The sequence below is a fragment of the Herpailurus yagouaroundi genome, unplaced genomic scaffold (genome assembly GCF_014898765.1).
Source record: "Herpailurus yagouaroundi ecotype Mexico unplaced genomic scaffold, PumYag 198, whole genome shotgun sequence".
NCBI lineage: Eukaryota > Metazoa > Chordata > Mammalia > Carnivora > Felidae > Herpailurus > Herpailurus yagouaroundi.
The window spans coordinates 13,571,662-13,691,972 of NW_024412429.1; the positions used below are offsets into that span (position 1 = coordinate 13,571,662).

At 38.4% G+C, this 120,311-nt stretch overlaps 2 protein-coding genes across 6 annotated transcripts in view; one reads left to right on the plus strand and one right to left on the minus strand.

The window, feature by feature from the left end:
• The window catches only part of IPCEF1 (interaction protein for cytohesin exchange factors 1), a 185,138-nt gene extending 175,028 nt beyond the window's left edge, over nucleotides 1–10,110 (plus strand). For all 5 annotated transcript variants that reach the window (XM_040448829.1, XM_040448832.1, XM_040448830.1 and 2 more), the window contains one exon: nucleotides 5,526–10,110. In XM_040448829.1, the coding sequence (XP_040304763.1) occupies nucleotides 5,526–5,732 (207 nt within the window). In that variant the 3' untranslated portion in view covers nucleotides 5,733–10,110. The remainder of the gene's footprint in view (nucleotides 1–5,525) is intronic.
• A 32,539-nt stretch (nucleotides 10,111–42,649) lies between these two features.
• On the minus strand, nucleotides 42,650–103,755 carry OPRM1 (opioid receptor mu 1). Its single transcript, XM_040448834.1, has 4 exons — nucleotides 103,236–103,755; nucleotides 64,099–64,451; nucleotides 62,615–63,135; nucleotides 42,650–49,591 (listed from the first exon to the last, which is right to left on the minus strand). The coding sequence occupies exons 1-4, from the start codon at nucleotides 103,526–103,528 to the stop codon at nucleotides 49,553–49,555; spliced, it is 1,206 nt and encodes a 401-aa protein (XP_040304768.1). The 5' UTR covers nucleotides 103,529–103,755; the 3' UTR covers nucleotides 42,650–49,552.
• Between the last annotated feature and the right edge of the window lie 16,556 nt (nucleotides 103,756–120,311).

Consider the following 120,311-nt stretch of genomic DNA (forward strand, 5'->3'; position numbering starts at 1 on the left):
TTTTTTTTTTTTTTTTTTTTTTTTTTTTTTTTTATTATTTATTTTTCTTGGGACAGAGAGAGACAGAGCATGAACGGGGGAGGGGCAGAGAGAGAGGGAGACACAGAATCGGAAACAGGCTCCAAGCTCTGAGCCATCAGCCCAGAGCCTGACGCGGGGCTCAAACTCACGGACCGCGAGATCGTGACCTGGCTGAAGTCGGACGCTTAACCGACTGCGCCACCCAGGCGCCCCTCCAGCGCTTAGTTCTTGAATCAGGCACTGACTATTTGGAGTGAAAAAGGAAAGTATAGCATTGTCTCTTTCATGGTATTATCTGGAAGCCCTGCCAGACCCGGCCTGCCTACCAGAAGACCAGGAGGATGTCGTAAAGGTAGTTCAAAGCGTCCGGTGGGCCTCCTGCACCACAGCAGGGAGAAGCAGGGCCAGTGCACCATGCTGCTGACTGAGTGCTGGGCTAGGAAGCAGTTCAGAGGCTTTTTTTGTTTTATTAATTTCCTTCCTTTCTATTCTCGTCTACAGTAATTTCTTTTTATCCATAAAAGAACTTAACACAGACTTGAGCCAAATGGTTAAGAAACTTGAACTGCTTAGAGCTGAGCACTATATGAGAAGTGTCAGGCCAAAGTTGAAGAGACCCTTTCCTGAAACCTTTGATCACATTTAGAGGGGTGGTTTATTCATTTTGCCTTAAGAGAATCAATTCTTCACATTGTGTTACTCTGCAAAGATCTTCGTTCTTTTGATAAAAATATTAGGATCTCTCTCTGAAGTGGATGTCACAATTTTTTTGTGTGTGGAAGAAACTAGAGATTTAAAAATTTCTTATGGAGTTTTAAGTTTTCATTCCCGTATAGTTAACATAAAGGGTTATATCAGTTTCAGGTGTACAATATAGTGTTTCAGCACTTTTGTACCACACCCGCTGCTCATCATGAGAAGTGGACTCTTTAAACTCCATCACCTGTTTCACCCCAGATGTCAAAATTTAGGGACAAAATAAAACTCCTTAAATAATTTCATATGAATAGCACTATTGTGATACCGAAGGAAGAAAGCTTATTTATTTTTATTTTTATTTTAGAGGGGAAGATTGTTATCTGAATGTAGGTGTTGAGAACTCAGAGGGAAGAGAGAAAACTCCCTTGGCCTTGCTTGACTTTCTACCACCCATCTTTTCTAGTTATCCACTCGTCTACCCTGCCTTCCCTCTGCTTCTGGTTCACGGTCAACCTGCTTGTTATCACTCCTTGGTTACTTTACCACTACACAATTTTTCTTTCCTTTCTGGAATCTATATATATATATATATATGTATATTTTAACCTCCATCTGTCACCACATTATTGCTCTCTTGATTCAGAATTATAAATCTTACCACTCAGACTACTATGTACATAGTACTTTATTGGAGATCCACATTTCAAGAAAACAGGAAAAAAAAAAGAAGCAAAATGTAGTAAAATGCCCCAAGTAAAACATAAGTTAAAGTGTGAAGAACAAATAATACATTTTTGTGCCAATGTTTGTGATCATCTAAAACCAGATCCCTCATTTGGATCGAATAAATGCTACCAGTTCTAGAATCTCTAAAACGATATGCAAATGTATAGATATAAGTATCTATATATTTATATGTAAACAAATAGGACGTATGTAATAAATAATATGTATATAAAATACACACATACATATAAACATTTTTGTTTGTTTATGGAGAGGATTTCCTTAGGCTCTAAATAGAGTTCACGATATAAAAAAGATTTAAAAGCAGAGGTGCCTGGGTAGCTCAGTCACTTAAACATCCAACTCTTGATTTTGGCTCAGATCACGATCTGTGGTTGGTGAGTTTGAGCCCCGTGCTGTGCTCTGTGCTGACGGTGCAAAGCCTGCTTGGAACTCTTTCTCTCTGCCCTTTCTCTGTGCTCTCACTTCTCTCTCTCTCTCTCAAAATAATAGACATTAAAAAAAGAGATTTAAAAGCAAATGGGTAATTATTCATTCACATTTTATTTCATATATTCTTTCTTTTTCCAGCAAGCATTTAGTGAATGTCTACCACATATGAACCATTCTTTGATGCACTTGGGGTCTCACAGTGGGCATACGAGACAAAAATCCCTTTCCTTAAGAAGCTTATGTTTAGGTAGAGGAGAAAATAAAAATAAGTAAATAAATCAATTTTATAGTACGCTAAATGATGATAGATTTGATAGAGAATAGAAGTGGGGGTGAGGAATGCTGATGGATTTTTAATTAGGAAAGGCATGAAAAGCCTTTTGAAAGATGAAATTTGAGTGAAATCTGAAAAGAAGGGAGTGAGTCTTGAGGCTATCTGAGGCAGAATGTTACAGGCAAAGAACAAAAATGCAAGTGCCTTGGTCCGGGAATGCCTAGTAGGCTTAAGGAAGAGCAAGGAGGTAGTTTGGCTGGAGTGTTTTGGGGGGCTGGAGCACGGGGAGAACAGCTCAGAGGGGCAATGGGGGATTCCATCACATAGTGCCTTAGTGCCACTGCTAATACCTTAACTTCAACTCAGCGAGATAGGAAGCCTTTGGAAGGTTCTGAACACAGGTGTGCTGTAGTTTGACATATTTGGAAAGTAGAGCTCCGGATTTGCTGGTGGACTGGCAGTGAGAGAAGGAGTCAAGGGTGACTCCAGTGTTTGGCCTGAGCCACTGGAAATGTGGAATTGCCATTGGGTGCTTTGCAAAAGGCCATGGCGGGAAGAGGTTTCAATGAGTACTGGAAATTGGGGTGGGTGGGACACTTAGAGAATAATAGGAGCCTCGTTTTGGACGTGTTACATTTGAGATGCCCCGTTCACGTCCAGGTGGAGCTGCAGAAGAGGGGGTGTAGACAAACAAGTCTGAAGTTCAGGGGAGAGATTAGGCTTGCAAAATAAATTTGTGACCCTTAGTGCATAGGGAGAATGGGAGACATGAGATTACCAAGAATGTGGATGTACATATAGAGGCAGCTAAAGGCTGAGATTCTAGAGCTCTCCAATCTTAAGAGATTGGACTAGAATGAGGAATCAGCAATAGAGATTTAGAATAAATGGCCATTTTGGGGATGAGAAAAATGTGTCACAGAAATGACGCGATGAAAGTGTTTAAGAAGGAGGAGCCGATAGTTTTAGATGCTGTTGGTAAGTAAGTTAATGATAGTTACTGGATTTAGCAACATGGAGGTCATTGATGGCCTGAGCAAGAGGAGTTCGGGTTGAACCGTGATGGGCGTGGTTCTATGAGAGAATGGGCAAGGGGACATTGGAGACCAGGTGAGGAGTAGAGCCGTTGCTGGAGCAGGGATGTGGGCTTGAGAAGGCTTTGAAGATGGGAGAGGTAACGGCACATATGATGAGCAAGTAGATAGAGATGTGAAGTTAATGAGTCACAGGGAAGAGTGGAGAATTGCCAGAGTGGGTTTCTTGAGTATGAGGGAGTGGGTGACAGTGCACAAGTGGAAACTGGCCTTTGCTAGGAGCACAGATATTTTATCCAAAAGAACAGGATGTAAGGCAGGGATGTGCTTGTGTTGATATAGGGAGTGGGCAGTAGGAACTTGGGAGAAGTGTTCTTTTGATTGTTTCCATTTCCTCAAAAAAAAAAAAAAATAGAAAACAAGGTCTTCAGCTGCAAAGGAGGGTGGGGGAGGGAAGGAGATTTGGGAAGAGATGGAAGGTTTTGAAATAGTAATTTGGGAAATTGGGAGAAAAAAGGGGTAGGAAAATATGACTAATGGATAGTAGTGAAAGGCACTTAGTGGCACTGGTCATAAATTTGAACTACAACCCCTGATTCTGGTTGTGAATTTTTAGCTACACGCATGGTGGCCTGGGAATAGGCAGAAAGATTGGTTTAAAATAAACATGTATTGACTGTCTCCCTGGCACTTGGCATTGTGTTATGTGCAAGACACACGAGAATGAATAAAATGTCGATTTTCTTAAGAAGCTTTAGAATACGGGGTACGTGGGTGGCTCAGTCGGTTAAGCGTCTGACTTCTGCTCAGGTCACGATCTCACAGTTCGTGAATTTGAGCCCCGCATTGGACTCTGTGCTGACAGCTCGGAGCCTGGAGTCTGCTTCGGATTCTGTGTCTCCCCATCTCTTGGCCCCTCCCCCACTCATGCTCCGTCTCTCTCTCTGTCTCTCAAAAATAAAAAAAAAACACTTAAAAAAATTAAAAAAGAAGCTTAAGAGTAGGTGGCATGACAGATCCATGAACATCTAAGTATAACATGTTAAGTTCTAAGCATTGGAAGGCATGAGAGCATAAATAAAGCTTCTCAGTGCATTTAGGGGTTCAGAGAAGATTTTCTGGAGAACAGGATGCCTGAAGTGAGGATAGATTTATGAGTTATAGTAAAATCCAGTAAAGAAAGATTGGAAACTGTTCCATGTGAAGGCAACTCCAGGAAGTAGAGTTCACCAGAAGAAAGATATGGAAGGTCCTGCCTGTGGCACAACATGCGGAGTGTGGACTGGCATCGTGCGGGGCGGGGGGGGGGGGGTGGGAATGCACATCGACACAGAGCAGAAAATGAGAAGGGCGTGGGGATCAACAGATAGAGCCCAAATCCTTAGGACCTTGGACATGAAGGAGGACCATTCAGAGGACTCGGCATTCTGGGTGGATGTCCTGCACGGCCCGTGGAGGGTGGATTTAAAGTGAGGATTAGGGGCAGGGACACATCAGGTGTGATGAATTGGATTAGGATTATGGTCAGATGGATGATGGAAACAAGAATAGATTTGAGAGGAAATTTTCAGGACTGAGCGACCGTTATTGAACGTGGAGGCTGTTACACCTCATTTTTCTCTCATTCCTTGGCTACAGAACACTCTCTTCACCTGACCCAGGCATTTGAGACGTGTGTGTTACTGGTTACAGAGGAGGCAGGGTAAAACAATACAGATAGATCGTTTGTTCCATTAGTATCATCGAAACACATACTGTTTTGATGGGAGGCTAGTAGTCTTTTCTTTGAACAAAAAGGTAGCCTATATATTTATTCAGTGTGTGTTAACTAAATACATGCACGTGAGTTATTAAAAATGAAGATAATTTAATAAAGATATATTTTGTGCCATCTTGTGTCTTAGGGAACGTACTACATCCCACTTTTACTTAGTGAAGTTTGGGTGGTCAATGAAATGATTATACAGTTGTAAGTTGTAGAAGAAATAATGGTCACTCTGAGATAGAAACATTACTGAGGTGTGGAATAAGGGTCGGTGAGGGAAAATCCATGTGGAAGATCCTGGCTAGGTTCTTCTACTGGCCCTTGGGTAGGAGAACTTAACGTTTTCTTGGCAAATGTATGCAAATGAATGTCCTGTCATATCTCTTAGGCTTCCGGATTAGAATATTAATGTGTAAAAACACTTTGATAATTTTATGGCGAATGTATATGTGTATTTGTAAAAGACCTGAAGAGGGTTTATTGAAATTAAAATACTCTCTATATCTCCCCCCCCCCCCCCTTTTTTTTTTTTTTTTCCTTCCTTCTTGGACAGTGTAAAGAACATGACCTGGCCATGATTAACCAGTTGCTGGACGATCCGAAGTTGACAGCCAGAAAATACAGGGAGTGGAAGTTGATGAACACCCTGCTGATCCAGGATATCTATCAGCAGCAGCGGGCCCCCACGTCTGCCCACGAGGGCACCCCCCAGGGACTTGAGAAACCACCTTCCTCTGCCCATGTTGGAAATTCTATCTGAGAACAAGCCAACATTCTCTCCCCTTTTATCGTACCCCGAGCAGCTCTTCAAGATGTTGTGAGAGCTCTCCTTAAAAGGAAAACTGAAACCAATTCCTCAAGGGGTGGCTACTCCTCTAAAGACGCGACTTAGGTGAGGACCTACTGTGTTGGCAACAGGAGCCCTCCTTCCGGTGGCAGTGCTTACATGGAGACTGGAGAGATTGAGCTCAGTTGAACAAACACCGTGTCCCTCCTAGGAGCTCATGGTTATGCTAGGCTTTAGGTGGGATGTGAGAAATGTGTATTCGTTCTTTGCCCTCAAGAGAACGACAGCGGGACGAAGATTCTAATGGACAAAGATCACGTTCTACCAAGGATAATTATTCATAGAAGTGTTGTGTTTTCCAAAAGAAGAATGTAAGGATGTACATATTCCACTGGGTTGGGTAGTTGAATTCTTCGAATCATTTATGTTTTGAGTGGAGGAATGTGTTTTACGGCAGCAACTGGAACGAGACAGTTGTGGTGTTGTGGAACCAAAATCTCTTGCCTTTGGTCCAGAATGGTGGTGCCTTTTCCGTGAGCTGAGAAATACTTCAGAGCGAGTGGTGTGTGGGAGAGCCCGAGGAGGAGGTGTGCCCTATCTTCCCACTCTCTCAAAGGACAGCTTGATGTTTCCACACTCTACCCAGGTGGGGGGGATCTGATTAAAGTTTCCTTTCCACAGAGCAGCTACAGAAATACGTTTCATTACACTTCGAGACCTCCACTCCCTCCTAGCCTTTCTAAACCACTGTAGGAGATAGAAATAAGTCCAGCAGGGAATGTTTGCTGCGTTCGTCCCTGGGTGTGGTGCCTCTGCACAGTGTCAATTTATGTCCAGTTTCCCCAGGATCAAGATTGACAAGATGATTCTGGTGTCTGAATGGTTTTGATATCCTGACTCCAGAAAACCCAATGAAAACAACAAAAGAGTTAAAATATGATTATTTTATTTTTGTATGTTTATGTCTCACTTCGGGTCCTCTGTGAATAGCTCTCTATAATGTTTGTTATTTAAGTATATTTATAGAAGGTCAAATTACTAGTGTTGTAAAAGATGGTAATTATACATTTTGCTCAATGTATATTCTCTAAGTATATACTTTTTTGCTTGAGAAAGTAGGAATACTGTTGATTCACTGGAGTTATTATGTTGCACTATGCTGTATGAGGAATGCTCAGGATATCTTGTGGGATAAATACGGAAGCATGCGTTAATAATCTTCCATTTTCTGGCTTCTTTCTCTTTCTCTCCCTCTCTTTCTCAACCCAGAGTGCTCAGATTTCTCTATCTGTGGTCAGGCATTCTTTTAACCAGAAAAGGATTTTCATCTTAGGTTATTTCTTGTAGTGAATAAACTTTGTAAGCTTTATGCCATTTATGCCCACAAGCCCTAAACCAAATGAAACACAGCTAATATGGTGTTTTGTCTAAGGTCTAATAGAAATTTTGGGGTCTGTTAAAGAGAACTCGTTTTATTACTAATTACTAATCATGAATATTTCTCATAAGAATAACCACAACCCAGCAAAAACCCAGTTTGGCCTTACCCCTAGCAAATGGTCAGGCTAACACAGTGTGCTTTATAGAGTCAAAGTGTGGCTTGACATTCAAGTGGAAATAACCGTCTTTTTTAATCTGCAAACTAGATGGAAATAGTTGTTGAATATTTCCTCAAGCTTTACTCAGAAGTGTTAATACTTTGTAAACAACAACAATCCTCGTATTAAGAAAGAAAAAAAACAGGAAACAAGTCAGAGTACTAGAAGCTTTTGTAAGATAAAAGATTATGTCAGTCCCTATGGCCCAGTAAACATTTAAGGGGACCTATCCCAAGTGGAGTGTGCTGGGCCAAGGACTCCCCGGAAGAGGGGGGCCTGGCCCCGGTGAATGTTCTGTTGGCCCCAGCTCTGGATGCAGCCATATAGGTCCTCAGATTAGACCCCGAAGCTCCTGCTTTGAGAGGCCAGTGCTTTACTGTCTTTACTCTGGGAATCATCACTGATTATTTCTACAATTAGCAGCTATTAGAAGGTTAATTGTTTAGGATTCACAGTGTAAACAGATTGTTGAGAGAAGGAGACATAATAATGGACATAATAATTAATAATTCCACCTTCTTTCCTTTGGCTTGAAATACTAACCTATAAACTTCAAAACAATTTTTCTAAATTGAGGTGCCCCAGAAGCTTTTGGCCCGGGCTTGTGAATACACCTCAGTGCTTTACTTTGGCTTTGGCTTTTCATGAATACACGCTTAGGTGACCGTGTAGGGTAAATTCCTTAGGAGCACTCCAAATTAAAGGCAAAAGAGGTCCATGAGATTGCTGAATTAAACCTTTCAGTTACTTTTCAAAGTCAGGTTAGTCTAGAAGCTTTGGCTTTGTTAAAGCACATACTGTGCAGAATGTCCCCCAATGAAAGTGAGATCCAACTGCCCCGTCCTGCCCCTCTCTTCTAGACCAGGCTCACCTTCTGGTTAGTGTTTCACCCTCTGAAAACACTTTCACTCTGCATTGCTTTGTGTTAGGAAGTAAGGGGCTGCCTCTGTGAGGTCCCAGCTTCAGCTGTGGCCACTAAGAGGAAGTGGAGGGTAGTGGGAAGTGACAGGAAGAATGGGTGACACTTTCCCTGACACTCAATTTAGGAATAACTCAGCCTTGTTGTTGTTGTTGTTTCAAAGGATATTAGGAAAACTGGATTACTTCAGTTTATTCCTGAGGGTTAGGTCATCTCTGAAATGGATTTTGGGTAGTTTCATGGGGTTCACAGGGTAACTCTTTTGCCCATTCCTGTAGATGTAGGGTCTGAAGGCTGTGTAATGACCCAGAGCCATGCCAGCTCAGGAAGCAGAGAACCTGAGTGTAATCAGGTCCAAACCTGTGGCACCTGCTGTGGATTAGGATCTGGATGGGACTCCTCTTTGGGGTTGTGTGGAGGACCATTTCTCTCTATTGTTAGCCTGTAGACCCAAACTAGTGCCTGATAGGATACCTCCGTGGCTGGAACATTGCAGCATGCGCTGAATCAAATGGTCCCACACTTGAAGGGCATCTATTACTTTTAATAAGTTTTTGTTCCGGCACAATCTCAGCTTGGCATCAAAGACCTAAGAAGAATCATAAGGTATATATTACTGCCAAGACTCCCAGAAGCCTAAGAAAGATTATGTTTGGAGTCAGATTTCAGTGTGAAACCCAAGCCTTATATTTACGTAGCACTTTGTTGTTTGCACGTATGCGTGTTTCAGGCTTCCGTCCCTTTCCCTCCCCAGTGGTCTTGGTGGGATGGCTGTGGATGATCACTCCTCCTTTTTTGACAGGGAGGAAAGAAACTCCTCCCATTTCTCTCATTCTTCTCTCTCCCGGTTCCTTGCGCAGTCACTGTTGGGCCCCAGCCCTGTGACGTGCAGTGTGCATGCGTGGCCGGGGTGGCTTTTGTGAAGTCATCGGTTGGGAGCCTATAGGGGAGGCTCTTTTACTTGAGCACGGTCTCTTCCCCAGGGCTGAGGGGCTGCCCTTCCTGCAGCAACCGACTGCTGGGTTGACCGTGAGTTGCGGTGTGACCCAATCACTGTGCTTCCTTTTCCTTCCTTCTGTAACTTCCATGCTTGTTGGGTGCTGTGAGATCTGTGGATGAAAGAGGTGGTTGAAGAAATGGAGATCATTTGTTTTCCTCTAAAAGCCAGTCGGAGATGGAGTCTGGTGACTCGGGGTTAGGCCCTCAGCCTTCCTCTCCCAGTTTCTTCTCCTGCAGCATTTTGATACAAAGCCATGCAGAAGATGTGGGTAATTTAGGTCCAGAGGATGCCCATCCAAAACAGGCCAGTGTGTTAAAAATAACCAATAACTTTTGGTTCGTTTTAGGGTATATCTCTTCTTCAGTCTATTAGAATATGATATTTGAGAGTCCAATTTATTTTCCTTCTAATTTTTTGTGTACTTACCTCGCGAGAGAAATCGAGTCCTAGAAATGTCAGGTGGCTGCCCTGCTAGGGTTTTGTAATATGTAATGAAAAAGGAAAGCCCCTGAAACTGATTTTTAACAACCCATATGAAGCGGGTTAGGGAGCAGGAATAATTCCAGCCGTCACAGAAAGCTCTTCTCTCTGAACAGGATTTTGACAGCTCTGTGTTCTTCTAGGTTGTGAGACAGGAAGCAATTTCCCTGCTTCCTCTGCACATTTTTACTCTTCCCCATTCTACCATAGACCACAGAAGACATTGAAAATGATTCTCCGTTAAAAACAAAGTTTGTCCGTATCTCTTCCTGTGAGACTTAACTGCACTATATTGATATTTCTTCATGTTGCGTCCAAAGGGGAAGCATGCCCCGTGGACACATTTAGCATCCCATAATAAAAACCAGAATTTTTAGTCACCGTAGACTTTAATGTCCTTGCATGATGGGGATGTGACTGTTAGCGCTGCATGGTGTTTGGGGTAAGATGATAATGTGGAAATGACACCTTCAATGTCATTGTGCTTTCGTTCTCAGTCACCTATCCTCTTTGAACAGAAAAAAAGAGGCACGGCTCATTTCTTCTGCTTTGTTTTTTGAGAGTGACTTGTAAGATACAAATAAAAACAAGAGAAAATATATCTAGTAAAATGACATGGAAAAAATATCGAAATCTACTACTGTGTTCATTTTCTGCCCTGCTGTGCTGCTTCCTCCAAGAACAAGCTCCCCTGGAAGGGTTTGAGGACTGGGCTTTTAGTTTCTGTAAAGGTTATAGTGCCCTCTGGTGGCCATCATAAGAATAACTGATTCTAGACTATTCTTATTTTCAAAGCATTTAATTGTGTTGGAAAGTCTGTTTCAGTAATAACAGATGTGGTTATTCTCCAATGGTCCTTACCTTACAGGCTTGTTAGTAAAAATACGTATTTTTTCAAAATTGTTGGTCCACAAAATTTGACTTGCACGTTACATTGTTAGGCACTCACACTTTATTCAGAGAATTTTTAAAATTTGCAGATCATAAAAATTAAGACCTGTGGCACATATGTTCCCTAAAACATGTAAGCTGTTTTTGGGAGAAATGAACAAATATTGAAATAGCATAATAAATTGCCTTTAGTTTGGATCACTGAAGGGAGGAAGTTCACCTGTGTTCGAACTGGATTCACACATCTTTAATTGCTGTCTACACAAACAAAGGGTTATCCCCCCCCCTCCCAGTTCTCACTTCGCGTGTTCAGCCCTACCCTCTGTTTTCTCCATTGGGCTACCACCAATTATGTCTAGGCTCCCACATAGAAGTGGGAAAAATTATTCTAGACCAAAGGGATGAGCAAAAGGCATATGTACGGTGTGTTCCTGATTTCTAGAACAATCTTACAGTTTTCTATTGCTGCTGTAACAGATTACAAATTTAGCAGCTTCAAAGAATGTGTTTTCTTATGGTTCTGGAGGTCAGATTTTAGCTTTCTTGGGCTAAACTCAAGGTGTTGGCAACATTATGTTTCTCTGGAGGCCCAGGGGAGAATACATTCCCTTCCCTCTTCAGGTCCCCCACATTCTTTGCTTCTTGGCTCCCTTCGTCCACCTCCAAAGTCGGCAATATTGTATCTCTGTGCACACTTCTTCCTAGTCACCTGCTTCTAAGGACCCTTGTGATTACATTGGGTCCATTTGATTGATCCAGGAGACTCTTTCCATTTTAATGCCAGCTGATTAGCAACGTGACTTCAATCTGCAACCTTGATTCCCCCTTTGGGGTGCACACACAATTTCCAGTGATTAGGAGATGATCCTTGTTCTGCCTACTGCAAGCCTCCATTTTCAAATAGCCTGCGTAGTCCCATCAATTTCTGAACCATTGATCTCTCCCAGAAATTCTAGATTTCCAAGTTTTAAGCACAGGCATGAAAGTTCTTTGTCATACTACGCGACTTGAATTTGATTTCATCAAAATATGTTCACATAAGAAAGGTAATTCCATCTTTATGAGGAGAAAACAAAAGTCTTAGGTTTTTTAAAAAAAAATGTTTCTTTAGGGGCACCTGGTGGCTCAGTCAGTTGAGCCTCTGACTTTGGCTCAGGTCATGATCTCGTGGTCTGTGAGTTCGAGCCCCGTGTTGGGCTCTGTGCTGACAGCTCAGAGCCTGGAGCCTGCTTCGGATTCTGTGTCTCCCTCTCTCTCTGACCCTCCCTCGTTCATGCTCTGTCTCTCTCAAAAATAAATAAACATTAAAAATGTGTTTTTTTAATGTTTATTTTTGAGAGAGAGAGAGAGACCGAGCACTAGTTGGGGGGGTGGGGGTGGGCAGAGAGAGAGACAATTCAAAGCAGGCTCCAGGCTCCGAGCTGTTGGCACAGAGCCTGACATGGGGGTCGAACTCATGGACCCGAACCGTGAGACATGACCTGAGCTGAAGTTGGCGGCTTAACCAACTGAGCCATCCAGGGGTCCCAGCCTGCCCACCCCCCCCCCGACAAAGTCTTAGCTTTTAAAATCACATGTACCCAGATGTAACAGGTAACAGTATTTTAACAATCAGATCAGGGTTTAATAATGCCTGCATTCAAGACAAAGCATTAGTCACTTTCAAGCAACAAGAATCATAAAGCAAAGGATATCTAGACTTCATATTCTTGGGTTTGTGAGCTGCCCTGTGCCATGTCAGACTGACCGAGAGCTTGGCCAAGTCACAGGATAAAGAGACTCTTGTGAGTGCAGATGTTCAAACGTATTTTTGATGTTCAAATGTTCTGACAAGCATAGAGTTTTTAGAGGTCCTGGCCCTTGTAAATCACAACTGACCATTATATTCATCTTTTCTCTTAAACAACCAAATGAACAAACAAGGAAACCTGTATTTATAGGTAATTCTAGGATGCTGGTCTGTTAGTTTTTCTAGTCATATGTTTTAGGAAGTAATAAACACTCTACCAACACTGAAATCTCCACTCAGTCTGTCTTGGCAATTCTGTCTAGAGTGGGAGGTGTAGAGAAGGGACAAAATTCCCAGGAAAACAGCGCGCTTGGGTATTTAGCTAGTTATTATCCTAATGCCAGAGGTTATTGTTGTGGATGCAGCGGATGCCTGCCCAGGACCCTTCACCTGGCCAGATCTTTCCTTCCCCAGTTGCTATGAGGTTTTGTAGCTAACAGCATCCCCCATTTCCAGAGAATTGTTCTCAGCTCAATGAGAGCTGCCTAAGCCAGGAGGTTCTTTTCCCTATGCCCAACCGGGGTGGCCCTGGCCCATGACTAGCTGGGGCCAGCTGGCAGCACTTAACAGTCATCAGCAAGGTAGTCAGAATTACTGTCATGGGCAGCAAGGTCAGAATGACAGCCTGGGACTGGTGCTGACCAGATCTTTGGAGATTGCTGATAGAAAATGGCTTTTCTATAGAAGAGACAAGATACACAGGAAGCTGACAATATACAGTACGTATATTTTCAAAGGAAATTGGATATGGGACCTAACTTGTTGCTGATTCTTAGGAACCATCCCCAAATATGGCCACTGTGTTAGGGTAGGGTAGGGGCATATACAAGTCAAGTGATAAATGGCCTTTATCTTTTGTTTTCTGAATATATAATTGGAATGGCCATACTTAGTGGCTGGAAGAACTCTTATGCTGGTTCTAAAAGCTATTGTGTTAAGAGAGGCCAAATAAAAGGCTTGAAGCTACCCCCTTTAGGAAAGATAGTAAATAAAAACCAATATTTTATGCAATGGGAATGACAGATTAGTGTCACCCTAAAAGACTTTAAGAATACAAGGTTGGGGTGCCTAGGTGGCTCAATTGGTTAAGCATCTGACTTTGGCTCAGGTCATGATCTTGCAGTTCATGAGCTCAGAGCCTGGAACCTGCTTCTGATTCTGTGTCTCCCTCTCTCTCTGCCCCTCCCCCACTTGTGCGCGCGCACTCTCTCTTTCTCTCTCTCTCAAAAATAAATAACAACATTAAAAAGAATTTGAAATAAAAAGAATATAAGGTGAGTGGTCCCAACTCATACCAATTTACCAGTTTGACTCCTGAAGAACCATGATGGATCATGACAAATTATACTGGATTCTTGCAAACTTAACCAGACTAGAACCCCAATTGTAGCTGCTGTGTTGTATGTGGTATCTTTCCTAGGGCAGATTACAGCCTCAAGTACATGGACTTTGGCTAGGTAAGTATTTTTTTTTCAACATCCATCATGAAGGAGGGTCAGAGGCACTTCATGTTTTTATGTGATGAATGACCATACACACTTATGGCCTTGCTCTAGGTCTATATTAATTCTGCTGCTCTATGTCACAAAACAGTAAAAAAGTTAAGGCATTTTCTCCCCTCCTCTGACAGTGGACCATTAAAACAGGACATAACATGATGTTCCATAGAACAACACATCAGTCCACTCTATTGATAATATCATGTAATAAACGGTAAGGACTTGACGAGCAAGAAGTAGCAAGTGCTCTGGAGGCTATGATTAGATACGAGGATTCAGAGAGTGAGAGATAAACCCTACAGAGATTCAGGAGCCTACCAAATATGCGAACTCTTTAGGGGCCTGATAGCCTGGGGAAAGCAAGGACATGTCATTTAAAGTAGAGGAAAAGTTATTGTATCTTGCACTTCTGTCAGTAAGAAGGAAACATTATGCTTGGTGGGCCTGTTTCAGTTTTTAAGGCAAAATATTCTCTACTTGTGAAGATTGTTCTGGCTTTATTCAGTGACTGACATGGGAAGTTTCTAGTTTTGAGTGTGGCCCAGAACAAGAATGGTTTCTGTAGCAGGAAGAGGCCGTGGTAATATGAGAGTCACTGGACCAAGGCCCTGCCATTTGCAATAAAGAGTCACCATTAAAAAAAAAAATAGTTTCTGGAATGGTATTTAGCCCTCATAGATACTAACTGTGGTAGAGTGTCTAACCATGGAGTATCAAGCTAACTTTGCAGCCAGAACTAAACATTATGAAGTGGGTACTAATAGACCTAAGTTAGGGTGGTGCAGAAGTAATTCATTGCCTGAACAAACGACTCAGGCACTGAAGCCACTTGCCAGTATTGAGTCATTACCTCTCACTCTGTTCACGCATTTGACTTCCTGGGGGAGTTCTCTGTCAGAGGAAGAAAAAGCTTGAACTTAGGTCATTAATGGGTTGAGTTGACATGTGAATTCTAGCCAGAAATGACTGTTCCTGCCCAAAGTCTCACTTTCTAAAAGCCACTGGTGAGTGGAAAACCTCCCAGGAGTCTGAGCTTCAGGCAATGCACCAGGTCATCTACTTTGTGTGGAGAGAGAAGTGGCCCAAGGAAAATCAAGGACAAGGAGGTCTGGGGGAGAGACTTGAGAATCTACCCATAAGAGTGGGCGTAATATGTGAAGATCTGATCTTTGCCTTAAATGTTAATACCCATCAAAGAGCATCATTTCAGAAGAAGCACTAAGCAGGGGCGCCTGGGTGGCTCAGTGGGTTGGGCAGCTGACTTTGGCTCAGGTCATGATCTTGTGGTTCATGGGTTCGAGCCCCGTGTTAGACTCTGTGCTGACAGCTCAGAGCCTGGAGCCTGCTTCAGATTCTGTGTCTCCCTCTCTCTGCCCCTTCCCCTCTTGCAATCTGTCTCTTAAAAATAAACATTTAATAAAAAAAAATGAAAGAAAGAAGTACTAGGTAACCAAGTGGACAATGTGAGTCAGCCAGTTGATGTGTATTAGCCTCTGTCATTGACTACTCCAGAGCTTGTGCAGTGAGCTCATGAGCAGAGAAACAATGGTTACAGAGATGGAGGCTAATCATGGGCCCCAGAACATGCATTTTGTCATCAAGCTGAAAGCTGGTGCTGCTGCTGCTGAATATCTAGTCCATTAGTAACAAAAACCAATGTTGAGTCCCCAAAAGGTACCAGGATCTGAGGAAACCTAACAAATACTTGTTGGTAAGTTGATAAGGTTGGACCCCTTCAACCTGGGAAAAGGCAATGTTTCAATCCAACTAGGATTGACGAGTATCCGCACATGGATTTGCCTTTCTACAGTTCCTCAGCCAACACTACCATTCCATGGCTCATAGAATGTTTGATTGATGTATGGGGTCCCACATAACATCACTAAGGTGGACTGAACGTTTCATATAGATTTAGCAACATAGATGAAATGGACAAATTCCTCAAAAATCGTAAACTATCCTTATGTTGAAATCTAATCCCCAATGTGGTGATAACAAGAGGTGGTGCCTTTGAGAAATAATGGAGTCACGAAGGTGGAGCCCTCATGAGTGGGATTAGTGTTGTAAGAAGAGTCCAGGGCAGTAGCTCACTCTCTTTCCAATATGTGATGATAAATCAAGAAGTCAGGAGTGTGTAGTCAGGAAGAGGGCTCTCACCTGAACCATGCTCATTCCCTGATCTTGAAATTCCAGCATCTGGAACTATGGGAAAGAAATTTCTGTTGTTTAGAAGTCTCCCACTTTATGGCATTTTGTTAGGAAGCAATTTGGGGGGCATATATACTTATAATTTTTATATTCTCTTGACGGATTGACATTTTATCGTTATATACTGACCTTCTTTGTCTTTTTTTGATGGTTTTTAACTTAAAGTCTATTTCGTCTTGATGTAAGTATATCCGTACATGCTCTCTTCTGGTTACCATTTGCATGGAATATGTATTTTCATCCCTTCGCTTTCAACTGTGTAGCTAAACTATATCCTTAAAGCTAAAGTGAGACTTTTGTAGACACCATGAAGTTGGATCTTATTATTTCCCCGTTAGCTACTCTGTAGACTGGACAATTTAATCCATGTATATTTACAGTGATCGTAGGTAAGCAAACTGGGAAATATTCTCTTCTATTTTCTAGAAGAGATTGTGTGGCATTGGTGTTATTTATTCTTTAAAAGTTTGGTAGAATTCTTTAGTGAAACTATCTGGGCTTGGAGACATCTTTTTTGGGGGGGGGAAATTTTTAAATAACAAATTCTGTTTTCTTAGTATAGCATATACAAATTATTCATATTGGACAAGTCGTGATAGTTGATCATTTTTTGAGGAATTTGTCCATTTCATTTATGTTGCTAGATTTATTTGGGTTGAGTTGTTCATAATATCTCCTTATCATCTTTTTGATGTCTGCAGGGTTTATACTGATAACTCCTGTTTAATTCCTGATATTGATAATTTGTCTTCTCTTTTTTTCTTTGTCAGCCTTGGTAGACATTTGTCAATTTTATGGATCTTTTCACTAATGCCTTTTAACTTAATAACTTTCTCTATTGTTTTTCTGTTTTCAATATTTAGTTGTATTTTATTGAAAAAAGAGCAGGAAGTACATTTATTCAATTTTCTTAGAAATGAAAATAGCTGATGAATGCTTACTAGTAGGTCATCAGGCCCTCCCAGACTCAAGTGCAATTCATTTGCCTCTTTTAAAAAAAAATTTTTTTTAATGTTTATTTATTTTTGAGACAGAGCGTGAGTGGGGGAGGGGCAGAAAGAGAGGGAGACACAGAATCTGAAGCAGGCTCCAGGCTCTGAACTGTCAGCACAGAGCCTGATGCGGGGCTCGAACCCACGAACCGTGAGATCATGACCTGAGCCGAGGACGCTCAACCAACTGAGCCACCCAGGCGTCCCTCATTTGCCTCTTTAAAAGATACTCTCAGCGTTTTATTCAAACTGCCCTTCAGGGGCTGATACAAGTGAAGGTAGTGGTGTTAGTCTTTCTTATTAATCTTTGCCTCCTGACCCGGAGAAGAATAAATTCATTGTCAAATGTATATCACAGACAATAATTATAAGAGGTGCAGATGAAGAAGAGAAAACTATGTCCTGGAGCAGTGAAGGAGGGCTTTAGAAGGGAGGGGAGGTTTGAGCTGGATTTTGAGGTATGATTATAGATGGAGCAGAACAGAGGGACCAGGTATGCTAGTCTGAGACACAAAGGGACAGCATTAAGTCAGAAAAATACAAGATGTATTAATGAAACAGGCAATTTGGCTTCCTGCAGAAGAGTCATCAAAATAAATATTAACGCACTTTCCATTGAACATATATTATACCTGTGGATATATATGCATATGTGTACGTACATATTAATGACCAGGTGTTCTGCTCTGTTCGAAATGTGACTGTGTTATTCTGGCTGCAAGTTTTCCACTCTGGGCAGAGTAAGGTCAGGGAATTTAAGCCCACCACTTAATTGAACAGAACTTAAAAACACATGAAAAAGAACTGGCTCACAATTGGGGTTGAGATAAGGTCACACTTAGTTGATCGCTCAAAGGACCTCAGATGAGGCTGATGTAAAGAACAAGCAAAGTAACAGGGCCTGTGGGACCGTTAGGATTGAAGTTTGGCGGAGAGAAGCCAAAAGTTGGAGGGAACAGGTTGCTTTCTGAGACTGCTGTCACACTAATACCGAAACCAGATAAAATCGGGAGGAAAAAAATAGACCGATATCTTTCATAAATGTAGATTTGAAATTCTTACAATAAAGTTCAGCAATATATAAAGAGAAGTATGTACGATGACCAAGTGGAGTTTATTCTAAGGATGCAAGGCTGGTTCAATATTTAAAATCAATCAAGAAATCTATCATATCAATGAGCTAAAGAAGACTCACATGATTATGTTAACTGATACAGAAAATTCATTTGACAAGTTCAACACCTATTCATAATAAAACTCTCAACAAAATAAGAATAGATGGGAACGTCCTCAACTTGAGAGAGAATTCAACCAAAAATCTATAGCTAATATTATTACTATTTAAATTTTTTTTTTGATGTTTATCTCTGAGAGAGAGAGACAGAGTGTGAGTGGGGAGGGGCAGAGAGAGAGCGAGACACGGAATCCGAAGCAGGCTCCAGGCTCTGAGCTGTCTGCACAGAGCCCAACACAGGGCTCAATCCTGTGAACTGGGAGATCATGACCTGAGTTGAAGTTGGACGCTTAATCGACTGAGCCACGCAGGCACCCCCATAGCTAATATTATAATTAATGGTGGAAGACTGAATGCTTTTCCTCCAAGACTGGGAAAAAGACAAAGATGTTCACTCCCACCACTCTTATTCCCAACTGCTGGAGGTGCTAGCCAGTGTGATAAGACAAAAGAAGGAAATAAAAGTCCTACAGATCACATGGGAAAAAATACAGTTTCCCCTTTTTGCAGATGACATGACTGTCTGTGTAGAAAATCCCAAAGAATCTTAAGAAAAAAAAGGCAAAAAGACAAACACAAACCTCCTGGAACTAGTAAGGGAGTTCAGCAAAATCACAGGGTTTAGGATAGATGAACACACACGAAATCAGTTGTATTTCCATATCCTTGCGATGGACACATGGATACTAAAATTAAAAATAGGATACCATCTATAATCATTCAAAAAATGAAATACTTAGGTGTTTATCTGACAAAAATGTATAGATAGGACTTATATGCTCTAAAGTAAAAAACACTGAAGAAAGAAATCAAAGAAATCTAAATAACTGGAGAGACACACCTTGTTCACAAGTTAGAAATCTCAACATAGCAAAGATGTCGCTTTTCCCCAAATTGACACACGTTTAATGAAATTCCTATGAAAGTCCAAGCAAGGGGAGAGGTGTCAGCAAAACAGTAGAACAGGAGTTCCCAGCACTTGTTCCCTCAAAGAAACATCAGTTTGAGCAACGATCCCTATTTGAAAATAGCTTCTGAGGGAATAATTCAGGAGGGAATTCAGGGGAAGGGCTGGCCTTTCAGGTTATGATGGACCTGAGGGATGTAGGCTGAGGTTTCGGGGGCAGGGTTGACCATTAGAATATTCATACTTACCAGCTGGTAAAGGCTGAGACAAACTGGTAACTTCTGACGCTTAATACATGTTGCCTACATATTTTGCATGAGGCAGTGGGCTTGATATACGCTGTCTCTTTTATGTGAGGTAGGTTTTATCCTTTTGATAAAGGAGGAAACTGCACTAAAAAGCTCAGAGTGGCAAATGCTTTGCCCCAAATTGTGCATCCAGTAAGAGCTGTAGGTGGATTCAATTTTATTCCCGGTTGGCTTTGGCTCCATTACTGAAGCTCTGAGATGATATACATGGGTCATTTGCTCACTCTTGCTTCTACAGCGTCTGGTGCTGGCCCGTAACTGGAAGGTGGCAAATAATGATTGATTTGACCACATGACAAGAGCAGCTGAGTGGTCAGGGTGTGACACAGTGGAAGCGGTCCTCAGGAGGTGTGCGGAAAGGGTGGTCTCTCCCAGAAGGTGGTCAGTAGGGTGGGGAGTGTGGAGATGGTGCTCCCCCTGTGGCTTGCCATTAAATCCGTGTTTAATAGGCTCTCAGAGCCTTCTGGGGGCTGCAGGTGACTCTTGGGAGGAACATCTGTAAGCAGCTCTTCATAAATAAGTGGCTGAACTTTACATTATTTTAAGGTTGTTGATGCAATAAATCATAGGTCTGGGAAGAGAGGGAACTTGAAAGTTGGAGTTCTTCAAATCTGACTTCCTCTGGGGAGGATAAAAGCTGTGGTTCTTTTGTTGTGATAATGACGGACTGTCAGCGTCTGCCTGAATCCTGCTCTCTGAATAAATGTTGGTAATTGCTAATCGCTTTGAGAAGAAAACTGACTCATAGCCGGAGAGTGACTTGCATATCAATGTTTTGGGCCCTCGTGCTGGTTTTCTGTTGAAAGCTGGGAATGTGTTACTACTGCCGTCAGAACACTTGCTTCCTCTTCTTCCTGTGGGGTAGGCCATTCAAATGGGAGGTGCCCACGCGAAGAAATGGAATTGTAGGTAAAGGGATCATGCTCTGTTTCTGGCCATTTTGGTCTGCAGATCATGTCCTTCATTTCATATACAGGGGAGAAAATGAAGAGCATTTGATGAAATTTCTAGCAAGCTAGGCGATAGGGGCTGCTATAAGTGGCCGCCTACACTTGCCTGGGTCTTTTAAGTGTCTTTCACCCTGATGGCTTCTCTGAAAATGTATTACGAGCCTGCTACAGATTTATGGCTTTGCGAGACCCAGCTGCAGCCACAGTGACACCCTTCCTTTTCTTAAGGACAGTTCTAAACTAAAAAGGAGGTCCCAGTGACCCTCATGTCAGGGACTCTTTCTTATGTGCCCAGTGACCAGATTAGAGGGCGTGATTAGGTCAGGGTGAATGAGGGCATGAGACCACTTGAAGGGGACTACTGTTGATTGCTGCCCCTTCCACTGCAGTTGGTCAACAGTGTGTATTTTCTGGTTTGTGGTTTGCTGCAGGTTGAAAGAACATTTAAAAACAAGAGATTGTAAGGGGGGAACTCAAGGAGTTTGAGATGCACCATATTTTCTTAATGTTTATTTTTGAGAGAAAGAGAGAGAGAAAGCACAAGCAGGGGAGGGGCAGACACACACACACACACACACACACACACACACACACAGAATCTGAAGCAAGCTCCGGGCTCTGAGCTGTCAGCACAGAGTTCGATGCAGTGTTGGAACTCATGAACTGCAAGATCATGACCTGAGCCAAAGTCGGATGCTTAAGCGACTCAGCCCCCTGGGAACCCCGAGGGGAACCATTTTTAAGTCCCCAAAGGACTGCTCCTGACCTCTCCCACACGTGGTACAACACATCTCCTTTTCCCATCTTTTCCCCTGGATTCTGATACTTCTCAGCATAAAATGAACAAATCTTTTAGAATCTCTAACGGTGAGAAAGAGAGTTTTATTTGAGCCCAAGTTAGGATAGCTTCCCGGGAAACACACTCTTCATGGGGAAGAAGGTACTCTGGAGAATGAACAGTTTTTTACAGGGTTACATGCTTTTTACATCTTGTAAAAGCTCAAAAGATTATGATTATAGATTAGCATATAGACAAGAATCATGAGTTCTAGCACAAAGGAATGCAGGGTGTAGGAGCATTGATTGGTATCTCAAGGACAAGATGGGTTTTCTTTAGGCTACTTGTTCACAAAGCAGATGTACAACGCATGCATGTCAGCCATGAATCAGGCTTTTGGTTTAAACAAAGCTTATACACAGTCATGTTGACTTAGAGATCTAAACTGGCTTCCCTCATCTATCAGGCCTCCAGAGAGTCTTTTCCTCATCATCCCTACTGCCCAGGTCAGGAGTCATCAGTCCCAAGACATCTCCTTGGCTGTCTCCCCTCCCTGCCTTATCCCTTCTGCGTGTTCAACTCACAGGCACATCTGTGAGAATTACCTGCAGAACTTTTAAAAAATCCTGATCACCAGGCCCTACCTCCAGACACTACTGATATAATCCATCTGGAACAGGGCCCAGACATTGGCATTTTTTATGTATTTTATTTGTTTGCTTTTTAAAGTTTATTAATTTATTTTGGGAGACAGAAAGTGTGTGGACAGGGGAGGACAGAGAGAGAGCAAGTGAGAGAATCCCAAGCATGATCTGCACTGTCAGTGTGGAGCCTGACACAGGGCTCGTTGTCACAAACCATGAGATCATGACCTGAGCCAAAATCGAGTCAGATGCTTAACCAACTGAGCCACCCGGGTGCACCCCAGGCACTGGCATTTTTTAAACCAATCAGATAACTTAAGTAAATAGTGGGGTGAGAATCACTTCTATGTGAAGGCATTCTAAAATATTAACATTATTATAAAACCACATACCTGTCATTTTCATTTTTATTGAAAGCTTTCTGTAGACTGATTTAATCCTCATTTGAGTTATTAGTAATTTTGCTGTGGTAGAAACACGCTCAGAGAGGTTGAGAATTTGTTAGTGAATAGAAGGGACCAGGGGTTAAGCCTGGTCAGTGGGGCTATAAAGCTCAGAATTTTAATGAGGTGCTACACTATTGCAGATGCTGCTTTAATTTCTTGTTTTCTTTTGTTTTACTCTGGGGTCTGAGCCCCATAAAGACAAAAGCTATGTCTTTTCCTTTCTCTTTTCCTAGCACTTAGCATTGTTCCCAATGCTTGGGATGAGATGAATTTTAAATGTTGTGCGTGAATTCCAGGGCCGTCGAGCAGAGAGGTGAGTCTCAGCACTGACCTCTGGGTCTTTAGTGCTAAAAAAGAAAATTCAACTGAGCAAACATCTTATTGGCTTCATTCAGCAATTCATGAATCAGGCAGTGTCCAACATAGCAGATAGAAAGGTGCTCTGAAAAGCTATACTCAAAGAGAGATTTTTATCGGCAGAAGGGAGCAGGAACAAGGAAGTGGTATTAGGCAAAACAGGGGGTTGAGGAATTGCAGGTTACTTTCGTTATAGGGGAGGGCGGGAGTCCATCAGGAAGACTGCATCATAGTGCTGGCCAGGAGATTCCTGATTGACTGGTTGAAGATGCCATTTCTGGGAAAGCCGAAATTGTAATGAAATTCAAGCTCCATGTGGTGATATGTGGCTTAGCATAAGCGACTCCATTTTGGGTCTGTTGCCTTGTTTTTAACAAGAGTCATTCCTTTTCTTGTCCAAATCCCTCCTGTGAATCTCTCTGCCTCCAATGTCCATCATCCTACCTGCTGACCTCCATTTCATACTTCATCTTACCTACTTCATCCCACTTACTTTTCCAGTCTAACTTGGCTGGAATGGCTTTACTTTCTCTGAACATGAAACATGTATTATATTATATGATTGATGACTGAATCTAATCCCTTTTCTTTTTTCTTTTAAATTTTCTTTTTTTAATTTACATCCAAATTAGCGTACAGTGCAACAATGATTTCAGGAGTAGATTCCTTAATGTCCCTTACCCATTTAGCCCATCCCTCCACCCACACCCCCACCAGTAACCCTCTGCTTGTTCTCCATATTTATGAGTCTCTTATGCTTTGTCCTCCTACCTGTTTTTATCTTATTTTTATTTCCCTTCCCTTATGTTCATCTGTTTTCTCTCTTAAAGTCCTCATATGAATGAAGTCAGGATATTTGTCTTTCTCTGACTAATTTCACTTAGCATAATACCCTCCAGTTCCATCCACATAGTTGCAAATGGCAAGATTTCATTCTTTTTGATTGCTGAGTAATACTCCATTGTATATCTATACCAAATCCTCTTTATCCATTCATCCATCGATGGACATTTGGGCTCTTTCCATACTTTGGCTATTGTTGACAGTGCTGCTATAAACATGGGGGTGCATATGTTGCTTTGAAACAGCACACCTGTATCCCTTGGATAAATAACTAGTAGTGTAATTGCTGGGTCATAGGGTAGTTCTATTTTTAATTTTTTGAGGAACGTCCATACTGTTATCCAGAGTGGCTGAAACAGCTTGCGTTCCCACTAGCAATGCAAAAGAGATCCTCTTTCTCCGTATCCTTGCCAACATCTGTTGTTGCCTGAGTTGTTAATGTTAGCCATTCTGACTAGTGTAAGGTGGTATTTCACTGTGGTTTTGATATGTATTTCCCTGATGAATGATGTTGAGCATTTTTTCATGTGTTGGTTGACCATCTGGATGTCTTCTTGGAGAAGTGTCTATTCATGTCTTTTGCCCATTTCTTCACTGGATTATTATTTTTTTTTTTTTTGGGTGTTGAGTTTGAGAAGTTCTTTATAGATTTTGCATACTAACTTTTTATCTGATAGGTCATTTGCAAATATCTTCTCCCATTAGGTTGGTTGCCTTTTAGTTCTGCTGATTGTTTCCTTCTCTGTGCAGAAGCCTTTTATTTTGATGAGGTCCCAGTAGTTCATTTTTGCTTTTGTTTCCCTTGCCTCTGGAGACGTGTTGAGTAAGAAGTTGCTGTGGGCAAGATCAAAGAGGTTTTTGCCTGCTTTCTCCTCGAGGATTTTGATGGCTTTCTGTCTTACATTTAGGTCTTTCATCTATTTTGAGTTTATTTTTGTGTCTGGTGTAAGAAAGTGGTCCAGGTTCATTCTTCTGCATGTCGCTGTCCAGTTTTGCCAGCACCACTTGCTGAAGAGACTGTCTTTATTCCATTGGATATTGTTTCCTGCTTTGGCAAAGATTAGTTCCCATATGTTTGTGGGTCCATTTCCGGGTTCTCTATTCTGTTCCGTTGATCTGAGTGTCTGCTCTTGTGCCAGTACCATACTGTCTTGATGATTACAGCTTGTAGTATAGCTTGCAGTCTGGGATTGTGATGCCTCCTGCTTTGGTTTTCTTTTCAAGATTGCTTTGGCTGTTCGGGGTCTTTTCTGGTTCCATTCAAATTTTAGGATTATTTGTTCTAGCTCTGTGAAGAATGCTGGTGTTATTTTGATAGGGATTGCATTGCATATGTAGATTGCTTTGGGTAGTATCAACATTTTAACAATATTTGTTCTTCCTATCCAGGAGCATGGAATCTTTTTCCATTTTTTTTGTGTTCTTCAATTTCTTTCATAAGCTTTCTATAGTTTTCAGTGTATAGATTTTTCACCTCTTTGGTAGATTTATTCCTAGGTCTTTTATGGTTTTTTTGGGCAACTATAAATGGGATTGATAACTTGGTTTCTCTTTCTGTCACTTCATTGTTGGTGTATAGGAATGCAACTGACTTCTGTGCATTGATTTTATATCCTGCAACTTTGCTGAATTCGTGAATCAATTCTAGCAGTTTTTTGGTGGAATCGTTAGGGTTTTCCATATAGGGTATCATGTCATCTGCAAAGAGTGAAAGTTTGACCTCCTCCTGGCCGATTTGGATGCCTTTTATTTCTTTGTGTTTTCTGATTGCAGAGGCTAAGACTTCCAATACTACCTTGAATAACAGTGGCGAGAGTGGACATCCCTGTCTTGTTCCTGACCTTAGGGGGAAAGCTGTCAGTTTTTCCCCATTGAGGATGATATCAGTGTTGGGTCATTCATATATGGCCTTTATGATATTGAGTTATGATCCTTCTATCCCTACTTTCTTGAGGGTTTTTATCAAGAAAGGATGTTGTATTTTGTCAAATGCTTCATCTGCATCTACTGAGAAGATCATATGGTTCTTGTCCTTTCTTTTATTGATGTGATGAATCACATTAATTGTTTTGCAGATATTGAACCAGCCCTGAATCCCAGGTATAAATCCCACTTGTCGTGGTGAATAATTTTTTTAATGTATTGTTGGATCCAGTTGGCTAATATCTTGTTGAAGATTTTTGCATCCATGTTCATCAGGGAAATTGGTCTATAGTTCTCCTTTTTAGTGGGGTCTCTGTCTGGTTTTGGAATCAAGGTAATGCTGGCTTCATAGAATGAGTTTGGAAGTTTTCCTTCCATTTCTATTTTTTGGAACACCTTCAAGAGAATAGGTGTTAACTCTTCCTTAAATGTTTGGTAGAATTCCCCCAGAAAGCCATCTGGCCCTGGACTCTTGTTTTTTGGGAGATTTTTGATTACTAATTTGATTTCCTTACTGGTTATGGTCCTGTTCAAATTTTCTATTTCTTACTGTCTCAGTTTTGGTAGTATATATGTTTCCAGGAATTTGTCCATTTCTTCCAGATTGTCCATTTTATTGGCATATAACTGCTCATAACATTCTCTTTTTATTGTTTTTATTTCTGCTGTGTTGGTTGTGATCTCTCCTGTTTCATTCTTGATTTTATTTATTTGGGCCCTTTCCTTTTTCTTTTTGATCAAACTGGCTAGTGGTTTATCAATTTTGTTAATTCTTTCAAAGAACCAGCTTCTGGTTTCATTGATCTGTTCTATTTTTTTTTGGTTTCAATAGCATTAATTTCTGCTCTAATCTTTATTATTTCCTGTCTTCTACTGTTTTTGGGTTTTATTTGCTGTTCTTTCTCCAGCTCTTTAAGGCATAAGGTTAGGTTATGTATCTGAGATCTTTCTTCCTTCTTTGGGAAGGCCTGGATTGCTATATACTTTCCTCTTATGACTGCCTTTGCTGCCTCCCAGAGGTTTTGGGTTGTGGTGTTATCGTTTTCATTGGCTTCCATATACTTTTTAATTTCTTCTTTAACTTCTTGGTTGGCCCATTCATTCTTTCATAGGATGTTCTTCAATCTCCAGGTATTTGTTACCTTTCCAAATTTTTTCTTGTAGTTGATTTCATGTTTCATATAGTTGTGGTCTAAAAATATGCACAGTAGGCTCTCGACCTTTTTGTACTTGCTGAGGGCTGATTTGTGTCCCAGTATGTAGTCTATTCTAGAACGTTCCACGTGCACTGGAGAAGAATGTATATTCTGCTGCTTTAGCATGAAATGTTCTGAATATATCTGTTAAGTCCATCTGGTCCAGTGTGTCATTCAAAGCCATTGTTACCTTGTTGGTTTTTTGATTAGATGATCTGTCCATTGCTGTGAGTGGGGTGTTGAAGTCTCCTACTATTATGGTATTATTATTGGTGAGTTTCTTTATGTTTGTGATTGATTAACATATTTGGGTGCTTCCACATTTGGCTCATAGTTTTCAATTGTTAGGTTTTCTTGGTGGATAGACCCCTTTATAATGATATAATGCCCTTCTGCATCTCTTGATACAGTCTTTATTGTAAAGTCTAGATTGTCTGATATAAGTATGGCTATTCCGGCTTTCTTTTGTTGACCATTAGCATGATAGATGGTTCTCCATCTCCTTATTTTCAATCTGAAGGTGTTTTTAGGTCTATAGTGGGTCTCTTGTAAACAGCATATAGATGGATCTTATTTTCTTATCCATTCTGTTACCCTATGTCTTTTGATTGGAGCATTGACTCAATTGATGTTTAGAGTGAGTACTGAAAGATATGAATTTATTGCCATTATGTTGCTTGTCGAGTTGGAGTTTCTGGTGGCGTTCTCTGGTCCTTTCTAATCATTGTTGCTTTTGGTATTTATTTATTTACTTATATTTTCATCTTTTTTCCCCTTAGAGAGTCCCCCTTAAAATTTCTTGGAGGGCTGGTTTAGTGGTCACAAACTCCTTTAATTTTTGTTTTTCTGGGAAACTTTTTATCTCCTCTTCTATTCTGAAAGACAGCCTTGCTGGGTAGAGAATTCATGGCTGCATAGTTTTCTGATTCAGCGCATTGAATATATCCTGCCACTCCTTTCTGGCCTGCCAAGTTTCTGTGGATAGGTCTGCTGCAAACCTGATCTGTCTTCCCTTGTAGGTTAGGGACTTTTTTTCCCTTGCTGCTTTCATGATTCTCTCCTTGCCTATTTTGTGAATTTGACTATGATATGCCTTGTTGGTATGGTCGGTTTTTGTTGAATCTAATGGGAGTCCTCTGTGCTTCCTGGATTTTGATGTCTGTGTCTTTCCCCAGGTTAGGAAAGTTTTCTGCTATGATTTGCTCACATAACCCTTCTACCCTTATTTCTCCCTCTTCCTCTTCTGGGACCCCTATGATTCTGATGTTGTTCCTTTTTTTTTTTTTTCAACGTTTTTTATTTATTTTTGGGACAGAGAGAAACAGAGCATGAACGGGGGAGGGGCAGAGAGAGAGGGAGACACAGAATCGGAAACAGGCTCCAGGCTCCGAGCCATCAGCCCAGAGCCTGACGCGGGGCTCGAACTCACGGAGCGCGAGATCGTGACCTGGCTGAAGTCGGACGCTTAACCGACTGCGCCACCCAGGCGCCCCTGATGTTGTTCCTTTTTAATGAGTCACTGATTTCTCTAATTTTTAAATCATGCTCTTTTTCCTTAATCTCGCTCTTTTATTCTGCTTCGTTATTCTCTATAAGTTTGTCCTCCATATTGCTGATTCTCTGTTCTGCCTCATCCATCTTTGCCACCGAGGCAACCATTTATGATTGCAGCTCAATTCTAGCATTTTTTTATTTCATTCTGTATTTTTTACTTCTTTTATCTCTGCAGAAAGGGATTCTAATCTATCTTCGGCTACATCTAGTATTCTTATTATTGTGATTCTAAGTTCTGGTTCAGACATCTTGCTTGTATCTGTGTTGGTTAAGTCCCTGGCTGTCGTTTCTTCCTGGTCTTTCTTTTGGGGTGAAGTCCTTCGTTTTGTCATTTTAAAGGGAGAAAAGGAATTAATGAGGTAGAAAAATTAAAATAAAAAATAGTAAAATTAAAAAATTAAAAATACACACACACACACAAAATCGAATAAATGATGCTAGATCCTAGGTGTGTTTTGGTCTGGGTGTTGAAAGTGGCTTGATAGATTAGAGAAAAAGGGAAAGAAGAAAAAAAAAGGAAACCGTTTGAAAATTTGAAAAAATGAATACAATGAAACAGACTAAAATAAAATGATGGAAGTAAACTAGAATTTGAAAAATTTACACACATCACTTCTCGGCCTTTTGGCTAAGATCAACTGTGAAAAAATTTACACAAAGTAAAAAATATAGTAGAAAAAAAAAGAAAAATATTAAAAAAAATTTTTTTAAAGTTTATTTATGTTTGAGACAGAGAGAGACAGAGCATGAACAGGGGAGGGGCAGAGAGAGAAGGAGACAGAATCTGAAACGGGCTCCAGGCTCTGAGCTGTCAGCACAGAGTCCGACGCAGGGCTTGAACTCACGGATTGTGAGATCGTGACCTGACCTGAAGTCGGCCGCTTAACCGACTGAGCCACCCAGGCGCCCCAAGAAAAATATTTTTAATAAAAATTAAAAATAAAAATGAATTTTTTCTTTCTGTATTCAAGAAAAATAAATGAGAAAGAAAAAAACACAGGAAATCATTTGAAAATTTGAAAAAATGAATACACTGAAGTAAACTAAAATAAAATGACGGAAGTAAAATAGCATTTGAAAAAATTTACAGAAAAGTAAAAAATATGTAAAAAAACGAAAAATGTTTTTAATACAAATTGAAAGTAAAAATGAATTTTTTCTCTTTCTTTATTCAAGAAAAAGAATAGAAATGTAAAGGAGAAAAGAAAAAAGAAAAGGAAAGAAAGAAAGAAAATTGAATAAATGGACCTGCTAACAGACGGAAATACGACTGAAATCACCTCGTTTTTCCCCTAGAAGTCAGACTATGAAGCACTTTATAGTCCATAAACTAAGCAGGCGGTGAGACTTCTGTTCTTGAAGAGCGAGGTTGGCCCAGTTAAGCGGGGCTTAGTGTAATGGCTCTGTTCTCCACCAGATGGCGCTGCTAGCCTACTGGGGTGGGTCGTTGTGATGCTTGTAGGTGCGTATGCGTATGCGCATGCGCAGGATCGGTGAAAATGGCGTCACCTAGCTGCTCAGTCTCTAGTATATGAGCTCCGTTCACGATCAGCAATCGCGCACCTGTTTTTGTCTTCAGCTTTCGTCCACTCCCCGCTTTGACACTGTCCGTGACCGAGCCCCGCGTAGTACCTCTCTCCCGAGTTTTGTCTCAGATGCGGCTGTTTTCCCTGACCCCTTACTTCCGAAGGACTGCGGCTTTGACTGGTTCCGCCCCTCTGTGGGAGGGTCTCACGGAGCAAGGCCGAATGCCGGCAGCACCCAGGAAAGTTTGGGTTACTGTGCTGCTGCCGATGCCCAGAGACTGCGGCCAGGTGCCAGCCCGCCCCAGAAAAAGTTTGCAAGTTAGTGCAGCAGCAGCGCCTCAGGGTTTATGGAAAATCACAACACGCATCTGGCACCAGGCTTCACCCTTAACGACCTTGTTCCAGCACCGGTGAATGTGGCCGTTTTCTGGGGTCTGCTGGGACCAGGTGGCCTCAACAGTCTCTACCAAATGTCCTTCCAGCAGTGGAACTGCTGTTCCCCGTGTGGCCCGAGAACCTCCCGGACCCCACTCTGTTCCTGGGGATTCATCCTTCCCACCAGAGCACCGCCAGGTAGGGAGCTGCGCAGTTGCAGCCTTTGCGCTCCCCTTGTTTACAGTCTTAATGGAATTGAAACCCTCTCCTTTCGCCTTTCTCCCTTTTTAGTTTAGTCTCTGCGGCTGTTTCTAATTTTCCACTTTCTCCCCAGCTGCTTTTGGGGAGGGGTGCTTTTCCCATATTCTCCCCCACCGCCCCCCGTCTCCGTCCTCTCTCTGCATGCAAAAGCATCTTCCCGCCCCCTGCAGCTTCTCTCTCCCCAAGTTCACCTCTCTGCGCCGCATAACTGCTGAAATCTGTGGTTCAGGTTGTGCAGATTGTTGTGTTAATCCTCCAATCAGTTTTCTAGGTGTGCAGGATGGTTTAGTGTTGGTCTGGCTGTATTTCATGGACGGGAGACACACAGAAAGCTTCCATGCTGTTTTGCCATCTTGGCTCCTTCCTATACCCTTTTCTGTTTTATGTAAGGTGTAAGCACTTCTTCTATTTTGAATTTCCAATAACCCGTAATACTCCAGGTATAAAGCACTTGCTGATTAATTTCTGTTTAGATAACTGTCCAAATGATAGAAACAATTTTTCTACCATTAGAAAGTATAATTACTAGCACCAAGAACTGAGTATATAAAGGCTTATTTCTTTATCATAAAATAATTTGTTGATATTGCATAAATCATGCCATGGATAATAAGCAAATTCAGAGACAACAAATACATTTTAAAGAGTAAATATATTCCTATCTATCCTTTCTTTTTATCAGTATATATATCTGTAATCTTGTCTTTACCATAAACTCACCTCTAGCTTTACTTTTCTGATTATGGGCTTTTATTTATATTTTATTTGCATGTCACCTATATGCTTGGGGAATAAGTTTTGGAAGAATTAGTATAATGTAGAAGTTAAGAGCACAGTTTTGAAATAACTTACTGCCTGGGTTACAGGGAGAATATAATCTCTCAGCCTTTATTTCCTCATCTATAAAATGGGATGCTAGTAGTACTGCCTGATAAAGTTGTTATGGAGAGTAAGTGAGATAATAATTGTAAAGCACTTAGTGGAAAACTGTAGATAGTTCGGGTTTGATGAATGTTCACAATATCCCTTTATATCTTGTCAGTCACAGGATCATAAAGTGAGCACCTTCTTTCAAAGACTCTTACATTCCCAACTAGTGGAAGAGATTTTTTCTGGCAGGTAGGTGTGGGCAGCTGACTACCACTCTGCCTGCTTCACTCATTCACCTTTCCACTGCAAGTGAACAGCTTGGAATCCCTCAGAGTCTAGATCCGTCCACATCGTATGGGTAGATCATGGAAAACAGCTGCCAGTTTCCATTGCACTCTCCACATACTTGAATTTAAGGAGCTGTAAGTTTTTGTTGTGACTGCATTTCAGAATGTGGCTTTGTGACTGTCTCCTGGGATGTGGTGCCAGTGAGGGAAGACAGTTCAGGAAAGGGACTGAGGGCTAAAGTTAGAGTGGGTCATGAAGTCCCTTAGTCAACCTAGAGAGGGAGTATAACGTGGGCATGAGGGATATAGGAGAACTTGGTCTGCGCGGGATCACTTGGCCATATCTAGCATTCGTTTCTACGTGATTCCTTGGAAATTTGGTGCCATCACTTTACTAGAAGAATCAAGGAGAGCTGGATATCATAAATTCCACAGGGGTTTCCTCTCACTTCTTCTTCTCTCCTGTACCTTAGGCAGAATAGTCTTTATATTAACCATTTAGCTTCAGAATGGGGCTCTGGTGCAGTGAAGAATGGGAGGAATGGGGGAGTAGCAGCAGAGGTGATGAAGTAGCAGGGTAGGAAGTGACAGGTTGTGACACATGTGGGATTGTGCATGTGATCCTTTTGATGTGGCTTCTTAATTTTTTATGATAGTTCCAACCCGACAGATTCATTCAGCCATCCATGTGACCAACCAGGACTCCCTGAGACATGTCTCAGGCTTTCTGGATGGGCAGAGCTGAATTATGTCTTTATAGGTCCTAAACACTCAAAAGACGATGGTTCACCTACCCTCCCTATGCAAACAAAAAGGTGAAAATACTCAATACTAAAAAAAGGTTTTGGACTTTTCTATTATGATTATATTGATGTTTCTTTTCTTTTTTTCCCCCCAGTGTTCATTTATTTTTGAGAGAGAGAGAGAAAAAAGAGAGATAGAGTATAAGCAGGGGAGGGGCAGAGAGAGAGGGAGACACGGAATTGGAAATAGGCTCCAGGCTCCAAGTTGTCAGCCCAGAGCTGGATGTGGGGCTCAAACTCATGAACTGGGAGATCATGAACTGAGCCGAAGTTGGGGATGCTTAACCAACTGAGCCACCCAGGAGCCCCACGTTGGTGTTTCTTTAGGTAATATTCAAAATCAAATTCTTTCAGCTTGTTTCCTAGCTTGGTGTTCTTAGTGTATGTCTGCTTTGATTTTTCTCTAAGCAAAGGCGTGTCTAGTTTCAGGGGGAGAGCCTGAGCACTGCCACCAGCATTGGGCTGTGCAAGGAAAGTCGTAAAAGGAGCCGCACTACTGCTCTCTAGCGGGAGCCCCTGTGTCTCCTTGATGAGGTGGAGAGGCTGGAGAGGCCTGGATAAGAGGCCCGGGTAGCTCAGAGAGGTTGGGCACTGCGGCTGACTCAGCCTTCCTATGTGGAGCCTGTCACTAGGGAGAGGATAAAATTAAAAAAAGAAGATCCCTCTGGATCTGGACAGAGATGAAGTCCATTAATATTCCGTAGGATGGGTACACAGACTTAGTAAGGGAAGACATATACTCTCATAGACTTCTAGTTATTCTGGTCTAGTTTGTTTTTGCAAAAGACAGATCCAAGTAATTCCATGAACAAAGCTTTGTCAGGATGCAGACTATAGATCTGACCTACAGAAATGGTCCGAGGCTGAGCTGGTCACCTGACTGCCCTGAAAGCCCCATGACCTTGTAGGAAATGGGCGAGAAGCAAAGAAGGGCTATGAGATCTTCTCGGCATTAAATCTAATTTAAATAGACAGTTCCTGTCATCTATTTTTGATAAGTGGGTTAACTACGATTCCCATTTCCTCTTCTTGAATAGCATTTTTCTTTGACTCTTGTCCTAAAAATGCATACGAATTTTTAAATAAGCTGCTCAGTCAGCCAGTTTCTGGAAGGGAACGGTCTGTACTTTTGCAGGACTGTCTGATTGCTCCTGCAGTCTGGATCAGAAGTGGGAATGCAAGGAGTCTGAGTCATGGATGAAGATCTTTTAACAAGTTGCTGCTTTGTGTGTATTTTATGGGACACAGTGTATGTGTTGTTCTGCCTGTGTTATATGTCTAGCACGTCTTAGTGATGAGTGTGTTCTCTGCCTCAGGGAACCTGGGGGTTAGAGGAAGGCGGAGCGAGAGAGTGGGAGGCAGGGTGGGTCATTTGGGCACAACTCCAGAACAGAGCCATTATATCTGCTCTCGTCACCTTGACATCCCGGAGAAGTACACATCTTTCCTGGAGACATGAACTGGTTGAGAGAGGGTGGCACTCTCCTGCTTCTCAAAACAAGACTTGGACTGAACTTTGGTGCATTAGAAAGAAGCACATTGTGGGCTGTGTTTATTCTAACACCTGGGGAGATCTCTTCCCACCCAATCCTAGGCATGAAACAACTTCTCTGCTTTGAGGTTCCAGGGGGAATAGTCCATTGCCCAGCATGTGGGTATAAACACGACTCTACTTTTAAGGCAGGTATATAGGAATTTAGATGGATAGATTTGGCATGGATGCTGCTTCCTGGTGATGTTTCAAAAATGCAAATTTAATCATCTTAGTTTCCTGCTTAAAGATCTCTGATGGTTTCCCACTGTTCACTGAAGAAAGTATACATTCCTTAAATAACATTCAAAGCCCTTTAAAATTTGGTTTCAACCAGACTTAAAGCTGCTTCCATTGTTCAGCTCTCAAACCGTATGCCCCAGTCACAGTCCTTCCCAGCAGGCAATACTTTGCATTAATCAAAATCTCTTTGGCCTTTTCTGTAGAGATCAACAAGCTGATTCTAAAATTTGTATGGAAAAATAAAGGGCCAAGGATAGCAAAGTCAATCTTGAGGGCAAAGAAAAAAGTTAGAGGCCTTATGCTCTTAGATAATCAAGAGTCCTTGTAAAATTTCTGTATCTAAAACAGTGCAATAGAACAGATTAAAGAGAAACAGATGCATTAGGGCTCTGGGTGGCTCAGTCAATTGAGCATTTGACTTTGGCTCAGGTCACGATCTCATGGTTCATGGGTTTGAGCCCCACATCAGGCTCTGTGCTGACAGCTTGGAGCCTGGAGCTTGCTTCGGATTCTGTGTCTCCATCTCTCTCTCTCTCTGCCCCTCCCCCACTCAAGTTCTGTCTCTCTCCCTCTCAAAATAAATAAAAATTAAAAAAAGTTAAAAAAAAAGAGAACCAGATGCAGATATATAAGGTTAAGTGAGTTATAACATGGGGCTTCTACTAGGCAGAAGGGATGCTCTTTTTTCGATAGTGGTGGTGGGTTAATTGAATGTCCATATGGAAAATCCTTCTTTTTTTTTTTTTTAAATTTTTTTTTCAACGTTTATTTATTTTTGGGACAGAGAGAGACAGAGCATGAACAGGGGAGGGGCAGAGAGAGAGGGAGACACAGAATCAGAAACAGGCTCCAGGCTCCGAGCCATCAGCCCAGAGCCTGACGCGGGGCTCGAACTCACGGACCGCGAGATCGTGACCTGGCTGAAGTCGGACGCTTAACCGACTGCGCCACCCAGGCGCCCCGGAAAATCCTTCTTAATTTCATACCCATACATAATTGTGTATTGTGAAAGAATTATGGACTGTGAAAGGTAAAAGATTCTAGAACAAAAACATAGAATATCTTCTTCATTTTGTTGTCAGAAAAGATGTCTTAAACAGGATGTAAAAACCACTATCATTGATAAGTTAGAGTGTTTTACAATCCAGAATTTCATTCATTCAATTATTCATTCATTCAAATATGCCTGTGAAAGAGTAAAATGTCAAGCCATAAAGTGGGAAAAGATATTTTCAATGAATACCAACAAGAAACTTCCAAACAAAAAAAGAATCCAAATGAAAAACCCCACGGAATGTAAAGAGTTATAAGTCAACAGAAAATGACATAGAACCCAATAAAGAATGGCCAAAAACTTACATAGGCATTTCACAAAACAGAATTTGCAAATGTCAATGAAGACCTGACAAGATGCTCAACATAATTATTATCGAGAAATACAACTTAACCCCCTAATAAAATATCATTATATACCACTGAGGTGGCTAAAATTGTTAAAAACTGACAAGATGAAATATTGGGTAGGAGGCATAGCACTGGAAGTCTCTCACACACTGCTGGAAGAAGCATAATTTAATGAAACCAATTGAGGAAATCATTTGATATTATTTCCTAAGCAATTTCACCCTCAGGTATGTATCCAAGAGAAGTATATATGTGTGTGTGTATAGACACACACACACACACACACACACACACACGCACGCACACACCAGACTATAGATGTAGTAGCATTGTTTATGACAGCCTAACATTGGTAATAACCCAACTGTTCACTAATAGTGGGATGAATAAATTGTGGTATGTTCACACAAAATATGAAGATTCTTGCACTCCATGAAGGCATTAGACTTTAACAGATAGGTAATGGAACATCATTCAGAGGTTTTGAGCAGAAGTTGAGCAGAAGAACGAAGCTCTGCTTCAGGAAGTTCCTCTGGTACTACTAGGCAGAGAAAACATTTGCATATATTGGGATCTGGGCCTAGGTTTTTCTTTTCAGAAGTTTCATGTTTATATCTTTTTAAAATATGTAATCTGGAGTTATCCAGTATTATTTTACACTAGTTTTTTCTTACCATAAAGTGTTTTTGCGTGGAGACAGCTTCCCCATTTAAAAAATTATGCTGAGCAACTTAAAGTATGCTCTAAAATTTACCCCATTGAACTTCTTGTTTCTTGCAAAGAATTTCACCGCTTAAGATACCAAATTTATTTTTGAAAAGAAGACTAGAAGTGCCTACATTTATTTTCAACAATGGACTTTATAGCAGAGGATTATTTCCCTATATAGTTGGATTGGCAGTTCTAATTGAAGGAGTCACGGTTGTCAAGGTTTAGGGACATTTTGATTTTAAAAGTAGAAACAATCGAAGAGAAAAAGCCCACTTACTTCATTTATCTTAAGTACTTATTCAATATAGAAAACAGGAGAGACTCCACCAAAAAACTGATAGGACCAATAAATGAATTCAGTAAAATCATAGGATACAAAAATCAATGTACAGACATCTGTGGCATTTCTATACACCAATGATGAAGAAGCATAAAGAGAGATTAAGGAATTGATACCATTTACAATTGCACCAAAAACAATAAGACACTTAGGAATAACCTAACCAAAGAGGTGAGAGACCTGTATTCTGAAAACTATAAAACACTGATGAAAGAAATTGAAGACAACACACAGAAATGGAAAGGCATTCCATGTTCATGGATTGGAAGAACAAATATTGTTAAAATGTCTATACTACCCAAAACAATGTACAGATTAAAAAAAATTTTTTTTTAATCTTCATGTATTTTTGAGAGAGAGAGAGACAGAGACAGAGAAGGAGTGTGAGCAGGGGAGGGAGACACAGAATCTGAAGCAGGCTCCAGGTTCTGAGCTGTTAACACAGAGCCCAATGTGGGGCTTGAACTCATGGACCGTGAGATCATGACCTGAGCCAAAGTTGGATGCTTAATGGACAGAGCCACGCAGGTGCCCTGCAATCTACAGATTTAATGCAATCCCTATCAAAATACCAACAGCATTTTTCACAGAGCTAGAAAAAACAATTTTGAAATTTGTATGGAACCACAAAAGACCCCGAATAGCCAAAGCAAACTTGAAAAAGAAAGTAAAGCTGGAGGTGTCACAATTCTGGACTTCAGGTTATATTGCAAAACTCTAGTGATCAAAACACTATGGAACTGGCACAAAAATAGACACATATCAATGGGACAGAATAGAAAACCTATAAATAAACCCACAACTATATAGTCAATCAATTAATTTTTTAGAATGCAGGAAAGAATATCCAGTGGGAAAAAGACAGTTTCTTCAATAAACAGTATTGGGAAAACTGAACGGCAACATGCAAAAGAATGAAACTGGACCACTTTCTCACACCAAACACAAATATAATACAAACTGGATTAAAGATCTAAATGTAAAACTTCAAAACATAAAAATCCTGGAGAAGAGGGGTGCCTGGGTGGCTCAGCTGGTTAGGAATCACACTCCTGCTTTTGGCTCAGGTCATGATCTCACAGTTTGTGAGTTCAAGTCCCATGTCAGGCTCTGTGCTGTTGATGTGGAGCCTACTTGGGATTCTCTCTCTCTCTCTCTCTCTCTCTCTCTCTCTGCCCCTCACCTACTTCCTCTCTCTCTCTCTCTCTCTCTCTCTCTCTCTCTCTCTCAAAATAAATAAATAAGAACTTTAAAAAAGTGCTAGAGGAGAGTACAGGCAGTAACTTCTTTGACATTGGCCATAGCAATTTCTTTCTAGATATGTTTACAGAGGCAAGGGAAACAAAAGCAAAAATGAACCATTGGGACTTCATCAGAATAAAAAGCTTCTGCACAGCAAAGGAAACAACCAACAAAACTAAAAAGATTAACCTACAGAATAGGAGCAGATATTTACAAATGACATACTGATAAAGGGCTAGTATCCAAAATATATAAAGAACTTATAAAACTCAACATTCAAAAAACAAACAATCCAATTAAAAAATGAGAGAAAATAAATAGAAAATTTTCCAAAGAAGACATATAGATGGGCAACAGACACATGAAAATCACTAATTGTCAGGGAAATAAAAATCAAAACTACAATGAGATAATACCTCACACCTGTCAGAATGGCTATAGTCAACAACACAAGAAACAAATGTTGGTAAGGATGTGGAGAAGTGGGAACCTTCTTGCACTGTTGGTGGGAATGCAAATTGGTGCAGCTACTGTGGAAAAAAGTATGGAGTGTCCTCAAAAAGTTAAAAATAGAACTACTCTAAGATCCAGCAATTGCACTACCAGGTATTTACCCATAGAATACAAAAATACTAATTCAAAAATAGCATCATTGTCTGCAATAGCCAAATGATAGAAACAGACCAAGTGCTCATCGACTGATGAGTCGATGAATGGATAAAGAAGAAGTGGGATAGATGTACAATGGAATATTATTCAGCCACAAAAAAGAATGAAATCTTGTCATTTGGAAAGACATGGATGGAGCTAGAGAGTATTATGCTAAGCAGAATAAATCAATCAGAGAAAGACAAATACCATACGATTTCACTTATATGTGGAATTTAATAAACCAAACAAGCTAAGGGGGAAAAAACAGAGCGTGAGGCAAGCCAAGAAACAGACTCTTAACTATAGAAAACAAACTGATGGTTATCAGAAGGGAAGTGGGCGGGGGTATGGGTTAAATAGGTAATGGGTATTAAGGAGTGCACTTGCTGTGATGAGCACAGGGTGTTGTATGGAAGTGTAGAATCACTATATTGTATACCTGAAACTAATACTATGTTGTATGTTAACTAAGTGGAATTTAAGCAAAAACTTAAAAAATAAAGTACTTATTCAGTGCCAAAGTCATCTGTTAGTTAATTCTTAGACTCCTTACAGGCAACATTCACCTGGAGAATATCCTTTTTAAACAGGTAAGTTATGATGTGCAAATGAGAAAGACGAGGAAAATCTATATATCGCTATCAGATTTTCTTTATTAGTCATATATATCATTGTACATTACATGCAAGACAATCACAGTATAGCCCAAATGGTTATGTATTCTGGCACAATAAGAGTAATACAGTCAAAAGTTTATATTTTTACATACAATTATCCTCAACAGTCAAACGGGAATAATGTAAAAATAATATACTGTTGTGCTCACTGTTTGATGTACAAGTCAACATTTTGATCTGCCCATGAGACCACTGGGATCTGGCAGTTCATTCTTTTGAAAGCTAAAGCTGACTATCCTCTCCTATCTGGAAATGTGCATAAAGTGTAAAATGATAGCTTAGTCTTTACTGAAAATGGAAATATTTATTTTTCTATAATTAAAAAGACATTCTGATGGGACCAAGACATTAATTAAAACCAGAAAACAAACAAAAAACTAAAGAAAAACTACCAGACCATCAACATGGAAAGAATGTTATATATTTTTAAACATTTCTCTTTGGTGTTACCACAACCAAAACTATACAGTTGATCCTTGAACAATGTGGGGGGGCAGGGATGAGGGGGTTGGAGGAACTGACCAACCCCCCCCCCGCAGCATGCAGTTGACAATCTGCATAAAACTTTTGACTCCCCAAAAGCTTAACTATAGCCTATTGGTGACTGGAAGCCTTAGAGATAGCATAGTCAATTAACACATATTTTATATGTTATACATATTATGTACAGTATTCTTACAATAAAGTAAGTTAGAGAAAGAAAATGTTATTAGAAAATCATAAGGAAGAGAAAATACATTTACAAGACTATACTGTATTAATTGAAAAAGAACCCAGTTATAAATAGACCTGTGCAGTTTAAATCCATGTTGTTCAAGGTCAACTGTATTCATTTGTCTCTAGTTTCCTGGCAAGGGCACACAGGTGAAATACAGACACCTAGGTAAATATTTTTGATTTATTGTGCTGCGGGCAGATTTAGGGAAGGTCTTAAACACAGGAAGCATGTTGTACCCACCGTTAAATCTATGGTCTTTGTACTATTTTTCTAATGGTGTGGTTATCATTTCATTTACTTGGGTAGAAAATCTGTAAAACATGAACTATTCTAGACCCTCTTTTTACGCTACCACTTGGCATTTCTATAATCAGCTCTTTGGATATGTGCTGCATAGAAGCTGAATCCATATGTAGAGCAGCAGATCTGTTTCTTTCCTTTTGTCCCCAACATGTTCAAGGAAAATGATCAATTCAGCTTTTTTGTCAGACCTCTGAATGGGAGCTGTGAGAACAAAATCAATGCATAGACAGTTGATTGCTTCTGGTAGGTTTGACTTCGAACTATAGAAAAAGGAAGCAACATTTCTGCTGCCATTTTTGTTGCTGGGGAAAAAAGTAGTTTGTGGGCAGCGTGTGAGAGAATCTGTACAAAAATATTTGTACCAAATCAACCACAGAGAATCTCATTTAACAAAACATATTTTTAAACAATATTTTGATTTTTCCCATGGAAACATGGGTATCTTTTTAAACTGTTTTTAGTTACTTGAATTTCAAATGTAATTAAAAGCCTGCAGCACACCTCCTCTCCTTTGCTAATGGAAATTATCCTAATTATCTTTGGAAAACAAAAATGTGTCATTAGTGTGACAAAAAATTGAATGACATGTGACAGAGCACCCAATGCTTAGATTCACACCTTTTAAAAGCTTGGCTGTTACATCTGATTAAACAGATTTTCCAATTTCTTTTTTTTTAAAGCTCCACTTGCAATTTTTTTTTCATTTAACAGAACAAAATAAAAGCAGCAAGATCACTTGTTTTAAGTTTTCAGAATTATTATTAATTAAATGAAAAATTCGGAAAATGTATGGCCAAGAGAAGGATGTGTTAGTGGAAACTGGCACTTCTTTTTTAAAATTCTCATTAAATTAATAGGAATTTATATTCTTATATTCACAGAGCAGCAATTTTTATGGTGGGAGTATTAAATTATAAGTTGTAGCATTGAATTTTATGGAATCAGAATTTATGACCATTCAGACTTTATAGTGAAATTAATGGTTTGGGTGGAGATAAAAGTATAATTTGAAGTTCAAATGAAGATTTTAAGTAGAGAATGTATAGTTGAAAGCATTTTCTAAATTTCATTTTATTTCCCGAGTATAAATGTAAAAGAGCTTGCAATTAATTTATTGATGCTGGACTTCCAAATAAGGAGCTAAGTTCTTAGTAAATTTTATTTCATTGATCGCTTTTTATTTTGATTACAATTTCCATACAATTTCCAAGGCTCCATTTTGTTAAGTGTGTGTGTGTCCATGATAATTATGTTCAAAAATGCCACATAATGTAAAGACCTTATCGGTAACAGAAAGTTCAACCAAACCAGACATTTCAAGAATCACAGAGTCCTCTGATCTTCAAGAGGCTGCAGAGATATTCCCAACAGCTTGGGAAGTCACCTGTTCATCCAGCCAAGAACTAAATAAATATGCTTGAGAAAATGTATAGAAACTTTTTTTCAAATGAATATAGATGTTCTTAGGAAACAAAATACACATCAAAAATATTATTGACGTTTTACTTTTCCCATTATGAATTTTCTCACACAGTGGGCACTTAACACTCGAATTGCTTTTGTGTGTGGGAGTCTCCAACATTATAAAGTGCTGACAAGAGCTTCTTAGACTTCAAAATATTACAAAATACAGCTAGAGGTCAAAACTATGCTCTTTTAACACAACAGAGTAAAAAAAAATGACTAGTTTATAGATCCAATCTAAGATTAATTTCCTACTTTTTACAAAGGTATCTGTGCACTATGCAAAACCAGAGCCAGAGGAAACACTTCTTGCTTTTAAATTTATGCCAGAAACAGCGTGGCTGTTACCTGGCAGTTAGCATTTAGTGGATTTCCCCTTTCCTCTCGTTCAATTCTGCATGAAGTATAGGGTGGCTTTTTCCCCATGGTGTCTTTAACTGCTCACCGTCCAGCTGTCTAAGTGGGAAACTAGCCTATTAGAGAATAACCAGCATGATCACTTCAATGGTCTTCAGGATCAATAAGAAAACAACCAAACTGACCTCCCAATTTCCTACCAGAAGCTTCAGCATTGTTATAAGAAAATGATACTTTAAAAGAGATACTCATATTTTTTATGTGCATATCCATGCTTATGGGCCAAGCTACATCCTGGTGCAAGTAACTTCAGTGACCTAGTCCTGCTTTTGGATTTCACTGGAATTGTATCGTAGTGAACATTACTTAAAATAAAGGGATCACCAGTCATTATTAGGAATTGTGTTATACAATTTGATTTGTGAATTTCATTATGATAAAATTTAGTTCAAGGGTGCCTGGGTGGCTCAGTTGGTTAAATGTTAGACTCTTGATTTTGGCTCAGGTCATGATACAATGGTTTGTGGGTTCGAGTCCTGCGTTGAGCTCTGCGCTCACAGTGCAAAGCCTGCTTGGATTCTCTCTCACTTTTTCTCTGACCCTTCCCTGCTCTCTTTCAAAATAAATAAATATTAAAAAATGATTTAGTTCATTCTTAGAAAAGGAATAATTTCATAATAAAAATGAAAAAGAAATCGTGTAATCAACATCCCTAGTAAATGGATGAAATTTATCAAAACAAAAATCACGCAGCAGTTGTTGATGTAAACATAAGTTTTTCTTGTTGTTTCCTCCCCCCACTCCCCCCTCACTTAATCCATGTAGAAGTTATGTGACTGATTGACAGGCAGCAAGGGGATCCTAAGAGCTACTTGCCAGGTTCTACTATTTGCAATATTGAGTTTGTAAATCTCGAAAATAACCTGATGCTATTTGAACCTAATTTATATAGATGTAGTGGCTTGCATGGAAAGTGCCTAGCTGGGTAGGAGGCCTATTGTTTTTCTCTATTCTCTTGAGAAATAAGGGCCATGGATTTCATAAGGCAAATGAGTTTTGAGCTAATACAGCAATGATCAGTAGCAGCTTCCTACTGAGTAAGAACACTGGGTGAGCCTGGGGGCAGATGGGAACAAATTGTCTCACAGCCAAAGAGTAACAGGAAGGCCTTGTTATTTTTCTGTTTTTTGAATGGACTCCTGCAGAGGCAAGAGCAAGGAATAGGAATCAGGTTTACCACTTGCAGAGATGCAGGAAAACAATCAGCTGATAGGTTTCTTGTGCTAGTCAGGATATTAAGGGTTGAGTTCTGACTGACTCTAAAGTCAAAATGATATAGAGAAGGGGGACATTATTGGATGAAATGGGAAATGTAGGTGGCCCACCATGATGTCAAACCATGAGCAAATGTATGTCTCGATTTTCTACTTTCTTCTGGCAATGATGACCTCCCACCCTGGTCATTACAAAGGGAAATCCATTGAGCAGAGAAAATTGAAGAGCATGCGTGTGTGTGATGACAAATATCCTAGGGAGAAGTAAAAAATTTTGAACAGCCACAAAAAATAAGCCAACAACAACAACCCTCCCCAAATCAACCAGCTAAGCAAGCAACTAATAAACAAAAAAACCCTCAAAAAGCTGGCAAATAAGGAATAGGCAGTCTGAAACATCTGACTGATGTTTTATCCTAATTTACTTTATAAATGGGAAATCTCTTTTGGAAGTCTCTGGTAGTCAGACTCCTTAGGCAATAATATCCACTAATTTTAAAACATGATGTCTTGACCATGGCCAGAAAAAAAGTCATGTGTACTACTCTGTCAGGAAAACTGTAGAAATTAATACCACATCTTAATGTTATGCCATATAATGGAAACTTCATGCAAATTGCATTGTATTATTCTGGGAAAGTAAAAACCATGTCACTCAAAAACCAGTGGAATCCACAGGTTAGCGTCTGATTAGACATCTTTTGAGGGGATAATATAGACTATATGCCTGTAACTGGTCGTTTCTAACTCAGAACTGGGAATATCTGTGGAAGCCAAATCTACGTAGGCATTTGCAGACCCAAAGAAGCACTGATGGATCTCTAGGCTTGGTTGTTTTGATGCCCTAGCAGTGGGGACAGTGACATTATGCCAGAACCAGATATGGGATGTGAAAATATCTCTGTGTCCCAGAAGCCCTTCTCTGAGGGAACCATAGAAAGGGGAGCCAATGAGACATACAAATGTTGCAAATACCATGTAGTGTTGGGACATTACTTCCCTCCTCAAAATGGGGGAAAATAATTTGCTGTTTTTCTCAGTGATTCATCTGCTGTGTCCTCCACGATGGATAGTAAAATCAATCATCGGGTCACACAAATGTGATCTCTCCCTTTTCTCCGGGGCTCAGTAATTGCAACTATTTTTGCTGTGTCTATATTAATGAAGCTCACCTATGGTTGTTCAGGATATATGACCATATTCAGTTTTACCCAGGCTCTCAGGAACATAGTGTCTTCTCTATTCCTTCCCTTTCTCTTCTCAATTCTTCCTCTGTTTGTATCCCTTTTTCTCTCATTTCCATTTGGCATTCTATAACCCTCTGTATTCAGTAGAGGCTTTCTAACTTTAGTGGGTAATACTAATTAAATAAAACATTTATGTATTGGAAGCAAAACAATAGAAATATCTCTTAAGAGACTTAAATGAATATATTATAGCCTATTCTCAAGATTTAGGTTCTTTAAGAAATCAAATAGCAAAATAAGAAGGCAGTTGTAGGTAATGTTTAAACTACCTATTAAATGATAAATAATATTCTTATTAAATAATTCACCTATTAAATAATAAATAGGTAATCCACCTATTCCTGGAGGATTTTTGTTGCTAAACATTCCTATTATAAGGCATGTGACAATACAAAGATGTATTTTCCTCACTGTCTCCAGAAAGACCTCTATGTTCTTTCTCTGAAACCATAAATGAACAAATATACATTTATTCTTTTCAGGCAGTGCATACATCACTAAGAATGTGACACTATTAGTTGGAACTTAGGCAATAAGCCTTTTCTTTTTCTAGTTACACTGGTTTAGATTTCATACACATAATCGTAGGGGGAGAAGAAAACAATGTTTGACTCAGGAGATAGCTCCGAATGACAACAAATCATTGAGATGTGTGTGCAGTTATTGAGGTGTACAGAGGCAAATTCAGTTACTGCAAAAAGTATGAGCATCTCCCCTTATGACATATATTTAAGACTACCATTCTTTCAAAATCAAAACCTAAAATACTCCATCTGAAAAATAGAAACGTATCTATGCTTACATTGAGACATTTGGGGCTGTTAAAATTAATATTGGGCAATTTTCATACTACAGAGGGCTGTTTTGTGTTCTTTCCACAAGTATATAGGGGTTTTATTGAAACACAGAGCTGTAAAACTTGCTTGTTTTATGTAGGTTCTGTTTCTGGTCTAATATATCCTAAAGAACCACTGCAGCTTTGAGTAGATTACTGCCTGCTCTGCAAAACGTTTGCACGATTTTTAAAGACAGTCTCTTAGTATAAAGGGTAGTAGTGCCAACCAGGTCCTCTGGGTGGTAGTGAAGAATGATGCGAAATAAGTCTGATGGGACAATGATAAAAATGAAGACACTCTCTCCTTCCCTGCTTACCCCTTATTGGTTCTACTTGATTCTTAACTAATTTCCCCCAAATAAATAATAAACATTTTGCACTGTCTTAGGGCTGGTAGTACACTCCAGGGACATCTTTTTCTATTGCGTGGAGTTTTATTTTGTCTTCAAGCAGATGGGGTACTTTTCTAGATGTGAATGGATCAGAGACTTTAAGTTTCTGGAGCTTGAGAGAGAAAGAAAGAGCTCATACCTTGTACCACATGAAATCACAGGGCTGTTTTTTCTAGGTATGGGTTCTGGGACCTCGGGACTCAGAACTCTAAGCGTTAGTTTTCGAGTGAGTTGGTCACGAAATGCAAACCTGAACCTCATTCAAAGAGCAGATGAAGCAGTAGTTGTCCCAATTTCCTCTGTAAATTTGTAAAGTTTAAGTGCAATTCCAAATGCAGATTTCCATGGAATTCTCACTTCATACAAGGTTACAGACAACGCAAAGGGAATTGAAAAAGTATAGTATTAAATTTGCATTAAATATGTAATGGGAAGAACCCCACCCCCCAAACAGATCTTTCTCTGAATATGTGCCCAGGGTCTAGAATCATCTTTTCACATATTTGAATCAAGACACGCTTTCAAAGATTTATATATTTAATTTTTTCTGAGTTTTAAAAATTCCTTTAAATGTACATGCAGCTAGTCAATGTTCTTTGAAAAGTACCTTGTTACAGGATGCATTTTCAGCCCACCCTCAACCCATTTTCTGTAATCCTAAAATCTCAGTGTCAATGGTCGTTATGTTTGTAACTTAAGTGTCTCGGACACAAAAATTTTGTGCAAATTAAATTGAACTTGACTTACGTTCTGACTCCTTTAAAAAATGCCATGGCATTACATGGCAAGAGCTTGAATATTTATTTGCCACACACCACAGTGCACTAAACTTTTGCAATTTGGTTTTGCTTACTTTTGAACAGCTAGTAATGTACATACTTCCTTGTGGTTTTAGTTTGATCTCAGGGGTAACCAATGACTAGGTTGAAATTCTTTCTAATTACATTTAACTGGCTCTTGACTGGATGTCACAAAGCAGACCCTTTAATTGACTTGTCACTCTTAGGCTCTAATGTCCTAATGGCAGTAGTCTTAAATATAACCTGGATACCATATTCTGTCACTGTGATCCTGAAGCATCTCACACAAGGGAAAATACGGTGGTTGGGACAAGGCACTGATGAAAGCTCATGTTTCTTTCCATCCCTTCCCTTCAGCCAAGCAGTATGGCTTGTGAGAAAAAGAATTTTGTTGAGAATCTCAGCAAAAATCTTGATGCTTTTACAATGGCAGTGAGGATTTCTGAAGACACCCATTTCCTATGGGTGGATATTTCTATGAAAAGGGTAGTGTTTGTGGCTGTATATGCACAGCCACAGCAGGGGCATGTGTGGCTCATAGAGAGGGTGAGAAGCTGAGGCTACTATGTCTTATCCTTAGTTCACATCTACAGTCTCCTTTACTGGAATGCCAAGCCAGAAGAAATCCTATCCATAAGGACAAGAAGGTAAAATGAGAAGGAAGAACAAAGCAGAACATTGCATTTTCTTTATATTCGGATTTCATAAGGAACTTAAGCTCATCAGACTGAGTCAGGGCTGGCACTTCCCTGTTTGCCACGGAAAAGCAAGGTAGTTCTAGCAAATTTCTGATAAAAGATGGTTTTGAATGAAAACTGCTGAAAAAACACACCTATTTGTTACTTACCTTAGAATGTCTTACCTAAAGCTGGTCCTTAGGCAGAAATAATGATTGTTGAGAAACATCCTATGGGCAGAAAGCAGTAATACTTCATCTCTTGAGAGAACCTCTGTTATTACAGCCCATTAAAGGGAAGAATTTTCCTCCCTAGTGACTTACATACAGATACTTTATTCTCCCTTATTGTGTTTTATTTGAATTATCCTTTTACTTGTGAGATATCTAATAGTGTATATATGCATATATGTATTTATACACAAATGCATTTATTTAACATTCTAAAAATGTTTAAGGCTCCAGTTTTAGTTACTCTGATCAGAAAAAAAATAAAAATAATGCATATCCATTCTGGGACATGATACTTGAGAAATAGGTTTTTAGAGGCCAATATAAGACTTCAATATTCAAGATAAAATATTATCTTGGCTTTTGTTTTTTTCTCATCCAATGGATATATGTATTGGGTCCACATTAACTACAGCCAACTAGATCTGAGACAGTAAATTTAGTTATCTTGATCCAAGACAGCTGTCTTCCTGAAACATTGCCTCTGGATGTCCGGTGCATATTTGTGCCTTATTATATTGAGGGACAGACACAGATTTTAACATTGAATCTACTGGAAGCCTGTAGAGTCAGAAATATTCTTATAAGGGAAGCTGGCACCCTGTTTTCTATGATGTTTTCATAGATAACTTCAGTATGCTTGATTCATCTGATTAATAGAGACAAAAGTTCAAAGTGGACGGCTTTTTGGCATGAGGCATCTAACTTGACTGTCTACATAGATAAAATAAAACGGGCAATTGCCTAATCTCTACTGTGTGTTACAACAAAGAAAACCATAGAGTAGAATTGTCTTAGAGAAATTGATTATAAGACTGAAATTTTACAAAGAAAATCTTGACATAATTTAGCAAAGATCAGAAAGACCAACATACTGGTGGTGACATTATATAAACACAATCTTCAGGAAAATATTCTTGGGTCATTGTTAATATTTCATGTCCAAGGAACTACACAGGAGTGAAAAGATTAGCCATTTTTATCTATGGTCATTTGAGTCTTTCTGTTTTGAGACTAAGCTTATTGGATCCATATTTTTCAAAAGGCTAACGTGTTCTGAAAATCAACCAAAAAAACCTGTCATTTTATCACATTGATTCAAAAGGCATAAGTATTCTGAGCAGAGTTAAAAAAAAGAGAGAGAAAATAATATGCAAAGGGAGCATGCAGTATGGAGAAACTACAGAGAAATGAAAAGTAAGTACATTTTAATGCTTGACTTCCTGCACAGATGCAATGATGAGCTCACTGATCCACTGTTACCTTTTATGAATACTTAGATAGAAGAAGGAAACTGCACAGTTGAAACTAGGGAGTAAACCACTGAAAGCCTTAGAATGGACAATCTCCCACTAAGACTCTCAGGAAGAACTTTCAGTGCGCAAGAATAAACCTTTCTACAGCTGACACATTTCTGGCTTTCAGATTACCTTTCATGTTAATTTCTTCTCTTGCAATTATGTGGAGCTAGGTAAGGGATGTTATTCTTTTAAAGAATACAAAACCAAGACTTGAAGGTGGACATGATGTCTTAACCAGAAGATAATTTTAAGGTTAATATTAAAGGTAAAAAGTAGAACAAAGTATTCCTTACAGAAGACTAGAAAGTCTTGGACTTTCCACACAAGGTCCTTTGATCAGAGGTAGCATTACATTTCATGTCGCTATGGTGAATTTAACAATTGATGGGCATTTTCTTTGATGAGGCCATCAATGTTTGCTTGCAAACAAAATATTACACACAAAGGAGTCACCTTCTAGGATGACCTCAGTTCACATACCACAGTGTGTTTCTGTCCTATTGGGCATCTTCCTCGGGATTATGTACACAAACTGGACTCTTCGGTGCGGTATAGTTCTCTCTTTCCCAGCACTTCACTTAGTTTAGATGTCCCTCTCATGTGCAGAGTGGAGTGGCCACAGAGGATCAAGTTTTGATGACTCAGAAGCCGGCACTTTCCTAGGAAACTAGAGCCTCCCACATGTTCCTGCAACGACATACTTCCACAGAGATGGTGCCTTTTAAGCTCAGTGAGGGTCTGAATGGCATGAGACCCACTTAGGGCAATGGAGCAGTTTCTGCTTCCAAATTTTCCAGCTGAAAGAAGAAAAAAGAGCAAAGACAATGAGCATTTCAAATTGGGTAGCAGTGCACATTTATGGGACGTCTCCTGTATGTGGGCATTTATGGGCAGCAGCTCTGTATGTCAGAGCTGCACTGAGGGTCCTCAGTATACTTTCACCCGGGACCCTCAGAGCTTTTCTTAATTGTCAAGACATTAATTAATCTCTTGGGTCATCACAAATAATCTCTTGGATCATTATGAATATTGCTAATGAATAAGGCTAATGAATAAGAATTATACACTAGCCTTCAAAGAGATATTATTGATGGCTTCTTTGAAAAAATACATTTTAATCCAAACCCCCTTATCTCCTTCTGTTCTTGACCCTCTTCCTCCTTCTTTAGCCTCAAATTATTCACGACCTGACAAAATTTTCAAAAGAAAAGCAGTGTTTCTCTTTGCGATACTTTTTGTATTCTTTATTTCTAAAGAAAGAAATCTTTATTTTTCACCCAATTCTCAAAATTAATGGATTTTTTTCTGAAGCAACTGACTTGAAATACAGGAATTTTTCCACCCCACCTCCATGGTAAAGCTGGCATACATATTGAGCAATACCAGGACATTTGTTCACACACATAAAAATGTGGCTTGAGATTTTCAAATAAGGGGGGAGAATTGTGGAAAAGAAATAAATTTTGTAATTAACAAGTACTTGTTGCTGTTATTGTTACTATAGTTTTTGGTGAGAAGAAAAGGAGATGTTTATATAGTAAGTGTAACTTACTGTAAGTATAACTTACCATAAACACTTTATTTTGGTAAATTTCAAACTTCAGGAAAAATGCAAGAATAAGAAAGGTACAAAGAACAGTTGTGTACACTTTACCCGGATTCACCTATTAACTTTTTATCCCATTTGTTCATCATTTGCTTTCTATTCTTTTCTTCCCTCTCCTTCTACACACACACACACACACACACACACACACACACACACACACTATCTTATTGAACTATTTGATACTAACTTGACTTTTTTTATCACTAAATATTTCAACATATGTTTCCTAAGAATAAAGAATAGAAAGATCATGATCACCATTTGGAAAGGCAGTCTGCCAGGCGCTCTGGGTTTCCTGCACATCCTTGTTGACTGCCCAACTACAAAGCTTACCTATCCTCTGACCTGGAACAGTTTCTCCAGATGGTCACACAGGCAAGTAGGTAGGCCAAGGTGACCACAGCGCTGATTGCCCTGTGAAGTGCTTTTTCCTAGGGAGGAAAAAGCTTGCCCCAAAAGGGGCTGAGACTTTAGCTCTGGGTTCCTTAACTGTGACCCATCGTGTGTGCAGATGGTTCCATCCCACTGCCCTGTGGGGTGGGGACAGAGGAGACACAGCTATTGTGAAGCGTCTGCTGTTTGCTGTGCTGTGAGTGCTAAACCATCTGACATTTGGTCTACTTTTGGCATCCAAAGAGTTGTGGCAAGACAACCTGTTTGCTTGCTGAGTCACCTTCTTTGGAGTCTGGTTACTTCTTCCCAAAGGGGTACAGCGAGCATTGATATTGTTTCCTCTGGTCCATTGAATCACATTGTCTATTTTGGTACCCATGGAACAGTGCCAAACCTGCTTGCTTGCTGAGATACCTCCTTTGGAAACTTGTAAGTCCCTGCCATTTTCTAAGACGGGGCTTCTTTCCTGACATAACCACAGTACTATTACAGATTTCAGGATATTTGACATTTGACAGTGATACACTATTTTAATCTACCATCAGTTTTCCAATTTTGTCAACAGCTTTTTGAACTGTTATTTATTTATTTATTTATTTATTTATTTATTTATTTATTTATTTATGTTTTCAGGAAGTCAACTAGCAAATCCCCTTGGGTTATTTTTTTAGCCTATTTTGAACAATAGAGTTTGAACAATAGAGTTTTGAACAATAGAGAAAAACTTTTAGATTCAAACTGAAGCTTACTTGAGGCACTTTTAATCTCTATCCATACAATGGCTGGAGTTTGTTTACTACCCCTGAAGGGAATTTAAGAAATTGTTATTTGTTTGTTTGTTTATTTATTTATTAATTACTGATTTAATCAGCAAGAAGGCAGTCCTTGAATCTCAAGGCTTAGAAAAGTCTTTCTTTGGTTGTATTGCAATCCCTTTCCCCATAGCTTCCACCCGTTGGCTTTAATTAGTGGAGTTGTGGTGAATAAATCTAATTCTCTCTTCACGTCCCTTCAAGTATATAAAGAGAACTACCTTGTCCTCTTAGAGTCTTCTATTTCTCAGGGAATCATATGCAGTTACTTCAACCATTTGTCATATTGAGGACTTTTAACTTCTTTCACCTTTTTGGTTGTCCATCTCTGAACACATTATAATTTGCTTATTTCATTCCTAAAAAATGTGGTGTAGTAGAGAGAAGCTAACATTTCTTAGGCTCTGGACATTAGACTTCTGTTGATGTGATTATCTATAATTGCAATAGTTCAAATGGCCTCTATCATATTGTTGGTCCATGAAATAGGATCTGTAACTTTTTTTTTTCATATCTGCTATGACTCACATTCTGTGTGTCTGTAGTTGGATTTTCAGACTAAACTTTTTCTCTAGTAGATACTATAGTTGTAGGTTTTGCTTACTCTTCCAGTACATTGGTTCTTTATCCTATCATCTAAGACTGGGACTGCTAAGATGGGAATCCATTCAAATTTATAAACCTAACTCATTATACCATTATATCCAGATCATAATTCAACATACTATAACATGACAAAAACTAGCAAGAGTTTGTCAAGTCTCCTGTTAAAAACACCATTGATGCTGCGCTTACCTGATTTCCTTGTCCTCTAAGAAAACAAGATTCCTTTTACCATAACTAATTCCTAGAGGTATTATCTTACCTCCTAGAGGTTATTGTTTCCTTTCTAAGTATTCTCAAAATATATATTAATAATATGATCTAGGTCCTAAAAATAATTAGTACAAAGCTCAATATTCAGTGTGCTTTTTAGTTGCTACAAAATAACCATTAAAACAGTGACTCTATTTCTTTCCACTAGTTTTCCAGGACTAATTCCCATTCTTCTTTGCTTCTGAGGTTATGATTTGGGTTTCATTGTGTTTCATTTACAAGTTCTCTTACTGGGTCACAACATCCAAGAGACTTGACCTCATTCTGAGCCTCCCAGGATCCTTGAACACTATCCTCACCCTTACTGACCTTTAATCCTTTCTTAATAATGTTTCGGGCTGAAAAATCTTTTCTCTGAGAGAGAAGCTTCAAATAAAAGAAAGATTGAAGAATTGTCCTTTCCTCTTGTCTTCCATTAATATTGAGTCTTAGTCTTTGCAACTGGTTAGCAGTGCAGAAGGAAGCTTTCTTTTGAGAAATCGGTGTGCTGTTTCACAGGACACCTGGGGTCTAGCTCCTAGTTTGGGCACTCCTCTAAAGACATCACAACGAATTTCTTGATCAGTTACACACGGCTGTCAGTTTAGAGCAATGGTTCTCAATTCATTTCCGCCCCCTGCCCCCATCCCAGGGGACATTTGGCAATGTCTGGCAACATTTTGGCTGTCATAACAGGGTAGGTGGGTGATACTGGCATCTAGTGGATAGAGGCCAGGGATGCTGCTGAACATTGAAGTGCACGTTCCCCCACAACAAAGAATTGTCTGGCCCAAAATGTCACCAGTGCCAATGTTGAGAAGACTTAGCTAAGATCAACCTTATGATTCCTTTGGGCACCATTATTTAATTCCTTTTAAATTTTCTTTATAAAAGCTGTAATTTAGTTTCTTGGGGAAAAGAGAAGGAAGGAGATGAGAAGTGTAAAGCTTCACTGAGTGGCTGAGAATAATAGTAATGCTAGCCAGTTGCCTGGCAAAGTGCATGGACTATGATCCAACACGTTCAAGTCAAAAGTAAGTGCTAGCTACTACAAATACCACTATTCTCACAGAAGTAGCAGTTGAAACTGGAGAGTTCCAGAGGTTACTCAGAAGCATTCAGCTGATGGGTGGCAGAATCTGGATAAATCAATGAGCCACCTAGACTGTTGGATTTTATATTGTATCTGCTATCCTTATCTAATTATAAAGTGTTCCCTTACCTGTTGAAATGTTTAATTAAATTTATATATACTAGAGTATATACAATACATAATAACCTGACTTTGTTTTAGTCATAAAAGTTTTCTTAAACTCTACTTGAAAGCCAGATATTTGACAAGATTCTCACTATCATCTTTCATATTTGGAAAAAAAAAAGCATATAGTCAAAAAAGTACATTTCTGGCCTACACTTTCCCTGTTTGTAGAATAAGGAAGTTTGGACTGGACAATCGATCTTTAGTTTTTTGTTTTTTGTTTTCAGTTCCCATCACTTAAGAACTATGAATATTTTGCATATGCTTGATAATTCCAATTGCATGAATGGGATTTAGATGTTGATCTTTACTTATAGTGTAGTCATTTGAGAGTCTCCTTGTCCCTCTGAATTTCTGAAATAACCAGAAAGCTTTTCAGTAACACGTATGCTTGCCATATTGCAAGCTTCAGTCTGCAGCATTGCAAGGTTCTAAGAGTGACAGGTTCCTCTTCCATTTCCGAAGTGTAGCTGAAGAAAATCAATTTTTAAGTTGATGTTTTGAATTTGAATGAACCCCTATATAATTATATTTGGGGATTTTTGAATATAAAGACATTTTAGCTAACATGATGAAGAAGAAAGAACAGAAAGAGTGAACTATTCTTGCTGGGTTGGTAAATTATAGGATGGGTTAAATACGTGATTGTATTGTCAAATATGTAATGACCACATTCCCTTCCACATCCACTATTCACTGCATTTTCTTGTTAAGGTTTTTTTTTTTTTTTTAATAATTTCGTTTTTTTTTTTTTGAGTAAAATATTCTTGTTTCTTAATGTCATTTTCTGTAGCCTTTACTTTTTTGCTTTTCTATCAAATGTGTTAGAGGTAAATATTTCACCACAATAAGAAAAAATTACTCATTTCCAATGTTTTAAGGGACTTAGGCATACCATTTGGGATTCTGGATCATCTCTATCTCTATTGACCTTTCTGAAGATTTGATAATGTGGGTAGAAAAAAAGGGGAAAATTAGGTAGGGCTTAATAGATTTTCTAGATTTCTGGTATCCTTAGGATTTCTGGTGTCTGTGTGGAAAACAGAATAGTAGGAAGAATGTGGCTGATATACTCTTTTTCTCCTTCCCTCCCTCCCCTCTTCCTCCCCTCCCTCTCTCCCTCCTTTCCTTTCTTTCTACCTTCTTACTTTATAAATTCTGTGCATTATAGACAAATGACATGAATTATTTTTCTCCATACTCATTCTTGGACTGACAGAGCCATTATTCTAAATCACAATGAAACTTGCAGCTTATATTTATATTTATTCAATATTTGATAATTATATGTAGCTAATTTATCTGGCTAATTCTTTATTTGCATGTGTTCCTAATGAGTTCAGGTATTATGGAAAGAAAAAGTTCATTTCCTTTGATTCACAAGTAGTAAAGCAACAAACATTAAATTAAAGGTAAAATAGACTCACACCCAGGTATGGTTAGTAAAGTAATATTTATGGGTATTCGTTCCTTCAGGATACATCACTGGTAATGCAGAAGATCAAACTCATATGGGGTCTTGAGAGTTGGCATTATAATCTTTTGCATATGTTGATCATGAAAACCATTCATGTTTTGAAAAAGTACTATTACAATGATTTAGCACTCAACATGAATCCTGTTTGTAGACTCCCCTTACCCTCACCGTGTGTGTGTGTGTGTGTGTGTGTATGTATGTGCTTTTATTGCAGTATAGTGTTCTAATATTTCCTTTTGTCATGAACGTTTCTACTCATGTCAAAGCCAGAAACTCCATTATATAAGAAAGAAATTCCTTAGTGTAAAAGGAGAAGGGCAACAAAATTTGTGGCTCTAGGTTCTTGACTTCCATGAAAATAATAATTAGAAAGGAAAAATTAAGACATGTTTTATTTTAGAAACTTGTACTTCTCATAGTGTCATTCCCCAAATCCTTTTGCTATGTGAAAAACTAGCAATTTGCAAAGATTTATTGCAGCCTATCAAAAAATAGGTTGAATGGCATTCAAAAATTAATGACTGGTTTGTGGTAGGTCCTTTATATTCAGATGGTCAGTTTGTTTGGGATGAGGAAAAAAAATGCAAAAGCAAAATAATAATATGTTACTGCATTTCAAGTTCATATAAGTAGAATAATAAATGTGTTGTAGAAAGTTAAAAGAGCAAAATGTCCACCCTTCATATTTAGCTCCCAAGATATAAATACAGATAGAGAATAAAGACTGACATGTTCCAAAGCACTAAATCTCCATGTGCGGACTTTTCCATGATAAGTGATTATGAGATATCAACTCACCACTTAAGGTTAGCCAAACAATAACATCTCATTTAAAGTTAGTTTTTTTAAAGCTAAATATGTTGCTTTATTTCATCAGTTAGTTACATCAATTGAAACAACAAGCACAGAAGAATGCTGCAGTAATTATATTAGTTAATCTAATCTTTGAAACGTAAAATGTAAAACGAGTACCCTCCCTGAAAGATGAGGGTATTCATTCAGGAAGACCACTAGCCAATTCATGATCCCCGTATGGCTCTGATATACAGAACAATCTTCTGGTTCAGTCCTCTCATGTGTGAGTTGAGAAAACTGAGTTTCTATAAGATGAAGGGGGCTTGCCCCATCACATGTTGGACAGACATAGCATGCCAACTCAAACTTTCACCCGACCCACTGTCCTGGTCTCCTCTGGCATCATCACCCACCAAGTTGCCTTGTCTAGTAGGATAAATATGATTTATGAAAACACTATATGAACCTCTCTGACATGAATGAAAAATTTTAACTTATGGAAAAGCAAATACTATCATATGGTGAGAATCAACATGGACTTAATGATGGCAAGAGTTTAGTTCAAATAATTTGAACTCATCTAATGATAACCAAAATTCTCGTCATTGAATTTCTAATTCACCATGATATTCATTAATCTATATTGATGTTTATCTTTATACACAGACACACAGATATCCTATGAATACATCTAAACAAGCCTACATAAAGACCTTTGTGCGTTTGAATTGTTAGTATGTAAATGCTAAAATTTAATTCTAAAAGTCACCATTGAGAAGAGTGTCAACCACACTGGAGGAGAAGTAGGACACATAGATACAGATCAGATTCAGCTGGACTCATTCCTCAGTCACTACTTTTGTAACTATGACTTTGGGCAAGTTAATTCTGTAGACATTGGTTTCCTCAACTGTAGAGATAAGAATCCATACCTCATATGACTAAGTGAGATATACTGGACACAAACTGGTCAGTAAGTGTTATTTCTAATAGCCTTAGAGCCAAATATTTTCTGTGAATAAACATATTTTCAATTAAACAATATTTTCTCCTCCCAGATTATGGCCAAGTTATAGAAGCATATGAAATTCTTCTGCTATTTATTAAAGATAATATTCATTTTAAATCTAAAAAGGGGCACCTGGGTGGCGCAGTCAGTTAAGCGTCCGACTTCAGCCAGGTCACGATCTCGTGGTCTGGGAGTTCGAGCCCCGCGTCAGGCTCTGGGCTGATGGCTCAGAGCCTGGAGCCTGTTTCCGATTCTGTGTCTCCCTCTCTCTCTGCCCCTCCCCCGTTCATGCTCTGTCTCTCTCTGTCCCCAAAAAATAAATAAACGTTGAAAAAAAAAATAAATCTAAATAGACTCTAGTACTACACATGCTTAACGAGGCACAACAAGATCATGCACATGAACACACACACACACACACACACACACACACACACACATACACACTTGTAACTGGAATGATTTTCTTCTTAAACCCTAGAATTGAAAGAACAACCATTTTGGTTTAGCAAAATATGCATTAATGAGGTCAAGCTCTGTAGTTTTGTGAGCTATTCACATTTGGGGCTTTTGTGATGGAATTGAAATGCTTTTTCTTCTCCAATGATCTTTCCACAGATGTTTTATTAAAAAAATCAAGATCTGGTATTTGACACAGTTGGTTTAAAAAATAGTCTTCTGCTTTTAGTTTACCTGGGGATAATAGAGCTTTGTAGTAAATACAAATGCAAAACATCTCCTAATTTCTTAACTTGCTACTTTGACTAAAACGTTAAGAAAATGCTTAAAAAATGGTAACCAGAGGGCTTAGGGTTCAACTTGTCATATTACTGAGAAGAAGCTGTCGGGAGGTACTGTAATGTTAGCTTTATCACTGTTACATTACTCTGTCCTATGAGACTCACTGATAGATACATTAGAAAGTTAAGGATTTGTCCAACTATAGCTACGTTACCTTGCTTTAGCAAGATGCATTTAGTGAAAAAATTCTTACCCATCAGATTGACTGAAATGGTAGCTGGGTTAGACAAAACGGTAACCTTGGTAGTATTTGGATAAAGTTACAGTTTAAATCAGTTTTCAGTTTCATGTTTTATTCTAAAGGCAGATTCTTGGACCCCACCTTGATCTTGAGGCAGTGAACCAGAATTTCTTAGAGAAGTTCCTCAGAACTTATACTCACAGTAAGGTTTGAGAGCCTCTGGGTGAGACCACGTAATATTTGAGTACAATGTGGCGTTGTGTAAGAAAGCAGAGGAAAGCTTTGGATTAATATTAGGGGCCCAGATATTTGTCTGGGTTCTGCCTCTTACTGGTGGTTTGATCTTTTATAATCATTTAGCCTCCCTGAGCATTTATTTTTTTTTATATTTACCCATCAGGGTTGTTATATGAAGCCAATGTGATAGTGCACACGAAAGCACTTTTTAATTTGTTTGCTGTGATATAAATGTAAGACAGCATTATTATTATAGTTGTGGTTAATACAAGCTCCTTAAATAACAGTCCAACTTGTCTAATAGAGTTGCTTCGTTTCCTGTATGATGTTAAATAGTAAAGGACATAGTCTAGGTGTCAAAACAGAAAATGCATTATAGAATGCAGTCGGGGTGGAAACCAAGCAGTGAAGGCAAGCCAGCATCTCAGGTCCAAGGTGACCTGGATTGATCTGAGCAAATGGGGGAAGTGTTCTGAAGCAAGGTGGAGTCCAGCAGCAATGGCAGGGTGGTACATGCACAGAGAAATTAAATTGCACTGAGAGCAGATGGAAAGTGAATGTCTATGCCTGACTCTCCCTAATAAAAATCCAGAAGCTATAAAGACAACGAGCTGAACATAAATCAGGCATGGAATCCTGCCGCTGGAGTGGGAGGCTGAACCCTGGAATGGACAAAAGGACATGAGACATCTTTTCTCTCCTTATTTATTTATTTTTTTATGCTTCTCCAGGGCCAAGTCCTCTTTAGGGCACGAAATCCTGTCCTTGGCTTCCTCATCAATAGCACTTGTTAGAAATAAAATTAGAAGACAAGTACAAGTGTGACAATTTTTTTTTGAAAAGTAGAACTTTTGGTCAGAGGACTAGAGAGTAGAAAATGAAGAATGCTGCTGTGAATAGCTTCCAGTTACTGAAGGGAGAGCTGGGAATAACGTCAGAGTGTTATATAAGCATTGACGTTGTCAATCGGTTGTGTAAGAAAGGGGTCATCCTTACTACCCTCTGTATCTCCTGAAATATCATGAGGCCTCTGATCATCATTCATTCCACAGATATTTTTGGAGTACTTTTTAATGTGTCAGACACTGTTTTAGGTAGATGCTGGAGGAACTAGAAGGAGGAAGGCAGACGTGTTCTGTGCTCTCAGGAAGCTATGCCTACCCAATGCAGCACGTGTCTACGATAGAGATAGTTGGCAAAAAGGGCCACGATGATTTCCCTCCCTATATCCACATCCCTTTGCAATGTAACTTCAGCTCCTACCATCAAGAGGTGAGGTCTGTTTGGCCACCCCTTGAACCTAGAACCCGTGACCACCATGAGAACAGCAAGGAAGATGAGGACCCATGTACAGTCTGCAATTGTTGCAGGGGTCATCCCAGACTAGCTAGCTGACAGCAGTTCTGACACCTGCTGCTGTCCCTAGCGTGAGCCCAGCTGAGACCGGAAGAACTGTCTGGAAGCCCAGCCCAGGTCCAACCGCTGATCTATGGAAGCACAAACTAAATAAATGGTTGCTTAAGGGTGCTATGTTCTGGAATGATTTGTTATGTAGCAAAAGCTGACTGAGCAGCCCTTCACTATGTAACCATGATACAAACTTTATTTGGGGCACAGAATTTTCTCAGATGGCTTATCAAATTACCTTGGTAATTGGCAACTCTTCGCTTTGCGCTGTATGGACATGGTCTCAGTGTACAGTTGTCAGAATACAGACACCCTGGGAAGGTTTGATATTGGATCTCTGATCTGCAGGATATGAAGTTGACTAATGTGCTTGAAACATGACATAGATAGTATATTTCTTGGAGAAAATACAAATACATCTACAAGTACCAACTCCAGACAAGCAGTTAAAAAAGTTCATGCAAATCCACTTAGCTTTGTTTCCCAACATAGTGGCTCATGGTTTAAGAACAGAAAAAGACAAACAAACAAACAAAACCCCCCAAACCTGTCCTTCAGATTCTGCATTTGTATGACTAATCAACTATGCAGTATAGATATAACCATAAAGTCTCTGGTTTTCCTCCAAATGGTTTTATTATTTTGATATATTATTGAAACTATCACCAAAGGCTTAGGTATTGTTCCAGATGTCTGCGCGTAACTGCCTTGATTCTAATGATGACACATCAGTGGAGATTAGTGAACGAGATCTTTGATTTGTCTTAATTTCCAAATATGTCAGAGTGTCTTTTCCTCTTTTCCTGGCAGCCGCTCTTCTCCGTCCAGCCCTCCCAGCTGGGCATTTTGGGAAAGCAGCCAATTCCAGGGCTAATGTGTTTCTGCTGTTATCTGACACTGATGCTGCTTCATAGAGGCAGCGATGAAGATAAGCCCTAATTGGATGTATTTTTAAAGCAAACCTTTTAGTTACTTAGAACAGAGCTTCCTCAATTAGCTTCCTTTCTCCTCTCTCTGGCTGTGCAGGAACCACACTAATGTGGAAATGCTGGATATGGATGGAAGTCAAGGGCAGGGTCTGGGCAACTAAAGGACAATCATAGTGAACTCAGGAGAAGTGCTTCACCAGACAGGCTAGGAGCTGAGCTGTTTCCAGGACAGCAGGTGAGGGAAGAGCGCTGAGAGGATCAGATGGGACTGGAGGCCTCATCAGTGGCCTGGGTCACACTACCCACAGCCACACCCCAGAGTGCCTGCAAGGGAGAGAAGGTAGGGCAGGCCCTGACTGAGAAAGACTCAGCACTTACAGTGGGCTCCATCACTGTGCTCCTGTGGAAGTACTTTGTTCCAATGCAAAATATGTTAACCTGGGTTTAGGACTGAGGGTTTTAAATTGCTTTCCGCAACATATTATCCTCAGGTCAGAGAAAATCTATTTGAATCCCTACCCTTTTTTAAATTACTCACAAGCTTTTGCTAGCTCCTGAGAGGGACCTAGAAGAAGCAGGTGTAGAGGTCTTGACGTGGAAAAAATATAGAGAAAGGAAGCAGAATAGAAACACATTTCTTTCTGGCTTTTATTTCTGAAATGAAATTGGAGGTGACACTTAGTAAGTTAGTAATTTCCCGTTGGTTGGAAGTGGAGCTGCCATCATACCCTCTAGGGGGCCCAATGGCCCCGGCTCCTTTTGGCGTTCTTCAGTATCAGCGATGTGAGGATCAGCGCCCCCTACCGCAGACCCTCTGCACCACGTTACCTTGGGTCTGTGGTCAACTGGAAAGGCTGAGCCTGGGCGGGGCGGGGGTAAGAGGAGACAGAGTGGGGCTCGGGGAAGAGAAAAAGGAGAGGAAGGGGCTGCTCTGTGCTGTACGGCTCTCCCCTCTCCCTCGCCAATTCGACTTCCTTGTCATGTTTATGGAGTCATCTGTTCAGACAGTCCTGCCCCCAGACCTTAAGAAGTTTTAAGGTTCTGACTCAAGGATTTACTTCACAAAATGTTAGAATTTGAGTTCTGTGTTATAAAATTACAGAGGCTGCGAATTTTGGATGCTGGCACTATCATTTGAAAATTTACTTATTTCAATTAATGTTAATAGTTAGGCGGTATGTTTGCATTACCTTATAGGTCAGATTCCAAATTTTGCACATCAGTGGCTTATCAAGGTCATAGTAAGTTAGAGACCAATTTTTCTCTTTTCTTTTTTTTGGTTCTCATGTGATTATAATATTGTGTGTAAATCTTGACTCTTCTGTGCAGCCCTGCATCTGTACTCTGTGCCTAGGAATACATCTTCCAAAAAATAGTCACTCCTCACCATATTAACCCTGACTGGTATAAGGGCAGTTATAAAACTAAGTTAGTTCTAGTAATTAAGTAGTATGATTGCTGTGTCCTCTAGAGTTCAGGTGTAAAAATGGACAAACTAATGGCTGAACAGGTTAGGGCTGGCCGTTTTTTTTTTCCTTCTCTTTTCTCCTTTGCTGTGACCCTGATTTGCTGGGAACATCTGACACTCATCAGCACGGTCAGCAAGTGATAACCCTTCCCATTTAACCACAGAGCCAGAGCAGGACTGGCTTTTGAGAAGTGGCAGAGATATTGGAGTGATGTGCATGAAACATAGAACACTGGGGGAAATGAGAAGAGTTTCAGAGCAGGATCACTTCCACCATGTGCTAACGTCATAAATTTTGCATAGAAATAACAGCTGTGAAGATAGTGATTTTTAGTGGCTTTATGGATTTCTGGTAGGCACATCTCTGTATCTAAATCAATACATACCAGCACCTAGAGTTGTTTACATAATGAAGTACCCCTCTGTCTCAATGACCATAATTTACTCCTCTCCTCCCTCAGTCCTCACAGGAGGAACCTCTATCCCTTAGTTACCAATCCACTTCTAATGGATTAAAACTGGATTGGTACAAACTCTATAATTTTTATGTCATCTCCAGTAGGTATACCCAATTCCAGAAGCCGCATACCTGGTGGTTAGTCCTATCCACTGTGTTGGCCGTGGAGGGGTGGTCTCTAGTGTTCTGACGAATTCGAGTGGAGTTTTGTTGCTCAATGGTGGAGGAGGTTGGGATACAGAACTCTCTGAAGCATCGTTTGAAGTTTTCATCCAGAAATGCGTACAGGACTGGGTTCAGGCAGCTGTTTGTGTAACCTAGAGCAATGCAGAAGTGCCAGGAAACGGTCTGGAATGTAGTTTCTGGGATTGTAATCAAGGCTTTAATGATGACGTAAATGTGAATGGGAGTCCAGCAGACAATGAACACAGCCACAACCACCAGCACCATCCTGGTGATTCTTCGCAGGTTCCTGTCCTTTTCTTTGGAGCCAGAGAGCATACGGACACTCTTGAGGCGTAAGATCATCAGTCCATAACATACTGTAATGATGAGGACTGGCATGATAAAGGCAAAGATGAAAACACAGATTTTCAGCAGGTTTTCCCAGTACCAGGTTGGGTGAGAGAAGGTGAGTGTGCAGTCTATGGAACCTAGGAAACAATGGTTATAAGGGAGAATTAGCAGCAATATCTAATTGCAGCCTTGACCAGAGCTAACTTAAAGCCACGAAGAGAAGCCAATAAGGGAAGATTTAAAGCAATTGAGGGAGAAACTCAGCTCTCTGTTGATTTTCAGGGAGAGTTTATTTTTAGTTTTTTTTTCCACTACATATCTCATTTTTTTGTCCATTTTGATTGCTTTAATTCAGTAAACAGTTGCAGACCTTTCACTGTGAGCTAGATCCTCTATGGGTCTACGTTGCCATAAAAATATAATCACTGTCCAAAGTCTATAGGAGTTTCCAGCCAATGGATATTTTCATTCCACCTTTTGACGGGTGGTTGATTCATCATTTTAGAAAGATGAATTTGGGGCGCCTGGGTGGCACAGTCGGTTGAGCGTCCGACTTCAGCCAGGTCACGATCTCACAATCCGTGAGTTCGAGCCCCGCGTCGGGCTCTGGGCTGATGGCTCAGAGCCTGGAGCCTGTTTCCGATTCTGTGTCTCCCTCTCTCTCTGCCCCTCCCCCGTTCATGCTCAGTCTCTCTCTGTCCCAAAAATAAATAAACGTTGAAAAAAAAAAAAAAAGAAAGATGAATTTGTCATGGAGACAGCCACTCAAAGTTTTAAAACAAGCTTCCACTTAGTGTTTTTTTTTGGGGGGGGGGTTAAGTTCTAATTACTCTTGGTAGAGCTATCTTCTTGTTTTCCCATCATTTTGATGAAGTAAATGTAGAGAAATCAGGAAGCAATAGGTTATATTCTCTTTAAAATGCTTAGTGGGCTTACAATTTAGGGAAAACTTCCTTTTACAAAAACTTTAAAGGCATTTTGCTAGAAAAAAATCATTAAAATTACAATTTGACTAAGATGTTAGACCACTCCCTACTGGACTCATGACTTCACCATCATGTCAGTCTATAAACCCTTCATCCCGCAGGCCTGCAACTTACCATGCCTGTACTTCGTTGTTGCCATGAACATCACAGGCAAACCAATGGCTGAAGAGAGGATCCAGTTGCACACATTGACAATTTTGGCATTGCGGGGTGTACGGAAGTCCAGGGCCTTGACGGGATGGCAGACTGCGATGTAGCGATCGACGCTCATGGTGCAGAGGGTAAAGATGCTTGTGAACATATTATAGTAATCGATGGAGATCACAATCTTGCAGAGGATGGTTCCAAACGGCCATGTTCCCATTAGGTAATTGACACTCTGGAAGGGCAGGGTGCTGGTTGCTAAGGCATCTGCTAGAGCAAGGTTGAAAATATAGATGTTGGTGGCAGTCTTCATTTTGGTGTATCTAGGAGATGAAGGAGGAACAGTGGCAGAATCAGAAAAAGACCAACATGAAATACAGATGAGCTTCCAGTAATGAAATACATCACAAGGATTAGTGGAAAGCATTTGAGATGAGATATGCGAGCTCTCTTTCTAATACTAATACTATTTATAACCATGTGCCTATGAGCTAAATACATAGTTTCTTTGCCTATAGTTTTATAATCTGTAAAATGGTTATAATAGCTGCTTGCTCATTTATTACCTTTTTTTTTAACGTGTGCCAGGCACTGTGATAGATGTAATAGACACAGGGAGGTCTCAGTCACGTATCCAAGTATATTGATACTCATGAAATGGATATAAAATGAATAATTCATTTTAACTCTATGAGAAAAATTTCAGTATATATAGTTAAAATTATGGAAAAGTATAATCATGCAGGAATGTGTATGTATATATGTCAGTGTATTAGTGCAAGTGTGTTTATACGTATGTATGTCCATATGTCCATACACACACACACACACACACACACACACACACACACACACACAAGACTATTATGGTGGCACAAAAAAGAAACAAAGGGAATAGAAGGGTTAAGGTAAGGGAGGAAGGAAGGCATCCTGGAATTGTAAATGTGCAAGTATAATCTTACAGTTGGTAAGAGTAGGTCATTCTAGATAGGTAGAACACCTAAACAAAGGCATGGCATGTGAGTTTTAGCACTGCCAAAGGATAAAATCCTACCAGAGAATGAATGGCAATAAATCTGATAGGTTGGGCATATAGAGGCCAGTTCATGGAGGGATTTCTGTGCCATGGTGGGGAGGTAGGATTTTATCCAATCCAACATGAGGAAGGTAAAGCTGTTTTTTTATTTTTTTATTTTTTAATAGCTTTATTGAGGCATCATTGACATACAATAAATGGCATATAATTAAAGTGTACAATTTGATAACTTTTGACATATGTACACACTTGTGAAACAGTCATCTTAATCAAGATCAGGAATTGGTGAACTATAGCCTACAGACTGGGTCTGGCTGCTGCCTGTTTTGCTGGAACACACTCCCATTCATTTAATTACTTCTTATCTATAGCTGTTTTGATAATGCAATGGCAGAGTTGAGTAGTTGTGACAGAGACCATATGGCCTGCAAAGTCTAAAATATTTACTATCTTGCCTTTTACAGCAAAAAATGCCAACTCTTGATCAAGATAATAAACCTATCAATCACCCTCAGAAGTTTCCTTGTGCAGCTCTTAATCTTTCCATCTTAGTTTCTTCCCTTGAACCCCAGCCCTAGGCAATCATTGATCTTGATCTGCTTTCCATTATTCTAGATTAGTTTTCATTTTCTAGAATTTTATGTAAATAGAATCATTCAGTAGGTACCCTTTTTTTGTTTAGCTTCTTCTGCTCTGCACAATTATTTTGAGATGCATCCACATTTTGTTGCATGGATCAATAATGCATTCTTTTTTTATTACTGAGTATGGTTATTATTATTAGTATTGAGTATGGACGTGGATATTATAGTATGGCTATGCCAAACTTGTTTATCATTCATCTATTAGTGGGAATTGAGTTGCATCTCGTTTTTGGATACTGAGAATTAGCTGTTATGAACATTAGGACTTTGCATGGACATAGGTTTTTCTTTCCCTTTGTAAGTACTCTAGGAGTTTTATATGTCTTCAAGGTCACAGAAATTAGAAGAGATAAGTAGGTATATTGACAGCACTAATAAATTATATCTGATGGTAGAAGGATATCCTGCAAATGTATTGTCAAATTGCCAGATGTATTTGACATTCCACATCTATTTACCTTAACCTTAGGAACAGTACCTCAGTTTCACTCGGGGAACCACTCCTTTTCCACTCTTAGTCTGTGTGCTTTGCAATTTGCTCTATTACTAGTTCAGGGCACCACGATGTAAAGTGATCGGGGCCATGGTGAATGTTCAGATATAGTCTCATGTTTCAGCCAGAGCCAATAAGATTTTGGGGGGACTTCTAGAGAAATAATATAATATTTTAAATAATTAAACCTGAGAGAATGTAGGGTGTGTAGTTGTTGGAAGAACCTACTTGAAAGTGGATCCAACACAGAGGATGTGAATTTGGGAGAGTAAGACAGGAACCTATACCTGAAGCCTTGTACTTTTTGTTTACTTGGTGCAATACATTCTCTTTAAACTTCAGCCTGTGTACATTTTTCAGTCACATGATTAAGAAGCTAACTCAGACCAAGATAATTGTTGGTTGGAGGCTAGAGTATTATGGACTCATTTCTTAGGGCCTTAATTCAGTGTTCAGGAAAGGTTTTTTTTGGTTTGCAATAAGCACCAGGAAGCTGTAGTTATAATGGAGGATTTCATGAACCTCTTATGGTCAATAGGACTGAATTGTTTCTTTGAGCTCTAAAATTCTGATTCTCGATCTTGTCTGTTATAATCGCAGATGTTGCATTAATGCAGGAGAGTCAGACTTGGGGCCTTTTGAGTTGCTTTAGAAGTTTTATTCCTTTAAAAGATTTCAAAAGGAAAAGGTAGAGAAAGCCATTTAACTTAAAGAAGTAAACCAATTTGATTTTAGTGAGGACTCTAAATGTGGCAAACATCAAAAAGGTAATTTAGACAAGATCCTCCAAACTCCAACAGCAAAAAAATAAAATCAAAACTCCAACTTTTAGGATGTCAGAATAAGTGACTTAGATGCTCAAGAGGTTTAAAGATTTTTTGATACTTATATGGGGCACCTGAGTGACACAGTTGGTTAAGCGTCCAACTCTTGGTTTCAGCTCAGGTCATGATCTCATGGTCACATGGGTTTGAGCCCCGTGTTGGGGTCTGAGCTGAGGGTGTGGACCCTGCTGGGGATTCTCACTCTCCCTCCCTCCCCCTCATGCTGTCTCTGTCCTTCTCAAATAAAAAATTTTAAAAAATTAAAAAAATTTTTTGACGTTTATAAAAAGAAATTTCTCCCACAAAGCAGACAAAACCCTTGCTAGCTCCATCACTGATTCCAGACATGCACGATACAAAGGCACACGCCGCTGCATTAGTCACTTCCCACCCAGCCGACCTTCCATTTCACATCTTATCTTTAAGAGTGTATCATGTTGAATATTCAGGTTCTTTACTGTCAGTTTTATGACTCAACATACCTCTAACCTTTCCTTCAGGCTCATTATAGCACTAGGTACTTATTAATGTGTGTTTATTTCAGTTAAAAAGATGTTCCTCCCCCAGAAAGAGATGTTTGTGTAACAAAATTAGGTTAGGGTCCTACATCACAAAAGAAAAAGTGGATGTCTACAAAAGCTGTTTCAAATGGCATTTTACAGGAACAATGCTGTTTGAATTTTCTCAATTTATCCAAAGAGTCTTCCTCTAAAGATAGCCAGTGTTCTTACCCCAGTTACTCACACTTTGAGTCACAGCAAATATAAATGAGGGTTTTGCAATTTCCTAAATATATGTAAGAGAATTATACAAGACCAAAGGTTTCAGAATTCCAGTTTGCCTCCAATGTATCTCTAAAGGCTTTACTCTAAAGGGACAGTCTGATCAGAAAAGGGGTCCTTCAGTCCAGCAAACATGAGCTGATCATTCTGTTCTGCTCTGATGCAGTGGTATGAATGTTGCCCCAGAAAAGTTACACGAACAATCAGAGTCACCCCACGAATTATAGGAGTATACAAACCAGAGTTTGCAAACCTACCAAAGAGGTGAGCTGAAGGAAGGACCATCTCTGCTGCTTGGTTCACCTGAGTGGATCTGAGTAGAGCTCCTGGATATTAACACGCAAGCCTCTTTCCATCCTTTGTACCTATTCCTTCTTACTGTGCCATGAACGAGTTTGGTGACAAAATGGGCAACGACTGGAGGGATACATGGCATGTCCTTGGAGTGTCTCACCTGGATTATAGGGCCTTCGTGACCTTGACCAGCCTTACTCTGCCCACTGAACTGGGGCTTTTTCTCTAGGCAGAGGCTCAAGCTTTTTTTATTTATTTTTTTTATAATTATCCCACTAAATCTTTCCTGGTATATATTTCTTTAAAGCTGTTCTAGGTGATTGAGTAGCTTATTAAAATCCAAATGTATTACCATGCAATTATTATTTTTTTAAGAAACTGTATTCTCAGGACCTTCAATGTTTGACCCATATTTAGATGCTGTGTTGGGGAAGAGGCATTATGAAGCCCATTTCATTGGCAGCTCAAATATTCTCCCCTATTTCGTACACACTTTTTGTTTGTCAATGCCCTTCCTTTCTTTGTGGTTATAAAAGAATACTTATTCATCTTCAGACCCACTCTTGATGTCATTTTTGCAACTATTACTACTTGCCAAAACACCATTGATTGTGACCAACAGGTGTTAAATGAAGCCACGCTGAATAAATTGCTTGTATAAATGGGCTTTTTGCAAACCTTTTGTTATTCTTTTATTTAGAGTTAATTATTGAATCATGATGGCCTTGTCTCTAGCCAGAAAAAGAATGGCCAAGGAAGCTTGAAAAGAGGAAGAGCATATTTTAGAATCCAGTTTGTCAGCTGTCTAACATGTCACCCTTCATATCGCTCTACTACCTTTTCTGGGGGTTCGCAACAGAGCCTTCACCTCTTTTTGGGCTAATTTGCTGCTCTTTCGTGTTTTTACCAAATGGAGTTTTTCTCGCTCTTTTTCCCGTTTGCTAATACCAGCGAAGTAGAAAGATCTCTAACCCAGTAAAGACTCAATGAGCCCTTTCTAGCACTGTGCTTGGAAAGATACTTCTCTAGCATCTGCCATGACTTTTCTGTCTACCTCACATAAAGAAATTCATGCTTTTGGAGCACCTGGGTGGCTTAGTCGGTTAAGCCTCTGCCTCTTGGTTTTGGCTCAGGTCATGATCTCACTGCTTTGTGGGTTTGAACCATGCTGGCAGCATGGAGCCTGCTGGGATTCTCTCTCTCTCTCTCTCTCTCTCTCTCTCTCCCTCTCCCTCTCCCTCTCCCTCTCCCTATCTCTCTGCCCCTCCCCTACTCATGCTGTGTCTGTGTCTCTCAAAATGAATAAATAATAATTAAAAAAAGAAATTAACACTTTTAGGGGCACCTGGGTGGCTCCGTCAGTTAAGCCTCCGACTTCGGCTCAGGTCATGTTCTCCAGCTTGTGAATTTGAGCCCTGCATAGGGCTCTGTCCTGACAGCTCAAAGCCTGGAGCCTGCTTTGGATTCTGTGTCTCTCTCTCTCTGCCACTCCCCTGCTCACACTCTGTGTCTCTCTCAAAAATAAACATTAAAAAATTTAAAAAAAAGAAATTCACACTTTTAATAGAGAAAATGAATTATTACGTACATGAACAAAAATGGTCATATGACTACCTACTTGAAATTCTCATTTATTGTCCATTTCATTCTTATATTTCCGGCAAGCATGTGTGTGTGTATGTGTGTGTGAGAGAGACAGAGAGGCAGGAAGGGGGAGAGAGAGAGAGAGAGAGAGAGAGAGAGAGAGAGAGAGATGTAAAACAAGAACCAAAACCAAAGCCAGTGATAATACTCTCATTAGGTATTAACATAGAAAGAAACCATATACTCATTTGTTATTTTCTGTTATATTCTCCACTAGGTTAGGGAAAGAGGGAACAGGGGGTTTCCTCACTTTGTTATAGAATGTTTTAAAATATTTCACTTATATTTATTTCAAAGTGGTTTTGTGTGGTCAATGACCAAATTTCCAATAAGCTTATACTAGAAAAAGGAGAGAGTAGTAACCTCAGACCTCTGAGTCCTGTGGACAAGAACGTGAGTATTGCCTGCCAGTCTGACTCACAAGACAAGACAGAGAGAGGCTTACAGGAAATAAACACAGAGGCACCTCCTTCCAGAGGTTAATTGGCTCTTTCCGTCTCCTTGTCACCAGAATGTGAGGACAATCAGAATCTTTTTGGCTGAGTGTTGCTCTCTCTTTATCCACACCCCACTTCATTTTTTGTTCTCTCTTTTTATTCTTACTTTATTCCTCCTCCATCTCCCATTAATGACAATTCATGAGAAAAATATCTTTCACACACAGCGAGGGAAAAATCTGCTCTCTTGAAGTAGATTGAGTTGATGAATCTTTTAAATAGAAAATGTGAAATGAATAAGTGATTATATATTTTTTTTGCATTTGTGGCTTGGAAAAATCAAAGTAAAATCTGCATTTCCTATTAATAATTGCGTAGAATCCTAATGACATTAAAATCGCATACCTTTCTATCTTATCAACTTTACTGATGGTCTCATCACTGCATTCTCTTTTGGTTTCCTCTTTGCCTATTTTCATCTTTATTTCTCTTATTTTATTGTATGCATTTTGTAAGGCTTTTCAAATTCTCCTTTCGGAAATGGAACTGAGGTGGACGATGGAGTGAGAACATGGCCTCTGATTAGAGGGAAAAAAAATGAGAGGCTTCCATTCTGGCTAAGAGACTTTGGTTAATCATTTTTTTTGGATTATGCCTTTCGGAAGGGCTTACTTACTGCTTTATTTCATTCCTGAAAATTTTACTTCAGGACATGGATAGCATTTATTTCATCCAAAGCTTATATGAAAAAAAAATATTTTGCCTACTTAATACCTATATTCTGTGATAAATAATATTTATGTATCATAGAAAAATATTACTATGCTAAATCTTCTGATGTGTTTAACCACCATTGCTGGTTGAAATATTCTTGTCTATAACTTTATATTTTTGTTTACAAGAAAATCTCATCTCTATAGACTAACGGACTTCAAATATACCATGAGAATGTCTACCTCAGAGTAAAGCCTTTTGGTTCATAGAAACAATGTTTCACTTTAATTTTAGAGACCTGGTTTTGAGAACTTAGAAATATCTTAGATTTCAAATTTGGAAGTTCTAAGAGAAAAAGAAATTTCTTCTATTTTAGAATCTGACAGTTTTGTACACAAAAAATTATCGAGTTGTACATTATCACTAACTTCAAATAATAATATATCCCTAGGCATTTATTTAATAATGAAGGAACAAAAAAAGGATACAACTTCAAAATATGATAAAACAATTCTACCACCATCAATATTAGAAAATTGCTTTCTGAAGAAGCTCAAGCATACGCTAAAGATTATAAATTTTTAGGAGGCATAGTCTGCCTATGAAATTATTACCTATTGTACTTAATGAAAGAATGAATATAAGTCTTTCTTTACACTTTTGGTGTTGATGCACATACAATCACTCAATATAAATAAAATATCAAAGATAACACAAATGGAAAAGATAAAAGAAATAAAAATAGAGAAAATTGTCCATTTAGCACAGAACTCAGCACAAAATGGGGACCAGTAAATGCTTGTTGAATGGCATTAAATATGGAAAGAAGGGCTTGGGTTATTTTATTTATTGTAGTAAGATAAGCCAAACATTTTTTGGGAACCAGAAGTTTTTAAAGTAAAAATGAAGAGGGAATATTCTTTTTTCCTTGTCAAATCACTGTCATATTAAAGAGAACTTTGGTCAAAAAGGTCATGTAATGATAAGTAGGAACTGAGAGGGCCTTTCAAAACCGCGCTGTCTGATCACCTTGTTTTATGATAAGAGACCCTGAAACAGAGAGATGTACAAATTTTGAGATTTTTTTCCCCTCCATTTCTTTAGGCTCCACCTAAAATTATAACGTGCTTTCTGTACTGTGATGTGGGTCATGTACGTTTCTGGGAGTGCATTGCTGATAACATTGCAAAGTAGTTTGCCCCAGCAATATTTGACTCACTATCTAGCTAAAATATGGTAGGTATGCAAAGCTTCTTAATCTTCCTCTCAAAAATGGCCATGCTGGGAACATCTTGGAAATCTTGAGACATTTTCTCATTATATTGAATGTTGTAGCAGAATCATATTTTTAAAAGAAGAGCTGAGTTCATGTCTTTTGCTTTACTTTCTCATAATCCTAGCTGATCCACAACCTCTCTCTCAAGTTCTATGACTGCCTTTGCAGCTCTCTTTTGGACATCTCCACCTGCTATTGGCTTCTCAAATGCAATATATCCCCCAAAGTATTTATTCTTTCTTACCCCCTAACCACCACTACCACCACCATCACCACAATCAACAACAGCAAAATAATTAGTAACATCATTTAAAAAGATGTAACAAATGGTGAATTGAGATAATTGGGAAGAAGGATCAATAAGACTTAATTACTAAGCTATATAATATATAATATATAAAGCTTAAGAAGAAAGTCCATATAGGGAAGAAAAAAGGGCCCAGGTTAAAGTCCTAATAAAGATGGCAGGTAATGAATAGCCACAGTTTAAATTTTTTTTTTTTTAACGTTTTCATTTATTTTTGAGACAGAGACAAAGCATGAGCAGAGGAGGGGCAGAGAGAGAGGGAGACACAGAATCTGAGGCAGGCTCCAGGCTCTGAGCTGTCAGCACAGAGCCCGATACAGGGCTTGAACTCATGGACTGTGAGATCATGACCTGAGCTGAAGTTGGACACTTAACCAACTGAGCCACCCAGGTGCCCTTGAATAGCCCCAGTTTAGAGAAGAAACCCAGAACTGGGGTTAAGGAAACCAAGAAAATAAAGAGTGTCATGAAGTCTGTAGTGGTCAAAGTCATGGAATGCTGCAGAGATTAAGTAAGATGAGGACAGGGATATGTTTATGGGCTTTAGCAAAATACACATTATTAACAGTCTTGACCAGTGCCGTGGAGTGGTGGGGTTGGGAGATATTTAGTTAAGAGTTAAAAAGCAAAGGGGAGCAAGGGGGAAGGAGCGTATAGAATGCTTTTGAGATGTTGTGCTATGCAGAACAGAGGGAATGTGAGTCAAGAAAGGGTTTTTTAATTTTTACTTAAAAAAATTTGTTTTAAACCTTTATTTATTGTTGAGAGAGTGTGAGCAGGGAAGGGGCAGAAAGAGAGGGAGACACAGAATCTGAAGCAAGTTCCAGGCTCTGGACTTTCAACACAGAGCCTGATGTGGGGCTCGAACTCATGAACTGTGAGATCATGACCTGAGCTGAAGTCAGACGCTTAACCGACTGAGCCACCCAGGTTCCCCAAGAAAGGTTTTTTTTAAAACCTTGATCTGGTATATATCATATATCTGGTATATATCAGTGAGCGTGTGTGCGCTGATAGAAACACTAGCATTGGGAATCTGGTGAATCAGAGGAAATAGAGGGCACTGGTGGCAGCAATGTCCTTGAGAAACTGAAAGGAGATGGGACTCAGCACACATGGTCTCTTCTTGATTATTACTAGCAGCAAGACTAAAAGTAGGGGGACAGATACAGAAAAGGTCTGCAGACTCATTGAAGACCTTTTTTGCTTGCTTATATTTTTTCCAGTGAAATCCTTCTATTGACCTCATTTTTCATTTCCTGGTGTCCATTTCTGTTTTTTGTTTCAGCAAAGCTGCTGGAAAAAAAACAATCCATGTTCACTGCCTTCAATTTTACCATGTAGGCACACAATAAATATTTGTTAAATGAGTGAACGAAGTAAAAGTCTGGGCATCAATGAATGAAGGTGATGGAGCAAGGAAGGTGGGGGATCTGCCAGGGAGGAGAGCAGGAGAGCAAATTCAGCAAAGAAACATTTTGTTGGCGGTGTTGGGTGCTCATCTGAGATTTGTAGTTTGCAAAACAAGTGGTTAGAATGATGGATGGGGATGGTCAGTTTTGAGGGAGCACCAGATTCAGGGTCTAGAGAATGAGGAGGTATTATTAGTCTGAAAGGAGTAGGGGGTCCTTAAAGGGGAGATTTCACAGTTCTTGATGGAGAATAGCTCTAGGGTGTGACTAGGAAAACTGAGGCTAAAATCGAGCTACAGTGAATTATCACCAGTGAGTCCAATTCAAACTCTGTCCTTCATGATGGAACAGGCACTTTATCTTTCCCTTTTTGCAGATGAGCAAACTAAGGCTCAGTGATAAGCAGGCTAACGCAAGGTTGTAAAACCAGTGAGGGACAGAACTGGGATGACCCCATGTCTGTTTACTACTCTGTGTTCCTTCCCCCTTAACAAACAAAAAGTCCCTCAGAGTCAGAGTTTGAGTCTTGGTACTCTTCCCTCCAGCCCACAGTAGGCAATCAAAAATGCTTATTGTATTTGGTTACTTAAAAAAATACACTTAATCTTTGTCAAAGAAATCCCTGAATATAATTTCATCCTGGTGATGAAAGATGCCAATTTCTCTTAAATTTCATAAATTGCTTAGTGCAATAACAAGAATGTAGCACTCTTCTCATGTATGAGCTGTTTGGAAGGATATCGGCCAAAATGCTATCTCCAGGAAGTTGGGTTCCAATTTATTTTTTATTTTCTTCTTTGTACTTCCCTGTATTATTTATTTTTACATTAAGATGCATCATTGTTTTCTTTAATTTAAAAATACATTCTGGGGTGCCCGGATGGCTCAGTTGGTTGAGCATTCAACTCTTGATTTCAGCTCAGGTCATGATACCAAGGTGTGGGATTGAGCCCCACATCAGGCTCTGTGCTGAGCATGGAGTCTGCTTAGGATTCTCTCTCTCTCTTTCTCTGCCCCTCTCCGGCTCACACTCTCTCTCTAAAAATAATGATAATTAAAAAATAATAATAATACATTCTAAAAAACATTTTTAAACTATTGAAAGGAAATTTCAGAGACAATTTTTAATAGTGTCTGAAATACAGTAAAAGAGGCCTTTGTGAAAAACATGCATGTGTGTGTGCACGCACACACACACACACACACACACACACACACACACACCCCATAAGGGAAGTTAAAAGTTGGCATTCCTGTTCATGTCATATCCAGCTACTTCACATTCTAAATATTAAAGAGGTTGATTTCCTTATAGGGAGGTCACTGGTGGTCCAGGACTACAAATAGGTTGGGTTAGTGTATTTCATTCTGGGGTTAGAATTAGGAAACTGTTAATACTACATATCTAAGGCATACCTACCAGCAAAGTACTATCCTAAACATGCTGATGTATTTTCTCCATTCACAGAATCATGACATCTTCTCTCTCGGTTGGCTCAAACATTCTCATGGAAAGTAGGCATGGCATTTAATGGGTCCCTTTAAACATCCACATGGCCTATCAAGAACTCCTCTCTAATTTTCACAGATTTATATCTGGCTATTCATTGATTTATTGCTCAGAATTATGTTAGTTAAAAAATAATTTCTGAAAGTTGGTCTAGAGTTTGGGGGATGAGAGTGGAGTGCTGTGCTTGTTCTCAAATCTGGAAATGAAACATTGTATAATATTTACTCTCAAGAAGTATTTGAGTAGTCAATAAAGGGAAATCTCGTGCTATTAATGAATTTGAGAGTACATTTCAACCTTGCGCATGCTCGTGCATGAAATCTTAGTGCTGTGTAACATATGTGGTGATTATGCTAGAATTAGCTGTGTTGTTTCTTGGTCTGTAAGCTTCTGGAGTCCAGAGACCATGCTCCTTGTCTACCCTACTGTCTGCTCGCCCAAGCAACGTGATGAATTCTCCTGACCCAAATGCCCACATCTATATATCTCTTTAAATATGACATTCCTGTTCATCTCGTATTCTTAAGGGATTCTCATCATCCCCAACAGAAACAAATCATATCTTCTCCTCCTATGTGCTCTTACCACGCCGTATTGATCCCCATTTTTATCCTTCCCCTATTGCCAGAGGAGAGCAGGGGGTGGTGCCTAATGGTAGTGAGGCTGAGGAATCTGAGGGAAAAAGCCCCAGGGAGCTTTCAGGGAGTTAGCCAAGTTGCTGACAGCCAGGCTGTGGTATTTTTTTGTGGAACATAGCTCTATAGAATATCAACATAGGAGAACTCTTCATGGCCGTGATGCAACAAGACAAAAACAATCCACTCCATAACTACGCCTGAACAGAGATAAAATCCAAATCACCCACAGCCATAAAAATGCTAAACATTTCCCTCTCCTGGTTAACATTAAGTGATGGCTGCCTCTTATTCAGTGATGACTCCAGCCCTACTTTGTGAATTCTGTGTCCTAGATAAAAAATCACTGATGCTCATGCAAATACTCTTGCTTTGAGATAGCATCCTATGCAAATAGACCTCTGCTTCCTTGAAGCCTATCCTAAATCACCAGACACTAAAATTCCTGTGGTGTTCTCATTGCAGCGAGCTTAATAAGTTTAATTGTCTTTGGCTCCAGGTGTATTCCCTGTGGCTATCAGCTGGTGAGCATTGATAGTAGAGCGTACTTGGCTCAGGAGATTGTACCAGCACCAGCGGGCCAACAGCAATCAGCAATTGGAAGGAGCATTAGGAATTTTCCAGTGATGTCCACAGATGGGCACAGGCCACTTAGAGGACATTGCAGCCACAACAGCTGCCTGCACCACTGGAATTGTGGCAAATGTATTCACTCATTGTCTGCCTGTAGCAGATGCTACTGGGGGTTCACCTTTTTTCAGGGCTGTTCCCTTCTTTCAGAGCCCACGACCATGCATTGAGCCATTGGCTGGCTCCTCACCAGGCCCTTGGTAACTCGTTCACCTATAATGCATTCCATTCCTTCAAGTAGTGTTCCTTAGGTCTAGGAGTCACTGAAGCAAAAAACCTTCTTGTTCGATTACAGCCCTATGTTTTATATTTATAGTGTTCCTTTACAATATCTTCTAGAGATATTTTAGATTTTAAAATCCAGTATTTCCTTAATTAAAATGTTAAATGTTGGGAGATTAAGTAACCAAAAATCTTACCTTCTAAGGTAGGAACATTCCTGGCAATTCTCAAGTCATAGAAACTGTTGACTTTGAGGAGCAAGGCCAGTCCTGTTAAAGTGTTATGAACCCACAGAGCAGTGAATAACCAAAACTACCTTGATTTTTTAAATTTCCTCCCAATTTACCTTCGTGATCAAGATAAGAGTAAAACAGTCCTGCATAGCCTAGTAGGAAGATATGGTTTAGAATTAGGATACACAGGTCTGAGTACTGTGTCTTGTGATCTTGGCCAAGTGGTTGAATTTCAATTTTTACAATTGTAAAGAGGTGATTACATTACTTCTAAAAATTACTATGAGAACACATTAAATGATGATGGTAATGGGTGCTATTTTAAATTATTTTAACCCTAGCCAATATTTATTGAATCTTTTATGTTGGGCATTGCTATATAGTAGTCCCCTTATCTTCAAGAGATACGTCCCCAAGGATGCCTGAAACCATAGATGATACCAAACCCTGTGTATACTGATTTTTCTTATACATACATACCTATGATAAGGTTTAGTTTCTAAATTAGGCACAATAAGAGATTAACAGTAGCTAATAATAAAATAGAGCAATTATAACAATATACTTTAATAAAAGTTATGTGAGTGTGGTCTCCATAAACATCAATATTTTCTATTGTACTGTGCTCTCCCTCCTTCTTGTGATGATATGAGATGATAAAATGTCCCTGTGATAAGGTGACGTGAGATGAATGATGACAGACATTGTGATGTAGCATTAGCCTATTGACCTTCTGATGTTATTTTCACCAGAAGGGTCGTTTTCCGTTAAGAGACTGGTAACCAAAACTCTGGAAAGTGAAACTGAAGATAAGGGGGCACTACCAGGAGCAGTTTACTTGGATTTTCTAACTCAATCTTTGTAACAGGCTTATGGATGGCAAATCCATTTTCTTTGGTAGATCATCGAAAAGAGCTTCATGGAGATTAAATAACCCACTGAAGAATGACAGTGACAGAAGCAGGATGTAAATCCACATCTGTTACAGTTTATATTCTTCACTATCACGTGGCACTGCTATAACACACACCATGCAATACAAGCTATCTATATAATAAATACTTTTATCAAGTGCAATAAGGTTTCTGCATACATTTGTGTAAACTGATGCTCACAAAAATCCTACTGATAGCTGAAACAACTATGGTTATTGTCCCCATTTTATTAAATTTATTTTTTTTTTTTAATTTGAGAGAAAGACTGAGAGCAAGTGGGGGAGAGGGGCAGAAGGAGAGAGAGAGAATCCTCAGAAGACTCCATATTCAGTGTGAAGCCTGAATTGGGGCTCAATCCCATGACCCTGGGATCACGACCTGAGCTAAAATCAAGAGTCAGATGCTCAACTGACTGAGCCACCTAGGAGCCCCTGTCCCTGTTTCAAAGAGAACTTTGAAAAGGTTTGGAGCAGTGTCAAAGACAGATACGCTTAGCACTATACATTTGAGATACCTGGGTGTTTTGTTGCTATGCAAGCAAAATGCCTATATAATTTAGATGTTTTGTGTGTGGTTTTGTGTGTGTATCCTATAGAAATAAACATTACCAGTGTTTAACAATAGTCTAGCATGTTGGAAAGAATCGTTTATCATGTAGGGAGTTGAAATAGGAATGTTCTCATTGCTCCTGAGTGGGGTTTTTTTTTTTTAGGCTTCATGCCTACTGTGGAACCCAAATTGGGGCTTGAACTCATGACCCTGAGATCAAGACCTGAACTGAGCTCAAGAGTCGGCTGCTTACCTGACAGAGCACCCAGGTGCCCCACTCCTGAGTTTTGCAATTGAGAGATTTAATTAAGATACACGAAGACCTAATTTCAAATTCCGTTTGTCAAAACTGTTGATGAGCATTCCCTGCCTATCTCTTTTAATGTGTCATAGAACCTGCTAATATCTAAATATTTTGGCATTCAATTAATTCCAGTGACAGTAGCTGTCCAAAATCTTTCAAGACCAATTGAAGGAGAAATAAAGTTAATACAATTAGTTCCTCTCAATCTTCACTTATGTAAAGTAGTGTATTTATGATGACTGTTTTCCATCCAAGCATTATAAATTTTTTTATAACTTAGCGATCATGCTGACCTGGGATTTTTCTAAGAAAAAGAAGGCAGTTTATTGAGATTTTTTTTCTAAGTATTTTCATGCAGAGAGATTTTTTGGAAGGTATTTCTTTCCCCTGTGGGGAATTCAATAGCACTTGTTAGTAGGAAAAAAAAATGATTCATGAATAAACCAGTAATTTGGCAAAGCAAAAAAGTCCCATTAGTCTTTAAAATTTGAAATTTTCGTCTTATGGTGTGAAGAGTTGTTAAGTCGACATGGAGTTGTCTTCCAACTTGGAATAGACTTATTTGGCACTATCAACATTTTTAGTCACAAATTAATGTATGTAACTGTATTTTTAATGGGAGAACTTCAAACATGTCTCAACTTATATTTTAGTGAAAAAGCCATCTGATGAATATTTTATTGCTTTTCAAGATCATCTATTACATTAAAAATTTTTCCTCTTTTATTTTCATATTATTGTGTTTTTCTTCATTATACCATTGCATATCCATTGTAAAAAACCTGGAGAATATATGAAAAGTAAAATACAAAACATCGTAAGCTTAACATGTAGAGACAAACTCTGATAATATTTTGTTGTATTTAATACTCTAACTTTGTGATCAAAGTTAAACACTTCACATTTCTTATATCTTAGGAGAAGAGTTACATGAGACTTTATATTATGAAAAAGAACATCTGAAGAATTATAAGCATGTCTTTAATTGTCATAGAATATATTTATTTTTTCTTTTTTAGAATAAAGACATTTTAATTTTTTTGTATATGTATTTTTTATTTTAAGTTTTATTTAAATTCCAGTTAGTTAACATATAGAATAATATTATTTTTAGTAGTAGAATTTTGTGATTCATCACTTATATACAACACTCAAGCCTGATCATAACAAGTGCGCTCCTTAATCCCCATCACCCATTTAACCTATCCCCCACCAATTTCCCCTCCAGCAATCCTTGGTTTGTTCTCTATAGCTAAGACTCTGTTTTATGTTTTACCTCTCTTTTTCTCCCCCTATGTTCGTCTGTTTTGTTTCTTAAATTCCACATATAAGTTAAATCATATGATATTTGTCTTTCTCTGACTGACTGATTTCACTTAACATAATACACTCTAGCTGCATCCACATTGTTGCAAATGGCAGGATTTCATTCTTGTTGGTGGCTGAGTAATATTCCATTGTAAATATATACTACATCTTCTTTATCCATTCTTCAGCTGGTGGACATTTGGGTTCCTTCCATAATTTGGCTATTGTTGATAGTGCTCCTGTAAACATTGGGTTGCAAGTGCCCCTTGGAATCTGTGTTTTTGTATCCTTTGGATAAATACCTAGTAGTGCAATTGTTGGGTCTTAGGGTAGTTTTACTCTTTAACTTTTTGAGGAACCTCCATACTGTTTTCCAGAGCGGCTGCCCCAGTTTGCATTCGCACCAACAGTGTCAGAGTATTCCCCTTTCTCCCCATCCTACCCAATATCTGTTTCCTGATATGTTAATTTTAGTCACTCTGACAGGTGTGAGGTGATATCTCATTGTAGTTTTGATTCATATTTCTCTGATGATGAGTGATGTTGAGCATCTTTTTATGTGTCTGTTAGCCATCTGCATGTCTTCTTTGGAAAAATGTCCATTCAGGTCTTAACTGGGTTGTTTGTTTTTTTTTTGGGTGTTGAGCTTGATAAGTTCTTTATAGATTTTAGATACTAACCCTTTATCTTATATGTCATTTGCAAATATCATTTTCCATTCCAAAGGTTGCCTTTTAGTGTTGTTGATTGTTTCCTTTGCTGCGCAGAAGCTTTTTATCTTGATGAAGTCCCAATAGTTTATTTCTGCTTTTGTTTCCCTTGTCTCTGGAGACATATATAGTAAGAAGTTTCTGTGACTGATGTCAAAGAGGTTGCTGCCTGCTTTCTCATCTAGGATTTTGATGGTTTCCTGTATTACATTTAGGTCTTTCATCCATTTTGAATTTACTTTTGTGTATGGTATAAGAAATTGGTCCAGTTTTCATTCTTTTGTATGCTGTTGTCCAGATTTCCCAACACTATTTGTTGAAGAGACTGTTTTTTTCCATTGAATATTCTTTCCTGCTTTGTCAAAGATCAGTTGACCATATAGTTCCATATGTTTCATAAGTGGCTCCATAAGCCATTTGAGGAGCAAAAACAAGTGTCACAGGTAAGAGTCATGAGTGACAAGGGAAGGTTTCTGTTTACTTTATTTAGGCTCTCTGGAGTAACACTGACATATCTTGCTACTTTCATCGGCAGTAATTCCAGCTAACTTGCCTTCCATCTGGTGTTTTGCTCACCAGGGAGATAAGGGCATGGTATAAGATGTTTTTCTTTGAATTTAATTAGGTGAATTTTTAGCAAAATCCTGAATAAAAGCTTATCTTTTCTTCCAGATGAGTTCTTCTCAGATTCTTCCAGAGTTAATTCTCCCAGATTCAATGTTTCTCATTCATTATTACCTCCTTCTAGCCCATATCCCATTTGGATTCCTTGGGACAGTGAGTTGGAAGAAGGAAAAAGCAGATTCCATGGACTCAGGTTCTCTTCTTGAATGTGGAAAATAACCTTAGAAAATATCTTTGCTCCCAAATTAAACAATGGCAATGATATTTATAAGAATTTTACTTTTAGGAATTCTAAGTTTATACCAACCATTAACTCTCACAGGAGCAATGATACAAAAGTTATAATTTTCACAAACCAGAATCAGGACATTTAAACACAGAGGGCTGAAATGAATCTAGGATTAATATACAGTATAATCAAATAAGTGGACTGAAACATTTCAGCAATGTCCTATGTCCTATGACTGTTTCTTACTCTTTTGGTTTCAAGATAAAAGAGTGGAAAAAAAGTATACAGTCACACCCTTAAGGAGCTTACCTTCTCCAAATTGGAAACTTCCTTTTTCCAAAAATGTAGAAAGGGATTGCTGATGTAAATGGAAATCTGAAAATGGCATTGTGCTTGGCTAGATAATAGATCCAAAACCAAGCTTGACCTATAACTGTCAGCACTGAGCCTGGCATACAAACCTTCCCCTGATCAGTGTGTTTGTTGTATTCATCAGATATGAAGTATTAGCATCCACTTGCCAGCAGATCAAGTTATGCTATTGGGGATCTATCCCCTATATGACTGCACTTTTAGATGACGGCTGAGCTTTTGTAATTAGCAGTTTCACAAATAATTAATGGATCCTATTAATCAGAACCAATCAGTCTACCTTTCAGCTGAAAGATAGAGACCTAGATCCAGTTAGTTCAAAGACATAAGTTCAGTTCAAAATGTCACAGTCCAATTTAAGGAAAAACTCCAGATTTAGACCTATAAGGAGACAAGTGTTCTGTTTAATTCATTTTCATTTCAGTGGGAGTATAGCCAATCAATAAAGGAAAAGTCATGAACAGATTGTCAATTAGAGAATATTCTTAGAAGTATGCTATAGAAGAGAAGATAGAAGCCTTGCAAACTGGCTTGAAAATCTTGCCTTGATGCAATTACACATAACAGTTTTGAAAGTTAAGTTTCAGGGTTACATAGATCTTGATTCAAATCTTAGCTCTCTAATTTTTAGTTGGACAAATTGGGCTTATTACTTAAATTTTCTGAGTTCTATTTTTCTCTTCTGTAAAACTTGGAATATAACTAGTACCTTCCTCAGATGGTTTGTGTAATGATGAAATTAAAAAAAAAACCCGGTTTATTTAAGGATTTTTATGTGGAGTCTAACACATATTAACTTTCAACAAATGTTAGCTAAAATGATGGCTATGCTTCTCATGGGCTTCAAATTTAATGAGGCTGACACTATTCTCCAAAAGACCCTGGTAAATGTTAATATTTATAAAAGTGTTACTTTTGTTTTGCTTATACTAATAATGTTTGTAACATTTTTTCAAGTGTGCTAAAGATGCATCCTGACCAATGATTGTTCTAAAAAACACAACTATTTTCTTTGACCAATTATCTCTCCACAAAATGTTTTGGTTTGTTAAGTTCCATAACATCATCTATTTTAATTAGAATGCTGACTGCTATATTATATTTTACATCAGTTTAACTTCAAACAACTGTGTGAACAAAACATCTCAGCCACACCAAAGCATGGTTTCTGTCACTGTACTAGAATTAATTTGATAGTGCAGAAGACCTACAACTTTATATAAAATGTATTTTAAAAAGCAATTAAAGCAAGTCTGTGTAGATGGGCATGCTACTTCATTTGTTCATGTACTATTATTTTGAGTTTCTAAATTGTTGAGAACATAATACTCTTGTGGAAATGATCGTTGGTGTGGTTTATGTGTTTTAATATACGCTTTGTGGCATTGACTCATGGAACAATGTCTTTTGTGGAAATGTGACATATTTATTTGTATGCAGGAAACATCTCTTATGTTCAGAGAAATAATCTTTTCAAAAGATGGTATCAATTTTTCCTTTGATATTTATATCTTAAATTCCACACAAAGGATAGTAATTTTAAAGACTACAAGTTTCCTGTCTGACTTCCAGCTTGAGTTTTCTGTCACCTGTGCGTGTGCATGTTACAAAATGTTCAGAAGATGGCCATGGTTACAGTATAGTGACACTAATGAATCTCTTAGCAATGATTCTTGAGATTTTTCTTCCCCTATATCCCATTCATTCAGGACTCTACTATTCTGCTGCAATATCCTTATTATTTGTAAAATGTTTATAATAAACTGCTTTGAGAAAGTTGTAAATTATGGTTGATAAGATTCTCTTTCATTGTTTTATTAAATTAACCAGGGCCCTGTCCACTCACTTTTCTCTCTCTTGTCTCTGAGACATAAATAATACCTTTAAAAAATTTGGAAAGTGAATAAACACTTAAATTAGGAGTTATCCCATTGCTGGGATTGGTGATAGAGACAGAAAAACTATACTGATTGATTGTTAAAAAGCTTGGGAATAGTGTTTGCCAGATAGTGTGGTTAAAGATCATAGGTTAGTTGTTATGGTCCTATCCTAGGCATTTATCAACTGGCTAAATCGTTTGATTTTCTTCTCCACCAGACTGTACATTTGGGGACAGGGAACACTGTATCAGTTTTCTCACTGGTATATCTACAACCCCCAAGGGGAGTGCTTTGTACATGGTGAGTGGCCAATAAGCATAGCAAATAAATGCTCAGAGCCTCAGTTTCATCCTCTTCAATATTAGTCGAGTTAACAATTTTTTCCCTATGATCACAAAAATTTTTTGAAACTCAAATTACTCAATGTAATGAAAAATTTAAAGTCCTTTAAAATTGTAAGGTATAATCTTTATTATTTAGATATGTGTATCGTTTATTTTGCAAAGAAGTTAAATAAGCTTTTTTGTTGTTGTTGTTGTTGTTGTTCTCAGAAGAACAGACTGCAGGATCTCAATTTACACTGTCTGATTTTAATAGGACCTCTTATTTCTTTGGCCTTGGATCACCAGCAGCATCAGAAGCACACTCATTCTTAATTTCATTCAACTCATGTGGTTGCCTTTTCATAGCCAATGGGGGCTGAATAAGTATGAAATTATAATGTCTGTAATAATTTCCCCTGTTCTTCTTGGCAGGCACAATCAGTTTCTGATGTTCAGGTCATACTGCTGGCAGAATTTTTCAATTAACATTTAATGCTCCCCCAGAAAATGCTCAACCTCTCGTTGGCACTGAACCCACTGTTTCAGTGGGAAAATGTTCAGAAACAAAGAAGACCTTCCCTTTCATTGATCTTGTTTTCCACAGCTTTTGTATTTAGAATGATCTTCATTCTGGAAGACACTAAGCCCCATGGATGTTATTTCCTACACTGTGGTTGCTTATTTACACCATTTACTATCCTTAGGACGTTTATGGACATTGCTTTGCAAGTTCTGAAAAAAAATCCATCATGAAGGTGTTAGAAAAGATAGACACGCAGACTCACTGTATCATCATTAAGGCATCCATTATGAAGAGCTCCACCTTTCTGACCAATTTTACTATGATTAGTGAGTGACACAGACTCATAAAAGAAGCTAGGAGTCTTCTCAGAGATGGAATCTAAATGACTAAATTTCCAAAGCTAGTGTTTGAGAACACCAGTATTATAAGTTAATAAACAATGCTGCTGGCTAAAAAGAGTTTCATCACGTGCAGTCAGCATTTAGACTTATTTTGCTTCAGATGCCCTGACTGTAACCTCAACTTAAATGTGAAACATTTAAGTAACAAAATAACTATTTCCCTTCTCCCCCATAATTGGTTTGCATCTTTTTTACCCACTGAATTTATTCAGTGGACAGTATGGAAAGACTTATCAATAAGGAACCAAGTAAGTTGCACTTCTCTGTCTTTAGAGTTCTCTTCACATCATCTTGGTAGTCAGCAAGATGATTTTGGAATGATCCAGTTGGGAAGGAACTGATTGGAACCAAGAGAATGACAACAGTGACACCTATGCAGTGCCTTGCCTTGCCTCTGCAGAAACTGTGATTCTAAAGAGATAAACTGCATTTCAAAATATTATAATGGGTAATATATCTGACCTATGAGAAAGCAAAGCATTGGGTGAGTGCTGAGACACTACATGCTAATGGCGTGAGCCTAATGGGTGGGAAGATGAATTCTCAGTAGGAGGGGAACAAGTAACAAAACTCCTTACTTTTATATAGCACTTTTAATGTTCATCGTACACTTCCATATATCTTATCTAATTTGGACCTAAAATCCATGTGAGATTGAATATAGTTATTATTTCTCTAGTAAAGTTTTACTAGTACGATTTAGGGAGGATGGGTGACAATGTTAACTAGCAAGGGGCAGAGATTCAAACATGAGTCTTCTTAGGACTCTACCCGCTCCACCATGCCTATTGGGAAGAGAGCCAATTGGTCAATTTTAGGGAAATTTTGAAAACACCCTGAACTTTAGCTTTTCTGAGAGGTGGTTTAATTTACTACTTTTACTATAAACAACTTAAAGTTCAGAGAAGCAAGGCGTATGAACAGACCTCGTAAACCTCCTGGACAGATAAGACTCCATTTCCTCTTCCATGAAGTGAATAGGTTGAACCAGATCTGTGCCTCTAAATCTTGGCTGCACATTAAGAGGCCTTCTTGCCTATGTCTAAAAACTAACCCCAGAGATTCTGATTTAATCAACCATAGCCTTAGGTGGAGCTAGGCCTTTAGTTTTGTTTTAAGGCTTCCCGGGTGATTCTGATATGCAACGAAGATGGAGCACCACTGGAATAGATGATCTGGGAGGCCTTCTTCTATGTGTCTAAGCATATTTCAAGGACTTATGCAATAGTTATGATGTTCCATGAGTTAATAAGTTAATTGGAAAAAAATAATGATTTATTTTAACCTGTCTGGATTCCTTGATAAAATATAGATCGCATTCTCATTTAAGAGATTCTGGGAACCTTAGAATTTTTGGCTGGACTATATATCACCCAGTTAAATCTCTCCTCAACTTTGCTCTCCTTGCAGACTTAGACCCAGCATCTATCTGGCTAATCTAAAGAATTCCTGTACATGCCAGAAAGTTTTATCTGAGCACAACTATTCAAAGATTCAGTCATTTGGAGACAGATGGGAACCAAATTAAACATGTGGAGTTAGGCAGAAAAGAGACTTCAGAGAGTCCTTAGAAAAACCATTGAGTAAAACCATGGACAAGAAACCAAGGGGTTACAAACACCACAGAATACTTTGGCATAACTAGTGCTCCTTTTTATTGAGCTAGCCAGTCTGGTCCTAAAACACAAAAGATAACATTTTTCAAAGGAAACTTGGAGAACTGCAGAAAACAATTTTTTTAAAATGAGCAAGTTACATAAATCAGAAAGAAAAGAAAAAAAAATCCAACCAGTGAGCTTTTGTGCCTGAAAGGGCATAATGAGAGGTTGAGTGAAATGAAGCTGCCAGTCACTATCTGGGTGCATGGGGGTGGGTGTAGAGTGGTTGGTGTGCAGACATAGGTGTCTTTGAGGACAGATTTTGTATTTGCTAAGAAGTTAATATGAATTTGCAGATGACAGTTTCAATTTTTCCTGAAAGCTTCAAATAGTTGAAGATGAAAATACTGTGAGAGAGCCTAAAAAATTGCACTGATTTAAGATAACCACAAAGCATGTCCAATTGAGGGAAATTTTTCAGCATGCTATTTTCTAAGCACTTGCTCCCTAATCACTGGCTAAGGATGGTAATGAATATTGCTGATTTTCTGGGGGGATGAGGGTTAAAGGTAGTGGTATCGGAGGATCCTGAACTCACCTCCTCCCACAAACACAACAGACCCACAGCTATATGTGGAACATTTCCTTCTGAAAAGGAACTGAAAGCTAGCTGAACAGTGTTTACACAAAAAAGGATAAAAAGGCTACATCAATATGGGTAGAAGAGGCAGAGACATGGCCTTGCAAGAAACCCCACCCCAGGTGTAATGACCATAGTCAGGAGGGTTCTTATAATACAGAACTTGTCCCTTGATGAGTGAGGGTTTTCTTGTCACATATCAGGCACCCCTTGGGAACTGCATCAGACAAATGAGCCACCAAAGAGTTAGAGTTTGGCCTTAAAAACAAACAGGACTGGGGGCGACAAGGTGGCTCAGTTGGTCAAGTGTCAGACGCTTGACTTCAGCTCAGGTCATGATCTCATGGTTTTTGAGTTTAAGCCCCATGCCTGCTTGGGATTCTCTCTCTGTCCCCTCTCTTTGCCCCTCCCCTGCTTGTGTGCACTGCCCCCCTCTCAAAATAAATAAATAAACTTTAAAAAACATAAACAAACAAGGGGACCCATAAAAAAAGCAACAATTTGAAAGGCGACTAATCCATATCAGGGGGCTCATTATGTTAACCTTAAAGCATCTGCCAGAAAGGCAAGAACCTGTTGAGACTCACTCTGGGGGTGGAGGTGCTGGCAGGTGCCATATTTGCATTCACCTTCTGCCTTATTGGTGCCGGGGCTGGTGGGTACCGTTTTTTGCACCCATCTTCTGGCCTGTTAGTTCTAGTGGGAGCCTCGCTCCCTCACACTGCAGCCATTGTCACTGAGTGTCTTGCCCCTCATGCACCATAGCTAGACATACAAATACCTCACATTGCATCTCAGCTGTGGGTTGTCCTGTCCCAGTCCTGGTATGTCACAACCACAGCCAGCCTCGCCACAGATGATAGACGTGTGCAGCCCACACAAGGCAGGCCTCTTGAGTGCCTGGCTCTGTTGGCCAGTGGGAATTGTGTTTCTGAGCCTTGTGAGTCTGAGATAATCAGAGAGACAGTTCTTAGCAGCCTACCATCCCTAGGTACTGAACAAACAGCTGACTAAAACATGTCCCCAGTCTTCATGAGACAAATGCCTATTTTCTTGTCCTGGAGCTTCAGCCTGAGGGTCAGGCTTCAGGTTTGCCACATATCCAGATGCTACAGCAGTGCTCCCAGGGAGTGTGGGCATGGAGATACCATATTAGAGCCCTTCCTTGACCTTGCTACAGCTCCCTGATGCATCCAAGAAATGAGATTTTATATATATGACTAATGAATTTTTTTGCCAGTGTTGCTGAGGGGATACCTCCAAATTTCCTGGTCTAGAAATCAGCAGGGTTTATGATTGCAGACCCATCTATATATACATAAGATTATCTCTATCTCTATCTCTATCTATCTATCTATCTATCTATCTATCTATCATCTATCTAACATCTTAAAAGCTGGTGCCAGAGGATCTGTCTTACAATTAGCCTAAAACCAGGCCCTGTCTGAGATCCAAACCTTTGGAACTCTGACAGGTCTTGGCATACTCTCAACAACTAGGACCCATCAAAAACCAATCATGCTACTTAGACAATCAAAGAAGTCTGAGAAACAACCAAAATCCAGGGCAAGGTTGAATGATAAGGTTCATGTCCTACACAAGGCCACTTTTTCAAGACTTGAAGAGAGAGTTGTTTCATCTAATAAGGAGAAAAAGAGAGCTGCCCAAAATGAGAACACAAAAGAATGTATTCCAAATGAAAGAACAAGACAAAACCAGCTGAAAATGGATCAGCAACCTGGACTATAGGGCAGCGGAAATTACCCAATCAGAGGAACAAAAGAAATAAGAATTAAACAAAATGAAGATAGTTTAAAGGACCCTTGGGACAATATCAAAAGAAAAGGCATCTACATACAGAGGCCCCAGATGTAGAAGGGAGAGAAAGAGGTAGAAAAGTTATTTAAATAAATAATGGCTGAAAAATTCCCTGGTGAAGGAAAGAGACATCTAGGCTCAGGAAGCAAACAGAGTTACAAATAGGATGAACCCAAAGAGATTACACTAAGACACATTATAATTAAAATGTCAAAAGTTAAATATAAAGAGAAAAATTTTAAAAGCAACAAGAGAAAACAACTTGCTACATACAAAGGAAATTGATAAGACTATCAGTTAATTTTTCAGTAGAAACTTTGCAGGCCAGAAGGGAGTAGCATGATCTAGTCAAAGTGCTGACAGGAAAAAAAAAACTTCCAAATGAGAATATTCTACCCAGCAAGGTTATTATTCAGACTGAAAAGGAGATAATGTTTTCCAAACAAACAAATACTAAAGGAGTTTGTCAACACTAAACTGATTTACAAGAAATATTAAAGGGATTTTTTTTTAGCTGAAAAGAAAATGCATTAATTAGTAACAGGAAAACATATGGGAGTAAAAATATCACTAATAAATGCAAATATATAGTAAACAGTAGATTAACCGCTTACAAGGTTAATATGAAAGTTAATAGACAAAAGTAGTAAAATTAACTATAACTATCATAATTAGTTAAGGGATAGGCAAAAGAAAAGATGCTAAATATGGTATCAGAAACAGAACACATGGGGGCGGGAGTAAAAATATAGAACTTTTAGAACATGTTCAAACTTAAGATGCTATTAACTTGATATAGACTGTTAAATATATAATGAAACTAGAAATCAATCACAGGAAGAAAATTCGAAAAATCAAATGTGTGGATATTAGATAACATGCTATTGAAATCAATGAGTAAAAAAAAATCAAAGGAGAAATAAAAAAAATACCTGGAGACAAATTAAAATGGAAATACAACAGTCCAAAATCTACGGGATGAAGCAAAAGCAATTTTAAAAGGGAAGTTTACAGCAGTACAGTCCTATTTCAGGGAACAAGGAAAGCCCAAATGAACAATTTAACTCTGCATTCAGAGAAGCTAGAAAAAAAAAAAAAGAATAAACAAACCCCAAAGGTAGTGTAAAGAAAGGAAACAGCAAAGATAACATGGAAATAATTGAAATAGAGACTAAAAAAACAATAGAAAAAATTAATAAAAGTAAGAGCTGAAAAGATAAACAAAATTCACAAACCTTTGGCTAGACTCACTAAGAGAAAGATAAATAGACAGACATACAGACAGATAGATATAGAATCAGAAGTGAAAAAGAGAAGTTAGAGCTCATATCACAGAAATAAAAAAGATCATAATAGACTACTCTGAACAATTTTAGTCAACAAATTGGACAACCTAGAAGAAATAGATAAATTCATAAAGACATTCAACCTAACAAAACTGACTCATGATGAAATAGAAGACCTGAGAAGAATGATTACTAACAAGGAGATCAAATCGTTGATCAAAAACCTCCCAACAAAAAAAGTCCAGGATCAAAAGTCTTTCCTGGTGAATTCTACCCAACATTCAAAGAATAATTAATACCTGTCCTTCTCAAAATTTTCTAAAAAATTGAAAAGAAGGGAATGTTTCCAAATTTATTTTATAAGGCTAGCATTACCCTGATACGAAAATCAGATAAAGACACCACAGAAAAATAAAATTACAGGCCAATATTCCTGATGAACATATGCAAAAATCCCCAACAAAATATTAGCAAGCCAAATTCAACAATACTTTAAAAGGATCATGCACCATGATCAAGTGGGATTTATTTTAGGAATGCAAGGATGGTACAACATCTGCAAATAATCAACGTGACACATACATCACATTAACAAAATGAAGGATAATATCATGTGATCATTTCAATAAATGCATATAAAACATTTAACAAAATCCAACACGCATTTGTGATAAAAAATCTCAATAAAGTGGGTATAGAGGGAATGTGCCTCAATGTAATAAAGGCCACATACGACAGGCCCAAAGCTAACATAGTACTCAACAATGAAAAACTGAAAATTTTTCTCAGGAATAAAGATTAGAAAAGGATGCCCATTCTTGCCATTTTATTCAACATAGTATTGGAAGTCATAGCCATAGCAATTAGGAAAAAAGAAAAGAAAAGGAAATAGAAATATAAAAATCCAAATTATAAAGGAAGACTAAAACTGTCACTATTTGTAGACATGATACTATATATATGCATGATCCTAAAAACTCCACCAAAAAAACTTAGAATTAACAAATAAATTCAATAAAGTTGCATGATACAAAATAAATATCCAGAAAAATTTGCTGCACTTCTATACATTAATATCAAACTATCAGGAAGAGAAATTAAGAAAATAATTTCATATACAATTGCATCAAAAACAATGAAATACTTAGGAATAAATTTAACTAAGGAGATAAAAAAATATCTCTGAAAACTATAAGATGTTGATGAAAGAAATCAAAGAGGACACAAATAAATGGAAAAGTATCTCATACTATGTGTTGGAAGAACCCAACCCATTTTAATATTGTTAAAATGTCAATATTACCAAAAACCGTCTATAGATTCAATGCAACCCCTATCAAGATCCCAATGGAATTTTTACAGAAGTAGAAAAAAACACTTCTAAAATTTGTAGGAAACCAAAAAAGATCCTGAATGGCCAAAGAAATCTTGAGAAGGAAGAACAAAACAGGAGACATCACATATCCTGATTGCAAGCTATATTATAAAACTGTTGTCATCAAAACAGTATGGTACTGGCCTAATAAGAGACAAATAGACCAAGGGAACAGAATTAAGAGCCCAGAAACAGACCCAAACATATACGGTTAACTAATATTTGACAATGGAGTCAAGAATACTCAATGGTGAAAAGATAGTCTCTTCCATATGTGGTGCTGGGATAATCAGATATTCACATGTAAAAGAATGAAACTGGACCCATATCTTACACCACTCTCAAAAATTAACTCAAAATAGACTAAAGACTTATATGTAAGACCTGAAACCATGAAACTCCTATAAGAAAACATAGGAACAAGTTTCCTTGACATGGGTCTTGGGTAATGATTTTTTAGATATGACAACTCAAACACAGGCAACAAAATAAAAAATAAACAGCACTATATCAAACTGAAAAGCTTCTAGACACACAAAATAAATCATTTACAAAGTGAAAAGATGATCCATGGGATGGGAAAAATATTTTCAAGCCATATAGCTGATAAGGGGTTAAGATCCAAAATATATAAAGAACTCATATAACTCAGTAACAAAAAACCCAATTAAAAAATGGGCAAAGGACCTGAATAGACATTTATCCAAAGAAGATATACAAAAGGCCAATGTGTACATGGAAAAATATTCAGCATCTTTAGGCGTTTGGGAAATGTAAATTAAAACCACAGTGAGATATCACTTCATGAATGTCAGTATGACAAGAAATAACAAATACTGGCATGGATATGGAGAAAAAGGGACTCTTGTGCATCATGCATGTTCTTAAATTTGTGTGCTAATATAGGTATCTAGTGATATACTGATTCATATGGGAACCCATTTTGTCTTCAAGCTATTCCCTTTGATTATGATAAATAATGATTAAAAATACAAAACGTGCCTTCATGACATGAAATTGTAATCATATTTAATATGGAACATGCTTTCTGATTTTTTTCTTCAGCTCTGTTTTTAAAATATTTCCTGGGGGGGCGCCTGGGTGGCGCAGTCGGTTAAGCGTCCGACTTCAGCCAGGTCACGATCTCGCCGTCCGTGAGTTCGAGCCCCGCATCAGGCTCTGGGCTGATGGCTCAGAGCCTGGAGCCTGTTTCCGATTCTGTGTCTCCCTCTCTCTCTGCTCTTCCCCCGTTCATGCTCTGTCTCTCTCTGTCCCAAAAATAAATAAACGTTCAAAAAAAAATATTTCCTGGGAAAACATTTGTATATGCAGTCGATCCTCATTATTAATGGATTCTGTATTTGCAAACAACCTTGCTTGTTAAATTTTATTTTAACCCTAAACTCTATACTGATGTGTTTTTATGGTCATTTGCAGTTATGTACAGAGTGACAGAAACTTTGAGTTGCTTTGATGGACAAGTTTTCAGCGGAGGTCAAACAAAGCAACACTCTGCCTTCCCATTTCAACTCTCAGACTACAAATGTCTCCTTTCTGTGACACGTTTATAGCATTTTTGCATTGTTTGTCGGTAATCTTACTATTTAAAATTGACCTCAAACAGAGTGCTGAAGTGCTGTCTGGTGTGCCTAAGTATAAGATGGCAGTGATGTGTCTAATATCTTAGATGAGTTTCATGCAGACATTGGTTACAATGCTGTTGACTGTGCATTCAATGTTAATGAATCGACAATAACGATTAAATGGATGCCTTTATACAGAACCACAAATAACAGAAAGTTATGTTTTGATTAACTGATGCAAATGTGACTGTGGCTCACAGGAACGTAACCCTAAATCTTCCCTAGAAGCAAAGCTTCAGTCTTGTCTAATTTATTAATCACAATGACTTCATAAAACATAACTATCATGAATATTGAGAACTAACTGTATTAACTTTTTAGTAATTTCACTCTTTAAAATCTTTCTGTATTTCAATCATAAGAGCACAATCTATTTCCAATTTAATGTTTTTGGACTTACACATATATGCACATATAGATATATGTGTGTGTATGTGAATTTATGATTTTCTGATATTAATCCAGTGATACAGATCAGTTTTCATGATTCAAGTTATAAAAGCTAAATACCCATGAATAAAGCAGTGAATTGAGAGAATTGTCTGAATCAGAATTTACATCTGAATACTTTGAGGTGAATCTGAAATGCTGAAAACTTTGAATTACAAAATATTTCAAAGATGAATGCTTCTGTTGTTCAACTTTGAACAACTATCACATTTCTTAACTATCACAGAGAGATAGTTGTCTATCAAGTCTTCAAGGATTATCAAGTGACATTTTGTAAAAGCATGAGAAAATGCCCAGACTTTTCACAATCAGAGCCTTTATCATGGGTTACAGTGCAGGGAACTTGGTTGTAGAAGTACTTTGGGGAGGCTGCAAAGAGAAATGGCTTTAAGTTGAGACTTGAAGAATAAGGATTTTATTAGAAAAAGTAGATGACAGGGGAAAATAAAAATTTATAGAAGAAATTAATATGTAGCATATTTGCAGACTGAATGTATCATGTTGGTTTAATATATTTAAACCTTAAATTACAAAGAATAATTTTTACTAAGTGTGAATGATTACATTTGAATCTCTTTAGGACACCTACTTATATGCAACTAATAAGATAACACATGATCGAATTTAAAAAACATACTTGACAATATTCTTGCCTGGGCAGAAACTTATATCCAGAACAGAATGATCTCTCTCTCATTTGAACCCATCCAGGGTTCCCTCATGTGTAACAGTCCTATCTGCCCTACTTTAGAATGCAACATCCTGAATATAATTAATTTCTGAAAGCAAATATTAAAATAATCTTTACATGAATTAAAAAGAGAATGAGAGAGAGGGAGGGAGGGGGAAGGAGGAGAGGGGGAGTTCGAGAGGGAGGAGAGGAGAAAAGGAGTGGAGGGGGAGAGAACAGGAGAGGAAAGAGAAGTGTCAGGGTTTAAGCTGAATCTGAGAAGTCTGAGTCCAGGCCATATACTGTGTGTGACCTTTGAGGCTCAACCATAGGCAACTACAAAGGCTCTACTTGGTAGACTTCATGGGGAGAAGCTGTCCTCCCCACAAGAGACTTGGTATATAATCTGGAGGAATTTGTGTTCAAGGACTCATGCCCCTCTTCCACCTCAACAGCAATGCTCTAAGATGTATATGCATCACTAGTCCAACTGCCTCCATTTGGAGCCTTCTTATTGAGTAGGCCTTGACAAAGCTATTTCTAGGTGTCTCTGCTGAGACCTTCTTATCAGGAGTCCTTGAAGAAACTCTTCTCTCTGACTCAATACTTTCCCGCTCCTAGCTCTTCTTGTGACCTGGTGCCTTAATGTGGGGGAAAAACAGAACCTTGGGGAGCCGTCACTTTTATCTTGTTTTGTGTCTTGCTTATACTCTCACAGTAAGTGAATGAAGCCTTGACTGTTGCCTTCAGTCTGGCTCATTATATTAATTGACACCAAACTGGCATCTCAGCAATTTCTCTCTCTGACAGAATCCATTTGAGCTTATCTAAAATGCAAGAGGGTGAGATGGAATTGAAAACAACATTATTTAACTTGGTAAATCATTACTCTTTTTTCTCTAGATAGTGTAGCTGCAAAATTATGGAGAAGTAGTCCTTGAAGTTGCCATAGGAATTCTTAGTACTAGAAGGGACTTCAAGAGTTTTTCAGTTCAATTCTTACATTTTACAGATGAGGAGAATGAGGCACAGAACAGTTTGAAATTGAGCCACAAGTGGCACTTGGGGTCCTGAGCCAAAGCAAAAAAACATTTTTTCTATGTGACCTTTATATTCTACAATGTATATCTTGAATTCAAAGACCCTCAGCCTGAAGAATTTGTGGGGAAATAAAATGGCCTGAAGCAAGAATGGATGACTAGGGAAAGGAGATGCGAAGACAAACTCATTACATGATGTTTATTGTATACGACATTTCTTTTATCTGTTGTTTCAGCTCATTTTGAGGACCCTGAAATTTTCTTGAATTTAGTTATCATAAGAACTTTTATGGGTATTATATAACTTGGAACGAGTGGAGAAGGGGGTGGTAGTTTTTGTCTTCAGATAATTTATTAGAAGGCACAGGAGGCTTTATTTATTTCTTTTACATATCTGAGAGCATATTGCTACCATCACCCTGAACTCAAGAAGGAATCTGAACACTACACATGACTGTTACCTCCTTCCTGTCCATTAAGGGAAAATCTACTAAAGCCTTTCCTGAATCCTGAAACAGGAAAACTAATAAAAGGAAAAGCTTCGCTCATGAATTCTCTTCATTGTTCTAACATGGGATACCGATTAGAATTTTTCTTAAGAACTTTTAATTATTCAGGAAAACCTATATTTAATGAATTGGCAAAGGCCTATTTATTAATTGGATTTTACTGTGCCAACACATTGTAACCAGTCATAAAAATAACAGGAATGATGAGCTTTACAGAGTGAGACAGAAATTGGTGTGAAGGTAAATCATTTTGGAAAGCATTTGCAGGGAATACAAGTGGGAACAGAAGTGGGGGAGTAGAAGGTAAAAAGGAAAGAAGGAAAAGCATGTTCTTGAAATGGTCACAATGAAGACCAGAGTTTCTAATGTGCCTTGTGGTCTGCTCCTCAGAACTGTGTACCTAAGGGTAGAGGGAAGCAGAGGGGACCATTTGTCCACAGCTTCCCATTTCCCCAGTCAAGGTGTCTTTCGTGGGTGGCAACTTCCTCACACATTCTCACCTGTGAATACCAGGCTGATTTCTGTGGAGGGTGGTAGAGTCAGAGAAGTTCCAGGGATGAAAACAAGGGCTATAGATGCAGCTAGGGTAGAAAGTTGCCAAGATATATCCGGGCAAAACTAATCACGGCCATACTAATCACTGAAGTCAAAGGTGAACAGCAGGATGAGAGGTGAGGTACAACAAAGGTCTGAAACGATATGAAAATCACTATTTTAAAATATTACCTGAGAGAGCTCTGGAAATTCCATGAAAGTGCTCTGAGGACAGCAATGGAGGGTAGGATGGGGCTAGCAGTTGAGCAGTGCTCTGTGGCCCCAGCATGTGATTCATCCTGAATAGCTCCTTTGATTTCCTTTATATATTGGCTCATGAGTTTGTTTTTTTAAATAGAGTTCACTTATTTATTTTGAGACAGAGAGAGATCACAAGTGCATAGGAACAGGGGAGGGGCAGAGAGAGAGGGAGAGATTGATCCCTCTGCAAGCTCTGTGTTCTCATCACGGAGCCCAATACAGGGCTTGATCCCATGAACTATGAGATCATGACCTGAGCTGAATGCCCATGGAAGAGTCAATTGCCCAACCTACTGAGCCACCCAGGCACTCCAATATATTGACTTAGGAGTTCTTGAAGTAAGTGTCTACATCTAAACACAAGTTTGGAGACTATGGTCATAAATCGTTGTTTTAGTTAATTAATATACATTAATCTTTATGAAGATTAAAAATATGAAATTCACATATTTTAAAAACTTCACACAACATTTAGTCTTGGTATTTATTGTTAATATATTTTAAGATGTCAAACTGTTTTACATTATTTATCAAAACCAGTTTATCTGCTCCTGCTAACCAAAATAATTTTATTTCAATTAATACCTAAAGCGGAATTCTAGAAGAAATAACGTTTTAAACTTTTATGTGTAAAGAGTTCTCTAAGACATTCAAAATCCCAAAGTAAGGATTGTTAGCATTTAGCATGAATGACATTTTGAAGTAGTCAGAAACCAATTATTTTTATTTCCTCCTTAGAAGTAGAGAAATTATACCTAGGTTTTATTCACAAGATTTACTTATTGTAGCAGTTGCCAGAAGTTTTTCCCCAAATACTGCATGTAAGTATTAATGAAAATATTTGTTCAGGAAAACACTTGTGAAGAAATCTTCACAATAATTTTTAACACAGATTTAGAGATAAGTTAACAGTATTAAGGAGAGTTAATTCTTTACCATCTCGTTTCTATGATCTGCTGGAACTAGAACAACTCTGGGAAAATAGTGAAATTCTGTCTATTCACATTAATATAAAATATAAACATTTAATATATAAAGTTCAAAGAACATGTTTAAAAGATTATACTTTATGGAAGCACAGCAAAAATAAAAGTTTAAAATATGCCTATGAATAATAACCACCAAATTTACAATAATAATAGTCTCTGGGGAGTCAGTATAATAGGAGAAATGAGGCTGCTTCTTATATATATGTAGCATATGTATAATATAATTTACATATTATAGGTTATTATGTATATATAATTGTTATATATTATGGATTACTTATAATATATAATGTTTATTTTTGAGACAGAGGGAAACAGAGCACGAGTGGGGGAGGGGCAGAGAGAGAGAGAGAGAGAGATCGACAGAATCTGAAACAGGCCTGTCAGCACAGAGCCTGATGTGGGGCTCGAACCCACGAACCATGAGATCATGACCTGAGCCTAAGTCGGATGCTTAGCCGACTGAGCCACCCAGGTGCCCCAACTTATAATATATAAAACATACAATCATGTATTGTATATTATATAAAGTATATAATATATATTATTATGTGTAATATATAATATATATTACTAGTATATATAATTATTATAATTATACATATAATTTTTGAAGGTGAAGAATCTTATTACTCTCTATACATTCCTTTGTGCTGGAAACATTTAATAAAATGTAAGATAGCTCATTCTTTCAAGAAAGAAAGGAGAGAAAGAAAAAAAACTCAGTGATAACTCTTTGTAGATGACAGAAACACAACCTACCACAGAGGAAATGAAAAGCAACTTAGTGTTTTTAGGACACAGTGAAGAACAGTGTTATGGTAGAATTAGCACCTATATGTGAAATAGTTAAAGTTGACACTGTAAGAAATACTACCAGGAGCTCTGTATTGCAAGTAAAAGGAATACAAGTAAATTCTTATATTTTCATGTAAACCGTTATGTTAAGGACAGATTTTTATTTAGTAGGATTTTTTTTCCTTTAAATCCATCCTCAAAAAAAAAATCATCCTCTAACTAGGATATTTTATAGTTTTAAAAAAGAAAGCAAGCTTTGTTAGTATTTGAGCTTTCTAAATAAACAATTATCTTTTTTTATTTTATTAAAATTACTAGTGACCATATTCAGGGACTTATGCATTAAAATTAACTCATATGTATATACGTATTTGTCTCTGTGTGTGTGTATTAGATAAAAAAATATATATATAATATATATATAAAATATATATCTAATATATATTAGATAAAACATTGTTATTGCTTATTTTTTCAGCTACTTATATCTGAAGTGAGGAAAAAAGCTCATACTTCTGTTCTAATCAGTCATGCCTGTTCATTTTGTAGTTTAAATCTGAATCAAATATTTAGTATATAAAACAAGTATGAGCTCATAGGACTTGTTTTAAAGTCAGAAATACTTTTTAGTGAAAGAAAAATGACAATAACATCTTGCATATATATACATTCTCTGCTCTGGTAACTGGTCATATTGAGAATTTATCTAGTCAAATTAAGAAGTAATCTGAAAAATGAAGGCAATATCATTCATTTGGCACTCTTCATTGGAACTTTATTGGTCAGGATGATTTACACAACTCATAGAGATCTAACAGTTTCCAACCCTCTACTTTTTCTTTTTTCTTTCTGTTCTTTCTGTTCTTTCTTTCTTTCTTTCTTTCTTTCTTTCTTTCTTTCTTTCTTTCTTCTTTCTTTCTTTCTTTCTTTCTTTCTTTCTTCTTTCTTTCTTTCTTTCTTTCTTTCTTTCTTTCTTTCTTTCTTTCTTTCTTTCTTTCTTTCTTTCTTAACAGTGTCTGCATAGACAATGTTCACGACTACATGGACAAATCTTTTTGGAAAAAACACTTACAAAAATAAATACATCTGGGACAATATCAACTTTTATATTTATGATTAATTCTGTGCTTTGGATAAGTGCTCTCAAAAAATGAAACATTCCTGGTGGCTATAACTCAGTGTACTATTCCGGTTGATTTTTTAAAAAATATTCTTGACAATAATACATTTTGTAATATTTTATCACCACAGTTTTTAGAATTTGTGTGGTAAATTTTATAATATTATCTTGCAAGTAATTTTTTTCTTTAAAACCAAAAAAAGTTTTTGTGTGATGAATAGCTATAGCATTTCTATCATTTGACATCTGGATTTTAAATCTTTAGATCATATGATGGCGATGGTATCTCTTTTTCTCCCTCATGTTTTTCAGAACAGCACTGTGTAAGAATCCTACTTAAGTTATACTATTTAATAATGTTGTTGATGAAGGTATGATGATGATGGAGTTGAGACAGAACAGAGCAGTATTAATCATGGTATCTGCATTAGCAGTTATTTTTGTTGTTGTTTTGGTTGCCATAGTCACCTGAGCCTCATGATTCACTTGGTGTATTAAAACATACTAATAAATATTACCTTAATCTGGTTAGGAAACTGCAACTTGACCATTAATTGTACTTGACCTTTCAAAAGTATTTGTTGAACTTTAAATAATAGCAGGAAGTGAGCATTTTACCTCAATACTCTAATGGGGGTTAGCATTTTACTCACCTTTTTAACAGGGGCAATAATATCTCCGAACTATCACTTTTGTAGTAAAAACACCACAGCCTGGAGACAGTCCCATTAAATATTCTAAGCTAAATAAACATATTTTCTTCAACCCCAGATGCTTTCTTCATCACTTCATCAGTCACTAAACTGTCTATTTTTCTGTTTCACAGTCATATTCCCAGAGGGTTACCTGACTGTGGAATTAAACACCCAACTTGCCACAGGTGGGTGTTGGGGATGAGTTTTCAAATCATACTGCATTTTGTTAGAACAGAGAAGTAAAGCATAATATCATGTTCTCACTAAGATGCAATGTCACTATCCGTCTCCAAGCCATCAAGAGGTCAGATGCCTTTAAAACAAACTCACCTAACCAACAATCTCTTAAACACTGAAATAAGACCAGCCTTCTTATTTCACAGCCAAATTGCTGCTTTACTGGCTCTCTCTTTATAGAAAAGCATAAACTAGAGGGGAGAAAAATAAGGAAGGAAAATACCAAGAGAAGAAATAAAAGGAAATAAAAGATTATGCTTCAGACAGCAGGATTTCTAGACACTTTAGTAATTTCTCTTCATTGTGTCCATGATTCCAGACATAAATTTGGGGTACTTTATTATTTCCACATTATTACGGCTAACTAAATCTATTCCGTCAGTCTTTTAGTTGAATTAACTCAAATCATAATTTGCCACTCTAATAAAAAGAAAATTATATTGGCTAATATAGATATTATATTGAACTAACAGTATTATAGAACTAATGAACTATCTGTCCTTGAAGAAATCACTGATATTTTCTGTGCCTCAGTTTACTCATCTAGCATAGGTAATCTCTAGGGTCCCTTCCAGCCTTATCAGCTTGTGATTCTATGAATTTTCTTAGGACAAATGAGAATCATATTCTCTCTTTATAAAGCAGTCCTTTAATTATGCTTTATTTATTTTTATTATCATAACTGCAAATTAGACTTGTTTTTTTATCTTTGAATCTTTGTATTAGATTATTACAAGGTAAATGTTTTCAAAAATAAAATCTTCCATTGATTTCCTTCCTGCATTTTCCCTTCTGTTGTTAGCCTTCTTCTCAATAGATGGTGCTCTTTTCTCAGAGACACTACTTATCTTATACCTCAGCAAAAGATTAGAGAAATTAGTTTTATTCTTTAACAATCATTAATTAAAGAGACCAGGCATATAAGAAAGAATCGATTACAAGCAACTTGCAGCACCTTGATCATGAAAGTATAATAGGGAACATGATTGTTTAATGATTGAGGAGCTCCATTAAGCCCTGCAATACTTGCTGAATAGATGGAGTGAATATTGTAACTAAATATGAAAATACCATGTTCACTACGTACAAATAACCCCTAGTAGGAAGAAAACCCCATTTTAAGGTGTTAAAATATTTATTTACTTTAACAAAAATGAATATATCATATTCCATATTAGCATGTAGGATTTGAATATACACACCAGCACTAACGCAATCTACATTAATCTCAATTAATATTGAAAACTCGTACACTCTTTGCCAAACAAACCTGGAGCATATGAGTAAACAGAATATGGCCCACAAATTCTTTTGAAATAATTTCACTGAGTAAAGACACTTTTTTCCCCATGAGCAACCACTGTAACTTCTTTATATTATAGTTTATAATCCAGAATTATGTCGCTTTTGGTCACTTTTAACTGGGTCTCATTTTCAGAGGATTTGAAAAACAGTCATACCCTGCATTTCTCCTGAACCACACTCTATTCCCAATTCGGTTTGTGACTCCCATAGCAGATCTACAGCTGCCAACTGCAAAATGGTCTAGGCAGCCCAACTGTCATATTTATTACAACAAAACAACATTATTTACTGTGGAGAGACACAAGAAAAACTTTCTCACTGAGTGTGGCCTCAGGATGGCCACGAGGGAAGTGAGACAAATGTGACAAGGAAAGAGGAGGGCAGGGGGTGCAGCAAAGTACACGGAAACCAGCAGGGGTAGGAGAGTTGCCAAGGTTCTTCTCCGAAAAGAACTCAAAAGGAGATCGGCCCCCAAATTAGGAAATCTAACTAAAATTTCTCTTTCATTATTCACAAATTACTGTGTCCACAGCTCCTGTGGAAGGGACTGTGGGTTCCTGTGCCCAAGAGCCCCCTTGGCTCAGTGTAAGTGAGCTCTAAGACAGAGCTTATTATTATTATTATTTTTTTCCCCCCGGAGCTTTACAGCTTCTACCAAAGCAACTTCTCTGTTTCTGAAATTTTTGATTCTTTAACAGTGGAGAGAAAAACAGAAAAGTAGATTTTTGCACTCACAACAACCACTCTATCCACTGTCGCTCCCATAATACCCCCCTGTTTACCTCTCTTCTCTCATCCTCCCGCCAAACACTACCCAGGGGTCAGGTGTCCCTTTAAGCCCCTATTAGCTGCTGAAATCTCTGCTGGGAGCCCTGGCGCCTTCCTTACCTGACAATCACATACATGACCAGGAAGTTTCCGAAGAGACCCACGACGCACACGATGGAGTAGAGGGCCATGATGGTGATGGCTGTGATCATGGAAGGACTGCCGGTCGAAAGGCACGAGCTGTCGCTCCCGCCCAGCTCCGTGCGGTTAGGACCGCATGGGTCGGACAGGTTGCCATCTAGGTGGGAGAAGTTGACCCAGGAACCCGGGCTAGGTGCTGGGGAGCAACTTGAAGAGTGCAAATAGGGATCAGTGCAATTGCTGGCGTTAGTGGGGACGGTGCTGCTGTCCATGGTTCTGACGCCTGGCTGGGACCTCGTTGTGAGGTAACAGCGAGCACCCAGACTTTTCCAGGTTCTATGCGTCTCAGCTGCTTCCTCTCGCCGCCGCTACCACAGTTCCTGCTATTTCTTACAGAGACCAATCCTGGTGCAGCCAGAGAGGAGCTTCAGGCAGAAGGGGAGAGCTGGGCATCTGATATTATCCACTGTTTGTAGCCCCCTTTCGCCTTAGTAGTAGAGACACATCCTCAACCCAACACCACTGTAGGGAGGGGAGGGAGGGCTGTGCGGGATCCAGAGGCTGGAGGGGAGGGAGAAGAGAGAAGGGGGGTGGATTTTGCGCAAAGCGATCTAACGAGTTGGTCTGTCTCCCCATTCGGCACTCGTCCCTGCAAACACATCTAAGGAGGAGCAGAATGGGGAAGGGAGTTGGAGGGAAGGGTTGGGGGGAGAGAGAGTTAGTTCTTGGCAGCAGTAAAGCATAAGAAAGGGGGCTGACATCAGTCTATTTTCCTAGCGCCGTTTTCTCTGTATAATACAATACGACAGGAAGCACATTGGCCTGGTGCAACCTGAGTAATCCTTACCCCCCAACCCTTTTCCAGCCCTCTAGTCTGCTGAAATCTTTGGCATAGGGCGCACAAATTCCTCGTCTTTAGTCTCCTTGTCTCAGTCCTGCGTGTCTACACATAGCAAAGGTGTTTTTACATCACTGAACGAGAATTTTCAACCCTACAAACCTGTCTGAAACAAATGTCCTTTTTCTGAAAAAGAAGCGAGAAACAAACTTTTGTGTAGGAAACTTATTCCATTCAGTCCATATTCCTTTAATTTCTCCTAGAGCAGAAGCTTTAGTTGCAACTGATTTCTATCCTGGTGGGGAAAAGGCACAAGAACTGGTTACAGCAATCAGGGGACTGTGGCATTCAGGAAAGTCAACGAAAGATAAAGGTGATCCTCCACACTTAACTCTCACAGATCTGTTTAGAATTATTTATTACCTCTTTTATTGCCAGGCACATGAACATGTGCTTTTCAGTAGAAGTGTGTCAACAAGCATTCACATTATTTCAGTCTGTTTCCTCCTATAGAGATTCCTAGAGGAATTTCATAGATATCTGGAACTGGTTGATATCCACACAAGGTTGAAGAATATTGATACACTTAAAAATTTGATACCTCACTTCCAAGACCCCAAATATTTTTATTTTAGAAATAAAATTTAAATCAACCAGGGGTAAGATGTTTTTGTTGTTGTTTGTTTCTTTGTTTTTTGGTAAGTTAATACTAATTCTGAAGTAATTCTCATATCTGTACATGTGTGTATTTGTGTATGTATATGTCTTTTAACAATAAGCATTGGGATTAGGTATCCCCAATTGGTTGTAAAAAGCAACCTTCTTGGGGAACAGAGAGAGGAGTAGGTTAAGGAGCTTGGAAAGAACATTTAATTCCAATTTTTTTTATCATTTTCTTGAAAACAGATAACTCATTAGTAAACTCCACTAACCATAAGTTACTTGGCCAATGTTCAGTATTATTTTTATCCTTTTATACTGAAGGGTGTAATTTCAGCAATAAAAGTTTACAGAAATTTCCCAAAGACTAATAAAAATACCTTACCACATATTCTTGTATGAACTTGTATATCAATTCACTCACAATGAACTGAAATCTCTCTGGCATTATTTAGTCTCTTGAGGACACATAGAAGCAGTCTAAGCTTTATTTGATGTGAAAGACAAATAGGCACAATGGAATAAGCCCTTGCCTTTGACTCAAATCATTTTGTGAATTTTAGATTTATAACTTTTAATTGTGTGAATCTGAATATGTTACTTTCTCACACTGAGTGACAGTTTTCTTATCAGTAAAAAAAATGTTAATAATACCTCATAGGCCTGTTAGCAGGATTAAATGATATATATAATACAATAGTAGTTAATAAATGATAACTTATTATTATTCCACTTCATATATTTGACAATAATTAAGTAGTCTCTTCTACAATTTAAATATTACTTTCTTTTGGCTGTTCCTTATAAAATGTAGTTTTGGTTTTTTTCTGTAACCTTGCCTTTTTTCTAGTCACATTATAGTTTGTATGTCCTTATTTCCTTTTTCCTTCCTCCCTCCCTCCCTTTCACTCTCCCTTTCCTTTCGTTTCCTTTCCTTTCGTTTCCTTTCCTTTCGTTTCCTTTCCTTTCCTTTCCTTTTCTTTCCCTCCCCCCCCCCCGCAACCCCGGTTCTTAAGGTACAGCTCCAGAGCTAAAAACAGTGCCTTAAGTTTGGCTTGACCAATAAAAACTTAGCAATATTACAAACTTTTCTTTCTACCAATGTAGTTATTGGAAGGCCCCATTGACTTTTTTTTTTTGAAGTCACATTACTTTCTTGACTCTCCTTATGTCCTTATGTTTAGTATTGACGACATTTCCTAAACATGAGCCAAATGAGTTCAATAGATATTTATTAAAGGTCTACTTTGGTCCAAGTTCTGCAGTTTTAAAAATTAGATACAATTGGAGCTTACTTCTTATGCCTTATAAGTCATGTTTCTCCTGTCCTATAAATTTATAGTTGTTTAGAGGGATCTGAGCACAACACAATAGATTTTTAATTTTAAAATGACATCTTGTTAGATCTAGTTCATGACTCAAATCTAAGAAAATCTTTTGGAATATGATTTTGTCATCTTTTGTATGCCTACTTCCTACTTTATATATTTTATTTACTCTCTCAGCTTTATACACTGTGCAAGAAGATTCCTGAGGGTAGGCCCGTTCACTACGTGGTATTTAATACATAGTAGACTTTTTCCTCTGTATGTATTAAATGTGTAATATATTTCCATCTATAATATGCTAATTTAATTGAGACATAATTAGTATAGTGTTTTTTTTTGTTGTCATTTTTATTGAGAGAGCAAGTGAGCAGGAGAGAGGGGCAGAGAGAAAGAGAGAGAGAGAGAGAGAGAGAGAGAGAGAGAGAGTCCCAAGTAGTATCTATGCTCAGCACAGAGCCTGATGCAGGGCTCAATCCGATGACCTGAGCCTAAATCAAGAGTCGTGGCTCAACTGACTGAGCCACCCAGGTGCCCAGCATATGTTTCATAAATGTTATGGATGGAATGTTTGTGCCTCCCCCCAAATTCATATGTTAAAATCCTAACACTCAGTGTGGTGGTATTATGACATAGGGTCTTTGAGAGGCAATTAGGTAATGAGGGTTGAGCCTTCAGGAATGAGATTGTTGGAGTGCCTGAATGGCTCGATGGGTTAAGTATCAGATTCTCATGGTTCATGGGATTCAGTCCTGTGTCGGGTTCATGCTCACAGCTTGGAGCCTGCTTGGCATTCTCTCCCTCTCTCTCTGCCTCTTGCCTGGTCTCTCTCTCTCAAAACAAACAAATAAACATTAAAAAAATAAAAGGAATGGGATTATTGCCCTTATAAAAGAAACTCCAGAGAACTCTCTAGCTCTTTTTTCACCATATGAGGATACAATGAGAAAAGAGCAGTTTGGCAATCTGCAACCTGGAAGAGACCCTTACCAGAATCTGACCATGCTGTCACCCTGATTTTGGGCTTTCAGCTTCCAGAATTGTGAGAAATAAATTTCTTTTAACTGTAAGCCACTTAGTTTCTGGATTTTATTATAGCAGCCCAAACTGAGTAAGACAATACTTCATCTAAAATAATCTGGGTGATTTTTAAATGGCACAGCTTGAAAACAAAACACCTTTATGAGTATAATAATAACAACATTTATTTTTTTTTAAGTCAGTATATTCTGTTAACTAACCAGGAATCAGTGTATAGACATATGGACTAACCATGTGACTTTTCTCTTAGAATTACTGTCACAGAGTACAAATTCCCACTGTCTTTCTCTAGAAACATTATTTGTTTTTCATTCTATGGAGTAGGAATTTGAACTCTGGGCTTCAACTATATATTTTTAACTGAAATCTGATGTTTTCCTTTTCTGCTACTCTTTCTCAAGTTTCACTGAGAAAATTATCATTTCTGTTTTGAATGTGGGATATTCTGGACATCATAAGTCTTTCCTTAAATTATGTTAATATCTATATCTCAGTATCTCCCATCTATTCACTATACAGTTTGAGAAAATGCAGGACAAACTTAATTTCTCTTTCAAATAAATATCTTAGGAAAGCCTTGATAAAACCAGGGAAGAGCTGTTATGGGAATAAAAATTGGTATCACTTAGCATATAGTATAAAAGGACCTCATGTTCCAGCTTCTGTTATATTTTAGTTGCTTTATGGGGTGTTCTCCTTTTTCTCCATAATTGCATGTTTCATACCAGAGTGGTCTTAAGTCTGCTGTGAAATCTCAGGTCTCTTGTAAAAGGAGGTGAAATGTAAATACATAAGTCAATTTATTACATGCTTAATTATTTTATATAACATGGATTCTAGCCATATAATATTTAGTTTCCTTAAGCTTTTAATTTCCTTAATCTATATATTAGGAATATGTGCTTTTTTGTTAACATTTCTTGTTTAGCCTAGATTTTTCTATCTGAAGAGGGAAAAACTTATCCACCAGTCAAGATTTAACATTGATATCAAACCTTATCACAAAACACTTTTTTCATAAAAATATTTGCTTCAAAGCAATGCATTTAGTAATGGAATAGATTCTAAACAAGTGCTAAAAGCCCCTCTTCTTTGAATTTCAAAATACATTGGCTTTATTCATATAAATGCCTTTACCCCACACATATTTTAATAGCTTAGTCCTGATTCTTTGAGACTGTTAATGGAACACAAGATTAACAGCTATTAATGAAGAATACATAAATACAATGCATAAAAGTATTACAGTGGTTTGATGTTCTGGAAAAAAGGGGGCATCTAAGGTTTCATTAGAAGAACACTTTATGTGTTTATTTACTGATATTTTCTTTTTTTAAATTTTTTTTTCAACGTTTATTTACTTTTGGGACAGAGAGAGACAGAGCATGAACGGGGGAGGGGCAGAGAGAGAGGGAGACACAGAATCCTAAACAGGCTCCAGGCTCTGAGCCATCAACCCAGAGCCCGACGTGGGGCTCGAACTCACGGACCGCGAGATCGTGACCTGGCTGAAGTCGGACGCTTAACCGACTGCGCCACCCAGGCGCCCCTATTTACTGATATTTTCTATGCCATTTAATATCTAAATGTGTATACTAAAGGACTTAATTGCATTATGATACAATATTATCCTTAATTACTGTATTGTTGCTTTTACATTCAGTAAAATGGAACAGGTACACTTATTTACATGGTAAAAATAGAACAAAAAATAAAAAATAATTTCACACTACCTCAACTTGATAAACCTAAGAGAGAGACGTCTGAGATAGGGTGGACAAAAGCCTTGGACTTTATTTATTTAAAACATTAAAAAATTTACTTATTGAATTATAATCGACATATAATGTATTAGTTTTAGGTGTACTACATAGTGATTCACATTTTGAGGGGGTTGGATAATTCTTTATTTGGATTGTACAGGTGCTGTCCTGTTTTTTTTTTAATCGAAATATAGTTGACACACAAGTTATGTTAGTTCCAGATGCACAACAGAACAATTCGAGAACTCTATATGCTGTGCTCACAAGTGTAGCTACCATCTGTCATCATACAATGCTCTTACAATGCCGTTGACCATAAACCTTATGTTGTACATTACATCCTTGTGACTTATTTATTTTATAACCGGAAGCCTGTACTTCCTACTCCCCTTCACCCATTTGGCTTGTCCCCCCACCTTCCTCCCCTCTGGCAACTATCAGTTTGTTTCTATTTTATTTTGCTTGTTCACTTGTTTGTTTTTTAGATACGACATATAAATGAAATCATATAGTATTAGTCTTTCTTTGACTTATTTCACATAGCGTAAAACTCTCTAGGTCCATCCATGTTGCCAAAAATGACAAGGTTTCATTCTTCTTAATGGCCGAGTAATATTCCATTGTATGTGAAAGTATTTATAATTTGCCTTTGGCTTTTTATATCTTGTTGTGTGTGGCTTGAATATTAGCAAGAAGAATTAGTGGAAACATTACACTATATTTAATAGTATAAAATTGACCTTAAAGAGCTGATTGCTTTAAGGACCTGAAGGTAGTATTTATGGGTCCAGTTAACTCTTTTGAGCTAGTTTCAGCAGCTAGTTTAAGTGATTCATTGGTCTAAATATCTTTCTTAAAATCTGGATTCTCGTTTCTATTTGAGTCTTTCTCTTCAATTTCCAGTTATAGAGGTCTGCCATTACTCTATTTCTTTTTTAGCTTTATATTTGGACAAAAAGTTCTCAGATATTTTTGGTCTCAGGACTCTACACATTTAAAAAATATCGAGGATTCAAAAAAAACTTTGTTTTATGTAGGCTATCATTATTACAACTTATCATATTAAAAAGTAAAACAAAAAAAACTTTAGAAACATCCATTCATTTTGGGGCGCCTGAGTGGCTCAGTCAGTTAAGCGTCCAACTTCGGCTCAGGTCATGATCTTGCTGTTCTGGGTTCGAGCCCCATGTTGGGCTCTGTGCTGATAGCTCAGAGCTTGGTGCCTGCTTCAGATTCTGTGTCTCTCCCTCTCTCTGCCCCTCCCTCACTCACACTCTTTCTCAAAAATAAATAAACATTAAAAGCTTAAAAAAATAACTGTAAACTTATTATAGGTAAACATAAGTTTTTAGAAAAATACTATATTTTCCAAAGTAAAATATTTAGTGAAAGAGTGGCATTGTTTTATATTATGCAATTATTTTTAAATGTCTGGTTTAGAAGAGGACATTTCTTTATGCAGTCAGTTGCAATATGTTGTTTGGTTGAGGATATGAAGAAAATACAGTCTTACACAAATATGCGGTTGGAAAGGGGAAGAGTATTTTAGTGGCCTCTGCAGATAATTGTGGATATTTTTCTTTGATACTAAACCTGAATTTAGCAAATGCTAGTTACTTAAAGGTTAGTTGGAATGTGGAAATTGAAATAGTGATTTGTGTGTGTGTGTTCTGTTATATTAAAAGCCATTGGTTTATCTTCCACTTTGAGCGAATCTGCTACTCATGCATGATTTTGTAACATCATGCACTGATGATTTGGAAAATGTTGGTTTACTGGATTATGACAATTTTCTGAATGCTGAAACAGTCTACTGTATGATATCAAAAAATGCCACCACTGGTATTCTAGGAAATTTATTCAGATATTGGGATGTTGTCAAACTACAGTGGAAGACAAAAGTTTTCTAATTTCCAATTTTGCTTGAAAGTCTGAATTTTATCATTGGTAAGAAATATATTCAGTTTTCCTTAAAGCGATAGAAAAAGTTTAGTTTGCACTAAATCACAGAAATGCTTTTCTTGGGGACAACCGTTCTACCCTGGGATGTGGCAAAAGTGCTTCACTTCCCACTTCATCATCTGAAATATCAAAAAGACACATACTCAAGGGTCAAGATTTAATAAAACCGATTATTTTTACTGATCTGTCAACGACATGTTAAAAGTGAATTTTTTTTCTTCTCTGTGACTGTGTATTCGTGAAAAATACAGCAACACAGTTTTCAGTTCCTGCCTTGATTCCTACCAAGGTGCTAGCAGTTTTACCCATCATTTTTTTTGCACTATTGATGCAAATTTCAACATGGTGAAAAAGCTGTATAACTTTCTAGAGTTATTGTAATAATAGTGTTGACCTCATGGCTCCCTTGAAAGAGTTAGAGACCTCCAGGAATCCATAAGCCACTTTCAGAACCACTGATTTAGACGTTTATACATATTTCTTGTTTTCTGTTTCCTGTCAATCTACTGACCATATGTGTCAGTGCCATGTCATTCCTTGAGCAAATCATTCGTTTGCACCATAGCCTTTAATGACTCACCCAAACCAACTTCATTAACCTGCATTCTTATCTACATTCTACTTTGTGTTTCCTTTTTCTTGATTCATTGCCCCATTTCCCCCCTCCTTGAACCTCCATGCTTCATAGATCACATAGAAAGTGATGGTGGCAGGGGCGCCTGGGTGGCTCAGTCGGTTAAGCGTCTGACTTCAGCTCAGGTCACCATCTCGTGGTCCGTGAGTTCGAGACCCGCGTTGGGCTCTGGGCTGATGGCTCAGAGCCTGGAGCCTGCTTCCAATTCTGTGTCTCCCTCTGTGTCTGCCCCTCCCCTGTTCATGCTCTGTTTCGCTTTGTCTCAAAAATAAAATAAACGTTAAGAAAAAAAAAAAGAAAGTGATGGTGACAGCTTTTTTACAGCATGTTATTTCTGTATTCAAACCATTTACACATAGGCCTTTGTACAAAAGAGCCTTTTACTTTGGTGTTAGTAAAAGGATGCCATTCCATTCTCATTAAAATGGCACTTTATTTATGTTTTTATCTCTAACCCAGGCTCTGCCCTTAATCTTTCCCCTCTTTTCTCACAGCCTCATATTCCTCGACACTTTAAAATCTGACCTTCATTTCTAAGGGCATTAGGGACTTTCATAATGCTAACCTCCTGGCATTTTCAGTCTTACAGGATTTGTCTTCTTGAGTCTCTTCACTGTCTCTCTCCTCAACTCCATTTCTTGATTATCCTATCACTCTGATCACACCTTTTAATTTATTTTAATAGTTCTTTCTTCCTGTACTTGCTCTGTAGATGCTGATGTTTTTCAGCATCCGGTCTACTAACCTTCTCAATGTGCTTTTCCAAAGTAATATCAAATCATTCTTGGTTTTTGCCTATAGGATGATGGACCCAATCAATTTATATCTCCAGCTCTGACCTTTATCTAAAGCTTCAGATTCTAATACCCATGGGTTTGGTGGACTTTTCCACTTGAACAACTCACGGGTACTAGAAATGCCATCCTTTGAATGTATTTTTACCATTTTGTCCAAACATACTTCTCTTCATGGTGTCATTATCCCTGGAGTCTCCCAACTGAGAAACTGGGTAGCCATCCTCAGCACTTCTAGGTGGGCAGAATCCTGCAGTGGTTAGGCGCATGAACTCTGGTGCCCCGTTTGTTGGTAAACTCCCATGTTAATCGCAAACAAGCAATGCAACTGTGGACAATTTACTTTACCTGCTAGTGGCCAGCTTTTTCATCTATAAAATTGAGTTCTCACTAGAGCTTTAATGGGTATTACATGTGTTGCTGTTAATAGAAGCACTTACAAGAGTCCTTGGTGCATTAAACATGGTATAAATACTTGTTAAATAAGTAAATAAATAGACTGCTCCCACTCCCCTTTTATCCCCAGATTCAATTACTGTGGTTGCTGATTCTACCTTTTAAATTTCGTCTCATTCTTGCTATCAGTCTTCTAGTTCAGGCTTTTATTACTCCTGTAGAGTTGAATAGTAATCTCAATGATTCTCTTTTTCTCTCTATGCATTCACCTTACACAGTGCTGCCAAAGGAGATGTTACAAATGGAAATCTGACTGTGCCACTATTGGTCATGTTTGTTAGCTCCTTATTATTGTAGGATAAAGTTGAATTTCCTGTTATATATAGTCCTTCAGCATAAACCCTTTTAGCTTCATCTCCGGGGTACTCACTGTTTGCACTTTGCTCCCTGTGAATACTAAACAACTTATAGTTTTCTGCACTTGCCATACTCTTTCTTGTCTCTGTATTTTGATCATTTTCTTCTCTGGCACACAGGAAGTATTTAATAAGTGTTTGTTGACTGACTGTAAGGCACTGTTTTGGCCCCATTGGATGATATAGACTGGTCAGTGATAGAATATAGAAAATCTTCAGTGAACATTCTGTAACAACTGATTGCCAGGAACATGGTGAAGAGCCGATGGTGAGAGGCATTCTGGACATAGGGAGCAGAGTATCTCAGAACTTAATGCACTTGTGCCAAACAACTGATTGGTCATTTTCCCCGTAAACACTTTTAGCAAAATAATAATGTAAAATTGTCTAAATGCCAATATCTGTATATTACATTCAGAGACTGTGTTTTTGAAATAGGATTTCAAGAGATATAGACCCTCATGGAGCTTTTGATGGTATTAAACTATTATAGATTTTTCTTTTCTTATTGCTTTTTTAAAAAAAATATTTTATTTATTTTAGAGAAAGAGAGTGCAAGGGAGGAAAGGGTGGAGAGAGAGGGGGAGAGAGGATCAGAAGCAGGGTCTGTGCTGATAGCAGCAAGCCCAATATGGGGCTGGAACTCATGAACAGTGAAATCACGACCTGAGCTGAAGTGGGACATTCAATGAACTGAGCCACCTTGGTGCCTCTTTTATTATTTTTAATATAAAATTAAAACAAATGTCTATAAAAACTCTAGCATTAGGTAGCACTTGGATTCTTTGTGGCTGTAATTTCTGGCCATTATCTTGGATTACATATTCTAGCCTTTGTCTGTATCCATTTGCAGGTTCAGAGAGATAAGTTAATACAACTTTGCCCTATTTTTTGGTCTTTTCTGTGACCCCCTTTTTTAACAGGAACAATGAAAGCAATACATATATTTTTAAAGTTGTTTTTAACTCTGGATCCTTCTGACATTCATATAATTTTCCTCTTTTCAGTGAATAGATTGCACAAAATTTGATGTAGGACAACGTGCATCACCCAAACCTCTTGTTCAATCTCCCTGTACTTTCTAAATCCTGTGAGGAAAATATCCCCAAATTGTCTTTACCAGAAAAAATTTGTGAGAAGAAAGCTGAGCACATATCTTTGATTAACTATCTATTGTTCTTTCATTTTTAGCTTATAATTTTACTTTTCTCTGCATTTCTTTTGAAAGAATTCAGACATATAGTAAGACTTGATTCAAGAAAGCTAACACTTCTAAGCTTACACTTGATAATACACTCCTACTAAAATTTTTAATTCCTTAAGGCACCAGACATAGTCCTATTTTGAATTTTTACAGTATTTCTCAGCATAAGTGAAAATTTCTAAAATCCTAGTGTTTCCATAATACTTGTCAAGTTATTTCTTTAAACAAGTTTAAGAACTTCAAGATCAAAAACCAGGGCTTACACTTCCCTGTAAATATGTTAATATGTCTTCTTAAATGTAAATACATATCTGGGTAACATCAGGAGACTCTCAGAAAGGTAATGTCAGGTATACTCTGAATATTTAAGGGAATACTCCTGAATATAAAAATAAATGGGGATTTTTCTCATTTCCTGATAGAACATTTTCTGATAGAAGCCTTCAGAATTACCAATGATAGCCCATCTCATCTGGATAGAATAATCTCATCTGGAACTGTGCTTTTTTATAATTATTAATGTATCCCTCAATATAGCTGCAAATGTTGGTCTTCTTTCTTTGGTGTTAGGATTGATTTTCTCATGTAATAAAAAAGTCATTTAGAGCCAAGTTTATGTATTGTGTTTATGTCATGTTACATGGGGTTTAAAATGAGATAGTCAGCCTTAGACTATGGAGCTGAATTTTTAAAAAATATTTGGTTTATACATTTTTTGAAGGCAATTTGAAGATTGGTCCTTGAAACAGGAAGTATTTCCAGAAATATAACCTCACAAAATAACCATATAAAAAGTACTTTCATTTATGTTCTAGAGGGCTTAACTTAAAAAAAAAATTAATTTGCTGTTGTGTTGCATATGTGCTACCTTAAAAAATGTCAGTCTTATGTACATTAAAATGTTTTAAGGAAAGATCAAAGCACAAAGGGGGAATTATTTTACGTATGAATTTGTATTTGAATTCAGTGAACCCCATGGAAGGGATCTAGAGACCTGTACAAAGAGAATAGGAACCTATAAACTGGGCCAAATAAGATGGTCATGTTGTCAGAAATATATAATGAAAAAAAATTCTGTGAGGGAGAAATTCCAAGTTCAAAAAGAGAGGAGAGAGCTATTAATGGGGTGCGAGTAGGATGCCTGGGAGAAGAGCTTAATGATGGATCTAAGGAGGGTGGGTGTTACATCTAAATAGAAGATGCTCTCTTTTTTCCAAGATGTATGAACCACAAAGAGAAAGGTTATCATAGGTCTGGGCATAGTAGTTTTTTCAGGACTTGAGTGTTCGTTCCTGGGCTTGAAGTGTGGGTAAGACAATGGCACTATGCTTCAAAGAGAAATCTAATGCTTTGTCCTTGGGCAATAAGTAACCTTAGTTTATTTTTATTATTTCCCAGAACTATAATAGCTTTTGGACTCCCATATTTTTGATGAGCATGACCAGAAAAGACAAGAAAGGGAGTTTCTGGGGGAAAATGGAAAATGAGAAAGAACTTTGAACCTAGGGATGTATTGTGAAGAAAATCTCTTCCATGTTTACATGTGGGTGCCAGCAGCCAAATGCTAAACTAAAGTCAGAAGACACTGTTGGATCCATTTATGGCTTCCCTGGGCGGTGCCATGAACAGCTAAATCATTGCACATGGTGAAGAATTCAGTGCTTTTCACATGGTGGGTGAAATATGTACTATTTGATAGAGCAGTAGACTTATTTGACTAAATGGTTTGAATGGGTAGATGGCATATGACACAGCACAGTTGTATAGTGACATGGTTTGAAGTGTTGGGGTTTGGAGCTGACAGCCAAGAAAGAATTCTTGAGACATCTTTGGTGCAAAAAGATGGTGTTCTTAAAGCATGGGGACAGGACCCATGGGCAGAAAGAGCTGCACTGCAGTTGTGAGGGGTGATTGATGATATACTTCAACCTGGAGGAAGTTCGGGAGAACATATGTCTCTAAGGTATTTTGGAAGTAAAGTTTCCAGGACCTGGAGGCGCTGGCTGCTGCTAGGAAAAGGTCATTTGTTACTATTTAGGAAAACTCAGTCATGAGACCCTTCAGATGTATATCAGGGGGCCATAACCTTGGAGGATGATTGCCAACCTATATCTTGGAGGGTAGAGATACAAGAAGTTTCCAAAGACATTTTTATATGTTAAAGTTGACTCACAGGATCCTGGGTGGGTCAGGATAATGTTAAGCTAAGATTGCCTTTGGCCTTTAGCAAAGTGTCATCACAGAGGCAGCTGAGTTTCCAGAAGATCACTCTGTCTGTCTCAAGGATTTGTCAGTGGGTTGTAAGTTGTAAGGAAATTTAATTTTTCATTTGCCTTTGTTTTCCACATCATATAGTAGCATAGCAATTCCATTTAAGTTGTCTGATTTGATTTTTGGAAGAACCTGGGTATGGTAGCTGATTAGGAATCATTTCATTTCCATTTTACTAACTCAGCAACTGAAATTGAGAATAGTTCCACAACTTAACAATGGAACATAGTAGAACAGAGACTTCAGGAAATTAGATGTTAGGGGGCCAATTCCCTTTCCTTTCTCAATCTCTTCTCACAACATATGAATAAGAGTAAGACATTTTCTGGGAGCCTATTGTATGCCAGGCACTGTGGTAGGTGCTTTACCTGGAATAGCCTCATGAGGCAGGTACTATCTTGAATTTTTCTATACAAGTGAGTAAAGTAGGCTCTGTGAGAGGGTGGAATGAATTGAAAGCCTAGAGGTGAAGCTGTCCATCATAAATACCTGGGTTTATACACATCGTCAAACACACTAGGACCATATCACTTCTTAGATAGATATGTGGCCATAACATTCACACATTCATTTATTTAAAAATATTTATTGGGCAACTTGTATGTGTCAGGCACTGGAACCAGGTAAAGATAAAAGTATGGCCAAGTCCCTGCATTAATGGAGTTTACATTCTACAGGGAGGGAGGGAAGAGGGGGTAGGGAGTAGTTGGAGAGGGAGAAAGGAGGAATAAATTAGTTTATGACTAATTTATGATTCGTCAGAAGATAATAAGTGCTAGTAAAAAACCAAGTCAATTTTGTGTTAAAATCAGATTGGCAGTCCAACGAAGAACCAGATTGAGAGGTATATCGGGATATTTGCTTTCAATCATATAAATGAGACCATAGCCCTTAAGAGAATGAAGCCCAACCATATTTTTATTTCCTTATACAATTATTTACTATTGAGGTTATTATTTCTAAAGAACTCTTTTTTAGTTTTGGTGATAACCTGGTTTTCAACTGAGAAAACTTTCTATCAGTCTCAATTTCCTTCTTCCCTGTATAATGATGGAACACCTATCACAGTGAAAATAGGTCCGTACGTACTGTGCTTTCACGCATACCAAGGCATCTGTTTATGTATGACTAGCTGTAGAAAATAACTTAATGTTATGTTAACAAAAGTTGAATTAGAATTTCCAGACTTGAGGGGCACCTGGGTGGCTCAGTCGGTTAAGTGTCAGGCTTTGGATCAGGTCATGATCTCATGGTTCGTGAATTTGGGCCCCGCATTGGGCTTGCTGCTGTCAGCACAGAGTCTGCTTCAGATCCCCTATGTCCCCCGCTCTCCCCTGCTCACACACACACACACACACACACACACACACACCCTCTCTCTCTCTCTCTCTCTCTCTCTCTCTCTCTCTCTCTCTCAAAACAAATATTTAAAAAAATAAAAAAAAAAGAATTTCCAAATTTGAAAATGACTTTCAACATAAATTCTTTAAATTCAGTTCTAAAACTTATTAAAAGATGTTTTATAAGCAATTTAAACTCTTTTCAAAACAATTTTTTTAGGTTTGTTTATTTTTGAGAGAGAGAGAGACAGAGTGCGAGCAGGGGGAGGGACAGAGAGAGAGGCGGAGATACAGAATCCAAAGCAGGCTCCGGGCTCTGAGCTGTCAGCACAGAGTCTGAAGCGGGGCTCAAACCCATGAACCATGAGATCATGAATGACCTGAGCTGAAGTCGGATGCTTGTGTGTGTGCGTGTGTGTGTGTGTGTGTGTGTGTGTGTGTGTGTGTGTATGTATGTGTGTGTGTGTATACACGGTATAGCTTTCTGTATGTTAATTTTTTATACCTGTTACTTTATTAAGTTTCATTATTGTCTATGGTAAAGTTTTTTACTTTAGGGGATTTCAATTCATTTTTGCATGAGGTTACATGTTTTAAATTATAGCACTGGGAAATTACTTCAGTTTAAAATTCAAAGTCCCAGAAAACTTTTCAGAAATGCATATACTACATAACATAGAGAATATCTGTGCTTAGTGAGCCTCTCAGTAATAAATCCAAGGCCACAATTCATACTGAAGTCTGAAGTCTCTGTTTAGTTGGGCTATTTTCTAAATTCAGCACAAGAATGTTGTGAATAACCTTACTTTGAATATTCCTTTAAGGTCCTATATATAGTAGTCACCCCTTATGTGTAGTTTTGCTTCCCGTGGTCACTCGTGGTCAACCAAAGTCTGGAAGCAGACGATCCTCCTTCTGAGATAGTCAGAAGGTCAAGAAGCTCCTAATGCTATGTCACAATACCTATGCCATTTCTTTCACTTTATCTCATCACATGGGCATTTTATCGTCTCATATCATTACATGAAGAAGAAGAAGGGTGAGGACAGTACAGTAAGACATTTTAAGTGAGAGAGTATATTCACATAACTTTTATTACAGTATATTAATAAAGTTCTATTTTATTATTAATTGCTGCTGTTAATCTCTTACTGTGCCTAGTTTATAAAATAAACTTTATCATAGGTATGTTTGTGTAGGAAAAAATACAGTACATATAGGATTCAGTACTATCTGGGGTTTCAGGCATCCACTAGGGGTCTTAGAACACAATTTCTGTGAGTAATGGGGGACTACTGTATGTACTTTTGTATATATGATTCCACATGTAGAATTTACCCATTCTTCTTATTGTCTGTAGGCAATATTTCTCGATGGCTCTCAATTTTTCAATTTTCATGACAATTTTTAGCCTGCCCTGCATTTTGTGAGATGTAGTCCCCTTAAATATAAAGTTTGTTTCTCCTTATCTCATAATCTTTATTTTTTTATTTTTAAAAAATTTTTTTTATATATGAAATTTATTGTCAAATTGGTTTCCATACAACACCCAGTGCTCATCCCAAAAGGTGCCCTCCTCAATACCCATCACCCACCCTCTCCTCCCTCCCACCCCCCATCAACCCTCAGTTTGCTCTCAGTTCTCAACAGTCTCTTATGCTTTGGCTCTCTCCCACTCTAACCTCTTTTTTTTTTTTTTCCTTCCCCTCCCCCATGGGTTCCTGTTAAGTTTCTCAGGATCCACATAAGAGTGAAACCGTATGGTATCTGTCTTTCTCTGTATGGCTTATTTCACTTAGCATCACACTCTCCAGTTCCATCCACGTTGCTACAAAAGGCCATATTTCATTTTTTCTCATTGCCACGTAGTATTCCATAGTGTATATAAACCACAATTTCTTTATCCATTCATCAGTTGATGGACATTTAGGCTCTTTCCATAATTTGGCTATTGTTGAGAGTGCTGCTATGAACATTGGGGTACAAGTGCCCCTATGCATCAGTACTCCTGTGTCCCTTGGATGAATTCCTAGCAGTGCTATTGCTGGGTCATAGGGTAGGTCTATTTTTAATTTTCTGAGGAACCTCCACACTGCTTTCCAGAGCGGCTGCACCAATTTGCATTCCCACCAACAGTGCAAGAGGGTTCCCATTTCTCCACATCCTCTCCAGCATCTATAGTCTCCTGATTTGTTCATTTTGGCCACTCTGACTGGTGTGAGGTGATACCTGAGTGTGGTTTTGATTTGTATTTCCCTGATAAGGAGCGACGCTGAACATCTTTTCATGTGCCTGTTGGCCATCCGGATGTCTTCTTTAGAGAAGTGTCTATTCATGTTTTCTGCCCATTTCTTCACTGGGTTATTTGCTTTTCGGGTGTGGAGTTTGGTGAGCTCTTTATAGATTTTGGA

Coding starts and splice junctions, on each gene's coding strand:
- OPRM1 (XM_040448834.1), bottom strand. CDS start 103,528: ATGGACAGCAGCACCGTCCCCACTAACGCCAGCAATTGCACTGATCCC. Junction 63,136..64,098: donor AACAACGAAGTACAGGCATG/GTAAGTTGCAGG, acceptor ATTGTTTCCTAG/GTTCCATAGACTGCACACTC. Junction 49,592..62,614: donor TGGATAGGACTAACCACCAG/GTATGCGGCTTC, acceptor TTCTTCTTTCAG/CTGGAAAATTTGGAAGCAGA.